This window comes from Dendrobium catenatum, unplaced genomic scaffold (genome assembly GCF_001605985.2).
Source record: "Dendrobium catenatum unplaced genomic scaffold, ASM160598v2 fragScaff_scaffold_266, whole genome shotgun sequence".
Taxonomy (NCBI): domain Eukaryota; kingdom Viridiplantae; phylum Streptophyta; class Magnoliopsida; order Asparagales; family Orchidaceae; genus Dendrobium; species Dendrobium catenatum.
In genome coordinates this window covers 570,332-671,497 of record NW_021318728.1, presented here as the reverse complement: position 1 = coordinate 671,497, position 101,166 = coordinate 570,332, and the positions used below count along the sequence as shown (strand labels likewise).

At 35.0% G+C, this 101,166-nt stretch overlaps 6 protein-coding genes across 12 annotated transcripts in view; 2 read left to right on the top strand and 4 right to left on the bottom strand.

Annotated features, from left to right (window-relative positions):
- Positions 1 to 3,780: 3,780 nt before the first annotated feature.
- Positions 3,781 to 7,000, bottom strand: LOC110103324 (aquaporin PIP1-2-like). Its single transcript, XM_020831989.2, has 4 exons — positions 6,575 to 7,000; positions 5,556 to 5,851; positions 4,138 to 4,278; positions 3,781 to 4,041 (listed from the first exon to the last, which is right to left on the bottom strand). Exons 1-4 carry the CDS (start codon positions 6,903 to 6,905, stop codon positions 3,946 to 3,948), a joined length of 864 nt encoding a protein of 287 aa, XP_020687648.1. The 5' UTR covers positions 6,906 to 7,000; the 3' UTR covers positions 3,781 to 3,945.
- A 7,796-nt stretch (positions 7,001 to 14,796) lies between these two features.
- Positions 14,797 to 27,710, bottom strand: LOC110103323 (probable pre-mRNA-splicing factor ATP-dependent RNA helicase DEAH5). 3 transcript variants are annotated; one of them, XR_002303930.2, is made up of 5 exons: positions 24,584 to 27,710; positions 23,452 to 23,912; positions 22,656 to 22,757; positions 15,306 to 15,485; positions 14,797 to 15,068 (listed from the first exon to the last, which is right to left on the bottom strand). XR_002303930.2 is itself a non-coding variant. In XM_020831987.2 (2 exons), the coding sequence occupies exons 1-2, from the start codon at positions 27,526 to 27,528 to the stop codon at positions 23,519 to 23,521; spliced, it is 3,339 nt and encodes a 1,112-aa protein (XP_020687646.1). In that variant the 5' UTR covers positions 27,529 to 27,710; the 3' UTR covers positions 23,409 to 23,518. The 3 variants fall into 3 exon arrangements, 1 of the variants encoding a protein (XP_020687646.1); XR_002303929.2 differs by having other exon boundaries at positions 15,313 to 15,485; XM_020831987.2 differs by lacking the exons at positions 14,797 to 15,068; positions 15,306 to 15,485; positions 22,656 to 22,757 and having other exon boundaries at positions 23,409 to 23,912.
- Positions 27,711 to 34,563: 6,853 nt separating this feature from the next.
- On the top strand, positions 34,564 to 61,471 carry LOC110103325 (SKP1-like protein 21). Of its 4 annotated transcripts, none has more exons than XM_020831994.2 (10): positions 34,564 to 34,862; positions 38,925 to 39,209; positions 40,195 to 40,388; positions 40,561 to 40,752; positions 40,827 to 40,937; positions 41,269 to 41,347; positions 49,344 to 49,444; positions 49,532 to 49,707; positions 51,697 to 51,809; positions 60,948 to 61,471. In XM_020831994.2, the coding sequence occupies exons 3-10, from the start codon at positions 40,233 to 40,235 to the stop codon at positions 60,953 to 60,955; spliced, it is 936 nt and encodes a 311-aa protein (XP_020687653.1). In that variant the 5' UTR covers positions 34,564 to 34,862; positions 38,925 to 39,209; positions 40,195 to 40,232; the 3' UTR covers positions 60,956 to 61,471. The 4 variants fall into 4 exon arrangements, with proteins under 4 accessions (XP_020687653.1, XP_020687649.1, XP_020687651.1 ...); XM_020831990.2 differs by having other exon boundaries at positions 40,164 to 40,388; XM_020831992.2 differs by having other exon boundaries at positions 40,151 to 40,388.
- A 759-nt stretch (positions 61,472 to 62,230) lies between these two features.
- Positions 62,231 to 66,464, bottom strand: LOC110103322 (UDP-N-acetylmuramoyl-L-alanyl-D-glutamate--2,6-diaminopimelate ligase MurE homolog, chloroplastic). Its single transcript, XM_020831986.2, has 5 exons — positions 65,243 to 66,464; positions 64,211 to 64,327; positions 63,907 to 64,082; positions 62,944 to 63,089; positions 62,231 to 62,526 (listed from the first exon to the last, which is right to left on the bottom strand). Exons 1-5 carry the CDS (start codon positions 66,462 to 66,464, stop codon positions 62,508 to 62,510), a joined length of 1,680 nt encoding a protein of 559 aa, XP_020687645.2. The 3' UTR covers positions 62,231 to 62,507.
- Positions 66,465 to 69,881: 3,417 nt separating this feature from the next.
- On the bottom strand, positions 69,882 to 85,481 carry LOC110103317 (UDP-N-acetylmuramoyl-L-alanyl-D-glutamate--2,6-diaminopimelate ligase MurE homolog, chloroplastic). 2 transcript variants are annotated; one of them, XM_020831976.2, is made up of 5 exons: positions 83,762 to 85,481; positions 82,507 to 82,623; positions 82,191 to 82,366; positions 76,520 to 76,663; positions 69,882 to 70,458 (listed from the first exon to the last, which is right to left on the bottom strand). In XM_020831976.2, exons 1-5 carry the CDS (start codon positions 85,200 to 85,202, stop codon positions 70,456 to 70,458), a joined length of 1,881 nt encoding a protein of 626 aa, XP_020687635.1. In that variant the 5' UTR covers positions 85,203 to 85,481; the 3' UTR covers positions 69,882 to 70,455. The 2 variants fall into 2 exon arrangements, with proteins under 2 accessions (XP_020687635.1, XP_020687634.1); XM_020831975.2 differs by having other exon boundaries at positions 69,887 to 70,481.
- Positions 85,482 to 94,038: 8,557 nt separating this feature from the next.
- Positions 94,039 to 101,166, top strand: part of LOC110103329 (signal peptide peptidase-like 1) — an 11,704-nt gene continuing 4,576 nt past the window's right edge. Inside the window, exons 1-2 of the mRNA XM_020831998.2 lie at positions 94,039 to 94,261; positions 94,878 to 95,869. Coding sequence (XP_020687657.1) covers positions 95,072 to 95,869 — 798 coding nt within the window. The 5' untranslated portion in view covers positions 94,039 to 94,261; positions 94,878 to 95,071. The remainder of the gene's footprint in view (positions 94,262 to 94,877; positions 95,870 to 101,166) is intronic.

Here is a 101,166-nt window from a genome sequence, read left to right as displayed (position 1 = left end):
CTCTCTCTATCTATCTATCTTGTTCTCTCTCTCTCCCTCTCTCTCTCTCTTCTCTCTCTCCCTCTCTCTCTCTCTCTTTTCTCTCTCCCTCTCTCTCTCTTTTACAAACTCTTACAAACCTAAATCATTTTATCATCTAAACATTTTATCATAAAATAAATTACAAACTCTTACAAACCTAAATCATGGAAATTTAAATCTAACCCAAAGACACAATCAAACTCTTGCAAGATTACCTCTTGCATATGTCTAGATTACAATCTAAATCATAAAATAAATTACAAACTCTTGCAAATGTCTAGTGAGAACAAATAATCACAGAAAACATTAAAGATTATTTTCAAATCCCGATTTTTCTTCAACTCACACGAAAAATAGAGCAGCCTGTGTGAGATCGATGGCGGCAAGATAGCAGACCTTGATCGCGTGATAGGCGGCCAGTGTGGGGTCGGCGGTCAGATAGAATTCGTCGGCGGTCACGCCGGTCAGAGAGCGTTCGTCGGCGGCAAGACTGTGCGCACGATCGAGCGAGAGGTGGGCGGAGGCGACGGCAGAGCTCGTCCGAAGAGAGAGAAGGAAAGATTATAAATGAAATGTGAGGCTTGGGCCCATTCATATTAGGGCATTTACCGGCGATCACGATCGCCAGTATTTTCATCACTTATCAACGGCGGTCTCCGCCGCCGGTAAACTGCTGGTAAGATTGACATCCGGCGGTTTAACCAGCGGATACAGGACCGTCGCTATTACCTGCGGCCTAACGTTACGAAACCCCCGGTTAGGCCGCCGGTAATAACCGACAGCCACACCGCCGGCTTAACCGCCGGTAATCGACGTTTTTCCTGTAGTGTCTCGAGTTGATGGATATGTCGTCGTCCCTCTTTTAGCTCTCCAGGGGAGATGTTGATCCCTTATTTAGCTCCTTGTTATGGAGACTCCACTCCATCCTTCAACTCCTTATGGAGAAGATGTTCTACCTCCTTCCGCCTCTCGCTCAATGGAGATGTTGATCCCTAGCCTCCTCGGCTAGCAAGTCTTTCACCCAAAGATTTTTCTTCCTAGAGATCTTGTCAAAGAGCTCCGCCAAACACAACAGGAGGACCCAATGTATAGGCTAACCTGAGAAAACGTATAAATCCACACACACCCCTTGACTCCCTTAAGGCGAATTCTCCCTCAACCTCTCCTCCTCTCTCTCCCTTATGATGTGGACAGTCTCCAAAACTCTCTCTCAGAAGAAAATATATCTGAATACTCAAACTCTCTCACCTCTTTGTCTCTGATATTGAGTTTGTAAAGTGGGATCTAAAAAAATCATAAATTTTAAATTAATAACTTTGATCATACAGTATGATTAATTCATTTATCATCTTCTAATAGTAATGTTTGATGAATAGTTATACAATGCAATTAGTTTTATTATGTCTCTAATCATAATGTATGATGTATAATAGTACAATACAATTAGTTCAATAAATTCGCTAATCATCTAGGACGAACTGATGTTCATCCAACAAGCTCTCTACTGATCATCCTATACGATGTTAATCGTACAATACGATCATTAATGAATATTTGATCATGATTTGATTCATTAAACCTTGATATTTAAATTAGTCTATTTTAATTAATGCTCTTACAGTACAATCAGTTCAAATTTTAAATTTCTACTTGAATAGATTGTATCATTTTGTTTTAGCAAATTAGTTGCTCGTCCTTTACGATTTGGTGCTCATACAATACGATTTGGTGCTCACCGAGTTGCTGACACCTCACCCCATCTGCGCCCTCACGATTCCAGTTCGCTCTGACCTCAGTCGGCGTCACAGACTTGCATGCGCCCTATTCAAAATGTGTCCGCTGGTCGGGTCGTGTCAACCCGACAACCTATGGGGTTTGAGTCCGGGTTGAAATACTTGACCCGTTTGTAAAAATAGGTCAGTTCAGGTTGGGTCAACTAGTGTCGGGTCAGTTCCAGGTTTATTATAAAAAGCCTTAAACAAAGAAGATATTCATTAGTAGGGCATTTCATACATTCTTTTGTTGTTATTTTGCCTTTCTTGTGGGAAATTGGGATATCAAGATTATCTTTGGTGTTATCTTATGAATGATTATCAGAGCTTGGTTTAGAAGGGTAATTTTAATGTGGAAGATAAGATTAGAGAGAGTCGCCTTAGATGGTTTGTTCACATAAAATGGCGGTCTTCTGATAACCAGGTTAGGAAAGTAGAGGTGTTAGATTTGACTTAAGTTAAGAAAGGTAGAGGTAAACTTAAAAAGACTTGGTTATAAAATATTAGAAAAGATCTTTCTTTATTAAATTTAAATGATAATTTGACTTTTAACAGGACACAATGAAGAAAAAAGGATTCATATAGCCGACCAAACATAGTGGGACAAAGGCTTGATGTTGTTGTTATTGTATTGTTTATTGGATGTTCCCAGTATCTAAACTACGCCTTTGTACATAACTATTGAGAATTTATAGTGTGGCCACAATATTAAACTTCAAAGGGGAGAGATGAAAGCTATAATCAACTTAATGGATAAAAAATGTATAACCATAAAGTCCTCCCCTAAATGTGAGTTTTGAAAAAGAATGAGGTATTTAAAATTGCTACATTCATAAATGTACAAAAAAATTTATTTTATTGATAGTACATTTGTACAATTATTAGTTCATAAAATAACCAAGAAAGATGCACTTAATTCATGAGGAATAAATGCATAATATTCACAAATTTTAATTGTAATAGTTGAGATAAATCTATAAACGGTGTTGGTTTGGATCTGAATTTATATATAGAAATGAAATATCTTACAATACGACATATTTCATATATGTCTTTCATTAAGAAGATCCGTAGTTATAGAGTGATCATCTATAAAAGATATGAACTATCTAATACCAGAGATATTAATCACACGAGAGCGTCTCCGTATGTCATTATGAATGATAGAAAAAGTTTAAGAAGATTTATATGTGGCACATATTTGTGTTTCCGTTGTGTTTAGAAAGTTCATAAAGTTCATAGTAGAATAATCTTTGAATTTTTATTATCAAAGGTGAGAATAATTTTTTGAGATAAATAAAGCTTTGATGATCAAGGCTACTAGATTATAGCATGATTGCACTCAGTGGCAGAGCTACCCTGGGGGCCCTGCGATAAATTGTTTTAAAAGTCTTCTCTTCTAAGTTCTAACCATTCATTATCTTCCATAATTTGGCTCTAACTATTCTTGTTCTTCCATAATCACAAATCTATCAGAAATTAGGATAAACCCAAGTGCTCATTGGCTTGCTTGAAGTTATAAATTATATTTTGAAAAATAATCAAATTTAATAGAGCATCATTTAGATGAATGCCAGATTATAAATTATACAAATCTTTTCAAGAAAAACCCCAAAAATATATAATAATTTCATTTTTACACATGAAATGTGTGAAAATAAAATTATTATTTTTAAAACATAAAAGCTAGAAGATTTTTCAAGGAAATAAATTATTAAAAAAAATTAAATTTATTTGAAACCAAATACAGATAAAATATTTTATAAGGATGAACAATAAATGGTTTGAATTCAAGCTACTAATAGATCAAAATAATACTTAAAGAGTCATACATAGGATGATAACACACTACTTGAAAAAGCATAAAGCTGATATATATTACATGACCGTTATTAAAAATTTACACTGCTGACAAAAAAACACAGTACAGAAAAAGACTAGAGCTTCTTCTGGGACGGTTTTCCTCTTGCTTCTTAAAGCAACTTAGTAGTAAAAAATTAAAAATTTTGTACTAACAAAACTGCTTTAAAAAACAGTAAAAAAGTCGTTCCAAACAAAACCTCATAAAGAAAAAACAGAAGCAGCCAAACAGGAGAATGGGAAGCATCCAAGGCCAGAACTTTGAATTCACAGGAAGCACACAGTTCAGAGCTCAAGGCCTGCTTTTAAAAGGGATAGCTCTGATAACAATCTGGTGGTAGATAGCAGCAAGAGCAGCTCCAATGAAAGGTCCAACCCAAAAGATCCACTGAAAGAGAGGTTCAATGAAGCAAATTTTCATTACCACTTGAAATCAGCCAAGCAATACACATAAAATATTATTATGATTATATTTTTGACTTACTTGGTCATCCCAAGCATGATCTCTATTGTAGATAATGGCAGCTCCAAGACTCCTGGCTGGGTTGATGCCAGTGCCAGTGATGGGAATAGTAGCCAAATGAACTAGAAAAACAGCAAACCCAATTGGAAGTGGAGCTAAGATCTGCAACAAAAGAATCCCAAAATTCTTCTCAATTGTAGAAAGAATCCACTAATTTGCAGAATTAAACAGCAAAAAGGCTATAAAAATATTGGTGTCAAAAAAACTAGTCATCCCAAGGATTAGGAGATATAAATGAGGATTGAACCAATCCTTACTTTTATAAGTAAAAATTTTTTGCCTCATAGAGGCCTATTTGGCTGCCAGTAGAGAAGAAGAGGCATTAGTAACTAATGAAATTTATTAAATTTTCTAATTAAAAGTCCTTCAATACAAGCAAGAATTTAGTTTTTATATACAAATGTGTGAAAATATAATCCTTATTTTTCTATAACATGTATTCCATCTGCAGATAACCATATCAGCTTCTAAGAATAAAACTAATCCCATGAGCCCCCACAATATATCAAGCATAATAGAGAGTATGGTGGATCAATATATCATATACAAGCAACAACAAATCACCCAATCAAACAGGCAATAAAATTGTTTATATTACTAATTTGAATAATATTAAGTATTATGGAATTGTGGGTTGGAGCAATTATTAAGGCTTTGTTTAGAACAGTTTTCTTATTGCTTTCTCAAATGGCTTTCTACTATAAAAATTTTTATTCAATAATTTTTTGTACTAGAAAGCTAATTTAGAAAGCAGTAAGACATCCATCCCAAACGATCCTATGTTTTATATGCTCCACAAAGAAACATCTTCTGCCTAATTTAAGGCCTACAAATAAAAGATCTAATATTTGCAAAGTTTCATCAAGGGTGATTTGGATGTTTCATTGTAATTTTATTTTCCATTATAAAGGGTAGTGGGAGCTATCATTATGTGAGATAACTAAGGCTTCGTTTGGGACAGCTTCTTTGTTGCTTTCTAAAATGGCTTTTTAGTACAAAAATTTCTTAAATTACAAATTTATGTGCTAAAAAATAGTTTTATAAAGCAATAAAAAAGCTGCCCCAAACGAAGCCTAAGATGCTAGATTATGAATTCTTATGTAATAACTTCCCATTATAATAAAATATGCAATAGTCATAACATGGCGTAACCATCAATTGGACGAACCGGTATACAATTTTTGACGTGTTTTGTGCCCTAATCATCTTCATGTTTTATATACACTACATTATATGAATTAAATCACATCTAATTATCAACAATCTCCATTATTTCATTGTGACCCTAAGAGCATCAATTCAAGCATGCAATCCCTCATCATACCCTTCTGAATTAATATTGAACTATTAAAGTAATGAACTAAATGTTTAATACTTACTGGAACATGAGAGTCCCTGGCACTCCTCTTGGCATCAGTGGCAGAGAAGACAGTGTAAACTAGCACAAAGGTGCCGATGATCTCAGCGCCAAGGCCATCACCCTTGGTGTAGCCTGGGCTCACAGAATTTGTTCCACCATTGTTCGCCATGTAGAGGTTCTTTTTGAAGCCTTTCACGACGCCGGCGCCGCAGATGGCACCCAGGCACTGCATCACCATGTAGAAGAGGGCTCTTGTGAGGGATAGCTTCCTTGCTAGAAAAAGCCCAAAGGTTACTGCAGGGTTTATGTGCCCACCTGCCAACAAAAGCATTTATGAAATTGAAAACTATTTTTGTGTAAATAAGAACATCATGGTCATGGCATTTTATTGGGGGTTTTATACAAATTTTGATAAATATATAGTGAGAAGTAAAGACACTTCTAATTAGTGTATTATTTTAGTCAAATCTTAGGGTTGTTTGGTTACAGGTGGGATCTAACAAATCCTTTAAATCTGGATTTTGATAAATACAGAGCGTTAAATCCTGAAAAAAACATCAAGACTGTTAAATCAGGTTAAAGCTTTGTAAATTTTTTGAAGATTTTTTTCAAGATTTAAGATTTGAAGAAACCCAAATCACATAGCAAGATCCAAAAATGTTCAAACCACAAACAAGAATCTAGCCAAACAACCATATTTTGATAATTCCCAGAACTAGATCTACTAAGAGGTCATGTGCTACAGGTAACATCTCATCAAAAAGCTTATCTCAGAATTTTATTTTATTTTTTTAAAGGAGCTTAAGTTAAACTGAAGATGGCTCCAGAAACTCCAAACTTGTTAGATCTATTGAGGCAAAGTTAACTAGAGGTGCTAAGAGAAAAAATTTACAAAAAATCAGGCAGTAATAGAAGCAACAAAAGTAACCAAGAAAATTCGCTGAAAATGAAGAAAAGGTGCAAAAGCAGAAGAGATCGGAGATATTATAAAAAATACTAAAGGGATGAAATAATAGAGGAAGGAAAGCTATCTCTCACCTGAAATCCCGGCGGTGCAGTAGACCAGAGCAAAGATCATTCCACCAAAAGCCCAAGCAATACCCTGAATTCCCACAGAGCTGCACTTGCTCTTCGAACCAGCCACTCCCATCACAGTGAGAATGGTTATATAAAGAAAGAGGAAAGTCGCAACGAACTCGGCGATCCCGGCTCTGTAGAAAGACCAAGACTTGAGCTCTCCTGGCTCGAAAAGAGGCGCCGGCGGCGGCTCTTTGTAGTCTTTCTCATCCGACTGTGCCGCCGTTCCTATTGCTTGCCTCTCCGGGAACTTGTTAACTCCCAAGCTCACATCTTCCTCCTTTGCCTGCATTTTCCGCTCCTGCTTTTCGCGACTGCGAGAGCTAACTCAAGTAAGGTAAAAAGCTCCGAGCTTTGTGAGTGGGGAGGAGCTGGGGAGAGCTAAGATGCTTTATAGAGGGGGCCAGGGGAGAATGGTAACACGTAACTTAAATAAGTGACAAAATTCCATTATTTTCTCTAGCTAGGATAAGCGCAATACTTGCAATCATGACATTATATATTAATTTATTTATTTTTAAAATGTTCAGTAGGACTGTAGGATCACAGTATCATTGAAAACAATATTCCATCTGTGCTATTGTCAATAATGAAAAATTATTAGGTGCGGAGTGCAGACGGGGTGAGAATCGTCCGCACAGACACAGGGTACCGAGCGGTACCCAGTGGTACCGAGCGGTACCGAGCGCGGTTTTATACTAGTGTGCGGACGATTCTCCCGTCCGCACTCCGCACCTAATAATTTCTCGTCAATAATCGACTAAACTAGTTAGTGCCCTCTCAAACTTATATCTTAACTTCAAAAAAATACTAATGTTGATGTGACGTTTTTTTTATTTTTAAAATGTTCATGAAAAAAATAATTTCATGTACAAGTGAAGTTTTATTCATATAACATGTCAAAATTATATTAATGCAGGTTAATATTGAATTTAGGATTCTTAGCAAAAAGATAATAATGTTACATCAAAATTGTTTTGATGTAATTTATGGAATTTGTATAGTTGTTTAGCCCTTGCTAATTATGATGGATGTACATAATACATCTAGTACTTGAAAGCAAATGTTATAAAATACTCCAATAGGTGTGTTGTGTGCTTAAACATTTGTTGCTAGTTAAAATGATTCTATTAGTTTTTATAGTTGATTACAAGTTAAGTCCTTTCTTGGGGGATTGTGTTAATACCTTATAAAGAACACATTAGTTGGTTGAAGCTTGATGAGCCCTTTGGCAATAATCCAACTTAAATGAAGTTGGGAGTCAAAGTTGATGTCAAGACGTGCATCGATCTTGTGAGTGATGATATGTGTTGACATTATTAGTGTTGTGAAGTGATGAAGCCAGTAGGCATTGGAGTAGCGACTGATAATATTAAAAAGATTACATATCAGAGGATTGTAGCCAGCGGGTGATGGATATTAGGAAACTTTAATCAACCAAAAACAGACGACAGAGGGCTGTAGTTGATGGGCGGTGGAGGTCAGAAGGATCATAGTCGGGGCAATGGTGGTTAAGGACCGTAGTCGACCTGCAGCAGAGGTCGGAAGTCTGCAGTCGGGTGATGCTAATTAGAGGATCGTAGTTAGTGAATGATAGCGGTCGGGGAACTATAGTCATCAGGTGATGAAGATTGGAGGACAATAATTGGTGGGCAACAAATGTCAAAAGCTATAGTCATTGGGTGATGAAAGTTGATGAACCATAGTTGATAGACGACGAAGGTCAGAAGGATTGTAGTTATGCAACAATTATTTGAGAACCATAGTTAGCGGGAGATAGTGATCTGAGGATTATAGTTGGGTGACAATGAGCGAAAGACTATAGTCAAACAATGATGGTCTGAGGATCATGGTCGGCGGACGATAGAGGTTGAAGAATCATAGTCAATGGGTGAAAGAGGTAAAGAAGATCGTAGTCAATGGACAACGATGGTTGGAAGGACCATAGTAGATGGGTAATGATTCAAAGGATTGTAGTCAATAGGAGACAGAGGTCAAAGGACCAAAATCGAGTAACGATGGTTTGACGATTTTAGTTAAGTGACGAAAGTCTAAAGATCATGGTGGTCAATTGGTGAAGACCTGATGATAATGGTCATGTGATGGCTCAGTGGTGGTGCTCTGAGATCCTTAGAGCCACAGAGCTCTCTTCAAGAGAGAGAGAGAGAGAGAGAGAGAGAGAGAGAGAGAGAGAGAGATTTTAGGCTTTAGCTCCAAGCTCCTCTTCTCTCACGTGTAGAGTGGGCAAACTTATGTATATTTTTAGAGCGGCGTGCTCATAAATAATAGGAAATTTTGGAACAATCCATCGAACGACCCATACAAGTTTTATAATCATAAAACATTCATTTAGTATTTAAGTGTCGTGAATCTCTTTGTTGTCATCATCCATTCTTATCATTTTCATTTCTAGCAAAGATTAATTTTTTTTTAATCATCTCAAATGTTTTCTTGTGTCACCTCAAGGTCATAGCTTCTTCATCGCTGAGAACAAGACTAATAAAATTGCCTCCATCATCTTTGTAGATTTTCTTGCATTGTCATCATAGAATATATTAGTAATATCCCAAAATATTTTTTTTTAACATTAGTGGAATATGTACTATTACAACTCATACTTACTACCAACTTTTGTTGTTTCAATTGGGGAAAATCAACTTGTTGGATCCAAATCTATCCCCGGAACACAATAGCCTTTATTAACATGCAAAACCTAGTGAGTTAGGACATGTGAGAATAGAGAATAAAGAGAATATAAAGAATATAAAAGATATACATGATGCTTAAGAGAATATTAGTCGTAAAATTGACAGAGTATCCATCATCAATCCAAAAAAGTCCCTTAAATTGTTCCTCATCACCCCTTATTCATATGTTTTAAAGGGTTATGTAAACAGCTGCAATAAAAAGTCAAATGATATAATGCAACAAAGAATACCTATACAACGTCACACACTATCCCAGACATGTGTGTTTCCCATGATTGGCTTAAGGAGAGCTAGCGAGGTTGAAAGGTTTTGACGAGTCATCATTGGATGAGCGCTGTGATGTCGAGTTGATGAGGGAAAGAGTGCCCGAGTTAGTCTGCGAGTGAGTATTGAGATGAAAGGGAACCAACATCCGGCGAGTTAGTTGGCGTGGTCAATGACTTGTGTGGAAGCTATGTGAAGACCTTGGGAAGAGAATGTCGAGTGAGATGCTATCGCGGGAAGAAACAGTTCTAGCTGAGATGATCAAGATTAGTCGAACACTATAGAAAATTTAGCTTTTTCGAGAAGAATAATCTGCAGCAAAACAAGAGAAATCGTCGCAAATTTTGATTTGTGGTGGATTTGCAATGGAATTGATTTAGACGTTAAAACTCATGTCAAAAAAGTATTTGCGACGGAACAAATTCGTTACAAATATTTTGCGGTGAATTTGCAGCGGAAGCATGACTGACTTTGTCGTAAATTACGGTGGAATATCCATCGTACATTGTGATGGAAAATCCGTCGCAAATAGCCGCCATTTGTGACTAATATTTCCGTTGCAAACAACGATACTAGATCATCGTTTCAATGTTTGCGACGAAAATTCGACCTCAAATTCGTTGGAAACCAGCATCATAAATAAAAAAAGGGAAATTTACATACATGCCTTTTTATACCATTTTATTTACATATCTAACACCGAAAATTTTAATATTACATACATACCACCCTATATTATTTTAATATCAAATATACCACTCGTATTTCATTCCTACCACTCATATATATATTTCATTTCTACTACTTATATTTGATATGATAATGAACTATGGGTGATATGTATGTAATATTAAAGTTTTTGGTGTTAAATATGTAAATAGAATAATATAGGATGGTATGTATTAATGTATGTAAATCACCCATAAAAAAATAGCTCTTGCTATATATTATTGGGAGGCCTAGATGACTGATGCATGATGGTCATTGTGAGTGAGCTTTCATGAGTTTTGCGCAAATTCCTTAAGTTGGAGCTCTGAAAAGGCCAGTTCCTCAATCATGGTTGGCCAACTACCTACTAAACACTTGTAAGAACATATGCGAGTATAAACAACATTTTTGTTTTCCAAAATTTATATTAAAAATCGCGTATCCCCCTACGAATTGTATTTCTCTTCACTAATTACATATGAAAACAACATAATTCAAAGCAAAGACTCAAAATTCTATTTCTACCAATTCTCTCCCATAACATTTACTAAATTTCAAATCTTTGTCAATTTAATTTAAAATAATACTATTTCTACTCCTAATTTCAATAATAAGAGGGCCCATCCAATTAAAAAAATACAATCATCAAGGCTTCATTTAGGACAGCTTTCTTACTATTTTTTTTAAATAACTTTCGAGTAATAAAAATTTTAATTAAAAAAAATTATACTAAAATGATGCTTTAAAAAAATATATATAAAAAAATATCTCAAATAAAACCTAAATTGCACTCACAACCTAGAGCTATTATTCCGTGCAAACGCCGGATCGTTCTCCTGTCTGGTTCAGCGCTTAGTACCGAGCGATACCGAGGGCAGGTACCGAGTTTTGTATTGAGCGCGGTACATTTTTGGGATGACATGCCATATTTTTATTAATCTTTGGACGTCGTCCGGACTCCGCACGTAATAATAAATCCACAACCTAGCTAACCCTAATCACCCCCATTCTTCTCCAATAATCATCCAACCACATGCGCTTATGATGAAATCCTACCCTTCAAATTTAATTAGAGCATAATAACGTTTGGTAAGGTGGCCCACTAACACTAATTTAGTAATTTCATTCTTAAACGAAGCTTTCAATGATCACTTTCATTGGGAGCTTCGGTAGTACCCAAGCGTGGGACCCACGCCAACGAATTTTATGCGTTTGGTGCACCGTCCATTCGTCCACATTCACCGTGCGTGGGACCAGTACAACTCAGAGGCGCCGCCAGTCCAGTCGTTAGATGCCACGTTGTTGGCTCAAAAAAAGTAAAAAAAAATACAAATTTTATTTATGTTATATTTATTTCAAAATATTAATAATTTTAAACCCTGTTTTGATAAAAAAATTAATTAAAATAATTTTTTATTGAACAAATATATTATTTATTTAAAAATAAAAATAGATTTTGTAAGAAAAAATGAGTTAACAAAATTTAATTTTTCTCAGTATTAATAAACATTTTTTATTTTTAAAAAGCAATAAACAATAAAGATAATTTTGAATGAAAAACTAAGTATTCACGTAGCTCATCTTGATCTATTGGTTGGGAGCTTTCGTTATCAGTTAAAAGGTCTTGGATTCGAGGGTTACGTTTGTAATGTGTGTATGAGTTCATTTTAACTGACCTAAATGTCCAAAAAAAAAAAGATAAACTAAAAAATCATTTAATATTATTTATTGTTATGGAGAATTAATGATCAATTATAACATATATTTGATTTACTTTGTGGTAATTAATGTCTTATGTCAAATAATTGTAATATCTTTTAAATATTATGGCTCAATTAAGGTGGGGTGAATTAAAGCAAAACTAATTTCCTCTTCAATTTTAAAAATCATGTACAAAAAAAAAAAATTCAAGTTGTTCATTTCTTTTTTATCACAACCAACACAATGATATTCACAAATAGTTCACTATTTTTAAATTTTTTAAATCATTGACCACTCGCAATCAACATTCAAATTATGTGTCAATTATTCAATAAAAGAGAAGAGACAAATAAGAATGCAATCAAGAAAAAAAACATGTGAGTTGATATATCATTATTTTATTACCAATCAGCATTTATCTACTTAGCCTTCATTTCGGACAACTTTCTTACTGCTTTCTAAAACGACTACTAGTATAAAAATTTCTAGTTCAAAAAATTTTTGTACAAGAAAGCTATTTTAGAAAATAATAGGAAAGTTGTCCCAAACAAAACCTTAATGTAACAGGATATAGAGAAAGCAGGGGTAATTGAGTAAGGATTCTTTTGAGATGACTATAGGTGTTGGTAAAATAGGTTGCAAAGTTGTATAGAAAGCTGCTTTTTAAAAGGGTTGTATATTAATCATTATTTTTTTAATAGTATAATTGTCAGACTGTCATGTTGTAACCTCTGTTTAAAATTGCGTAATTAGAGGCGCGGTACTAAGCGGTACATGCTCGGTACTGAGCGGTACATGCGCGGTACTGAGCGGTACATGCTCGGTACTGAGCGATACATGCCGGTATGAGATAACAATAAACGATAATTTCAAAATTACTTCTTATAATATAATTTGTTCCGGGGCGCCTGCCCTTGACTCCGCGACCTGACCGGCAGGTCGAACCCCACCAGGGGCAGCCTCCCTTTGGACCCCGGCGGCAGACTGGTATTATTTTTGTATTCATGTTTTTTTTTATTATTGGTGTTACAAAATAACTGTTAAAAATATGTCATATTGTTAGTACAAGAATTAGGGATCTGTTAGAGCAAGAAAAGGCGCTGCGGTCATTGCGGGAGAGACCCTCCTTGGAAATATAGTGTTTACAATTTGACATAGGCGGGGAGGAGAAGAGCTAGGGTTTATTTGAAATGCGAATTTGCGAAAAATGATGAAGAAGGTGTTACCCGCATGAGGAACACTTATCATATGCTTCGCTATAAAAACGTTTAGCAAAGTGTGCAAAATGTGCGGGAAAAGGTGAAGGAGGAAAATTATGCTTATATGAAGAAAGATTACCACGGCAAAAACACTCTGCAACAGGGAGCAATTTGATGATACGCTGAACTTTGTCGGATTTTCGAGAGAACGCGCTGGAATTCTACAGAATTTGGTTAAATTTGCTTCAAGTTAGAAGAAAACTGATTTGTAATCTGATCGTCCGACTTGTGGGACGAATCAGCTTCTTTGTAAATTTACAAACACTAGTGAAACTTTCAACAGGGAACGTGGCCCCATGGGTTTTTCCCTCTTTAGGTTTTCCACGTAAAAAAAATTCAAATCGTTGTTCATTTTCTTTTCTGTATTGTTTCTTTGTATATTTTCAATCACCAATAATTTTTAACTCTATCACCACTATATTCTTAGACCAATATATATATAAATTTATTATATATATATATAATATTATATATTGTGATCAAAGGAAATTGTTCGAATGTCTATTTTTATTTATTTATAATGATAAATAAACAAACAAACATAAATTAAAATTGCATCCACTTTTAAAAAAATATTTTATGACTATGACTTTCAAATATCAAAATACTATAAATTTTTCTTTACAATATACTATCATACTTTAAAATAATCTTTAAAAAAAATTACAATATCTACTATTACTTACTAATAAATATACTTTTTCTAATAATAATAATATAACTCCGATAATTTTTTAAGATTTAATTAGAAAATTAAATAAGTATGCAATTACATATCATGAAATAAAATATTTCTATTTCCCTAATTATAGAGACATTACAATGGAAAATCAATCTGAATATTTTATTTCTGATGAGTATCTTTAATGATGTTCCACAGAAGCATAAAAGCTTTGAAATCCTAAAGTTTTTTTTTTGTCTGAATAAGTAAAACCAATATATTTAATTGTAAATGCCTGTTATTTGATTGTTTTGAAGTTTAGCTCATTCCTTTGGTGTATTTCGAAAGTTTATATTGATATATATTTACTGTGGTAATCAATTTAGGATGTGGTCTGCCATAGTCGAGGCATATATAAAGAGACAAATTATTACATTCAGAGACTGCACATAGAGAACCGTTCGATTTTGCCTCTGTGAACAGAAAAAATGCAGTTATGAACAGTAACTGTGATTTTACCGCACTCTTACTGTTCACTGAGACAATACTGAATGGTTCTTTATGTCCGGTCTCCGCACGTAATAATTTCTCATATATAAGCTCCTTCACTTTGATGGTGTTGAAAAGCAGGAACAGATTATTGCAGATAGTGAGAACTACATCATGCATACTATTCAAAACTCAGGCTTCGTTTGACAGGACTTTTTTATTGCTTCTTAAAACAACTTCTTATTACAAAAATTAAAATATTTGTACTAAAAAACTGCTTTAATAAGCAATAAGAAAGCCGTCCAAACAAAGCTTCAACTTGCTTAGTAAACTTCTTAAATCTGCATAATATTTCTTTCACTTCGTTCAAATTCAAAAAACAATCATAAGTTCCTACCCAAGTCTGTGTAATCTTACATGTCCATTTCATCCCTTCACTTCCAGGGAAGCACAAACATAAAAAAACATAACACTACAAGGTCATGTATACTAAAAAACAGCTTTTTAAGATTTAACACTAAGGCTTTGTTTAGAGCAGCTTTCTTGTTGCTTTCTAAAACAGCTTTTTAGTACTATTTGCTCCCTTAATTGTATCATCTCCTCGACATCTTCACCATCTCGTGCCTCAGAAGTTGTTACTTTGTTTTCAAAAGTTGTAAAATTTGCTGCAAATGAAACTCAAACATTGAAACTCTTTCACTGTGAAGCGCATATCATTAGAAACAGAAATGATAATTTGTATGTAGCCTAAGCAGCTAATTGATTGACTCTAAATTTGTAAGGTGTTAAGAAAATCAAATATATCAAATTAGAGTAAAACTAATCAGTTAGCAGACATGCTCGACACATTAGTTTTAGGTAATATTAGTAAATGCAAAGAAATAAATTGAATTTCAGCTCACCATGTACCTAATTGTGCCGACAATTGATGAAGCAAAAGCCAAGCTCTGACATTTCAATCCAAGCTCAGTTGATAAAATTGAAATCTGTACCATAGGACAGCAAATACAACAAGCTTTTCTTCCAAGTCAGGATCAATTCCACAATATTTAAATTTTTTGACATTTGAAACAACCTGTAATCTGAAATTGATTATTGAAGCTATGAGATGTATGCAAAAAGGAAATTGAAATAAGTTAGCAAATATGTAAATATATATAAATTGAATATTCACCTCTAATTTTTCTTTCCACCATTCGTCTAATGCATCAATAGTTTTTCTTTTAGGATCTCAACCCAATCCAGTTGATTCCCGCTTAAGCTCCTTCCATAACTTTCAATCTTTTTTAAGTGAATCCCGCTTATTTTTTAACTGTGATGACTTGTCGTATTATCTACCTATATTCTTGTGAAAGCTCTTTATTAAATTCATTTAACCCTCTTCATTGAAATGTGTAGTTGGATGATTTTATAGTTCAATTGCTCTCAAACATAAATCACAAAAAATCATTTTAAAAACATGCTCCCATGTTGTAGATGCTCCACCATCCTTTGATTTACCCATTGTACATCCTACTTATCACAGCATTAGTTTGTATTAAGTTTGAATCTTTATTAACCTCAAAAGAGAATTGGGGTGATTACAGTATGTGACTAAAAATCGAGAAAGCGACGCATATGAAGTACTTATATTTGCATATAAATATTTAACAGAATATTGAGGAGCAGATCAATATTGAAAAATCATACAACAGTAGAGGAATATATTAACAGAAGAAAAGAGCAATCATCATTCTAACCATTGCTCTGCCAAAAATACAGTAAAGGAAAGCCATAAATAACTGCTGCTTTTATTACTTTCAAGCAGTAAAAGGCTAATTCTATTAACTTCTATTGAATCTGTAAAAGGAGAAGGCCAGGGGAAAAGGAAATTCGATTTGTATTATATATTTTTAGAAGGATGAAAGAGAGATATTTGCTGCTCTAAACTACTGAGGGGAGAGAACAACATAAGGAATGAAAATCTCTGAACTATAACCAACATAAAAGAGTGAGAAAATACAAAACCTCGCACAAATCTTCTCATATTTCATGAAAATGCAATAGGCAAAGCTTCAAAAAAATCCATTAATTGCTCTCATTATTTTATAAAGAAAAGCAGGTTGTAACGACTCAATTCCTAAAGTCATATGCAAAAACAAAGCTCGTTCGTCACAACTGTTTCCTAAGTCCTTGTTTGAAGACAATGAAGACAAGGTAGCATAAAAAGAAAAAGAAGAACAAGTACCAGAAATCTCCATACATATATAGTTTTCTTTCATAGACTTTGAAAGCTGAAACTGACGGGAAAAAAATAGCAAATAAAAGCTGCCAATGAGATTAACATGAAGCAAGAAAAAATTTTAAGCCGGAATTACAGGAGGATGCAACTAAGAAAATGTATTATAAAAAATTTTACCTTGTCAAGTAGAAATCTCAGATATGTTAGAAGCCTTAGGTCTTCAAAGAGAATATTTGTGGATGAGATAAGAACTTGCACGATTTTAATAAGAACAAATAACAATTAAACTATTAGCCGCTAAACGATAAAAGAAAACGTGAGAGGGGTAGCCACGCTTAGGCCAAATCACATGCTAAGTACTTGAAACATCAAAACAATTTAGAATTTCAATAACATGCGAATTTAGTTATTCAATAAAAATCTCTAATCTAACATTGAGATAGCAACATAGAAAGGAAAAACAAATCCTATGTTTACTAAGCGGAGGAAGAGAGCGAAGCACGAGACCTTGCGATCTATGTTGCACCGATAAACCTATTTATGAAGGTGTGTTGTATCTGATACACCGATACACGAATACACCTCCGATACGACACCGATACGTGCCGGGCACGGCTTTGCAGTATCTAATTAAAATACTATTTAATTTCAAAAGGACACGCGTATATCGGTTGAAAAATAAAAAATTTGAAAAAAGACCCGTTGTATTTACTTTCGCGGCTGAGAGCGAGGTTCTCTCATTTTCGAGATAGATTTGAGTCTCTTGATGATATAGGAATATTAAAAATTGCTAATATTTCACGTGATGAGCCTGAATTAGGAGCTATGATATTTATTGAAGATGATATAGAAGTTCAAAGACAAACCACTGAAGAAGCTAATCATATCATTCATTCTATTGAATAGTTGAAACTTCATATGCTAGCTAATTTATGTTTATGCTTTCGTTGTTGTACTAGACATTTAATGCTTACTTATATTTTGATATTATAAGCTACAAGGATACAAATGATGCTACTTTCATTTTTTTTTTTTTTTTGTAATTTTCAAATATTATGTTTTGATTGTTTTCTTAATTTTTATGTAAGATTTATAAATTATAATGTCGTGTCCGCGCCGTACCCATATCATATATTTTTAAGAATTGAAGTGTCTCATATTCGTATCCGTATCGCCGTATCTGTATCAGTGCAACATAGCTTGCGATTAAATCACCACCTAAAAGGTTAGTAGATTAGGAAAGATAAACGAAGAGGGAAGAAGTTCACCCTTGTTGTTGTCCCGAAACAATTTGCCACTGGACGTTGGCAAGTTGCTCGCCGATGGCCTCCGAAAGCGTGAAGATGATGCGGTCCATGTACTCTTCAATGGAATTATCGATCTCCGGGTTGAAGTCGAAGAAGCTGGAGTGGATGATGTTGATGTTCCCTTGCTCGGCGTAAGAGAATCCGTAGTCAAGCTCTGGATCGGCCATTCATTGGTGTCGAAGGATTGGTGTGTAGATTAAGACTTCTCTAGGGGAAAGAAGTATCTCTCAATATTTTAATTGGAGAAGGGGGCAAGGGTGGCCGGCCAATGGAGAATGGTAGGGGGGATTAAATTTGGTTCAGATTTTGTGGAGGGAAAATAATTCAAACAACTCCTTAAATAATCCCCTTAATTGCAAGGAATTAATGAAGGAGAAGAGAGAGCGGGGGCGGCGGGCAAGAGGGAGGGGAAAGGTATTGATTTCAATTCCAAAGGAAGAGGCTCTCCCTTGGAAAGAAATTAAATAGGTGGGGACTAGGGGATTTCAGCCAAGAGAGGTGGAGATGAAGTTTAAATTATTTCCAAGAGGAGAGGTTGGCTTTAGGAAATAATTCCTAATGCAATCCCATAGGGGGGGCGGCAACAATAGAGAGAGGGAAGGGGTTTAATGAACCAATCAATGCTTACCTAAATTAATAAATTAAATTTGGAATGAAAGATCTCATCACAATTTAATTCAAAATTTAAATAGGCTATGATTTAGTAGGTTTTCTAAAATATGATTTATAAATTAGGTAACTATTTCAAATTCAAATAAATTTGAATTTGATCATTAATAGAGTTACCAAAATATGAAATTTAATTTAGGAAAGGCTTGATGGCAAGTGGAGATGGGAGGAAGCCAAGGGGATGGGCCGGCGGTGTGGAGGATGGCCGTGGATGATGGTGGGGTTGGATCTAGGCGATGGGTGGTGGGGGGAATTTGGTGGCCGACGGCTTAGGGGTTTGGAAGGACCTTAGGTCGGCGACTAGGGGATGAAGGGAGAAGGAAAGAGATAGAGAAGAAGAACCAAGAACCCGGACACTTCTAAGGTTGGTGGGTGATCCGTTTCCCCTCCAAGGGACTCACTCCAATCTCTCTCAAGCTCTCACAAGAACTCAAACACGGGGAAAATTTTTTATCATTCATTCATTAAGCATGAAAAGAGAACATAATGGCTATATATAGCCTCATACAAAATGACTCAAAAAATAAAAGACGACAATGCCCTTTGGGCTTACACATGACTTCCCTTAAGGGGTAAAAGCGGAAAATAACAAAAGCAAATACAATATAAAAGACAAAAACATAGTACTTCTAAAAAATACATCGACTCGATCGTGGCCGTAGATCGACGGCCACGTCTCTGATAGACTTTCCAAGCTCCGATGTCCCCATCACTTCTCCTGTAAAAACTGTAATACGTTTAAGTTTAGAGCTGTGATCAAATAAAATTTAGTTATAAAAGAAACCGGTTTGCATGAACAACAATTGGTTGAAAAAAAAAAAAAAAAAATTCAGCATCAAAACATGTATATGCGAAATTACTTGGACACTGACACTATACATGAATACTCATGCCTAGACTCCAATGGAGCTACAGATCAATTTCCTGTGATTTATTTCATTGTTCACCTTCTATTTTTAAATGTGGCAAGAGCAGTATTTACATATCTGTGTATGCAAGAGTAAAGACAAGTGACTATGTGAACAAAGTGCCCAGTATCAGCTTATGACATTTTCATAACAAATTTCTCAACTTAACAATTTAAAAGAATACTTTTTACGTTGCATGGATGCAAAATGGAAAAGTTGAACAAAAATTAGAGTGTTATGAATCAACGATGATGACGACGATGACAACATCAAGCCTTTATTTCGCTACGTGGGGTCAGCTACATGAATCATTTGTCTCTATTGTGTCCTGTTAATCTTTTAAAAATGAACCAAAATAATCCCATAGCGTGACTATTTTAATTCCTCTTTAATGAGTTGAGGGGCCAAAATAGTCTTTCAATATAGTTGGGGACTATTTTGGTCTTTCATAAAAAGTCAAAGGACCTTTTTGATCATTTTTTCAAAAAAAAAATGTCATTTCTAACGAAGTCTTTTTACAAATCTAATGCATCTACTCTCCTAACCAAGTGGCCAAGGTTTTATGTGACCAAACCATCTAAGTTCACTATCTCTAAACTTATCCGCACTGGAGCTACTCCAACCTTTTTCATGTATATACTCATTTCGCATTTTGTCTCTAAGAGTGAAGCCACTCATCGACCTGAGCATCCTCATCTCTACAGACAATTAATTTGATTTTATGCTTTTCTTTCAATATCCAATATTATGCACTATAAAGCATTGTAGGTCTCACCACCATCCTATAGAATTTTTCCTTATGTTTGAGGGGTACTTTTGTAATGTTGAATGAAATAATGCATTCAAATGATTTCAGCATATAATATTCAGCCTAAACAAAAGAATAAATGATGCGGACATCGGCACGAAGATTTGGCGCATCTATCACAGGAGGCGTCATAAATCGACGGCTCTAATTTAAATTGTCATTTATGAGTTATTTTATGAATTTTAGCTCTTATTTTATGCTATTTTCTGTTTTACCCCTAGGATAGTTTATTTGGGTGTTATGGCCCAAGGGGCAATTGTGTAATTTTTGATTTCATCGTGTTGTGGCCTATATATAGGGTCATAAGCTATTGTAAAAGGGATGAAGAATTGATATTAAAAATTTGTGTTCAACAATTGTGCTCTTGTGAGAGGACGATAGTGAGATTTCTATGGGAGGAATCGGAGTTTTCACCAGCCGCAGGATGGGTCCGAGCTCGTGATTTGAAGTCCCTTGGAGAAGAGCAACGGATCACCCGTCAGTCTTCGGAAGAGTCCAAGGCTCGCGGTTTTTTATTTCTCTCTTTCGTTTATCTTCTATCTTTCTTTGTTTTTGTTTTGTTCCCTCTTTTTTCCTAGCCATCGTCTTTCTTCCTCCTCCCCTCTCAACTCCTCGGCCAAACCTCCATACCAAGCTCCACAAATTTTTTCCCATAGCCGCAGGCCACCTTCACTCGATCCCACCCTTTCTTGGCCGCCGGACACCTTCCCCCATTAGCTCCTCCGCCGCCGGCCACCCTTGTTTGTCTCCATGAATGAGGAGTCAATGTCTATCTTAAAGCTTACCTAAAGAGTTCAAATAATTTATGAAATTATTTTCATCCTTTTCCTAAATTAGAAAGATATTTTAGGAAAGTATTGAATCTCATTCATGATGTAAATCAAATTTAATTTGGGTGGTTTAATTTTAGGACGGTTTTCAAAATTCAAATTCAACTAATTCAAAATTTGAATTCTTTCCTAATTCATCATTCTAATTTTGGAAAGTTACTAAATGAATTTTATTTGAATTTCAAATTCAAATAGGGTTTAATTATTTCTTTCCTAAACTCCACCCCCAATTGAGTAATCTCAATTAGATGCATTAAAACCCTCTTTCCCTATGGATACAGCCGGCCCCCATCCCCCTTGGCTTACATTCCTTAATTGTTTCCTAATCCCCATCCTTGCTTTAAGGAAATAATTTCAATCCATTAAATTCCCTGTTTCATCCCAGCCGAAATATTCAAAGCTTAAGCCATTAATTACTTCCCAAACCTGAGAGGGGAATAAGGAAATAATTCCCTGAATTTTCCCTGTTGTCCCGCCGTCCAGCAAACTTCTCTAGTCTACATTACTTGGCTCTCCTTTGGGAAGGACTTTGGGGGATTTCAACCTGCTGCAAAATTTCCCCACTTCCTTCTTAATCCCGCTAGCCCCCTTCTCTCCCACCCGTCTCCCTCATCTTTCTCTCATAGCTACACCTTTCCCCAAGTCACTATTGACTTTGATCCCACATCGCTGCCCCTCTTAATTCCTTTTCCTCTGCTTATTAACCGCTGAAACTCCTCTTAGATCTTGTGAGAAAAATCTGAGAATTTTCAGATTTCCTGAAAAGAAAAATCTGAAACTTTTCAGAATTCCTGAAAGGAATTGTTTCAGATTTTTGCCATCCTACCCGTTCTACATCAATAAAGTTTATCTTAAATATGACTTATTGAAATAATTCTCAAATTATTCATATATATCTATATTGGGCAGAAAATTCAGAATATCAATCCTACCTTGAAGTATTCATATGCTGCATAAAGGCAGCAAGCACCCACCATGTCCGTTGGAACATTCACCCTTTTCACATATGTAACTATGGCAATTAAAATGATTAAGAATGTTAATCATGACATAATGCAGAGCCAACCAAAACATATGCATGTTACACAATTAATATGCCACTAAAAGCTAGTAGATATAGCACCAAGACAGATTTGCAGAGGCATTTGCATAAGCTAAATGTTGAAAAGAAGACAATTTAGACATTAGAATTAAATAAACATCAATAATCATTAAAATTGTAAATGATTGAAAATAGTTAAAACTGAGTGCTTAAAGTGAGTTTCAATGATCTTTGTTTGTTTGGTAGGAACTCCAATTTGCAAAATTTGTTATAGTGTTTTTTTGGACTACAATGAGCTTCATTTTTACCCACCATCCTATTAAATTTATTAGTTTATTACCATTATGAATAAAAGCAATATTCTAATCCAACGTTCTTCTAATTTTAAGCTACATTTTTATTACTTGTAAAAAAAACAAAAATAAATTTAGCTTTACAAGTCATCATAAGTGGAATCCACTTCTAACCTTTCCAAAGGAAATTCACGAACATAGTAACTAAATTTCATTCTTCAACCAAAGAAACATTGCAACTTGGTCCCGGAACTTGCTCCAATTACTTCCAACTACCTGCATTGAAAAAAAAAATGGCCTTTCAGGTGCCAGACTATTCAATAAGTAAAATAGAATAAATGCAGATATTGCACCCTTTGTCGAGCTCATAATAGATGCCTAAATATATTGCTATGATAAATTAATTGAGATGAAATTTCAACATGCTTCTGTTAAGTATCAAGCCAGCTAGCATAACAATTATTTTCTACTAGCAATGAATAACAGGAAAATAGATGCAATAATATTGCAATGAAAAGGTTTTGATCTCCTAATAGAAATTAACAAAAGAAATATAAATCCATAAAGTAACACAATCAATTAAGATTTTATGCACACAAAACTACAGAAATATAGTAGAACCAAATAACATCAACTGACTTATAATCCAATATCCATGAAATAAAGCCTCTTGCATTTCCAGAGAAATAAGGCCATATATAGGAAAGATTAAAAAAAACATAATCTTATGCTACCCTACTTGGATTGAAAAAATTCATCAAATGTATGGCTCAGCTAAGATTCTTCAATTACATTTGGACATATTATCGAAGTTGAGAAACATATTTTATCTAATATTGAATGTGAATATTACCTGATCATCAATAATAACTTTAATAAATAGACGATAATGTCTATTTTGAGAATGTGAATATGATGCATAACAAATTTGCAAGAACTATCTTACTCCATGAAATATAAACAAATTTACCAAGCATCAGTGAAATTCCACACTAAAAGTGAATATTGAAAACACTTCCATCAACAATTCAAAAAAGTCAAGCACGGCGCTTGCTCAAACGCCATGAATTGGGTTCATTGTATCTGTCATAGAGTGGCTCAATTCGCTCTTGACGCTTTCGCTTGCTCATCTTTGTTGGATCTGACGATTTATAAAACCTAGGTGCGAGTTCTACAAGCCATTTGGGATCAATAACAGTAACTTCGCGCATGTACTCCTTTGTTGTCATGACAAGCTCATGATATATGACCCAATCTGGCTGCCTTTGAAAGAGAGCACTGCTGGGATGAATGTAGACTGGTTGGTTCTCCACTAGGGTTCTGTAACCTTCTTGAGGATCTTTTCTTGCAGCATGAAAGAAGAATCCGGCGGTAATAGCCTTCCTTATCTTTGTGAAGTTTTTACCAGTACTGACAACATCCAATTTGTACCTGTAGATGAACAAGAAATCGGATGAAATGACACAATACTGAGATTTTGTAAATAAGTTCTAAATTTGGAGGAGTGTTAATTATTGAATCATGTCAACAAGACCCGTAGACAGACTAGCATATGACAGTTGCAGAAACAAGCAATTCTCTACAAGGTGGCATATTTAGGATTTGTTTAGGGGGTTGCTATTCTAAAAAAAAAAATAATCGTAAAATTATTGCTGGAAATTTTGATTTTTCAAAGCAACTAGCATTACAAACTCTTTTCTCTTTCAAAAATCGGATAACTTATCAGAAATGGTTGCAAAAAGCTGTTTTTGATCAAAAATAATTTTAAAAATAGCAATAAAATTGTAGTAAAAAAGAATTGTAACAGCTATGAAAAAATTACCCTAAACAAGCTCTTTTCTTTTTTCTTTTTTTTGCCAGTGTGCATTTGCATTACTTTAAAAAGAATTATATCAGCATATGCATCTACCTGAACTTAAATTCTAAAGCAACCAAACAATAGGAAGCAATCCATTTGACGCATTAAAAAAACGATAAAAAAGTAATCCAATAAGAAAATCAAACATATAAAAGCAGTTACGATTGCAAAACATAATCAGAATTTTTTAATGCAGAAAGCAAGAATTCTTGGGGGTAAAAAAGGATGTTCAACAAAAACATACCTATCCATAATAGTGAGGAGTTGCTTTCTAACATCCTGAGCCGTCCTAAGAGAACGGGACTGTATGAAGTTCTCAAAACACCATGGACCAGAAAAATTCTTAGCTTTCCAAGCCTCATAAACAGCAAGCAAAGTTAAGTGGTCTCCTTCTGGCTGGAAAAACTTGGCTCGCTTTTGATCTGCTTGGGCTTGCTTCTCCCTTGGTCTGTAGAAAATATTCCCAGTCTGGATCATAGCAATGATGGTCAGGATTTCATCACTGCATCCAAGGTCCACACTAGCAAGTAGCATCTTAGACAATGGTGGATCCAATGGAAACTCTGCCATTTTTCTCCCTACTTTAGTTAAAAGCCCCTCTTCATCTAAAGCTCCTAGACTGTACAACCGTTCCATGGCAGATATAAGGGCCTGAGGCGATGGAGGATCCATAAAATCAAAATGTAAGAGATCATTAATTCCCATAGCCTTCATATTCAATGCTGTTGTCCCAAGATTAATCCTCTGAATTTCTGGAATTGTGGAAGGTGACATTTCATTGCGATAGGCATTCTCTGTGTAGAGACGATAACACTTCCCTGGGCCAGTACGTCCTGCACGACCAGCTCTTTGCTTAGCTGATGCTTGAGATATAGGAGTGATCACCAAGGAATCAAGCCCTTGTTTAGGGTTGTACACATTTTGCTTAGCAAAGCCAGGGTCAATGACATAAAATATTCCATCAATTGTCAATGAAGCCTCCGCAATATTAGTAGCTACAACAACTTTTCTCTTACCAAGGGGAGCAGGCTCAAAAATCCTAGATTGCATTTCACTGGGAAGAGCACTATACACAGGCAAGATAATCAGTTCCGGCACATTCTTACCCAGACCTTTCATTCTCTCATAAAGAGATTGACAAGCATGATCAATCTCTTCTTGACCAGTCAAGAAAACAAGAATGTCTCCTTCAGGTTCTGTTAAGTGAATCTGCAAAACTGTGATCAGTGATGCATCTAGATAATCACTTTCTGGCTGCTTTGTATAGAGTATCTCAACAGGAAATGTTCTGCCAGGAATTGTGAAGATATTGCAGTTGAAGAAATACCCAGAGAACTTCTCTGCATCTAGTGTGGCTGAAGTGACAATAAACCGAAGTTCAGGCCTTCGTTTCACAAGTTGTTTTAGAAAACCAAAGAGCACGTCTGTGTTGATTGTCCTCTCATGAGCTTCATCGAGCATGATAACAGAATATTGTGAAAGGTTTTCATCAACCAAAATTTCCCTCAGAAGCATGCCCTCTGTCATATATTTTATCACAGTTTCTGGCCCAGTGCAATCCTCAAACCGAATAGAATAACCAACTTCCTCACCTAACCGACAACCAAACTCCTCAGCCACCCTTTTTGCAACCGACGTTGTTGCCACCCTACGGGGTTGTGTGCACCCAATCTTTCCTCTTGTAGTATAACCTGCCTCGGCCAGGTATTGAGTCACCTGCGTTGTCTTCCCAGAGCCAGTCTCACCAATGACAACCAATACCTGGTTATCATGAACAGACTGAATCAGTTCTTTCTTCAATTTGTAGATTGGAAGACTCTGCCTTTGATCTTGTATTGAAAGCTTTGATCTCTGGCCAAATGTCAAAGCTTTCCCATATGCATCTTTCTTCCATTCTGGCATGTCATAAGCAGACAATCCTACACCTCTCAGCTCCTGTGCAAGGTGCCTCTCCCCTGTCTCCGGCATTGGATCTTCCCACGGTCGATTGAGATCTTTTGGGATGGAATCAAGCATAGTTCTCTGCTGCTGATCACGAACTTCTCTCCGCTCCTTGATGAGAGCAGACTGAAGAGCCGCTTCCCTGCTTAAAGAACCCTCTGGATTTTTGAAGATCTTTACAGGAGACATGTCAATGGAAAACCGACTCTGGCCTTGCAAAAAAGCAGGTTCGGCTTCATTGAGTTCAATCTCAAGTTCTTCTTCAGCACGTTTTTCCTGATACAAGAGTCCATCCCCCTCTTCATCAAACGTTGGATATTCACGCACATCCAGAACACCAGCTGCAATCAGCTGCTTCTCTTCCCACTTCTCAGGCGAGCTCATCCTTTTCAATGGTCTCCTGGATGATGCATTATTATCATCCTCAACAATGGTAATGCCTGAAAGACCTTTCCTTACAATAGGGGTACTGTTCCCACTAGAGGGGTTGGTCCTTAAAGCATCATCCTCTGTGCTCTTCCTTAATCGCAGGAGATCCTTCCCGGTGTTTTGATCCACATCCCTCATGGTTAGACTAAGATTTTTGCCAGAAACTGAGATCACCTTAACATATACATCCTGACCAAGCTTCACCTGTTCATTTGCATTGGCGACTCTTCTATTTGCAATCTGTGAAACATGAACAAGTCCCTCCTTCCCGCTGAAATCAGATAATTCAACAAAGCACCCGTTGTCCATCAGGCGCAATACCTTTCCCTTGTAAACCTGATAGAGCTCCGGTTCATCAAAATTCCTTCCACCACTAGAACGGGTTCTCTCATGCCTCGTGCCATCATCACGTTCGTGACTATAAGCTCTATGGTTGCTGTAATCATCTATTCTAATACTCCTACCTCTATCACTGACTTGATCGTACCTGTACTCACGGTCGCGAACTTCCTTCTCGATCTCATCCTTGAAGCGTTGGCGGTCGTCGACACGGAAGGCCGCATATTTCTTATTCGAGGGTAATATTGAATGTATGATGGCCAGAAGGGTTCGAAGTAAGTAATTGGGAATTTCCCCTCCGCTTTCTTTCACCTTGGCGTCGAATTCTTCGACGGATTTGGCGTTCCGGCCAAGTTCGGTGATGAAGTCGGCCAGAATTTTATCGCCGCACCCCAGATGGCTTTCAAGCTCTGTTCGCACCTTCGAAACGATCGAGAAATACTCCAGCTTCTTAATGCTGTCTTCGGCCCCGGCCGCCATTGCCGCCGGTACAAGAATCAATTAGGTTTTAAGGCGATGCAGAGAAAAAACTTTGCCCGTTAGCGAGACAAGGTAGGAGGAGGGAAATTATTCTGTGCGGACTCCGGCGGACTCCGGAGGTGTTCTCCTTCCGGACTGGAATTAAATTAAATAAAAACGCGTGCTTTTTATTGAGACCTCAAGATCCTATCTGATGAGAATGCTCAAGTGGATGAGCGGCTTTACTCTTAGAGAGAGAGAATGTAAAATGAGCATATACGTGAAAAGATTGGAGTAGTTTTAGTAGAAAATAAGATTAGAGATAGTCGACTTATATGATTTGGTAATGGCGGTCTTCCGATGACCTGAATAAGAAACTTGATGTGTTATATTTGACTTATGTTAAGAAAAGTAGAGGTAGACCTACAAAGACTATATTAGAAAATATTAGAAATGATATTTCTTTATTAGATTTAAATGATAATTTAACTTTTAACATGATACAAAAAAGGAGAAAAAAAGAATTTATGTAGACGAACCCACATAGTGGGATAGAGGCTTTGCTGTGTATTTCCTGCTTATTTTCAAATACTCAACAAATACTCAGTTATGAGTATTACTGAATATCTTATGAGTATTTGATGAGTATCTTGTGAGTATTTATTGAGCGTTCTTTTAAGCATTTAATATCTGTTAATTTACTGCATATTAAATAATCAACAAATATTCAATAATTACACACAAAAATACTTTTTACTCATCTTTACCGACACGTATTCTCCAGCACACTCATCCCCTATTATCGGCACACCTCACAGCACTCCAGCCATCCAAGCTCTTCACACCGAACCGAGGATAAAGCCGGCCAACCCCCCTCCTCTTCTTTTCCACCCTCTGCTCTGCTCGTGCGACCAGCTGCCGCAGCATAACCGACCCGCGCAAGACCAGCTCCTCGCCGGCCTATACAAACCGCCGGCACCTGACGTCGCCTGCCCAGCGCGCTCACCTGCGCCTCCTCATTCAGGCTTGATTGGCCTCCACACGTAGGCCTGCTGCCAGCCTCATCTCCCCCTAGCCGTGGAACCTGCACCGCCGCTTGCAGCCGCCGGCAAACCACCTCCTCGTCGCGAAGGTAATGAACTTTCTCCCATTTCTGGTGCGTCTTCGGCTAGATCCCCGTAAATCCTATATCTAAGGCACAACGAAGAAGAAATGTGATTTAAGTCTGCTGCAGAATTTAAAGTTTGTCATTTTTTTGCTGTTTAGTAGAATTAAAAAATAATATGAAGAAGGGAATTGGATATAAGTTACTTTTGGTTGGGACAGTTTTTTGTTTTTTTTAATAGTTTTTTATATCAAAAATTTATTTGAACTAAAAATTTTTATATCACAAATTTATTTTAGAAAATAATAAGAAAATTAGCCGAGACGAAGCCTAAATCCTAGAACTACCGCAAAACATAAGTAACGTGGTTTAAGTTTATGAAAAATTATGTTGTGGACGGCGTTAGGAGACCAACCGGAATGCACCAAGTAACTTTTTTGTTTGGTATCGGTGCTTGATACTACTGTGCACTGTATGAGACCGTCAATTGTCTGCTCAGAACAATTTCTCTTAAGTTTCTATAGGTTTTTAAGTTTTCTTTCTCGCTGTTTGGTAGGATTTGGGCTACATTTTGCTTAAATCCTGCACAAATCCCACATCCAAACAGCTAGTTCATATAGTTTGATCATGCATTATTTGTAATGTGATTTCAACATTCAAATTCCTTGTTTAATCTATAGCCATTGACAGAATTTTGGTCAAAAAGTAATCTTGCCGATTGAGAGGATTTATGTTTGTTGAACGCCCATGAAGTTTAGTTTGGAGCTTTCGATGGAAAGCTGAAAGTTATGTTTTAATGTTTTATTGCTGTCCTATTACTTTTATGCTTCTTTATTGCATTTTATTTATATTACTCATACATCATAGGAAAATTATCTTGATCGGGCACGAATTTCGATGCAAAATCAAGTTTGAAACTTCCAAAATTAAAATTGGGACGATCCAAATTCCGATTTCAGCAAACTTATAGTCAAACTGAACGTCTCGGAAATACAAATCCAACGACACCAAATTCGACTCAATTCGAGCCCAAACGAATCCAAATCAAGGACCCAAAGCGTTGTTGGAAGGTTCGAACCACAATTTGGATTACCAAAACTTTTCCAAACATTACATGCTTATAGTCGAATTGAGCGGCTCGACGAGATGAATCCACCAAGCCCAAGATCGCTGAATTCTGACATCACTAATATATTCAAATGTCCATCAAATGGTCCATGATCAAGGGATTCAACATCGGCTGTCCATCCAACCACTCCCAATTTACCCTTGATCTCTCACATTTACGGTCCATGCCACTCGAGAAATCTATAAATAGACCCCTCCTTTCTCTTGAAAGGGGGACCCCAAGCAAGAAGAGAAGAAGAGAATAAAAGAAGAGAAGGAAGAGAAGGAAGAAGCTCCTTCCCGACCACCAGCGGAGTTCGCTAGACCACCGCCTGAGGCCCTCGCCTTTAATGGACCACCACTTGAGGCCCTCGCCTTTAATGGACCACCACTTGAGGCCTTGAGCTCCATCGGACCACCACTTAAGACCCTCGCCTCTGTCTGACCACCGCTTGACGTCGTTGCTCCGCCGGACCACCACCTGAGGCCCGGACTTCTGTCGGACCACCACTGAGGCCCTGTGCTCCACTAGGCCACCACCTGAGACCCGGACTTCCACTGGATCACCACTTGAGGCCCTATGCTTCACCAGGCAACCTAACGCCCGGACTACTACAGGACGACCATTTGAGGCCCTGAGCTCCACCAAGCCACCACCTGCCGCCCGGACTTCTTTCGGGCCACCACTTGACACCCAGAGTTCTCCCAGAGTATTGCCTTTCTACCACGATCTTTCGGACCCCTGTCTCGTGTCGACTATGGTCCTTCCAAGTTCCAACCAAACAAACACATCTATGTTGATTATTGTAACTCCCACAATTTAATGCACTCTATATGATGTACATTTGTGACATCAAGCAAAGGCCTTCTCCTAAGGAAAGGCCTCATTTGTAATCGACTGCAAATACTAGTTGGTTCATTCAAACTAGGCCAGACCCTGTGATTTTTTCCCCTCTTCAAGGTTTTCCACGTAAAAATTCAGGTGTCTCTTATGAATGCTAAATCCTCTCTCTTTATCTGTGTGCGTGCCGAATTTTCATACAAAACTAAGACGTTAAATATTATATTTCTCTACCGCTGCGAATACTCAGGACGTAACAATTACAACAACAACTTTTACTTTTATTAGTGATGTTTATAAAGCTCATTTCTCATTAGGTTCTAAGGATATTAAATATTCTACTATAAATAATTAATTGGCTTTAAAAAATAACCATGGTGAAAATTTATCTCTTTAAAATTAAATACATGGCTTTTCTTAAAAGCCTTTTTTTTTTCAAAATGATAATCAACCTCAACTTTAAAGTCAGAAAAACTCCAAACTTATTATAATAATCCGAAAATATAAAATGTGTAAAAAAAAAAATGTTATTTGAATTGGAGCGCAATGACGCTGTCTTCTGGAGCACTATGACGCTAGGTTTGAGAGCACAACAATGTCAAAACGCAGCGGCATTTGCGTTTCTTTTCTACAATAACTCTGAATTTGACATGTTGTGTTGTGGCGCTGAGTCTAAGTGTTGCGACATTATATATATTCCAACTCACTTGTCCCTCACTCCACCTCACCAACGGCCAGCTTGCGTGAGAATAAAATGGAGATGTAGATGAAAGAAGAGAGATCGGGTGGAGAGAGAGAAGTGAATTTCAGGCATTTTCGTTCATCAATTCTGTTCAAAGAATCCTTCTAATAGTTACAAGCAACCTAAATCTCATTTTAGTTCTCAATGATTTTGAGTTTGATGAATTTATTCTCTCTTAAATCGATAAAAATACATTTTCTCCTAATTTATTGAGTTTTTACTATGTAATTTTTTATATAAGATAAATATATATTTTATGAATCTTTTGACTGTAATATTATCGATTTCTACTGAGTAAAATGAAATTTATGATTTTCTGAAGCTATAAGATAATATATAGATTTTACTGTATTTTATATTGCATTTCAGATTGCATTTCATATAAATGAATATGACCTTTGACAATAAAAGCAAGGAAGACTGATTGTCAACAGTATAATTAATTCAGGTTGGCTGTTAAAACGTAATTCACTCCGCATTAGGGTAGGCCGATGAGCTTTTCTTTAAAAATTCTTATGGTGTTATCCCGTATGTAGCTTATAATTGATGATTGTTTATGTTGATGGACAGATAATGATGACTCTTTATTGATTTAATAAAGCCACACGTAATGATAATTAATAATTGACATGACTGATGACCAACTGAGAAGCAGTTGGGGTAGAAGTATTGAAATAACATAATAAAGATAGATGTTTTGTCTTACTAAATCATACATCTATGCATGCATAAATTGATAAACCGACAATAATGATAGATACATTTATAACATTGACAGTATTGAATGTATAAATTGATATTGATAGTTGTAGGTTACGAAAATTTTAATTAATTTATGATTGATTTATACATCGCTGCTTTACTGATTCTCATGTCTATTATCATTTTTTTATTCATTATAATGTTTTTTGTTTCATTGATCATTTTGAGTCTTATAACAAATGATAATTGATCACTGATGAGATTGAATGCTATTGATTAGATTAATTTAATTGAGCATGTACATTGATTCTTTAAGCCTTGCATTGAAAGTCTTAGTGAATTTGAGTTATTATTGGGTTTTTTATCTCATTAATTATGTGAATTTTAATGATTTCATGTTAGAGAAAGAGTAAGGACCAATTGGAGTGAGATTTATAGAGATCCACAATTTTTTTTTAATTTTGTTTGTATTGCTTTTATTCTTTTGTAGCAGGAGCCAGTGATAGAGTTTTGATTGTATTGATCTCCTGATCATTGTATATTAATTTTGGAAGAATGAATATAATAAAATTATATATAATAATTATTATTTGCTTTCACTTGATATTTAGTTGCTTTCGATGGACATATAAGTTTATATTGATGATTTATAATAACTCTAACTCTGATAAATAATAAAAAAGATAAATAAATACTTTTACCAAATTTTATTCTAGGGCGTGACACTTACACCCTTATACATAGCCTAATGAGTCAGCATGTTAGTTCACTTCCTATAATTCACTTAGAATTATATAATTTAAAACTTGCATAAACAATTCATATCAACTCATGATCAGGCTACCTTTGCTTCAGTGGCAAGGTTGTAAGACTCCTTTTTTATATATCACTCATATCTTATCGTGCACTTACATAGAGATTGTACATCAAGATTTTATGCAATTGGGTGGGTTTAGCTTGTCGTCCTTTCTTTTTGTATAACTAACTTATACATATATTTTTCTCGCTTATTAGTATCTAATATATTTTATAAATCATTAAAAATAAGATCTTTTCAACACATATTGCTTTCTTAGATTCCTTAATTACGTGTCTCTTTATATATTTACCAATTATAATTTTTTTTTTACATATTAATCATTTTTTTAACAAATATTCTTATTTTTCATATTTTTTTGCACATGTGTATTCTACCACAAATTATTTTTATTATGAGGAGCTTTCCCTTTGATACTCAAAGCCTATCTCTTGCAATATTATTAATATTACTAACAATTTTTTCCTACATAAGATTAACATTATTCTACACATACAAAATCTTAAGATCTAAAATCTTACTATAAAAAATATTTTTGTTAATATTTTTTAAATTCCCCATCTAATTCTAGAATATCGCTTTATTTTATTTTTTATTTTCTACCCTTTCATTTTAAAGTGCAAAACTACTAAGTGATATTGGGTACATAAATTTTTACTCTGAATAACTTTACAATCTTTGCAATCTAAACGATCTAATTTTCTTATAAAAAAATAATCAATATGAGATTTACTTTATCCATTTTTATACATGATGAGATACTCATATCTTTTCTTAAATAATATATCAACAATTAAAATATTATAAGATAAAGAAAAATCTAATATGATCATACTACATTCATTAGTCGTTCCAAATTTATGACCATCATGAATGCTTTTAAAATCATTTACCTCTCTACCAACATATCTATTTAAATTTTCTCCAATAAAAACTCTTTCTTAAAGAGGTATCTATTATATTCATTATTTTATGTCATTCAAAAAGTTTAATTTTGAACACATATTCAGATCCAACATGAGAAGTATAAACACTTATAATATTAATAATCTTAGCATCAATAATAATCTTTAAATCTATAATTATTATTCAATTCTATTAATTTTTATAATATTATCCTTTAAATTCTTATCTATAATCACACCTACACCATTTCTAGTACAACTCCTATTCGAATACCATAATTTAAATATAAACAATTAATCTTCTTACCAATCAGTTTATTAAATGCACATAATACTTATATTCTTATGAATCATAATATATATTAATTTCATTAATGTTCCTGTAAGAGAACCAATATTTTAAGTTCCTATCATAATTTTAGTTTTGCATACTAGTTTCTTTGCTCACATCCGTCCTTGATGTGAGAACCCTTGCCTATTTAATTCTGCATCTAGGCGTCGGTGTAACGGCCCTTGCACACTTATCGCTATTTTTAGGACATATCGTGTAGCTTCCAAGGAATGTCATAGTATTAACACAATATATTAAAGGATTCATGTCATAATTCTTCGACAAGTTTTACGCAGGCTGTCGACTGTCTAACACAACCCTCATATTTTCTCATTCAAAACTTGAAACCTAATAACGACAATATTTATTTTGTTGATATTTAAAATTCTAATGTATATACACACATGAAGTTTATTTATAAAATATATCAAATGAGAAAAATTTAAGTGCTAGAAATATATTTTCCTCTCTATAAAAAAATAAATAAAAGAGAAGAAGCAAAATGATGCGTTACCAAAGGCCTAAAAGCCGATCCAAAGGTATCGAATCCCGAAACGCCACAAAGCGGCCTTCCGACAATCGCCAAACGCCATAATAACCCTAGAAATTAATTTCACCTCTCATTTCGTTCCTAAAAACCCTGTGATCGTTGCATATCTTTTCCCTCTATCTACACACAGTCGCCTGGATTTTCTTTCCACCTATTCCATTTCGTTAATCGTTATCCGTATACGTCCCTTCTCGTTTACTCGTCGGCATCCACCAAAACCCTAGCAATTTAAACTTGCCCGATATCGTTGCTCAGGTATTAGTTAGTGAGATCTCATCACTTCTTCATCTTTATTTTTAAGTTTTGCTTCGGCTCGAGTTTATATGCTGCATTTTATGGCCGGACTAGCTGACAGGCAAGGTATGGCGTATTGATATGTAGTTGTATGTCTTGCTACATTGACTTTGCTTAGCTTGTCTTCTAAATAGGGTTTGTTTCCTTGCAAGTGGGATTGAGTTAATACATTTAATGTGCTCCTCTAGAAATATTTATGAAGTGAATGATTAGGATTTTCCCTGGTATTTCTTTACATGTACTATGCTTATGTTTTTATCATTAGGAACACTTAGTGATATCAAAAGTGTAATACATTAAGACATCTACCAGGAGTGTGTTTGGATATTTCCCAGGAAAAACCTAAAATAAACTAATTTGATGTGGAAATAACTGCAGCAATTTGATCATTTTTGCATAGAAGAATTTTATGAAAAGAAGTGATGGGCCTAGAATTATGGCCAAATGCATGTAATCAATTGATAAAACTTTCACAGACATTAGATGGATGCTAGAATAATATCATGATTGTAATTAGTATTTTAAACTTTAATTAGTACTCATCATACAATGCAGAGTGTTGCACCTCATATGATGGATGCCTTAAATTTATAAAACAGTTAATATGAATTATTTAAATTATTATTTTTATACTGTCATTAAATATTAGTTTATGAATCATTTCTTTGGCTAAAAATTTTTTTGGGCTTCTTAATCAAATACTTTACTAAAAAAGATATATTCACATAATTTAATATTTAAGTTATGAAAATATTAGTAATATTATAATTTGAAGCATTTATTGACTAGTGTATATAAATCAATATTAAAGGTAGCTTGCAATTTAGACCAAAACTAGAAGTGAAGCTTAAAATTTGTATTTAGGAAAGCAATATTTAATTTAAAACTTTTATTTGGAATACTAAAATAATCATAAAATTAACTGATTAAGTAATTGTATCTATTGACTAAATGTAAAATTTAAAGAATAACATCTAAGAATGTTTTCCTAAGTATGAGGTGAAAAATTCAAGTAGTCAATTGTAAAGACTAAAATTTAAGAAATATAACAAACAAAAGTATAGGATAATCATAATTTTGTCATTGATTTTTTAACATCATTTGGAATGTAGGGGCATGGGATTAGTATCACCATGAAGTTATAAATTTATTGGCATTTTACTTAATCCCTTGAAATTACTGGCATAGTACCCCAAGAACTTTACTATTTATAATGGACTTTCCATTTAAGGTTTAGTTTGCTTTAGGATTTTTTTTTAGGTGCTAAAATCCTAGTTTCTAGTTTCTCATTCTTTTCACTGAATAAACTTAAAGACCTTGTACTTTCTCATGAAGGAAGCACAAATGCTTCATCATTTTAAACTCTTTCCAAGTCCACTTTCATATCTTTATGACCCTGCGAAGAAAAATGATATTTATTTTGATGCTATATTGTTATGATTAATCGTTATAATTTTTTCATAGAGTAAGAATTTATACTTTTTTATGATATGTTTTTTATAATTTATATTTTCATAAGAGAATTCTTACATAAATACCAAACTATGATTTTTTTTCCCGAAAGACAATGCAAGAAAACTCTAGGAATCTTTGTAAATGATTGAATATAAGGATTTTAAAAATAAATTTTTTAAAATATTTTTTTTTAGTCAATAGAATATTTATATAATATTAACACCATAAACTAGAGCGATATACGAGTAGGACTTAATTGAATAGAGTGATATATCAATAATATTTAAGACTTGTCATGTTTACTGGTAGATACAAATATTAATGATGGTATATCAAAAATATTTTCTTAATTTTAATTCAAGATCTCAATTGGATAAAAAACTTAAAAGGGATTAATTATTTTGTGATTTTGTAATTAAAGATAAAATCAGAAAACTACTACATTATTAATGACCAATTAATAGTGATTAAAAGGTTAACAATTAAAACACTAATATTTGGTTCAAAGATTGTAGTAAGTCCATTAGGTTGTTAATTATAAATAATAAATTACTAATTGAGATATTACTTAGATAGATTTTGTTTTATTAATAATAATAGACCTACACACTAATTAGGATTACATTAATACCTTTCACCACTAATCACATGCATTTTAAATAGCTAATCTTGTTCGTTGAAAATTGATTATAATGGCTACTACCTAGCACCAATTCACATTGATTCGGTTAAAAGATTGTAATAAGTCCATTAGGTTGTTAATTTTAAATAATAAATTACTAATTGAGATATTACTTAGATAGATTTTGTTTTATTAATAATAATAGGCCTACACACTAATTAGTTTTACATTAATACCTTTCACTACTAATCACATGCATTTTAAATAGCTAATCTTGTTCGTTGAAAATTGATTATAATGGCTACTACCTAGCACCAATCACATTGATTTAAGAAACTAATTCATATTATTTATTAAAATTTGCTTCTTACTCAGTTAACTACCTAATTAATTTGTTAAAATATTAAATTTAATAAAATTGAATAACTATTAAATAAATATCATATGTCAAGACAAATGGGTTGTATGATTAGCTCATTAGAATTTCTTGTTAGTTATATTTTATGAAATAAACAATTTCATGCTTTTAATAAGACTCTTTTCCTTGAAAAATAATAATGATAATGAAATAATTAAAAATAATACATTACTAATATAGGAGAGCTATATATAGCTCTTTCTACCACACCATACAATTGAGTATTGTAGACTATTTCATATTCATTCATATTCTAATAAAATTGTATTGTATACAAAAAGTAGCTTTCTCTTATACAGAGAAATTGACAATAGATATCTATTCTATATCAAAATGTATATTAGACGTACATCAAAATGAAATAGCACTCAAATTTTTAATTTTTTCTCTACACCCATTTGTATTCATTTTGATCAATTCAAAAGAATTGCATAGCCACAAATCTTATGTATTTTAAATAATTAATCTTGTTATAGATGACAATTGATTTCAATATTGACTGCTTAGTATTATTCACTTTGATTTAAGAAGCTAATAGGAAATACGATTTACTCTATGAACTACCTACTTAATGAATTAAAACAAATTTTTTTTATAAAATTAATTAACTCTCCAAGAAATATGATGTTGGGGACATGGATATATAATTTGATTGAATCGAGCAGTTGTAGGGGTCATATTTGAATTAATCCTCAAGCCAGTCTAGTCTTAACCAAATTCGTAGGGGAATTAGCCTGCAAAAATTGGTGTTAGATCGCGCAACCCTTATACTGAGAGCGGTTGATTAGGTTTGGCTAAAATTTTTAATGGAGAGATTGCATTGGAATGTAATATTTTATTGACTTATTCATGTATATTTGTTGAGTTATATTTCATGATTTATATTATATAGACATATTAGCACTTAATTATCATCATTATTATAATTGTTATCTTGCTTAAATAATTTTAATAGTATTTACGTCATTATGATTGAATCCCCAATTGGATCTTGGATCTTGGCTGAACATTAGGTATTGTGATTTCAAGAAATAAAAAAAAGAGTTTTTTTTCAAGATACTGTTTACCATGAAACAAAAAAATAAAGAATCATTATTATTGTGTGAATCGATGAGCTGTTGTGCAAGAGCATTTTTCATGTTCTCAAAGCCTTGGAGAAGGCACACATGTAGTATAGGGCGCTTATTGTTGTATAATTTTCTCCTAAATCAAGATTTTGACGTTCCAGATTGAAATATCAAATGAATTTGATTAATTAGTTGATTAAATGCTACTTAATCATCGGACTAGAAACTCGAAAACTGCCATCCATTATAACATTTTTTTTACTTTGTTTTTTTATATTGATTTAATCTCTCTTATTCTTTATTTTAATTTTTATCTTTTCTTGTTTTTATTGAGAACCATCAGATTAACTATGATTTAGTTGAAGAATGGAATTTATGGTTGTAAACATAAAATTTTCAACTCTTTTATCAACCCATTAATTATTAGAAATTATGTTGAACAACAATGTGCCCTGCTGTAGGTCCACATGAGTGGTTTAGAGGCCATTGAATGCGCTGCAAAAGGAAGGAATGAGGATAAGGATTTCAATTGGATCATTGATAGCTTGCTGTCCTGGTTTTCAGTTGTGATTGTTTCTAATCTACGTAAAACTAAGGACTTGTCTCCGGATATCTTTCCACCTGTTTTCGAGCTTTGATTTTTGTTAATTGGAAAGCTTCTTAAGTTTGATCTTTTATGCGTCATTTTCCTCCTGGAAGGCTACGATAGAATATCACGAAAAGAGATGGCCATAACCAAACCTGAGGTATGTTTGAGATTGGAATTTATATTTCTTGAACAGCATTTATGTTTTTCACTGATTACTTTTTTTTTTTATTTATATTTTCCCTGTCTAGTAATCATTGTGCCTGGTAGAGAGATTGGGCTAGCATGTATTTTTACTTGCATATGAATGGAAAATTCAAAAATGACTATCCCTATAGCATTCTATTCGGTGGATAGTTTATTTTTATTTTTGTGGATCTAGTTTATAGTTTTGATACATCATCTCCTTGTTTAGGTTTTCATATTTTTTCTTATTTTGTAAGTAAGCTGTAGTTGTGTGTTTTCCCAAAATTTCCTCAAGGATTTCTATATTTCGGTGCCCATTGTGCTAATTTTTCTCCTATTACACCTTTAAGTATCTTTTGATCAGTTGATCCTTCGATTTAGATATCCGTTTATCTCCTTATTAATTAGTTATTATTTGTCTACTGCAACAACCGGCTATTTGAGATATTTTAAATCTTTGATATGAATACATTTCTTGCTAATTAACAAATGCATGCATTTAGCTGCCTTTCTCCAAATCTGTTCTGGATTAAAATTGCTTCTTCGTTTTTTTTTTCTTCATATTTTTCTATTCTTCTGCATACACTTTCCAAAACAGGGGATTCAAGTTTGGTAGTTTCCAATTTGAGTTTGGACTCATTTTTGTTTTTCACCATTTTACTATTTCCATTTGTACAACCTTTTTGGCCAATTAATTTTGACCTTTTCCGTGAATTACTTCTTATCCAAGCTGATTGGTACACTTATTAGTTGATAGTTATTTTGTTCTTTCTGCAAGTTCCTATAACAGTTACACAGACAATGCATACAAGGAAATTTCATGCCATTGTTTATTACTATTTAGCTTTTGGCTTTAGTAGAGTCTAGGGTTGTGTGCCTGGTATGTTAGTTTAAGAGTAAGAACATTTCATTCAGCACGTTCTTTCAGGCTATGAAGTCCTATATCTGGCTTCAAACAGCTGATGGCTCTATACAGCAAGTGGAGGAGGAGGTTGCCATGTTCTGCCCTATGATATGTCGAGAAAGAGTTCAGTCAGGCATGGGATCATCCAAAAAATTTGCTTTATCTTTACCTGAGCGAGTAAATCCAGCCGTTCTCAGCTTAATACTTGATTATTGTCGGTTCCATCAAGCTCCTGGGCGTTCAAACAAGGTTCATTATGTTTCAGTTTCACGTTGATTTCTAATTTCTCTTTATGAAGAGTTATTGTTCAGTTTTTGATTTATAGGATTTAGAGGAAGTGGTTTTTTTTTTAATTCATAGAATTTATGCCAAGCGCTAGAATTTTGTTTTTAAATTTCTTACTGATCCCGAATTAACCCAGGAGCGGAAATCCTTTGATGAAAAATTTATCAAGACTGATACAAAGCAGTTATGTGAGTTGGCATCGGCAGCTGACAGTCTTCAGTTGAGGCCTTTGGTAGATCTCACTAGTCGAGCGCTTGCCCGCATTATAGAAGGAAGAACACCTGAAGAGATTCGTGAAATATTCCATTTACCTGATGATCTTACAGAGGTATTATTTGTGATTTATATTTTTATTGGCATGTTGATACTTTTCCTTACTGCTGCATTTTTTTGCTTCAACAGGAGGAAAAATTGGAGCCTTTAAGAAATGCCACCAATGATCCCCGTATCCGTTTATTAAATCGATTATATGCAAAAAAGAGAAAAGAACTCAAGGAACGACAGAGAATGAAGGTAGGTTAATTTGTCCACTCTTTTTGTTGTCTTGTAGCAACTTGAACTTCTTTCCTGGATGGGGATTTTCAATACGTTCATATGCTTGTTCTGACACTTAAATTGACCCTTACTAGTTTATTAGGGATACCTAATATAAGAATCTCCTAGTTATCGGCATGATTTCCTGATGGTTCTGCTCATATGTTCATATTTTTGCTTTGACTCTGAGTTATTATTTGTGATCGTGTTTTTTGGTATAATTTTTAGTAGTTTCAAGAAAAGTTGTGTCTGCTTTGGCATTCAGAGTCATGTGAAATTCAATTGCTTGAGCGTGTAATAATTGTTCTAGGATGATGAAGCTGAAGATCAACATGCGGATGAACGTTCAGTTGACGAGCTATTATCTTTTATAAATGGAGGAGATGGAGGTACGATTTGGAGACTTGCTAAACTTTGTACGCAGGAGGACAATTTTTTGTACCTGTAACACATTCCCAATTAATCTCATCATTTCTATGTGAAAGGATGTTTTTTTTTAATCTTTTTTTATGTCCTTTGAAATATTCGCTCTTAGTAAATAGCTTGTCTTTGCTTGTAGCTAGGGATTGCTCTTACTTGCCTTGTCATTGCGGAAAAAAACTCTCTTGTTTCTTTTTTGACGTTCTTGGGCTATTGAACTGCGTCTTTATGTGGAAGATGTTCCTAAAAATATTTCAGGCATGTGATGAATTTTAACCTGCTGCGTTTCTTTTGATAGCCATGCTTGTGCTAATTGAACATGTTTTCGGGAGCTTGTGTATGTTTTAAGGCTTGAAAGAAACCAAACTTAAATGCCATTGGTGATGTATATATGAAATGATAGCAAATTTGATACTCCTGGACTACGGTTAGATCATTGGGGAATTTTAACTTCGATGTTGTTTTTTCTGCCTTTTATCATCCATACAAAGTTATTCTTTCCCAGCGTCCTAAAGGTGTTTTGTGCTTGTTGCAGCTATATTTTCTTCTTTTGTTATCTGTAACAATCTAGCTTTCAAGCTGCTTTTGAAATTTTGGTATATTGTACATAAATGAATTTGTTGCATCTTTTCTTGAGAAGCCTGGAACCTAGTTAGTTCTTTCTGAGGCTTGGTGGAATATACAATAATAGTTATTTGTCTTCTTTTTTCCCCAAAAATGAATGCTACTCTTTATCTCTCAATTAGATTGCCATGGAAACAACGCTTAGTTAACTGGTGTTTAATTTGCTTCTTCAAAAGATGGGAATGTCAAGTGAATTTGTCATGCATATTTCTTGTACTTTTTAGTACCTCTTCATATATTTAAGTAAATATTACTTACAAATTGATTTTTTGTTGATATTCATTTCTCAATTAAAAAATCCATAATGAGAAGATTTACAATCTATAACCTTTTGATATTAATCATTTCTATTGCAGGGCTTTAGATTTAGACGAGATACTTATTGAGATTTAGGAGACTTTGATGTATTATAGTGATTTGATTAATAAATCTTTTGAATAAAGTTCTTAAGACTAATAGAATGTTCATGACAGGGAAAAAATTTTGATACCAATATTTAAGTTTAAGATTTCATTAATTATAAACAAATCAAATTTATGAGTAATAAAATGAAGTTATTAGAGAAATTAATGGAACATATATTTTAAAAAGCACGTTAGTCTATGGAAACACTTTTCTATCAAGATAATTAACGGATAAGTATAGCACGAAGAAATGATCTTCATATAATTTTTCTTGATCTTGTGATAGGAAATACTTGAAGATTTCAAGGAAATCCTATCAATCTCTGGAAAACGGCAAGAAATTTCCACAAATCCAATAAAAAATCAGAGGAAAATCGAAATTTTATTGCAATAACACAAACTAACTGAAGAAAATAGCAAGATACAATTGATCCTCTATTCTAGAGGAGGATCTATCTCTCCCAAATCTTTAGATGCCGCTAGAGCCCAAAAGAAACCTAAGAGATCTCAAAGTTTAGCCAAATTCAAGATGCCCTAACCCTAGGAAAAAACTATTTAATGCATACAATTTAAAAGGAAATCTCTAAACAGTCACTGCATTCAGATTTCCCTCCCAAATTCCTAAAAAATCTTCCCTAAACAGCTCTGTCCGGGCATTCAGATCGTGTGGCATCTGCAGGAGGCGGAGATTCCGCGTCTATTTTGCAAGCCGGTCTCGTTTGGACCGGTTAGATCGGTCCACTGGACCGGCTAACAATACTCCCCTTTAAAAGTGTCACCTTGTCCTCAAGGTGGAATAAAGGAAACTAGTGCTAAAGCACTTGATCAATAACACTGGACTGAAAAATGGATTGATACTGGATTGAATGATCCCTGCTTCCAGCATCTCCCTAATCAATATTTCGATCTCATCCTTCTGAATTTGGGGATGACTACACGGATGAACACTAAGAGGTGAAACTACTTCTTTCAAGATGATAGCATGCTCGTGTTCCCGCGGAGGAGGCAACCCTGAGAAACCTCATTGAACTATTGAATCAATGGTTGTACTGAAAGAGGAATGTTCGAACCCTCCTCCAATTTGATCCCCTCTAGCCTATAGTTCAATCATATAATGTTCCCCCACCTCTTGCATGCTCTTCACCTTGGCTTTAAGTCATATCATGGCTTTGGTGACCCCTGCATCTCCCCTGATCACTACCCTTCTCTCTTCCACCATCAGATCCATCGTCAATGCTCCCCAGTTGACCTTTGTGTCCCCCAAGGTCTACAACCACTTTATCCCCAGGATGACATCAATGCTCCCTAATCCCAATGGAAGAAAATCGTCCCTCACCTGAACCCCTTGTATGGTCGACAGTACTCCCCTACATATCCCCTGACTCATCTCCACCTTCCATGTATCCATCATCACTCCATAACACCCTGTATCCACTAATGTCACCCCCAATTGGCCCATGACCTAGTTGGAGATGAAATTATGGGTAGTCCCACTATCAATCAACACCACCACCTCCCTGTATGCTATTTCCCCCTTTACCTTCATGGTATGATTTAGAGTGAATCCAACCACTGAATTCAGGGAGATCTCCATCACGTCCAGATGCAGCTTGTCCTCCATCTCTCTCTCTCTCTCTCCCATACTCTCACCTCCCTTAGTTTTCTCGTCATCACAGAAGGTGAGAACCTGAAGAGTTCGATCCCTTCACTTGTGCTCTGGAATATACTTCCCATCACATCTGAAGTATATCCCTTTAACCCTCTTCTCTTGCATCTCCCTCTCCATCATTCTTTTGACATTCCCCCCTTCCTCCTCCTGTTGGATTCTCCCTGGGAGCCTCATTAATGTTTGCTTGATGCAGGTACCTTTTTTTTGAATAAAAGATGCAGGCTCCTTGGGTGCTAAAAGAGTGGTTGTCATCTTGTAAGATCATCTTGAAATGCTACTACTGACTCCCCTCTCTTGATTTCTCTAATTTTCCACCAGTTGTGCCAACTCCATGGCCTCTTCCTAGTCACGAGGCCTCATGACCTTCACCGCTGCTCTAATCTATGATTTGAGCCCCTTCATAAAATTTCTCTCCAATGACGTCTCTGAGAATTGATCCATCCTACTGGCCGGATGCTCAAATCGCTCACGGTAGTCTGTCATTGATCCGTCATGCACCAGTGCAAAGAATTGCCATAGAAGTCTCCTCCCCTGTCGGCTTGGAAACGTTCTAATAAACAATACTTGAATTTTCTCCAGCTATGTAGGGGTCTCCTTTGGTCCCTCCACTAGTACCATGACAACGTCTTTCCCTCTAAGCATAAGCATGCTGCTGTCAACTTATCCTCCTCCGTCAACTCATTGACGGAAAAGTACCTTTCCACCTTATAGATCCACCCATTGCATCCTCCCCTTCGAAAATGGGCATCTTCAGTTTCCTCACCTTCTAATCTCCCCCGTTTCCCCTTATTCCTCCAGAGTTTCCCCTTTCTCAAGTGATTGGTTCTCCCCAAGTCTTATGATCTTCCCTTTCCCTTTCATACCCAAAACATCCTTCAAATTCCCCTCTCCTTCCTTCAAAATCAGCACCTCAGCGGCCATAATATCTTTCCATGCGCTCCCGTTCAACATTTATTTGCCCCTGCCTTTCATACCCATGCCTTTCCTCATACCTCCCTCCTCTATCCTCCCTTGAAAGACTCCAGATGGGGTCTTCTTCTTTCTCCCTCTACGATCTCTACCTCATCTTAATCCTTACGAATTTCAGAATTCGTATTCTTTCCTTCTGGCCCTCTCGCCTCTGAAGCCGCTGTTTGGTTGTGGAATTCTGACATCTTCTTCATCATGTCTTGTAAGTAAGCTACTTGCACTTCCATGGAGGAAATTATGTTCTCCACCATTGTCTTAATTTTGTTCAAGTCGTTCCTCTAATGCATCTACCTTCTTGGCCGCCATAAAAAAATGGATATTGATTCAAAATTCTGCAAGGAATCGTCCTCCGAACACAAAAACCACCGTTGAAATTTCAGAAAATCAACCCACATAGTTCATAAATAAGCTTTGATACCAATCTGATAGGAAACACTTAAAGATTTCAAGGAAATCCTATCAATCTCGAGAAAACAGCGAGAAATTTTTCACAAATCCAACGAAAAATCAGAGAAAAACAGAAATTTTATTGCAAGAACTCAAACTAACGGAAGAAAAATAACAAGATACAATTGATCCTCTATTCGAGAGGAGGATCTATCTCTCCCAAATCTCTAGACGCCGCTAGAGCCCAAAAGAAACCTAAGAGATCTCAAATTTCAGCCAAATTCAAGATGCCTAACCCTAGGAAAACAAAATATTTAATGCATACAATTCAAAAGGAAATCTCTAAACAATCTCTACATTCAAATTTCCCTTCCAAATCCCTTAAAAATCTTTCCTAAACAGCTCCATTTGGGTGTTCGGATCACGCGACATCTGCAGGAGGTGGAGATTCCACCTCTATTTTGTAAGCCGGTCCCGTATGGACCGGCTAGACCGGTCCATTGGACGGGTCTAACATCTTGATGATTAGAGTGATAGGAAGTGGATGCAATTTCAGCAAAAACATAAAACAACACAACAAATTTAAGAAGACGAACACAAGAACTCTTTTTTATTGAAAGAACTAGGAAAAAACACAAGATGCAGTTGGATCTTCAATTGTAGAGAAAGATTGACTCTCCCAAATCTCTAGTCGTCGGCTAGAGCCCACTCAACCTAAGCAAAACTAATTCCAGCAAAATCTAGCATTATCTGAAATCACCCCATATCTTGCCTTAAATAGGGCCTCCTAATTCCCTCCAAAATCAGTCCCCTTTCTCTAAATAATTGCCTCTCAGATTTGAATTCAAATTAAATCTCTTTCCCTAATTAATTTCCCCCCAATTATAATTAAAACTTTCATAAGCAATTTTTCATTGATTCCTCCTTACATAATGAATATTAACTCTTATGGGCTTTCCCTAAATAATTTCCTCTTAGCTTTGAATTCAAATTAGATTCTTTCCCTAAGTAATTCCCTCTCAATTGTAATTAAAATTTTCTTAAATAATTCCCCTCTCTCTTCTTGCCCGCTGCCCACCTAAATGGGGCCCACCGGCTTAGATGTTGGTCCATCATAGAGGTGTCAATATTGGGCACGATTTGAAAAAAAAAAAACTGTGTTTTGGTCAACCTATATGATATTCGAGTCAAGTTTGGGTAACGTAAGTGACTAAAAAAATCAGATCAGATTTAGATCATGACACTTCTGATTCAAGTTAACTCATAAAATAAAGATTTAACAATTTATTTCAAATTTTTAACGAAAAAATCTTACAAAACTATTTTTTTATTATGCCCAAATCGAGTTATTGTGTTCATTTTTGGTTGGGTTTACTCTAATCAACACGACATATTATTTTTTTTTCGTGATAGTTTTGGGTTTGGTCAAGTCATTTTCGGGTTGGGATTTTTAACTTGTTTAATAGCAGATCGGATTTGGGTTGATTGTATTTGTGTCGGGTCGTTTTTTGGCCGGACTTAAATTCGACCTGTGAACAAAATCAACACACTTGATAAGGCATGTGATCGAGTACCATGCGAATTGATTTAGTGTGCATTAAGATAGAAAGGTGTGTATCAAAGTAATGCTAAAATTATTAAAGATGTGTATGATAGAGCACTGAGTATTATTAGAAGTATTTGTGTAATGATCAAATAGTTTTAAATTATGGTAGGATTAAATCAAAGAGTAATAGTGAGGCTTATCTTTTTGTAGTGTTCATTAGAGCCCTACATGGGGTCTTGGTTGGATACCCATTGGGTACCCAGGCTCTGCGTTGGCGGGCTTTGCCCACCCACACCCACATATGGTGACTTTCCGGATGTCATACCCACCCACACCCACCAACTTTCTACGCTTAATGAATGCAATCTGCCATAGAATAATGGCCTTGAGGCCATTTTCTCTGACTGTAAACTTTCAAGCCACATATCAAAATTTACCATGATTGCGACGCGGTTCAGTATTGCGCACTGCATAGTAAGGATTATTATAGTATATTGCATGTATATGATAATTAGTAATGTAAATCGATTCTCCTCTGATGCCGAATACCCACCCACGAGGCTATGGGCATACCCGTACCCACCCATGCCCATTGGGTATGGGTGGGTGTGTGGGTGGGTGTGGGTGCACAATGCAGGGCTCTGGTGTTCATTGAGATGTTAATAAATGATATTCAAAGTGAATTCCTTGATGCGTTACTTTTGCAAATAACATGGTTCTAATTGGTGATAGATTCGCTAAAATAAACAAAAAAAATATAATGATGAAGAAAATAGGGCCTAGAATTAGTAGACTAAAGATCGAGTATATGCTATGCAATTTAAGTTGGTATGAATACCAATTATCAATCAATTTTGTCAGAAGATAGAAATTGTGTTGCCAGGTAAAATATGTTTAGAACTTTAGATATATACGTAAGAATGGGAATGTAGATAATGATATAACTTTCTTGTGTTAAAATTGTATGGTTAAAATGGATAAGTTGTTAGGAGTATGCAATAAGAGAATATCATGATGACTTAAGATAAATCCAAGTAGTCCGACAGTATTTTATGGATTTAAGTGTCGAACAATAGTTTTTTTGTTAAAATTGAACATGATAGAAATATGACTGTTAAAATGAATGCATGTAAAAAATAGGAATGATAGATTAATGAATGATTATATTTGAGGAACAGTTAGAGTGACATTTATTGAAGTTAGTATTATTGAAAGTTGACTTAGGCAGTTTGTACATGTTCAATGGGGAGTAGAAAATGTACCACCATTAGATAAATTGAATAGAATTCATGTTAGAGGATTAAGAATGTGACTGCTTTAAGGGAACATGAATAGAATTTATTCAAAATAATTTGTGAGGAATAAATTGTGCTTTAGAGAACACTTAATAGGAAGAGGCGGAGAATGAAGATTCATAAAGTTGACCCCCCAAATAGTTGGGTTAAGGCTAATAATAACTAATAATGATGATTAATTGATGACTAAAAGAGATGCTTGTATTTGAACTTGAAGTAAATGATATTTATGGCTATATTACATGCACGAAGGTTGGCATTGAAATTGTAACTTGAATTTTTGATTGATCATCTCCCGGAGGATTATGCGGATTCTTGCATACTTGATGTCTGCATGCCCAACACCCCTCCCCTTCTTTTTCCTGGGAAAGAAATCCGGCAGAAGTTGTATGATTCTGAATGCTCCTTACCCTATAAATATCTGAAAAAAGATGAAAGAATAAATAGAGTTGAAATGGTAGTTACATATTTGGACAATACAAATATTTGGATTGATGAATTTATGTAGAAGGTTGGTTTTTGAGTGTCTTTATTTGAATCCATGTTTAGCTGATAGGATAGAGTAAAGATGGATGAATTTAGGTCTGTGTGGAGACGCATTATTAAAATTAATGCAAAGACATGTAACTTGCATTGATGTGCCCCAAAATGGTCCAATAAATCTATATGATCTGTGTAAATTATCGTAACAAATAACAATGTTAACTATCAAATGCTACACATCTTGCTTGTTCTATGTTGTAGTCTTCTTTTTTGGTAGATCATGCGGTTTTTCTTATCTAATTGGTTCTCATAGTCTATCTTATTTTTTAGTATGTTCCTTAACACCAAAAACACAATCCGACTTTATGGAGTTTCTTTGTTTGCTATGGCTATTTCTTCACTTTTGAGTTCTACTGCTAGCTGAAATTATTCTATGCATCAGTTTGCAGAAGTTGGTTCCTCAGATATTAACCAATATCTTAATTTTTCATAACAATTCTTATGAACTGTAGCTACTTTGTAAGCAAATCTGTAGTGTGGGAGTTGAAATTTTTTATTTCTTTCTTATTTTGATGTGCTTTTCAACAGATTCAAAGTTTATCAGGTCTGCTAAAAATAAAAAGAAAAACAGGAGAAGAAGAGACCTATCAGAAGAGCCTTCTACAAATGAACTCAGTAGTAAACAGATGGTAGTTATGAATATTATCTCAGCCTTTCTGATAATTTACTCATTAGCAGATCTTGAAGCTGCTACTTACATGGGCTATTTACCTTAGGAATCAACAAGTCATTCTGTGGGATTCCATGAGTCTGGTGCAGGTATTTCTTCAAGTTCTGCTAGAAACTCAGAAATGCAGTATGATTCTGAAGATGCTTTCCCAGGAAAACTTGAGTTTGATGATGATTATGTTGATGATGAGCTAGACCCTGCAATGAAGGAAGAACTTGACAGGTGAGCTGGCCTTGCCTTGTTTTTGCATGTGTTCCCTTGCAGCCTTTTTATTGAAAAGTTTCTTATGTAGTGGTCTTCTTGTATGCCTTGAAATTCTGTATCATGCTAATGAAGCTGAGCATTGTATATTAAACGGGTGCAAAAAGAATGCAAAGTTTGCAAGGAAACAATCTATCTAACACAAATGTTTATTTAATGGAAATGATGAATTGCAACAGAAATAGCTCCAATTTGTGTGACATATTAATGGATCTTTTCGGAGTAAGTTGCATCGATACTCCTAAAACTCAGGGCATATGGCATGCGTGCAAGCATGTTATGTCTGTGTTTTTCGATGTCCTATGCTTCTAGGAATTGCCTTGCCCCGTGTTGGGCTTCCCATGTTGTTTCTATGCATTATAATCTCAGGAGAAATTATATATTAAACACAACAAAGTAAGCTTTTCTGCACAAAACTGAATTCTACTATTTACCACGTCTGATTTTTGGTTAAATTTAGTCACACTTCTAACCGGCAGATAGAGAAAATTTGAATGGAGGAATTAAAAGAGATGAATTAATTAGTCAAACTCTCATTTGAACAAGCATATCTCATCCCAAAATTGTAATATAACATTGCAATAGCCAATAAGTAATGAAAAATTATACTAAATTAGTTTTTTGGAGTTTGTGCTGGTTTAGATCATAGTCTTTGGGGATTTACTTTATGGATTTATTCTACGCTACACTATATGTAACCTACCTTAAGGTTCACTTGTAAAGACTTGGGTTTCAAAATGTAGGGTGCATGAATTTCCATCATACCTCATATTGGGCCTAATTTAAGTTAGTATTTAGGTGTCTACCTTATAATCCATTATGGAATCCAAAACACAACTTCGTGATTTTGATCATACCTTTTGATTTTCCTTATTATGTGGGCAATTTGAACTTTTCTTATGAAGAGAGTAATTTTATTATAAAATATGCGTTCTATTACAGCTAAGATAATTTTTAAAACACTAGTACGTGCTCTACTTGAATTAGATATCAAGAATTGAAAAAATTGGCATGGCAAAACTACCTTACATTTTTATAGACTACAGACTAGAGCTTTGCTGTATTATTTTAGAAGAGTTTGATTCTGATGAGCATTGGTGTTTGTGCATACCTATTAACAATCTCTTCAAAGAAAAATTAACTATTTATGAAGTATCAATAATTTTATTGCATGGAATGAAGTGTCATTTTAGAAAATCGGTTCACTAAAATAAAACATGATCATGCCTGGATTCAGTCATTTTCTGAAGAAATTGAATAATTAGAATATTTTGCCTGCAAAGGGCTTGTTTAATTACATTGAACTCTTTGTCATAGTTAGAATATTTTGCCTGGATTCAGTCAGTTTCTGAAGAAATTGAATAAACATCTTGGCTTGATACTTCTGTGCCTGCAATAGGGGAAATACAAGCAATCTCAAGTATGGTACTTCTACTGCTGACATCTTACAACATAAATTTAGTCTACGACTATTTGCGATTGTTATATCTGTTAAAAGTAAATTATTGAAACTTTTGACTCATTCGTAGTCAGTAAATTGCATGTACTTTGAATTGGTTATGATTATTTAAATGAAAATAAAAATCTTTTAGAAATTATCTATGATTCAAATCAGATAATTATTTTATATCTATTTCTTATTTGAGAATAAAAATTTTAAAGTCTTAATTTATTTGTTCATAATTTAAAAGCGTCCATTTATAAGATGCTAAAAAAATAATCCCTTTAATTTATAACTTTACCAGTAAAGGGTAAGTCTTACCTTGATTTGTTTAATTTTAACTAAACATGTAGGTGTTAACTCTCATGTTGATTTGGTAAGTACTCTACATGTTCACTGGAATTTAAAGGCCTTTTTTTAATATAGTATAGTATATAGATTTAGAGGTTTGTTCAGGCCGTTTGCATTGAAAATTCAAGAAATATTACATCTTAAACTGGTGTATGCAGGGAAGTGGAGGATTTTGCCCGAAGGTTGAATTCTAATTGGTTGTCGTCAAGTCAAGAAAGAAGGGTTATTCCAAATATAACGAATGGCAATGGATTGATCCCAAGATTTGAAGGTCAGATTGCTATTGATTCTGTTGAGGTTTTTGCAATTGGATAGCATCTAGCCATGCCAATGCTTTTTATCTGGTATCATATTTCTAGAGGAAGATATTCCTTCAATATGTTCCCCTCATAAATAACTATTTTATATGTTCATTTTTCTTCTAATGATATTTTAAGCTACATAGAATTGATGGGCAGTTGAAATGACATTTTAAGCTACATAGTATTGAAGAGTAGGACATCTATGTGATGTCGACGGTGAACGCTTATCTGAGGAAGAGACGAAGATCAACGGACGAGATCATTTCACTTTATCTTAATTTACTAATTGTATTTTTTTTATTTTTTTATGCATTTTTCATTTTTACCCTCTCTTGAGGGAGTTGTCCTTTATAAGCCCTAGGGGCATGTTTGTCTTTTTTAGTTTCTTTTATTTTGAGGCATATATATATAGAGGTCTTTGCTATTGTATTGGCATGAGAGATTGTTAATAAAAAAATTTCCGCACTCTTATTCTTTGGGAAGAACTTTGGTGAGATCCCTATGTGAGGGAAGCGTAGAATCTCCCAATCACAGGATGTGTCCGGGCATGTGGTTTGAAGTCCCTAGGTTCGGGCAGCGCAGCACCCATCAGCCGCAGGATGTGCCGGGCTCATTGTTTTTTTTTTTTCCTACACTTCCTTTCTCCTTCTCTAATTCCCCTTCTTCTTTCTTCTAGCCGCCGCTTTACCCCCTCCTACTCCCCTAGCCAATTCTCCCTTGACCGTCGACCAAGCCTCCCACTTCCCCTCCTTCCACCACCACCTGCCCATTCCTCCTTTCCCCTTGAACAACCAGTTTTCACAACCTTTCCATCACCCCGACTGAGAACCCCACCACCATTCCCAAGCCTAATCGGCCACCCCCTTCCTTCATTGGCTCTACAAATTTAGTCTTGCATTCAAAGCCTTTCTTATTTCAGCCCTCTTAATGTGGCAATGAATTCGAATTCAAAATTCAAATCAAATTGAATTTGTATTTGTTTCTTAATTAAGGATTTTTATTTAAGAAAGTAAGTCTTTCCTATTCTAGCTCCCTTAATTTAGTAACAAATTTGAAATCAAAATTCAAATTAATTTTAATTTGAATTTGTTTTCTTAATTAGAATTCCTATTTTAGGAAAGTTGCTTAAATTAGATCTAATTAGATTTGATTTAAATTAATTTTCCTAATTAGTAAATCTCTTTTAGGAAACTCTCAAATCTGAAATTAAAATCAGATTTAATTCCATAATTACATTTATTGCTTCGGTCTACATACATTATATGTGGACAATTCTCCTCCCTCCCCATATGGCCGGCCCCCCACTCCCCCCTTCTCTCTAATTAATGCCCCTCCATAAAAGCTCTTAATTAAATCCACTCTCCTTCCAAAAATCAGTCGCCCCCTCCTTTATTTTCTTTAATTATCCATAGGCTTGATATTCAAAACTCCCTCCTAATTCCTAACCCATTAAATCTGAAATAAATTTCAGATATACAACCCTAATCCCTCTACTTACCAAACCTAAAATCTGAAACAGAATTTCTTCCCATCTCCTTACCCTAGCTGGCCCATCTCCTCTCCTCCCAAATCCCGTTCCTTTGCTGTAAACAGAATTTCCTTACAGCTTCCTTGCTGTCCAGAAAATTCTGGGTGCTGTAGTGCGTTGTCTCTCCTTCCAAAACCTTGGATATTGCTGCCCCAGTTATCCTATGTGCTGTCCCAAGGTTCCAGTAGCAGTTTGTTGCTGTCCAGGCATCCTAAGAGCCACAAATTGCTGTATAGAAGCTCCGATACGCCATAAAACAGTCTTTCCTCATGTATGGCGGACCCAGAGCTTGACCACGGATTCGTCTACGACCCCCAAGGTTTGATGTCAGCACTTTAACTACATTATAGTTGAATTTGACATCACTTTGAAACACTCCACTTTTATAGCTGGCTCAGACTAGTAAAAACTTCCCGGTCAAATTCAAGCTTGGATGGGCCGAATTTTGTAGTATGTTTTACAAATATGATGTGGGGCCCAGGAATTTTTTAGCAGATCAATTTCAGCTCTCCCGTGGAGCTCATAACCTCCTTTATCACCCATAGGTGAAGAGGTTTTGGGGGAACTTTTTGGGAAAGATGTCAGGGGCATTTATTAAGGGATTTGGGCTGATTTTAATTCAAAATAAGGAGAAAAGTAGGAAGGTTTTTATGAGGGTTAATAGGGTTGCTTTACTTTATTATGTTATATGTGTATTTGCTATAGTTTTCTTTTGAGTTGTTCCTAGCAGTGCTTAGGGTTTGTAGCCGATCTACCTCTTGAATCTAGATCAACTTGCATCTTGGCTTGTTGTGCTGAAATAAACATCTTTTTCGCTGATTTTTCCTTTGTTTTATCTTGTTCTTGCTGTTTTTGTTGTGTGGAGGACAAATTCCTATCAAAATATCAATTATGCAAACTTCTATTTCTGTTTTATACAAAATTTAGAAAATAAGAGCAAAAAGGTGATAAAAAGAACCTGCATTCTTTTTCCAAAAAGTAAAATTACATTAAAAATTGGTGATTAAGTACATCAGGAATGTTCTTAACTTACAGTTATTCAGTGATGCAATAGTTAATAAATGCAATTGTTTTAAAGCCATAAATAACAGCAAATTAATGCATGTAGGGCAGGCCATCATCCAAAGATTTAACATCCAACTTTTGAGCCATTGATTTGATGACTATAGGAACAGTTAACTCATCCATGTGTGGCATGCACATTGAAAAAAAATAGTGTTTAAGTTAGAAAAGATTATAGATGTTTAATTAATCTGAGAACTTCTGCTTAATCTCTGAACAGTCCCAATTTGAAATGCAAACAAATGCATTCATTGTTTTGGGTTAAAAGGGAACTCCAATAATCATATGAAGCTTGTGTTCTGTTTTTTTATATCACTTGGCTATAACCTAAGGAAGATAGTCAGCATTTTTTTGGAGGGAGTTAAGTTGGATGTATTACTAATGTGAGTGAAGACCAAATAGATTATCTATAACTTCTTGCAATTTCATACTCTATTAGTTGGTAAGTTGATGTAAGATGACTATGAAAGTGTTTCAAAAGGATAATAATGCTGGTTAAGATGAGAAGATGGATAAAGTTAGTTAGGAAAGATTAATCAACTGAACTAGATAAACAAACCTTATGCTTGAAAAATGATATTTTCCTTCCCAAAATTGTTTCAGGTCTCACATATAATCATCCAGGATAAACATTTTGAATTAGATGTCCAAAAAATTATTCAAGCCGTAAAGCTTTCTCAGGTACCTTAATAAATTTATTTGTGAATGTAGAAGACATAACAAATTCCTTTTTATTTCCTAACAATTGCTAAAAAATTGTTAACTGCTAACAGAGTAATAATAAATTTGATAGCTCTGAAAAAAAATCAAATATCCCTCGCAAAAGTCAAATATAAAAATTTGTTTGCATCAATTTTTTGGGCAGCAAAAAGTATCAAGGAGAATGGAAATTATAATACAATTGAAGTAAATATCCAGTTCTGGATCATTAGAAAGGTTGAAAGTTGCTTCCTTGAAGCAAGCACAAGAAGTAGAGACCGAAGCCTCCCTTCTTATTCGCGCGAGACAAGGTCCTGAGATTGAATCGAGCTTGCGACCTGATCTACTTAATCCCTATTCACTCATATAAATATCAGCCTTCATTTTTGATATAATTACAAGATAATCTTATTTTCTCACATAAAATCGGCCTTCATTGTTGATATAATTATAGATAGTTTTTTATTGCTATCTATTGTTGTGACACCACGATGTTTGAAGAAAATTCATCCTAGAGCTTTGATCAATTTGAAGATTCTATGGTACGCCAAGAACGAGGTGATCTCCAAAGCATGCAACATTCCCATCACCTAAACAAGAATAATTATCGAAAGTGGTCTCAATTTGTGAAGACCTACTTAAAAGGGAAAGGAAAAATACACCACCTTCTCAGAGGACCAAAAGGAGGAGATCCTAATTTTGGGGCATGGGATGAAGCGGACTTTATGATTATGTCATGGCTGTAGAGTTCCATGACTCCAGATATTAGTGATACATTTACGTTCCTTTCCACTGTAAAGGACATATGAGATGCCGCTAGACACTTTTTCAAAAGCTTGGGATGCGACTCAAATCTTTGAAATTAAGATCTAAGTAGGAAGCACAAAACAAGGAAGCAAGACCATAATAGAATATGCCACTCTTCTACAAAACCTATGGCAAGACCATGATTATTATAGATGTATAAAGACCAGATGTTCAGAAGATGTTGCTATCCTGAAAAATTTTATTGAAAGAGATAGATTTTGTGATTTTCTTAATGTAGAATTTGATTAAGAGTCTGGATCCTTAGCAAAGAGGAGACACAATCATTAAATGAAACCATTTCTCTCATCCGCGCTGAAGAAAGCTGACGAGGTGTAATGTTGGAGCCAAAGGTTATTGAAAGCTTAGCAATGATGGCCAGAGAAACACCATGGAAGGAAAAAATGTAAAGACTCTGCAAAGTTATAGACAAAGACTCTTTGGTGTAGTTATTGCAAGAAATCAAGACATACGAAGAAAACATGCTGGAAGATACTCGGAAAGCCCCCAAGTAAGAAGTGGAACCAAAGAAATGAGATAAGGGGCACATCATATGCCAACACTACAATATGTCAGCCTAACCTAAAAACACTGACTAGCTTCAAAGAACTCAATAAAGAAGATATTGATAAACTAAGACAACTCCTGGTATCTCTTGAAAAACCACCTGTATCTTCCTCTCTTGCACTTTCAGGTAAGTTTCCTATGTCCATTGGATTAAGCGCCTTTTAAAGGATTATGAATTATTGACTTAGGAGCCACAGATCATATGACAAACTCCACTACCCACTTCATCAACTATAATTCTTGCCCAAGTGACAAGAAAATCATCACTATTGATGGTTCCTCTTGCCACAGTAGAAGGCCAATGAGACATACCTTTATCTCCTTCCCTCACTCTTAAAAATGTGCTCCATTTACTTTAATTATCCACAAACCTCATATCTATACAAGAAATTACTAGTGATCATGATTGTCAAGCACTGTTTAACCCTACCTATTGCTTATTTCATGATTAGGGATTGGAGAAGAAGATTGAACTTGTTAAGGAGAGAGATGGACTGTACTACCTGAAAGAGCTGAACAAATCTAATAATAGCCACTCTATGTTATCCCTAGTTGATAAGAAACCTATTATTTGGCTTCATCATTTAAGATTAGGACATCTATCTTTAGATGTCTTGAAATATATATATCCAAAACTTTTTCATAAATTGAAAAATGAACATTTTCATTATAAAACATGTGAATTAGCCAAACATAAAGAGCCTCTTTTCCAAAAAAAAAAGAGAGATGCGACTCCTTTCTATCTTAATTTATAGTGACATAAGGGGACCCTAAAAAATCCCCAACATCTCTGGTGCTCGCTGGTTTGTATCTTTTATTAATGACTATACTCGAGTATCTTGGATCTATCTGTTAAAAAATAAATGACATTAGCACCATTCTTCCCATTTTTTCACAACATGATCTATAATCAATTCAGGTTAAAATAAAGAAATTTTATTCTTATAATGCTAAAGACTATTTCAACCAAATCTTATACTCCTATTTTCAAAGTGAATGTATCATCCACTAGTCTTCCTGCATTCACACCCCACAACAAAATGTGGTTGCGGAAAAGAAGAATGAGCATTCTAGCCTCCACTTGTGCCTTCCTACTCCACCACACTATACCCAAATCCTATTGGGGTAAAGCCCTACTAACTGTCACTTACCTCATGAGCCGCCTACTTTTAAAAACCTTGGGACTAAAAATTTCAATGGATATTCTGTCATTCTTTTACCCCGAGTTTCAAACCCATAATAACCTTACATCCAAAATCTTTGGGTACACTGCCTATCTACAGCCAGAATAGAGGAAAATTAGATCCAAGGGCACTCAAATGTATCTTTATTGGATATTCAACCACCCAAAAAGGTTACAAGTGTTATCATCCCCTACAAAGAAAATCCTTGTATCCATTAATGTCACTTTTGATGAACAAAATTCTTATTTTACCAAACCTCATCTTTTGGGAGAGACTGAAATAGAGGAAGATGAAGAAAATACACTTGCCCCTTTTGACCTTCATCCACCACCTCAAAACAATCCACATAAAATCCAAAATAGGGAAACTGAAGACAAAGTTGTCATTAGATTTGGGAATGCATATTCCAGGGGTACAAGTTCAAACTGTGCTTCGAAGTAGATCCAAGAATTTGAACTCTCTCCTGAAATTGAGGTAAGTTCACCACCTCCCTTATACACTATAACCAACTCTATATCTTTCAATAACTTTTCATCCTCACACAAAAACTTCTTGGTTAAACTACATATACTTAATGATATTTATGAGGCCTTATCTGATGAAAATTGAAAAAATGCCATGAAAGATGAAATACATGCCCTTGAAAAATACAATACATGGGAGATCATCAACCTATCGATAGGCAAAAAAGCAGTCAGTTGCAAATGGGTGTTCTCTATAAAGTACAAAGCTGATGGTACACTGAAAATATACAAGGCAAGACTAGTGAAAAAAGGGCATACTCAGACATATGACATTGACTACCAGGAAACCTTTGCACCCGTACCCAAGATGAATACTATTAGATCCTACTCTCACTAGCAGTTAAGTACAACTGACTTCTTGAATAATTGGATATTAAAAATGTATTCCTATATAGGGATCTGGAAGAAGAGATATTTATGGAAATACTGCTAAGATTTAAGGAAAAATCTGGAGGTAACAGGGTGTGCAGGTTAAAAAGGTTCTATATGGGCTCAAACAATCACGAAGGACCTGATTTAGAAGATTCTCAAAATTCATGCTTCTTAATGGATATCAACAGAGTCAAGGGGATCATACATTATTATTTAAACACTCAGACTCAGGGGAAGTCACAATACTATTAGTCTATGTGGATGATATTTTCTTGATTGAGAATAATGAAAAGGAGAAAGTGAGTCTCAGAAAAATCTTACCAAGCAATTTGATATCAAAGAACTTGGTAGGCTAAAATACTTTCTTGAAATTGAAATAGCTAACTTCAGCAAAGGAATCTTTATCTCACAACAAAAATTCATTAAAAATCTTCTGAAGGAGATAGAAAAATTAGCATGTATGCCAGCACTAATACTAGTAGAACCAAATCTCAAATTGGGGGAAGTTAAAGAAGATCTAGATGCAGACAATGGTGCTTACTAGAGACTTATGGGAAAATTGATCTACCCTTCCCACATCAGACCAAATATAGCATTTGGTGTAAATATGATTAGTCAGTTTATGCAAAATTCAAAACAGACACATATGCAAGCAGTAGATAGAATACTTCACTACCTTAAGGGAAACCTAGGGAAAGGGATTCTCTTTAGAAGAGATCACAGAATAACCCTATAAGCATACACTGATGCTTATTATGCAGGGTCACCAGTGGACAAAAGATCCACTTTTGGGTACTGCACATTCCTTGGAGAAAATCTAGAAGATGATTCTAGAAGATCTAATGAGCAAATGAGATGAACTCATTAAACTGCATTGTGACGACAAATCAACAATCAGCATAGCTTACATCCAGTCCAGCATGACAGGCTCAAGCATATAGAAGTGGACAAACATTTTATAAAAGAAAAATTAGACAGTGATCTTGTATATATCAACCATGTATCATCAAAACATGCTGATTGTAAGCTCAAAACTTGCTGGACTGTAATGGCAGAGTTATTGTAATCCTTTTGAGATACTTACCAAAGGATTATATAACTCTGCCTTTCTCGGAATGATTGTCAAGCTGGGAATTACAAACCCATATTCTCCAGCTTGAGGGGAGTGTTAAATCTCAACTACTCTCTCTATAAGAGATCTCACGGCACAAATCAGGATCTTTGGGAAGCCCGCTTGGATCACGCCTAAATCATGATGATTTCCTTCCATAGTTAGGTAGTTGATTTAGGCTAGAATTTTTATGACACTTTTACCATATCTAAATTATCATATTATTCATAGTATGAATTTTTAATATTTATTATTTTAGCGTATTCTTATTTTTTATGATATTCTTCTTATTGCGTTTTCCTTTGTTGTTTAACTTCATGTGCTTATCTACAGGCATATATTTGCATGTACTAGAACGAACCATCGAATAAATTTATAGCCATTTCAAATGCCTATTATGTAGCTTATATAGATATATCTTATTTCTTCAAAACTCAAGCTGACATACGCCACCTTGAGTTTGCGGGAGAATATTATGATATCTAAATTAGCATGTGTGATAATTTGATAATTATTTATAGTAAAATTATATGTATTATTTTAATATGTTCTTATTATTGAAGATGTTCTCTTATTGTATATTTTCTTAATTCTTATAGTACACATTTGCTTTTATTAGAATGATCAAGTTAGTAAAAATGTAGCACCTTTCATGTATTCTACAAACTGAGTTTTTGATGTTCGACTTCTAAAGATTTGATTAATTCCTGTTGCATCCTACAAACTTAACTTTTTTAATCGTCCGTTTGGGGCTACCTTGTTTGTTATGTCTTAATATTCTTCTCCATGGCTTTTTTCATATTTCACTGAGAATATTATAAGGTGTTTTTATTCTATCCAATCAGCTTTTTACCTGCTGATTTTCTCGAGGCATTCTCCTAGTAATCCATTTGTGGCTAAGTGCTTCTTTAGGAAGCTTTATTGTTCCGAGACGCATCTTATTTTTGATAATATTTATTAACACGTCCAGAATTTATAAATTTTGGATTTACAAGATCGACTAAGGTTTTATTTGAGACAGCTTTTTTACTGCTTCTTAAAGCAGCTTTCTAGTAAAATTTGTGTACTAAAAAGCTGCTTTAAGCAACACTAAAAAAGTCATCCCAAACAAAACCTAAATCCTTCTTATAGCTATAACCATCCCGTTAATATTACGACTTCTTTCTGCTCTATGATATAGTCCAGAGGGCAAACCTGCTTGCTTGCTGTTGCTGTATTCTGACTAATTTTACATCACATTTTTTTCCTTTGATCAGGGAAGTAGACACCACCATACTAAGATGTTGCGAGGAAGTACTACTCTACTCGATCAGAGAGATTTACGGCTTTTGCTACATATTCTTTCAGTTCAGTTGAATGAGAGCCATACATTTTTCTTCAGCCTGGGATCAAAAATTTCACCTGTAGCTATAAATTTCGAGATCCTGGAGCTAAAAAAGCCAGTGCCTGTGCCTCAGGAGCTGCTGACTTCATATTTCCCGTCCAAAAATCATTTCTTCGAATTTTCTTGATGTGATATGAAAAGCTCGAAATTGGTAATAACCATCAGTGTTTTCATCAGTCGCTCTTGTAATAGCTTGTCAGGTTCTTTTTACAAATTACCATTTCTTTATTGGTTTTCAATGTCTACATTCTTGTGTTGTTCTTGGTAACTTCTTATAACCATCGCTGCGAGCTGAGCAGTGTGATGTACCCTTGTTGGAGCTAACAACCTTGTAAAAGATCTGTTCAAATTTGTTAAATTCTTATTCTTTTTTATTTTTGAAAATTTTATATTGGGATATGATTTTGATGTAATTTTGGGAGAAAATCTCTCTATTTAGATTTGTTTTATGTTGGTTCAAAATCTTGCCAATTATTTGGCTTGTTGCAAAGTATCATTGTTTTGGAGAAATTATTCCGTGCGGATGCTAGACCTAATTCTACGTCTGGATGCAGCATGGTACCGAGCAGCACAGAGCCGCAGTTCAGTAAAAGAGTGATGTGGCATATACTGATTGATTTCTAGACGGCGTTCGGCATCCACACAGAATAATTTCTCGTTGGTTTGATGTTGTTTTGTGGGTTTGGATTCTGTCCAATTATTATTAAAAGTATTGGAGAGAATTGATCAATCTCAGTAATTTATTTCAGTTTGGATTGTTGGGTTTGCTAAATCACTTGATTGGGTGGCTAAGGCTCATTACTTTACCTCTCTTGTTTATCATGGTAATTGGATAGCGTCTTGCTTAAAATCTGTGTTTTTTCTAAGCAGGAGGAATAGAACATGAGTTAGTTTTCTGCTTGATCAACCAAAATCCACATTTGTAAGATCATCAGGTTCAAATTTTGTGGATTCGAACATGTTCATATTGTTTAATATTCAAATTTATCATTTTTAAATATTTATCTGAATTAAAGCACCAAGTGAACTCTAGTAGAGGTGTGGTTCAAGCCTACTTATAAGGCAGCTCAAGTTCGACTCAATAAATGACTTCTGAGTTGAACTCGATAAGTTAACCAGCTAAATTTGAACTAATCCTGACTATATATATATATATTCTTAAAGATTTTGAGCGAATTTAATAATAATGCATATGTACATATAATATAGGCACTCAACTCATCTCCTTAGTACTCACTGAGTCACAATATAGGTAGAGTTATAATCAATGACATAAAAAAACACATTATTCGTGCCGGGTTTTCGCCGGTCTTCTCTATCCAACATTCATCAAGGAGAGCACTTCATTGGTCTAAATTTTTTTTTTTTCTATCATTTAGTGTGTCAGCAATCTTCCCATGCACAAGAATACAACCCCTCTTGTAGAAAGTCTTCAGTAACTCTGTGGTAACCTGTAGCCATTAAATGGAAGGAAGACATCAGTTACTTTCTGAGCTTTTCTGCAAGAGCCAATGAGCCATCCACACTCAAAAATATTATTCAGTATAATATTATTCAAGTAAAATTATAAGAATATAGCCTTCTTTAGTTAAAATTCTTCTTGACATATCAAAATAATACGCAAAGAAACATTTCTCATAAATATATGAGAGAAAACTATGAAAAATATAAATGCACATTTTCCATACTTCTGAAAAGATCAGATTTTTTTTTTTTTTCAAATAATCTGTTAGTATATGTACTATACATGTTAAAAACATTTCTGATTTCTCATATCAAAATGAACCGTTGGTGTCATAAGGCACATAGCGTTAATAGTAAAAAGTATCCTATGCAGTGTACAGGATGAAGAACAACTAAATACTTACCACCATGGAAATAGACTACAATCAATTCCTTCTTGTCGCAATTTTCGAACAATCCGTATAGCTTCTCTGCACTCTTCTCTATCATCAAAAAATATCTTCCTATCACCTTCAACTTGATATGTTTCATGACCTTTCCCTGCAACAACCTATAAAATGTGTACTCCAAATTAGAAGTTTGAAACTGGAATAACAAAGAGCTTTGCAGGGAATGTAAGCCCATAAAAAAATTTTGAGTTTAACAGAGCATGATCAAAACTTTACATGGATATCATATTGCTGACTCTATTTACAAGACTACGATGACAACAACAACAACATCAAGTCTTTGTCCCATTATGTGGGGTCGGCTACATGAATCTTTTTCTCTATTGTGTCATGTTAAAAGTCAAATTCTAGTTTAAATCTAATAAGGAAATATCATTTCTAATATTCTATAACCAAGTCTCTTTAGGTCTATCTCTACCTTTCTTAACATACGTCAAATTTAATACCTCTTCGGAAAGCCGCCGTTTTATATGATCAAACAATCTAAGCCGACTCTCTCTAATCTTATTTTCCATTGGAGCTACTCCAACCTTTTCACGAATATGCTCATTTTGTATCCTATCTCTAAGAGTAAAGCCATTCATCCACCTAAGCATTCTCATTTCAGCAACACTTAACTTAGTATTATGCTTCTCTTTTAATGGCCAACAATCAGCACCATAAAGCATTGCAGATCTCACCACCATCTTATAGAATTTTCCCGTAAGTTTTAGGGGGACTTTCCTATCACACAACAAACCCAATGCATTCCTCCACTTCAACCATCCAACTTGAATTCTGCTGATAATATCCCCATATATATTTCACCATCACTCCACCATCACTATGTTTACAAGGCCAAAAAATAAATTTATAATTGTAAGCACCAAATTTGATGAATATGAAACACAATCAGTTTGACAAGGATAAGGAACTTACAACTATATCTTCAGCCTTTCCCATGGCAATGGCAGCTCGCAGAGCCACTTTTCTGTTTTCATGAACAAAGATTCTATGATAGTTAGGAAGGGGAGGATAACAATCACTTTCCCCAACTTGCAAATAATCGTTTATCGTCCAGCCAACGCCGTCCAACATATCATCTAAGATATCCACTGAGGAATTGCAAAGAAAGAACTTTGAGAAGCTAGCATAGCAGTTCATAAATTAACAATTGCAAAAATTGTCTGAATTCAAGATGATTGCATTTATTTAAAGAAACAGTAATCTCAGAAATACTAACTTGGATCTTCATTCCTCGGATTGTCGGATGTCAGAATAACCAGGTCACTCTTTTCAGCTGCAACTTGCGTCATCAATGGTCTCTTCCCCTTATCTCTTTCTCCTCCACATCCAAATACTGTAAGGGAAATAGAAAACAAAAAATTTACAGTATGTCATATTCTAGATTACTAATGATAACCACCATTGTCGTGTTAATTCTGCAAAAAAAAAAAAAAAAACCCAGAAGTAATTGTCTATCGCTCTTGAGAAATCATGGCAACAAAAGTTCAAGCCTACTTTTCCTTTCCTTTCACCATATCAAATTATAACTTAATTTTCTTTGTAAAGATTCATTGAAATTTAGCATTGTAATTACATTCTTGGAATTATCAAGAAACTAATCCTGGTTGGTAGTAGAAGCACATAACCACACTGACTAGATGAATTTTCCTTATGGAGCTCTGAAGTAGCACAAACCCTTACATGTGATGGCTGAAGGATCCATCAAGATCTTATAGGAATCTTCTATTTATAGATGTCAAGCAGACGGAAAATTATTACGTGCAGCATACGAATCCGGACGTTCCATGTCACCTAGGGCTTAGTGCATCTGGGGACATGGGGCGTTCGGATTCGTCTCCGGATAGTCCGGACACCATTATTTTCAGTGAGATCATGAGTGATAATTAACTGGTTGAAAACCTAACATTTGGTTGCTTGAGGCTAGAAAACTTGTTTTAAAGGTCATTTGGCTGTATGTAATTAAAAATCATACAAAAAGCTTCAAGATTCCTAAATTGAATTCATTTTTCACACACAAAATGAATATAAAATGAAATCATGCAAGGAATTTGCACAACTCATGATTCTAAAGCAACACTAGTATTCTAGAACCTTGATTTCTGTAACTTGCAAATCACTCCATGAAATCCATTTGAAAAAAAAATAGATACACTTGAAGAAATAGAATTTTAGTTTAATTTCTAAAAGTTAAGGGATTGAATAATCTAGCTTGGTAAATCTTCAGGAAATGGAGAGGAAATCATCATACCAGTGATAACACGCTTTGACCCTAGCTCTCTCACAGCATCCAACAGACGAGATAAAGCATCCGGCGTGTGCGCATAATCGACAATCACCGGAAATCCTTGATTTTCATCAATCAACTCACATCTCCCAGGAACCCCATCCATCTGTTCTATTCCTCTCACAATTGCCTCCAGTGGCAGATCCACTGCTATCCCAACTGAAACAGCAGCAAGAATATTGTATATATTATACCTTCCAATTAATTTAGAGCAAATCTCCATAGTCCCTTTTGGTGTGCCCACCAATATTCTGGTCCTAAACAATGAAAGTTCAAAATCCAGAGCCCGAACATCGGCATCCTTGTTCTCCATTCCAAAAGTCACTTGAGGAACATCTGGATTCCCCTTAGATAAGAAGTAATAAGCATTGGGGTCATCAACATTCACAACTTTCCTGTTCTTTTCAGGATCAAGCATTCTATCAAACAGCATGCCCTTGCTCTTTCTGTACTCATCTGTGGTACCATGGAAGTCTAGGTGATCTCTGGTAAAGTTGGTAAACACTGCAACATTAAAATCAATCTCATTGCACCTTCCTAAAACTAATCCATGAGAAGAAGCCTCCATGACAACAGCTTTAGCCCCATTAGCCACCATATCTGCCATCAGCTTTTGCATTAGTAAAGCATCAGGGGTCGTATTGGGAGCTTCAAGCTGTTGATTGCCGTGAATATAGTAAGCAATTGTACCAAGCATTCCAGTTTTGGTCCCCATGGCCTCGTACATGGATTTTATCAAATGGGTTGTGGTCGTCTTACCGTTTGTTCCTGTGACTGCAATTACAGAAAGCTTCTCGGAAGGACGGCCGTAGAAAGAAGCTGCGAGATTAGGGATTGCCGAATGGGTGTTCTCCACAGTGACGATAGCTCGGCACCCCAAGGTCTCCTCTTTATCGGGTTCTCTTTCAGACAACACGGCCACTGCTCCTTTGCTGATTGCCTCCGACAAGTAAGCGTGGCCATCCGTTTTGGTGCCCACCCGACAAACAAAGAGATCGCCGGGAACAACCTTTCTGAAATCGTCCTGGATTGCGGTTATGCGGGTGTTCATATCACCGTAAATGGATAAAGGAGTGATTTTGCTCTTCTTCAGGAGCTCGCCGAGGTAATGGCAAAAAGGGTTCGTGGATGGAAGGCATTTCGAGGATTTCTTCGTTGGGGAAGAGAGTGAGGTCCTGCAGTCCATAAGGGTTTTCTTGGATGGTCTTTTTACTCTTATTAGGAAGGTTGGAACGGAAGGAGAGAAAGGGCTGAGGAGAGATAGGAGAAGCTAGCAGTGGGCTTGTTCTGCCCAACGGAATCGGAGGTGGCGAAGTAGGAGGAACGAGGCGGCGGATGGAAAATGAAGGTTTGGGGCATGGAAAGAGAGGTGTTGAGTTGCCCGGTAAGGAGAGGGACGAGAGGAAGACAACTGGGATCGCCATGAACTGTTCAAGAGATGAGAGAGAGAGAGAGAGAAATCGGAGTTGTGGAGTGGATTGGTGAAGGTGGCAACGGTATTTATGTTATTTTGAGCAGAGGATTTCTAAACTTCACATTTTATAATAATGAAAAATATGTTTATTTATTTAATATTGAGTTAAAAATATTATTTATGTATTCAAATTAAAAAATTAATATATGTGTTTAACACATATACATCTTGAATATTAATTTTTAATTTTAAAACATATTATATAAATAGTTGATATTAATTTTTTTTTTAATTTTTAATTTAATTAAAATTTATTTTTAAGATTTATCATACACTTAAATAAATATTTTGGGAAAAACTAAATTGTACCCTTATAGTAGTAATAAGTAGAGGTATTATGAAACCCTTTAACTAAAAAGAAATTGATTTTTTTAAAATCGAAGTTCTTTTAGTATAATAGCTGAAATTTCATTAAAAAATTCTGAGGTTAAGTATACGCATGCGGGAGCAATCCTGCGATTGGTAACACCCTGAGAAATTGCAACGACGGGACAAAAACGTGAGACCATTAGCCTAAAGCGAACAATACCTTGAAAATTAAGAGTTTGAACTATTACAAGTATCATAGGATAAAAAACAAATAACTAATTGCCATCAAGGAAATTTAGCTACTTAATATTAATCTTGTATGTTTTATTTTGCTCTATTTATCAATAATTTTTCCTAATGTTTATTTTTTATTTTATAAAATAATTAATTTTCTTGATTTTTATGTTTATAATCTATATTATTGTATGATTATATCTTCTTAAATAGAGTTTAATATGTTTAATAAGTTTAATTATATTTCTATGATGAGCCCAAAGCCTAGCCAAAAATCAATATTCTACATGCTACTATAAGTAAAGCTATAATCATGATATTGCATCATTCATTCCCATGCAACTTTATCATAGAGTATATTTTGAAAATTTTTTATCAAACATAGAGCGAATATTATAAAATATATAACATTTTACATGTATTTATATTTTTGAAAATAATTTTAATTTATATAAGAAATGATTTTAAAATGCATTTTTTACATGTACTTTTTTATGAGAGTATATTAACTAATATATAAAATAATCCATATTTATATGAGAATATGATGATTTATTTCATACAATATAATAAAAAAATAAATATTTTCATATTTGTACCATACCGATTTTCATTGTAATTTAATTTTCCACTTTAAAATAAAAATTACAAAAAAACTCTAATTGTAAATTTTGAAGTAAAAATCATATAAAATATCCTAAAGCTATCTTCTTGAAATTCATGATCAGAACAATAATATAAATCTATGTCATAAACAAACAGAGAAATTCTCACACAATGCAATAATAATAATAATAATAAATTATTAGTAAAAAAGTTGAAGAAATAATTGTAAAATTAAAAAAGTGGCATAACAGCTTGAATGAATCAGCTAATTATTTTTGGCATCTTGTAATGTCACATGAATAATTAATTAGCTATGAGGGTTCTTCTGTTGTGCCCATGATACTTTTGCATTTAATTATTGCAAAACATAGAATTTAATAATTGATTTTTCTTTAATTGTTAAGTTAATTATTGTCTTGTGTAAGGAAATTTCATGTCAAATGTAATATTTTTGATTTTTTTAAAATTAAAAAAATGTACATTTGTAATGAAAAAAATGGTACATTTTTCAAGAATTTCCTTACACAAGACAATAATTACAAGTGGATCTTATCTTTTTAGTTAAAGATAAGATGAATTTGAATTCCCTTAGGAAAACATTGCCCTCGTTTGGAACCTCATAGACCTCTTAGATCATTCAATCTTGGCCCAAAACTTTCCCTAAGCAAATAAGGACCAAGTTTGCCCAAGTTTATGGTCCTTGGAACTCCCAATCTAGGGATAAATTATTCTGTGCAGACGTCGGACACAGATGTGCATTCGGAGACGAATTAGGTGCATCTACATCAGCGATACCGAACAGTACGGTACCGAACGAAAGGGTGACGTGGCACATTCTAGTTGGTCTCCGAACGATGTTCAGCATACACAAACTAGTTTTTCCAACCTAGGACTCTCATTGGCACCTTCTCATGCAGCATCCTCCCTCTCAATGTCGAGTAATTATTACATCCGAACACCGAACCCGTCCAAAGACCAATAACCACGCGCCATGTCACCTAGAGCTCGATACCGAGCACTCGGTATTGCTCGGTATACGTCCGGATTTCCAATTTTTTATCCGGACATAATAATTTCCCTCAATCTCATCCTATTACTCACACAAGAACTCATCCTCTCTTGGCGCCTTGCCAATTCCTAATATCAATAAATCGCATTTATCGACACTTCTAAGAACTTATCCCTTCTAAGTACCTTATCCCAAGAGCACATTCCTTCTAGACCCATTCTTAATATTGATACTTGTGAAGTTTCCATTCTCAAAAACTTCTATTGAGCCCCATTTTGAATATATTGTTGGCATCCTCTCTTATAAAGTCATCCTACCAACCAGGAGCCATCTCACCTTTTTTACTTCATTTGACAACTCCCTTTTCTCAGCGCCATCTTGCCTTGTTGGTCACTAACTCTCCACCTTGGCCTACTTAAGTTTTATTTGGAACAACTTTTTTGTCGCTTCCTAAAACAATTTTTTTTAGTAAAAAACTACTTTAATAAGCAGCACAAAAATCATCCCGAACGAAACCTTAGTCTCACCATGATGAAAGTGTTATGCTTTCTTTCTTACAAACTGCTAACTTAACATAAGATAGAAATCTGCAAAGTCATTCAGCCTTGCATATGAATATTAGGGTTTAACCTCATTTCTGTTTTGCAACCTAAAAATTTGATACTTTTTTGCATGTGATTGCTCAGCACATAACATTAAAGAAGCTGATAGTCCTTTTTCTTTTCCTTTTCTTGGTGAGAATTCAAAGATTAGACCTTCCTTCTGAATTTAGATCTATTGCTGACAGTTAATGTCACAATCTTCATTATCAAATTCATAATTTTATTAATATAATTCTGATGACCGTTACCATCTTTATGTCAATAGATAACTCTATGACTTCTAACATTCTGACAAACTTCACTGTAACATTGCCAAAGCCAAATTTCATTGCTTTTAGTAATTAATCAAATATTTATATTCTTTATTTGCTTGAAGAATATGTTTGAAGATTTATTTTGGATGAAGTTACTCTCAATGAATAATAACCTCTTGTATTCAGTGACCGCTCGTTGGACTTTAAATCATTTGAAATTGATTCCAACATGTTCGAATTTGAACCTGGTTTGAACCACAGATCGAAATTGAACTTGTTCGAATGGTGAAGACCCCGAGTTTGTTCTCGCAAACGCAACCATCAATAGTTGGAGCTCAATGGAGAAGGCAATGAGGGAATGATGAGACCTACTATGTGTCGGAAGAAGCAAAGTTTGTGATAGACTTTTATAACTAGTCCATGAATAGAAGAGTGATAATTTCATCAGAAAAAAATATTTCTCCAAGAAAATAAAACATAGCAATATTTGACCAAAATGTGCATTATGAGAAATAGAGGCTAATTTCCCCTTCAGTTCTAGCAAAACAAATTTGTTTTTAAAATTATATATATATAGGCTTCAAGAAAGTCTTCTCTTACCACTATCATAAGCAGTCACTGACTCACTGAGGATGTTGCATAAGAGAGTGAAGTGTTTTGTTCACTTGGTAAGTGCCAAGCCATCAGCATTACTGGAGAATGAAACCATGGATTCCTGTCAACATTTGAAAAATAGTAAAAAGAGTTTTGGATGTGAATGATCAGCAGAAAATAGAATCAGGTAGAAATTATTTAGACTTCATTTGGGATGGTTTTTTTATTGCTTCTAAAAGCAGATTTTTAGTAATTTATTAAAAAAATTATACTAGAAAGCTGCTTTAAGAAGCAATAAAAAAATCATCCCAAATGAAACCTTAATGATTTCATACAGCTGATAGAAACCCAAAAGCCATTGGTTTAGAAAGAACAAGTAATCATATAAGGTTTGTAAGTAAATGCATACATAGATGAAAGATTTTATTCCAAATTTATATATCATTTCTTGTATGAAGTGAGGAAATTGTAGATAAATAAAGTAGAAACTATAGTAGAAAATTAGATTAAAAAGGAGGGTAAAAAAGCAGTGGCATGAAAAAATGGCAGATCGTTGAGATATGAGACCTCAAGAAAACATTGCTTTTTAACTTCTCCGTCTCGTGCAAGTTCTTATTCTGAATGGTCCAAAACCAAAAGGAGCTTGGTGTTAGACAGGTCCCGTGTGGACCGGCCCAGGCGAAATAGAGGCGGAAGTTCCGCGTCTCTTGTATGCGTCGAAAACACGCCTGGGTCCAAGGGAGCAGTTTAGGAAGGATTTTTTGGGGAGTTAGGAGGGAAATTTGAATGTCCGGACTGTTTAGATATTTTCTTTCGGATTTTATGCATTAAATAGTTTGTTTTCCTAGGGTTAGCCGGTTAGGGCATCTTGACATCTAAACCCAAACTCCATCATAGTCAATTATGACATGCAGACCCATGCTCAATCAGTAGTCAGGGCAAATCTACATGCACTTCCAGGTATGAAATTGCATCGTTTCAAATTTTAAATTTATATTATAATCCTTAATAATTCTTCTATTTCATTTGCAAATATAACCCCTCTTTTATGCCTTGACCTATTTATTTTTATAAGGTTTAACATCACAATAAAAGGTCAAAACACAAGTATCCCAAAGAAGTTTGATCGCAGATTTCAGAACATTTAAAATATAAGATTTTGGGTAGTTTTTTAAATTCCCAAAATAATGAGCCTTATTATGCATTCATCCACAGACCATCGCCTATGTTTAAGACATAAATAGGCACTAAATGCAATATAATACAATGATAGCACAATTACACCCTCATCCTAGCAATACAAGTAAAAAGAATTGACAATATCCTAAACCGATGAACATCAGACGCTTCATTGTAAGCCTTTATATTAAAATTCCCGATCAAGTTAAGTATCCAACTATGATGCACTGACACTTCTTCTTAAAGAGGTATGAAGTATTCGACACGTATCAAATATGACACGCGTCCTATACTCTTCTGACACGTGTCGGACACACCGACGACATGTTCAATTAAAAAATATTAAAAATAAATCGGATGCACATCTCCGACATGCGTGTTTATAAAAATTTTAAAAATACAATTTATCGTATATTCGTATCTCAATTATTTTTTAGTAAAAAAATAAAAATTAAATTTCTTAATTCATCTCGAGCCCCAAATCAATCGCTCATACTCATACCCCATTCCTTGAATATTCTCATTTTAATTTCTCTTTAGTAGGTTGTGGGTAGGCTTTCACAATAATACTCGATATCATCTCAATATCAAAGTCTGACGTTGTGTTCACATTAACGCTCGACGTTGGCAATTACTACACCCGCAATCAGACACCCGTGTCATCTCGACATCTCATATTTTTCCAATGTCATCTTAGCATCGACGACCGACAACATTTCAAGATTGACGACAGACACTGTCTTGACATCAATGCCCGATACCTATTACACAATAATGGTGCCCGACTATCAAGAGCATTATCATCTCCCCTTTTGATGCCTAACAGGACATTAATGCCCAACTCTTGACATCATAATATTAAGCATTTTAAGCACAAATCATAGTTAAATTACATATTATTTCTCAATTAGCCATCATGTTTATTCAATTTTTATATTTAAAATATAAAAAATATAATATTTCGTCCAACCCGTGTACGTACCATGTCTGTGTCTATGTATCATGGGTATCCTACTAGTAATATTGTCGATTTCAACATACCCTTTTTCATGATTCCTTCAGATGATTAAATTAACATCATATTTTCTGTATAGGATCATTTTTCAACATGTATCAAAATATAGGGCACAATTCTTTAAGTAAACATTTTATCGAGCAATATTTCATATATGTTTGAATAGCACCAAAATTGTATACTAAAGCAGCATAAGTTTTCATCAATTGTTATAGAAAACAGCCAAGTAACTCGAACATGATTTTCAAATTTCATTCGTTCAACCCAAGCAAATACATAACATAAAAAAAGAAAGGGTGGGCAAAAAAAACCACTTAGCCAAAAAAAAAAAAAATCAATTTGGTTGTATTCAATTAAAGTTCTGGTTTGATTCCAATTTGTAATTTGGGATACATAGATTGGTTCGATCTAGATTAAATTTGAGTTTTCAAAAATTAAAAAAAAAAAAAAGAATCGAACAGAATCAGTAGGGCTGCAAACAAACCGAGGTGAGCCAAGTACGTGAGTGTTCATGTCTGAGTTCATTTATTATCAGCTTGTTCAAGTTTGGTTCATGTTTGGTTCGAGCTTTATTGTTTGCATTCATGTTTGATTCATTTAATTTAATGAGTATTCATATTTGGTTAATGTTTGGTTCGTTTAGTGCTTATCGAGCTTTAAACAAACAAGTCTTAATGAGCTATAAACGAGCTCTACTTCTAGATGTTTATATAACTAGTTTTTTCGAGCTACCAAATGAGCTCGTTCACGAACAAGTGATCTATGATTCATCTTATATTTATTCATGAACATTTTAAACAAACAATCTAGCAAACATGGTCAAATGTGAAATGTCTCTTTTTCATGAACAAATTCATTCTATTGAAGGTATAAAATCTAATTTGAATTTGAATTGTTTCCTAAATTATGAAATTTCATTTTTGGAAAGTTTCTAAAATTAAATCCTATTTGAATTTAAATTCAATTAGATTTAATTAAACCTTTCCAAAATCTCCGAGTCCTAAACAAGCAATCCTTAATTGCCTTTCCCTAATTCCCTCTTCCCTATTGAAACAGCCCCCCCCCCCCCCTCTCCTTTCAAACCCCACTTGATTTCTTTCCAAATTGTAGACTTTTCTCTTTGGGAAGATTTCAAAACCCCTCCCTCTCTCTTACCCGCCCCTCCCTCCCCTCCCTCTCACCCCTTGCCCTTTTAATTCTTTCCAAACTTAAGAATTAATTAGGGAAACAAATTCCTAAATTTTCCTCCATCCTTCCTCTCCAAAATCTGAACCTATTTCTTCCCCAAGCTCCCATCTTTGGCGGGCAACCTCTCTCCCTCTTCTCCACTTGAATCCTTGAGAGAAACTTCTTTCTGTCAAGAGGAATCTTTAAGGGAAGTAAAGGGCGTCATCTCCAACATTTCAACCCTACAGAATTGATGTACGACCAATCCCGATCTTGACTCCGACTTCGTTTACAACGAGCAAGGATTCGTCGATATCCTCCGGTCGACTTTCTTCGACGTCAACCCGGAAAGAGACAATTCCGTCGAGGAGTACTTGGATCGTATCATCTTAACCTTGTCCGAAGCAATCAAAGAGCAGCTTGCCAACAATCAGTGGCAAATCACCTCCATCCCACGATGAGGCTGAACTTTTCCTCCCAGTCAATTTCTCTCCTAATCTACTTCTCTTGTAGGTTGTGATTCAAGCACAAGGAGTCGTGCCAAGCTATCTTCCAAAGCTTAGTAAATGTATGGCTAGAGTTTTGATTTTCTATGCTTTATAATCTCATTGTTAACCTAGGGATGCTATTGGAAATCCACTTAAATTGTATAGGTTGAAATTCTAATTGCTTTAGTGATCTTAGCTTTTAGCATGTGATTTGGCCTAAGCAAAGCCACATCTCTTTTGTTTTCTATTATCGTTTAGTGGTTAACGTTTGTAATTCTTAATTGCTCTAATTCAAAACGTGCAAGTTCTTATTGCATTCATTTAAATCATACCTAATCCTGCATCAGTGGGTCAACAAATGAACCACGATTTAAGCTCGATCATTCTATATAGATAAATAGGAGTCGATACGGCTCGAACTATCAAACAGATATGCGGTCAGGGTGTCGACCGGAACATCTGTTTTATACGTTCATATAAGGCCTTCAAGGCCTATGAACAAAGAAATTCATTTAAAAAAACCACAAAGCCAGCAACAAACCCAATCCTATGACGACAAATTGGCAGAGTCGATAAGGTTTAATTCACAAATGGAAATGACCCCAAACACCCCGATGATGTCTGTGTTGAATGCATATTTTAACCGGAGGGGTTAATTTTAAATATTTCAAATTCCACTCAAATACCCGAGAAAATCCAAAACTCCAAAAAAATATCAAATTCAAATATATAAAACTGAAATTAATCATCAATATCTTGAAGCACAAAATCCATCCATCCTCTGCATGAGTTTGTCGGGGTTGACAAATTAAAGTTTACTTAAACTCACTTAGAGCTAATGCATAAGTCGAAAATATCACTATAATCCATTCTTATATAATCTTTTGTCAATAAGAACATTATACGTGTCCCATAACTAGCAGTTTTGCCACAAAATGGCACCGCAAGATAAACGGTTATGACTCGGAGTCCTCTGAACCGAATAGTTTTGCCACCAAATGACACCACTAAATTACGGTTATGGCCAGAGTCAATGCATTCCTTAGTGACATTAAATCTTTGAATCAATAAGATATGATCGATAGGGCACAAAGCCCTATGTTAGCTAATGCATATCCAAATTTATCCCCTTAGACAAATATTCGCCCCAGGTCTACAAGGTATCTTTGGACGACGCAACCCATGGCTACTGACAAGGATCCTTTTGTCAGGTTGGGTCGACTACCTCCTCTGACTAAGTAGATCAGGGACCACGATGGCCTAGGATGATGGAACAATGGGATCTTGATCGGGTCCATCATCCATTCCCCCTCCATCCGCTTTAATTATATAATGGTGAATTTTCTATTTTAAATATTCAATGTCACATTCCAAATGCTCATGCTGCTACTATATGTCAAATAACACATATCTCTACGTATCTGATTGATGACTAGCCTTAATCGAAAGTTCTCTCTCATTATCGGGAGGGGTAATTAACTTTAGGGGCATGCGCCTATAGGAAACCAGAACTCAGATTATAAAGTCCTTGCAAAATGAGAGCGAAATCTTTGGGTAGTGTCTTATCTACAAATTCATCTGCCTTCCAAAATTTACCCTGGAACTTAATTTCATTAAAACTCCCTCGAAAGAAAAGCAGCAGCGGGGAAGGCCAAGGCCGAATTTTCGAAGCCAATATTAACATCTCTTGCAGTACCAACAAAGAAAAAAAAATGATGATTCATAACCCGAGTTCAAATAGTTTAAATAAGGCTTATGATGATGACGATGATGATCGCAATGATAATTTGTTATCCTCTATTACTCTAAAATATTGCTTTACTATTTCCCTTCAATGTGAGGAGTTTATGAAAGATATAAGGGCTCATTCTTAATTAAAAAATAAACGAGCTAAATTTCATAATGTTGCCAAATTGAATTAGGAGGGTGCTTTGCAAAAATCTAGTTAACAAAGTTTAAATTTAGCTTCTTTTAAATCGGTTGGGCTCAAAGCCTTGGCACGAGAATTTTCAATGTCTCTAGTCACAGCAAATTCACCTAACAAGTAAAAAGCTCCAAAACAAATTTTAGCCTGCCTTTGTCTCAACAAATAGACCTATAATAAACTAACCTATTGTCAGGCTAGCTTTAAAAATGATTACTACAGAATCTAAGGTTGATTGACATTATCCAAGAGAATTTGAAGGCAAAAAAAAAAGTAATGGATAAGCAAAACTAAATGAGAGAGTGCAAGGCAATCCATCAAATCAAAGTATTGAAATCAAATTCAAGAACAATACTAAAGCAATAAATAGATTAGGTTTAATTTACCATTCTTGGAATGCATTTTCCAAGACCTACTTGACGTAGTTTGTCAAGATCACGCAAAGCTGCTCTGCACTCTTCCCTATCATCAATGTGTACCTTTTTGTTTCCTTCTAGTTGAAAGGTTTCATGGCCTCTGCCTGCAACAACCTGTCATTGATAGTAAGGAGAACATTTATAAGAGAATATTGGGGAATAGTTTGATTACAGTGGGAGAAAAAGGGCTATCTATGAAGTAGGGCGAACATTCCTTACAAAAAAGGAGAAATATCAAAATTAGAGAAAAAGGGTGATCTATCAAGTAGGGCGAACATTCCTTACAAAAAAAGGTAAAGAGGTAATATCAAAATTGAAGAAAAGCAACCTAATAATGAACTTCCAAAATATAGGTAAGAGGATGAGAAACAAAAAGTTTCCTTTTTTTTCTCATGGATAATATCCATCACTTTCTCCAAATGATCCAAGGCAGCCATATGGAACATCAACACACTGAAATACGGCTTAACATTATAAATAGATGCAAACACTTTCTAAACCTTCTTGACAATAAGCAAAGCCCTATGGTCAAGATTCAGTTCTTAGTTGCTTGTTTCTTCAAGGAATCAAATCCCCAAATAGTCTCATGCTCCTAGATAGCTCTTCAGATAAATTCAACAACCCATGGACCAGAAAGTTGGATAAAAGTTAAAAGAAGATAAAGAGGCCATAGATAAGTACTATAGGCTACTGTATAGATGCATAGCCATCCAATTGTGTAGATAAAAGAGTTGTGTTGTTTTTTTCATGATCAAATAAGAAAAAAACAAAAGAAACAAGCATGCCCGCATAAGATGAAAATTAGACATATTAGCCAAAAAACAGAAGGATGAAAATAAACAAGTTTTTAATATATGAAATGTCAACATGTAGCGTTCCTTGATGGAATGTGAAAAGATGGAGTTCAATTTTAATGAATTTTCTTTTAGTGATGTAAAAACAATCTAAATAAAAAACATACACACAACTTGACACAGAAACTTGATTGACACAAAGCTATCTACAATAAAAAATATTTACTCTAAGTGATGCAAATAAAAAGTAAAAGAAACCAAGGACAAATAGAACACATAATAGGGCTTCACCAAAGAAGACCGAGTACAATAAATTAGATCATAAAAGCATTAAGATATCAAGATTTTGTCAACAAATTTGTTAGTACAAATTGTGGAAGATTTGAATTAATACAATCTCACGATATGGTACGAAGGATGAAACTTACCATTATGAACAACAAATTCAAGCCAAAAGTTCAAGTTCGATGCTTGTTGATTCAAAATTTTAATCAAATCAATTGTTTTTAATTAAATTGAACAAATTGATCTAACCTAACCTCATTTGTCGAATAAACCCAACTTGCTTCGACAAAATTAAATTGATTGATTTAATTTAATCAAATTCATTTATTCAATTTTATCTTAAATTCATTTAGTTTACCTGAAATTGAACCTAATTAAGTCAATTTTTTGTTGATTAATTAATTCGGCTAAATCGAATCAAATTAGCTAGTTCGATTCATTTGACTTAGCCTTGAATTGACTAAATTGAACCTAGGCGAACCCTATTAAACCTAATTGGTTTATTCAATTCAACCATTACTCAATGAAGCCTCTAATTCTTTTGTCACAACTTCCACTTGCCTCTCTAAATCGGGTGTTTAAAGATTAATGATTACAGACGCAAGGAGAAGCGGTGTCCCATCATCTTTTCTCACAACTTCTCGCATGACTTGCTACTTTCCTCAATCGTCGCGAGCTCTCAAGGGTAGGGCAACTTGATCAAATTTTTTGACTACTAACCGCATGAGGGTGCGATGAAAATTGGGGGTTACACCTTTATGTTAGCTTGGCATGCTCGCGTGCTGGAAGAAAAAATTAAAGTTAGGCATTTAATGGGTTCTTGGCTGAGAGAAAGTAAAAAGGTCCTTTGGCTGTTTTTTACTGGGTGAAAAGCAAGGAGATCTTGTTGGGTTTTATAGAGGTAGAGAAAGGAGAGACAAATAGCTTTTTTTTCTTCCTTTCCATTCAGCTAGATATTCATATTTAGTGGAGAGAAGTGAAGAGAGGAAGCTTCATTTTCAAGAGGAGAGAGTGTTTGCATCGAAAAAGTTTTCCAAGCTCAGCAATTGTTATCAAGCTTAAAACATTAACTTCGGCAAGTTGGTTGTGACAACATTCAAAATAGTTTTGAGTGCTTGTAAGCAATATCTTCCTCTTCAGCTGTTTTCATCTCTACTAGATGAAGACACTACCTACGGTGAACCATTGGACAATGGCTCTGGTGAGCTAAAACCCTTAAAATCTTAGGAAACCTAGGTCTATAGGTCACATATTTGTGAATGACAAACCTAGGTTTATAGGCTCCTGAATAGCTTCTAAGAGAATATGAATTAGTGTTAAACTTACTCTATGGCCAATATCTAGAATTCTCTTTTATTTGTAAATAAATGAGTTCAATCTACTGCATATGATTTTAAGCCTAACATTTGTCATTTGTCTTACCTAATTAAAATAAAACTCACCCTTAAAACTCCAAAGTTATTGAATACTTTTTTTGGTTTCAACCCTCAAATAGAACTCTAAAATGTTCATTTTACCGTATTTATTTGAACATAACTCAAATCAATAAATTAGCTCTGTTATGTGACACAAAATAACATGTCTTTCCTATCACTTAGCCCCAAAGCTATAGGTTTATATCATCACATTCATTTGTGTGATCCAATCAAGCAAATAACCCTTTAGCTCTTGACCTATAAGCCTTAATTTCTTGTATTTGACATAAATCAGGATTCTTTCCTTTGGTTCACTTGACCCAATCAAGTGAGTGTATAAACACAAACTTTAGATTTTCATTAATTAGCCAAAACAAATGATCACATACTTCATTTTAAAATTAAAACTCAAACATTCAAGTCTGTTTTAAGAGACTCAATTCTGAATTTCGCTTGGCCTAATTAGTTGAATTCCATCAGATCCTACGTGAAACCCACAAGCAAATTTACATTACCCAAATCAAGTAAATTTCTCTTCCTCTTGAACAAATATTAAGAGAATCACTAAAATTCATAAAAAATACTTAAATTGCTTTTGATGCAATGATGTGTCATTCCACCCTAGAAGATGGAATGCCCATATCATTGACACCATAAATGACAAGTTTGTCTCAAAGTAAATAGTGGTCATTCCATAGATTCTTCATAACCCTTTAAAATATAAAACATCTTCTAAAATTAAAATAAAAACTTTCAGTCACAAATAACTTGAAGTTAAATATCTCAAGGACTAAAATTATGTCTCTTTCTTTTCGAAATAACAAATCAAATAATAGTGAAAAAATCATACAAGCCAGCACACATTAAATGCACAACCCCTTAGGCATCTAAAGACTAGAATTTTCTTTTTCAATCATAAGATAATATTTTCAAATAAACTTGTATAACTTATTTAGAAATTAAATGACTTTTTCAAAATTAAATAAAATGCAAAGACTCCTCATGTAATATTTAATTGTTTACTTATCCATAAGAGTGTGCTTATTAATCAACATCAAACTCATGTATTTGTTGATGAACATTATATAGATAATCTTTTGTGCTGCATATAGAAACAAAAGCTCTCATATTAAAGGATATATAACAAAAAATATTGCATTATGAGTCCGCATATACATACACTCATGTTCAGGCATCTTAATTTAAGTAACTAAGTTGTAAGTTTTTTTAAATAAAATCAAAACAATTTAACATATATTGTTTATGCATTGAGATTAAGCCTACATAGTTTTAAAAGCACTTAGGTGAGTTTAGCTTATTGTCCTTTCCAGGCAGGATTGTAAGTCCAGAGATTCAACTAACTTAACTTTAGATGAGATTTTAGTTTGTAAGTCTCATGCATTCAATGGATTTAAATTCAAGTTATAATCTAACAGTGGTTCTCATCTTTAAATCTAGGGTTTGATGCCAATATTCTGATAGGAAGTGCTTGTATTCACAAGCAACCTATCCAAAATCGGCGAACCAACAGCAGCCAAATGGCTGTCCACAGCAGGAAAACAGCAGATTTCTGCTGTTTACAGCAGGAAAACAGCACTTGTCCGGGAAAATACGAGAGAAAACTCAAGAAAAGACTTGTATTCCACTTAGACGATGAATAAAAGAGCAAGATACAATTGATCCTCAATTCAAGAGGAGGATCGATCTCTCCCAAATCTCTAGACGCCGCTAGAGCCCAAAGAAATCCTAAATCTACGATATCTCAAATTTCAGCCAAATTCAAGATACTCAAACCCTAGGAAAAACATCTATTTAATGCATACAATTCAAAAGGAATTCCCTAAACGATCCCTGCAATCAATTCCCCTCCTAAACTTCCTCAATTTTCCTTCCTGAAACCGTCCCGCAGGGCGTGCGTCACGTGCGGCTTCCGCCCAGGCGGAAGAAATCTCCGCCTATTTGCAATTTTTGCCCGTGAACCGGTCTGCCTGGACCGGCTGGACCGGTCCAGTGGACCGGTCTAACATATTCTTTTCAGTTATGTCATACATCCTCAAATTTTTGGGCATTTCCTTAATCATATGTTGTTGGAATATGAGCCCTAATTTCATAAATGAGATTAATTGACATGAGCATAAACTCAATCATAAAAATTATAAAGCCTAACAAAGAATAGTTTTGAATACCTTTGAGTTTCTAAAAATCAAGTACTTCAATCTTTCCTCGTTTGGCTTCTATTCAAAATTAATTCTAAGTTGATCCCATTATTTTTAAAATTTCATAGACCAAATCATTGAAATAAAATTAGTTAAAATCAAGTTATTCAATATTTTGATTAAAAAAAATGTAAATTCCTATTTTAATCAAAAGTTTTCTCAAGAGTTGAACACCCTTGGGATATAATTAACTATAGGAGATTGCCTTCATGAGATAATTGTATCCCATAATAAAATGAAACATATTCAATCAAATATATTATACAAGAGAAAATCCTAACATATAAAAATAAAATGAACTTTTTTGTTATTGAGTATGTAGTGAAATAATATTTGAGAAAAATGACCAAAATCATCCCTTGGCTCTTTATGAAGAATCAAAGTAGTCCTCAACTATATTAAAGGACTATTTTGATCACTCAAGTCTTTAAAAAAAATTCAAAATAATATTATGATAGGACTACTTTAGTTCCTCTTTAATATAATTGAATACAATTTTGGCCTTTTAATATAACTGGGAACTATTTTGGACTTTCATAAAGAGTCAATGGCCATTTTGATCATTTTTCTCAATAATATTTTTATCTTTCAAGATAATGTATTACTTTTCATATTGTCTTCGATCACAAAATTTTTAATCCATTGAGGATAGAAAAATTCCCCAATCAATGCTTTGCAATGATGCTTGATATAACTAAATACAACAGACTAAATTAAACAAAACAACTTACTGCAAGCCCACTCAAATAAAATAAGACAACAATTTGTGTTTCCAATAACTACAGATGTTGAGCTCAGTGATAATTTTGCCTGAAGTGATAAATATGTTTTCCCAGCTCTTTTAAAGTACTTTATTCTGAATTCCGCCAAATCCGTTAACAAAAGTAGGTTCCAAATAAAAATTCAAAACAATTGAAGTAAAAGAATTTACCACAGCGTCACCTTCTTCTGCCATGGCTATTGCTGCACGCACAGCTACTCTTCTCAAGTCATGCACAAAAAGCTTATGACCATTTGGAAGACACAAACAACATTCATTCCTACTGTGACGTACATAGTCTTGCACAGTCCATCCAAAGACAGAAAGCATGTCATCATAGATGTTGGCTTCAAAATGTAAAAAGGATATATTGCAAGGTCAGTATTAACCTGGAATCTTGAATTTTCATCTTGTAATTAAGCAAACAAGTTAATGGAGTAACTTGAAAAATAATAGGAAGAAGTAAGTTTTGGAGACAATGACTTGCCTGGATTTTCAGTCTTTGGATTGTCAGATGTCAAAACAACCACTTCACTTCTATCTGTAGCAATTTTTGCCATCATTGATCTCTTTCCTCTATCGCTTTCACCAGCACATCCAAAGACTGCAAAAATCAGGTATTATAAGTCTACAAACAAGCTTGAGGTGGAGTATCAAATAAACAACAGTTCTCCTAAATAAAAAATAAATAATTCCCCTCCTTCCATGAACTTGTTGCAATTGAAGGCAGGGTATTAGTGGGTCACCATGGGGCTTAAATCTTGAGATTTTTGCACACAACAAATTGCCAAAGTTGGCAAGTATGCAGTTGCAGTAGTGGAGACTCCCTTCGATCACTGACATGGTTGCTTCTCCGCCCCTGGATAGTCCGCTATGTCCGGCAATTTGAGCAGATTTATCAGGCATATAAAATATTGCTCCCTAGAGATTCTATCTTCCATTGTTAGTAATTTTTTAACTGTCATAGCTGCCATGGTGTTTCTTTTCTTGGTTTATTGCTACATATTTTATCCACTATAAAACCCAATAAATAGGGCCATGTTTTGGCCAAACAAAGCATGGAATATTGCAACTTTCTTTCTCTATTTTCTAGTAGCTCTTTCTACCATACAAACACGAATTAAAAAAAAAAAAAAATACTATGATTGTTGACATTAATGACATCAATCTCCATGACTACTAATAAGGCGTGCTTTACAAAACTAATTCATGTTAATGTCAAGGAACATTGCTCTGGCAGCAGAATTTTGTGGCAGTAACTGAATACGCCAAAAACAACATCAAGCCTTTTATCCCATTATGTGACAGTAAGTGAATGTAAGAAAATATATAGCTTTAAACTGCAGGTGAATCTATAACACAAAATAGGTTTCATTACAAGAAAGATTATTTGAAGAGATGTTCACTGAAATGGAATTCCTTGGGTTTTAAATATGTGGCTATTTGAAATATGGCACCTGTGGTTGGCAAACCTTTTAAATTTACTTCTTTTGATTTTCCTTGTCTACTTCCTTTACCATTAAGTGGTGAACTAGCCTTTCTCATAAATTTTGGCAGCTAAGAAAATGACTACTATTGTAGACGCTCAAGTTAATAGGTATCAGCAATTTTATTGATCTTACATTTTTATCAAATAGTATTGACATTAAATGAACTAGTGATCTGATATATGGAACTTGAGAAAATATTAAAAAAAACGTCAACCATCAAAATGAAAGAGGAAAAGGCAAGAAACAGCATACCAGTTATAATTCTCCTAGCACCTAGTTCTCTTACAGTATCCAAGATTCTTGACAAAGCGTCAGGAGAATGAGCATAGTCTACGATCACTCCAAAAGGTTGATTCTCATGTATTAGCTCAAACCTACCAGAAATGCCATCAACTCCTTCAATTCCTTTCTTAATGTCCTCTAACTTCGCATCCACCCCTACTCCAACAGCCACAGCAGCAAGAATGTTGTATATATTGTGCCGCCCAATCAACCTTGTTGAAATTTCCAAGACCCCCTTTGGTGTTATGATTAAAATGTCCGTTTTACTTAACGAAAGCTCAAATGTTAAGGGGCACACATCAGCCTTCTTATTTTCCATTGCATATGTCACCACAGGAACACCTTTTTTACCTTGTGAAACAAAAAATTTAGCATTTGGATCATCAATATTCACAATTTTGCAATGATGATTTGGATCAACCATCCTAGCAAACAACTTGGCTTTGCTGTTCTTGTAATCCTCTTCTGACCCATGAAAATCATAATGATCCCTCGTTAAATTTGTAAAGACTGCAACGTCAAAATCAATTGCATCACATCTCCCAAGGGCTAACCCCTGAGATGAAGCTTCCATTACTACTGCTTGAGTTTCCTTCACTTCCATTCTTGCCATAAGCTTTTGAACAGTCAGAGCATCAGGAGTTGTGTTTGGCACATCCAATTGGCTCTCCCCATAACCATGATAACCCACAGTACCCAACATGCCAGTCTTCACTCCCATTGCCTCATAAATAGCTCTCACCAAATGTGTTGTGGTAGTTTTTCCATTTGTTCCTGTAACCCCAATTACAGACATTCTTTTGGATGGATTTCCATAGAAATTTGCCGCAAGGCTAGGAAGCAAAGAGTTTACGTCCTCGACTATCACAAGAGCTCCACAATCCAAAATCCCATCCAAATCGATCTTCCTACAAGCCAGTACTGCCACAGCACCTCTCTCGATAGCATCGTTAATAAAATAATGACCATCAGTTTTATAGCCAATACAACAAACAAAGAGATCACCGGGCCTTACTTTCCTCGAGTCATTCTCAATTCCAGTTATTGTCACTCCAATATCACCACAAACACCAAGAGGTATAATCTTGCTCTGTTCCAAGAGCTCACAAAGAGCCATTCTGAACTCGGATGCCTTCGCAATATGACCACTTGAACTCCCATCTTCTTCCTGATTAGATCTTGAATCGAGGGTTCTCTCTTCCAAGCGTTTTTGGACAATGGCTAGATGTAAGCCGCCTAATCTGTCATTCTGATGCTTTCCATGCGAGTGAAGAGAGATGGTTTTTTCCAAGGAAACGCCCTCCCGGAGATCGCCAGCAGCAAAGAGGCTGGGAAGAGGCCGCCGGAAGGGGAGAAGTGTAGAGGACAGGATTTTCGAAAATGTTATGAAAGAGATTGCAGAAAGAGCCATGGATCCGTTTGAAAGAGCTCGGAAAAGTGAATATAGAGTCGAAATTGGACGAAACGCGGTCGATTGTGGTTCTCTGTCGCCAGCCTCGGCTTATAGAGACATAGCAAGGGGGCGAGAAGGCCATGAGAAAAACGATAGCAAAGAGGAAGAAAAGGGTAATGATTAGCGTCCTCGAGCATTTCGGGAAAGAAGATGAACAAGCTGAATCAAAGCGAAAGGGAGTAGGAGCAACCAGGAACGCGAAGTTGAGCGCCATTACAGGCACCAGGACAAGCTCAGTAAAATGCGAGTACTTCTACGGACAGAGGAGGGTAGCTCGAGGCAGTGTACTGGTGTCGGTCCGGCCCAGTTGACTCGGTTAATCTGGACCGGATCTTTAGGGCCTGTCCTGAGGGTTTTTACTATTTTCATAGCACGGTTCTTTTTTTTTTTTGTAAATTCAAGCAAAAGTGACTTCTCTAAGCTTGAAACATTCTCTCAATATTATCTCTCTAATTAGTTTCCAAGAGATATAAAGTTCTATAATTAAGAGAGTGGACATAAGCTTTAGATGTGATTGAATCACTATAAATTCTCATGTGTTTTTTATATCCTTTATATTAGCATTTTTTTCGCATCTCTTTTACTTGTATATTCATCAATTTTTATTAACAATTTGAGTATTATTGTGTGTCAAAGTATTCAAGAAACATGTGTTTAATGTGTTCATTTTGTACTCCAGCACACACATAGATAAAAGAAAATTTACAAGATACATTAAAAATTTTACATGAAAAACTCATGAAGTAAAAAATTATGAGGTCTCGCACAGTTGAAATATTCTCAGTATTGTATGTCAATTATTATAGACAATATCCTTCATTGTAATTAGCAAAAGCATTGATATGATTAGTAGAGACTAATTATAGATGAATGATTTGTAAGCGCCTTAAAGCATTAGAGTTGTCTTCAAGAGATTATTTGTGACTCATTTGATCATTTTTTTCTGAAGTTTGGTATGAATAAAAATTTTGACATTGTGAGTCAGAGTTTGTTTATAATGTGCAACAATAATATAAGCAATGTCATGTATTAATGTTAATGACAATGGCCGACAATGAAGTATGCGAGCATTAGTGATGGGAGATCAGTACTGAGTGGCACTGATTAGGCAATTGTAGTTAAAAGAAATGTGATGTGATGTCCACGCCTATGGATGGTCGAGGTAGGATTCTGTTACTGAAGTATTCTGGTGCTAGCACCAGTGGGGGACTGAGTGAGATTCTGTTACCAAAGTGTTGTGATACCGATGCCAGTGGACGAATGATGCAGGATTATATCACTGAAATATTGTGATGTCGGTGCTAGTGGGTGCTGATGTGGGATTGTGAAAATGAAGATTTATGAAATTTTGGGCTTAAAGTTATTCTGATAATCAATATGAAGTGTTTGTTTATAATTCAATAAATTTTAGTATTTATTTAATTAGATCCAATTTTAGCATATCATTCAATTTAGTTTTCTTTCAAGTTCTTCCATTTTATTTCTACAGTACATGATTTTAATTTTTTTTTTAAGTTATTGATTTCTGTTTTAGACTACGATTGTTTACTGAGTCGTGTTAGCTTATCCATATTTTTGCTTCTATTTTTAGGCCCAAGGAAGGGGAAGGAGTAAGCTGAGTAGTTTTGATAACATAATCTGATTTGTGTTGTATATATGTTTTTGTTAGTTTTTATTTTAAAAGGATTGGCTTTCATTTTATTATTCTCTCTATTGTCAAGCACTATTCTAGATCTATTTCAGATTATATATATTTTGGATGATATATAAAAAAATCATGTTGAGATTCAGTAGTATTCCGCTTTATATTGCATTCAATAAAGACTCTATGTAGCATATAAGTTAGAAGTTATATTTCAGTACTTCCCCAACCAGATCTTGGGGTTAATCTTGCCACAATCAAACAGTAAGATCCGTGTGATATCAGATCGTATTGGGCTTGGTTGTGACATATTATGTTGGTGTCGGGTGACCGAGGTAGGATTTTGTTATGTTAATGCCAATGAATTATCGGGATGGGATTTTGTTATGTTGATGCCAATAGGCAACCGAGAAGGGATTTTATTATGCCTATCTCAGTGGACGATCGAGGTGGGAATTTATTATGCTGGCGCTAGTGGGCGACCGAAGTGAGATTTTGTTATACCGATGCGAGTGGGTGGCCTAGTTGGGATTTTGTTATGTCGAAGCAGATGGGCTACCGAGATGGTATTCTAATATGAGATGTGTAATGATGCTGGAGCCTAAGGACTATTCTGAAGATTGATATAGGATATTTGTTTATATTTCAATTTCAGAGTAGTTCATTGGTTCATTAAATGCACTCAATAGCAGTATATGTTTCAATTTTAGCTTTTTGTACGGTACTTTTTTTTTTATTATTATAACACAATATTTTTAGTTCTTTGATTTCAGTTATTAATTTTTATTTTAGGCTACGATAGCCTACTGAGTCGTGTTAGCTCACTCCTACTTTTACTTTCATTTTTAAGCCAAGAAAAGGATAGTGAGCGAGCTTAGTAGTTTTGATGGCAGGCTCTGATGAATGTTGTAGGTATATTTGGTTAGTTTTATTTTTGATAGGCCTGACTTCTTTTTTTCTTTTTTTTTGTCGTCAAGTGTTATTGTGTGTGTATAAATATATATATGATTATATTTTGAGATTTAGTAATCTTCTATTTATATTGCTTTTAATAGTGACTTTGTGGAGTATATAATTTAGATGTATTATTTCAGTAGTTCTCCAATCAGATATTGGGTAAGTCTTGCCATAGTTGAACACTATATGCAGGGGCAAAACTAGCCCTAATTTAAAGGAGGGGAATTAATAAGGCTTGTATGTCGGGGGTTCAAGGGGGCAGCTGGGGTTCGAGTATAAAAAATGAATGAAGAGGAATAGATTACCTAAAAAATCATATAATCGAATTTTCTATTTGAAATGGAGCTCTTTGGTGTTTTGCTTGGTAGCACTGTGATACCGGGCTTGAGAGCATAACATCGCCAAAAATCAACGCAACGACATTAGAGTCTATGTTTTATAACAATTATGGATTCAACTTGTAGCATTGTGGCGCTAAATCAGAGTACTGTGGTGCTAGACCACTAACAATATTTTTATTTATATTTAATTCTAAAATCCTAAGCACTAAATCACCCATTTGCACTTGGCTTGTTGTGGAAGAAAAGAGGGAAAGGGAGAGGAAGAGAGAGAAAGTTAGGTTTTGGTCATTTTTTTGTTTGTTATTTCAATTTGGAAAAATGTTCTGATCGTTGTAAGTAACCCAAACCCCACTCCAAATTTCAATGATTTTGAGTTTCAATAATCAAATATCTCATAAATCGATAAAAATACATTTTATCCTAGTTTATTACACCTTTATAGTGTAACTTTTCATATGCGATAGATATAAATTTTATGAATGTTTTCATTGTAATATTATTGAATTTCATTGGTTAAAATGAAAGTTATGATTTTCTGAAGTTATAAAAATGCAGTTCTTCCTGCATTCTATAGATTTAAGAATTTCATATGACATTTTATGTATGAAAGAGATATTGATACAATTGATATAATATAAATGTGATATTTGCATATAAACAAGGAATGTTATCTGTAAACACTATAATTGATATTGGTTGGCTGTTAAAATATAATATCTTGTGTAGGAGAGTGGACTGATGGGCTTTCCTTTAAAATGGTTTGTAGTGTTATCTCAAATATAGCTTGTAATTGACGATTGATTACACCGACAGGCTAAGAGTGAAGACTCTTAATGATTTATTAAATGCCACCTATAATAATAATAATAATAATAATTATTATAATAATAATAAATATGATGCAATGATAATGATAATGATGATGATATACTGATATAATTAAATACACATGAAATAATAAAAACACCACCTACATCGATAGCATGGATAGATGAATCATATATTGATACATACATACATACATACATTGACAATACTGACAGATGAATCATATATCGATACGTGCATACATTGATAACATGGATTGATGAATCATATACTAATGCATTTTTATTTTGTATTTTTCTTGTATTCACTTATTGTGAGGAGCTTGAGATAGAGTATTAATTGTTAGTGATTTTCTAGCTATTATAAATTTAATTTTAAAGATCAAATATAGTGAAATATTACAATGTGAATGATATTTAATTGCTTTTACTGGATATATTGATTTATATTGATGAGTTATAGAAGCTTTGGTAGATGATTTAAAAGATAAATTATACATTTCTTCCAATGTAGATCTTAGGAATGACATCATCAACATCAACATAATGGCATGGTCTCAGGCCTTTCATGCCGAACGATCGAGTCAAGGATTCTTCCATTATACTTTCTCTCAAAATATTTCTTTGCAATCCTTCAAGCACATCTTGAATCAGTTTTGTGAGTATTTCAGATCATGGTGAATGGTGTAGGTTTGGTTCTCCATATTTACTGCTTCTCAAGGTTGTGTTGTTATTTGAGATGTGAATGTCTTCTTGTCACTAGCATCCATTTATGTTCACATCTTCGAGGATAATGGGTTCAAAAAATTTTGTGGATGATACATGACCTTTAAAACAAGTAATCTCTATGCGAGAGGCAGGGAGCCAAGTGGGGTCTAAGTGAGTATGGAGAGTAAGAGACTTAGATTTACTATAAGTAAGTAAGAGAGATCACAAAAATGTTGAGAGTTGCAAAAGATCCAAAACTTCCCAAGAATATTGACACCAGCTTATACTTTGCTTGCAATAAAATATGCTAAGGTTTGGTTTTGAATTAAGCAAAAACTAAATTTTATGCAAGTGCATGTGTCGTTTAAGTAATAAAGAGATTAGCTGAGTATCGATCATACGAGGACTTGAACTATCCTATGACTACCATAGTATTGTCTATGTGAGCCACACATTTTGTCCTACCAATTGAACTAAAAAGAGTTTTTTTAAAGTTCTTAAGGTAAGTGCTGAAATGAAAAGTTCTCTGTATAATGTTCTGAACATATGATGGAGAAAAAAATTCATGTTTGCAAAAGTTAGATTCTTCTAAAATATGATATGAATTAGAGCGAATTCACTCGTAAGTCTCTCTCGAGCATGCAAGAGATTTAAATTAAGCTTTCACTCAACTAAAATGATTCTATCTCTTAGATTTCAAAACCCTGGCCATCATATGTCTATGCATGATGGTAATAAATCACAGTTGATTTTAAGTTAGTACACATCCTATGCAAAAACTAAATGAAGAGTGAGAGAATTAAAAACCACACTTAAATAATTGTAGGAAATAGAGTCTACTTAAGCTAAAGATGATTTCTCACACCTCACAAATACAAAACTAAAGAATTAGTCAGTCATAAATTGATAAGCACACAAAATAATTTTCATTAAATAATAAATATAAGATACAAAAGGTGTTTAAGTGTAGATGTCACATAAAAATGCTTTTACAATTGATTACAAATATTGTTTGCACAATAAATTGACTTCACTTCTGTACTCTCTCTCCTTCACTCTCTACTAACACTCTAAACTAGTTTGCATAAGAAAATAATGATATACCCTCATAAATCTGGCCAAAAAACTATTTATATTAAACACCATAAATGACATAAGCGCCACAACGTTGCAAATGGTTGTAATGTAGCACTGCTTAAGTGAACTAGCATTGTGGCACTATTGGATGTCTCCACTGCGGCGCTAGGTCTAAATCAATGTGTCGATTCACTTGGTAACCAACTCAACTGATGTGCTACGGCATTGAGGCAATTTAGAGTAGCAGCTTTGCTGCTACCAGCCTAGCATTGCGATACTCCATTTACTCCACATCGATGTTGTGCTCCCTGTTATGTTGGTTAAAAATTAGGGCCTACCACATCGCTCCACTAGTCAGCGCTGGCGCTGGAGCGCTAAATTAAATTATAAAAATATAGAGATAAGGGAAACACAAAGTTCTTCTTAGATCATCTCCAACCGAAAATCTCATTTTTCACTCCAAAATGCCGGAAACTACAAAATGCCGTGATTTCATCTCCAATGGAACGCATTTTTCACACTTTTGCAGTTAACCGTCGCCTCTTTTTTTCCCGCGACAAGTTCGGTAGAGCGGTAAAAATGGCGGAGATGAACAGTGCAACGCCAATATTAGCGTCCCACTGTTCACCCGCAGCCATATAGCGGAAATTTTGCAGTTCGGCTGGAGCTGGCCGGGAGCTCCATTCAAGCGTTTGGAAGTCGGTTGGAGATGCCCTTAGAGCACTAAAAGTGCTTGATGATGCGGCGTCGTAGCGCTGGTGATCTTTTTCCAAAATTATGGTCATTTTTCTAGAATTTACTGCTCAACAATGATCAAAGAAGGGATTTTCATATTAAAACAAATACATAAATAATAACAATAATTTTCAGTGAGAAATACACAAAATATGGATCTTTACCGTTTATTATAAATTTTATATATATATTGTTAATATTTATAGTTTCAATTTAAAACATGGATAATTAATTAAAATTGTATTATGTTTCCATTATATATAAATTAATATTTAATTAAGTTTAAAAATAACATGTAATTGATAAATGTAAGATATGTTAAATTCAATAGATTTTCGTATTTAATTTTGATTAGTGTGAGAATACATTTATAACTGTTGCGTCCTGGAATATTCGCGGCGGTAGAGAAATATATGGTTTAACGTCTTAGCATTGTACGAAGATCCAGCACACAAACAGATAAGAGAAGGTGTAACATTCATAAGAGACACCAGAGTTTTTACGTGGAAAACCCCTGAAAAAGGGGGAAAAATCACGGGGCCTGGCTCAGTTTGAATGAATCCACTAGTATTTGTAGTCGATTACAAATGAGGCCCTTCATTGGGAGAAGGCCTTGGATTGATGTAGCAAATGTACATCATATAGATTATATTACATGGTAGGAGTTACATATACATGTTTGTCTAGTCGGATGGACCGTAGTCGACAGGAGACTGGGGTCAAAAAGACCGTTGTCCGTTGATGGAGGTCGGAAGGACCATAATAGGCGAAGATGGCCTGAAGGACCGTAGTCGGTAGGAGACTGGGGTCAGAAAGACCGTTGTCTGTTGATATGGGTTGGATGGACCATAGTAGGCGACAGAGGTCAGAAGGACCGTAGTCGGCAGGAGATCGGGGTTAGAAAGACAGTTGTAGTAGGGCGGTACTTTGGTAGAACTCTGGACGTCAGGTAGTGGCCCAGCAGAAGTCCAGGCCTCATGTGGTGTTCCGATAAAGCAACGACGTCAGGTGGTAGTCCGGCATAGGAGAGGGTCTTTGGCGAAGGTTAGGGCCTCTGGCGAAGGTGAGGGCCTCAGATGAAGACGTCAGGCCTGAACGTCGGGCCTTGAGCAGAACGTTGGGCCTTCAGCAGAACGTCGGGACTTGAGCAGAATGTCGGGCCTTGAGCAGAATGTCGGGCATTCAGCAGAACGTCGGGCCTGAACGTCGGGCCTTGAGATGGTGGTGCGGCGAAACTCTAGCGGTGGTCCGGCGAGGTTCCGACGGTGGTCCGGCGAGGCTCCTGCGGTGGTCCGGCGTGGTCAAGGAGGAGCTTCTTCCTTCTCTTCCTCCTATCTTATTGCTTGGACCTTCTCTCATGAGAAATGAGGGCTCTATTTATAGATTTTCTGGAGTGGCATGACCCGTAAATAGGCGTGAGATCAGGGGCGAATAGGGAGTGGTTGAATGGACGGCCGATATTGAATCCTACGATCGTGCACCAGCTGCACTCAAGAAAGCTGATAAAGAATTTTACCAACTAATTAATTAAATGATGCTACACTTTCCTAAATCCGTTGGGAATATGTACCCATCTTTATTTATTAATTAAGATATTAAAGTTTCAATTAAGAGATTAATTAAAACATCAAGCTCATATACAATATATAAGTCTATATTTAAACACTCAGGCCTTGCTTGATTTTTCGGCTCTATTTTTTCGTATTTTCGTTTTTAACTGAGCTTTCATAACAACAAATGGAGAAAAAAATTCTTCTCAAATCGGCAAAAATACGGAGGTTCACCGGAAGTTATTTTGAAGAAGTGGTTTTATCAAATAGCAAAATAATCTTTTTTTCACCGATTCAAACCGCAGACGGAGAAATTACGGAGAAACAAACCAAGCCTAAGTTATTTTCCCCATTCCAACTGTATAACCAACTTTATAAAACATTACAACCATCCTAATCAGACTCTAAGGCTTCGTTTGGGATGGCTTTCTTTCTGCTTCTTAAAACAGTTTTTTAATACAAAAATTAAATTTTTTACTAGAATGCTGCTTTAAGAAGCATTAAAAAACCTGTCCCTAAAACTTCGTTGGGAACAACTTTCTTATTGTTTTCTAAAGCAATTTTTAAATACAAAAATTTATTGAACTAAAAATTTTTATATTAAAAAAATTACTTTAAAAAATAGTAAGAAGGTTGTTACAAACGAAATCTTAGACTTTATTTGGGAAAATTTTTTAAATGCTTTTTAAAGCAACTTTTTAATATAAAATTTTAAAAAAGTTGCAAAAAATAGTGGTTAAAAGTTATTCCAAATGTACCCTAATGGGACTGCTTTCTTACTATTTTTTAAATTAAAATTTTATTTTAAAAAATTAAAAGAATCGTGTAGAAAAATATTTTTAAATAATAATAAGAAATTTTCCAAATAAAACCAAAAAGTCAAAAACTCAACCAAAAATGTAAAACAATGATAGGGGGTATAATGCAAATATTAAGTTTACGGCTGGCTAATTAGTGAATGTAAATGTCTTTCCGGCAGAGTCTCGCACACTTTCATGTAGCCCTTCTTTCCAGGGGAACGATCCTGTTCTTCAGTCCAGACCACTGGCGATCAAATCCGTTTGGCATCGCTTGAAACCCTAAACCTTCTTTTTCACGCTATCTGATTTCCCGTTTGTTTTCTTGTTTACTGTTCCGATGGCGAGGGCAGTGCTCGATTGGTCGATCTGTAGATTCAGACGTGAGTGTTTTTCGCGATTGTTTTTTTCTTCCTCTTATACCTTTGTGGTTTATGCTTTTCTTTGCTTTAGGTTTTACAGGAATTTCAAGTAGTTTATTGAACCCCAAAATCGAGTTTTTTGCGCGAATAATTGTCTTAGCATACTCGATATACTGTAAAGATCGGCAATCTAGCCATATGAACTGTAATGCAGAGCTAAAAGTGCTAACTAAGGGTTTGTTTGGCTACAAGTGGGGTTTAGTTCATGTTGTATCTTGTAAATTTCGTAACTCCAGATTTAGCAAATCCTAGATTGATGTAATAGATGTTAAATCTAATTAAATCCTAGAAAACCGTTTTACAGATATTTTCAAGATTTATAATTTAAATGAAAGTGAAGAGTAATTATAATGAGTGAAAGTGGTGTAAATCTATTAAATCCTGCAGTTCCTAGTATTTACTATTTCGGGGATTTAGCCTAAAACGATAGGAAAGTGAGATTTAAGAAGAAAGTAGGATTTATGTGACTCAGAAAATTGTTTGGCAAGATTTGTCCCATATTTAGGCAAAATCTTGCAATCCAACAACTCCTAAGTCTTAATATGTTGATAGCTTAATGTGTTTTGAAAATTTTCAGGTTCATCTCAGTCTGCTAGAGAAATCTTTGGGCTTTGTTGACAGGAAAGGCTCTGTTTAGGTCATCAATTGTTTGCAAGAAGTAGAAGTTGCTTTTTGTGTAATTCTTCATTGCACAAGTTTTTCAACAGTCAAATAGATATCTGGAAGGAATAAAAGCGTTTATCTTCTCTTTTTCGCTATTATTCTTTATCAATGGAATCAATATGGAAGCTCTCACATTTACTGGAACCAGCATCTCTGACACTCATTGTGACGGCAGTCTTTGTAACTTTTGCATCAGCATCCCGGGCTCTGAATCATGGCAAGGAAATGGAGAGGAACTTGGATTTTTCGGAGGCTTCCATCACTTTAGATAGGTCACAGGCACTAATGATACCTCTGGCTAGCTCTTGCAGTCTATTGATAATGTTCTACCTCTTCTCTTCAGTATCCCATTTGGTTACTACCTTTACTGCAGTTGCCTCAGCTTCAGCACTCTTCTTCTGTCTATCCCCTTATGTTGCGTACTTCAAGAACCTGTTAGGATTAGTGGATCCTTTTGTCTCTAGGTGCTGCTCCAAATCATTCACTCGCAGCCAAGGAATCCTTCTGCTGATTTGTGTAGGAACTGTGGTTTGCTGGCTTATTTCTGGGCACTGGCTGCTAAACAATATATTGGGAATTTGTATATGTATAGCATTTGTGAGCCATGTGAGGCTCCCCAACGTCAAGATTTGTGCTCTCTTACTTGTTTGCTTGTTTATTTATGATATTTTTTGGGTGTTCTTCTCGGAAAGGTTCTTTGGAGCAAATGTAATGGTGTCAGTTGCAACACAAAAGGCCTCCAACCCTGTTCATACGGTAGCAAACAGCTTGAGCCTCCCTGGGTTGCAGTTGATTACAAAGAAGCTAGAGCTTCCAGTGAAGCTTGTATTCCCAAGAAATCTATTGGGTGGGGTTGTACCTGGCCACAATTCAATGGACTACATGATGCTCGGTCTTGGAGACATGGTAAACCTTATTATTCATCCTCTATGTTAATTTATCTTTTTCTTTTACAATTAATCTTTTATTATCAAGTATAACCGGTTAGTCTGATAAGCATTGCACTTTTCTATTTCTGGCAATGAATCAATGCTCTGTACTGCAAAAACCAAGCTTATCACTGAACTGCTTCATACATTGTTAGGTTGAGGATGGATCAGCATTACTATATACACTTTCAATTTCTCTTGAGCTGGCTTGATGTTTAAAATGCTAATATCATCTTGTAAGAACAGTGTTTTCTACATTTTGCTTTAGCTGTTTAGAAAAGCATCATGTATATTTTGGAATCATATATATGAATAATGTTTATCATACTGCATATTAAAATTCTTGTAAACATCATGATAAACAAATTATAATCAAAATAAAACTTGAATTCACCAAGCATAGCATAATTTGATAATTAACGCTTAATTAAGCATAATTAGTTTTGAACTTTCATCAACAACACATCAACTCAATAGCACACCCGAAACAACAACAAGAGGTGTTGCTTGTTGTTGGCAATCTGATGTACCACTCACTGACGATTCTTAGAGGTGTCATTCATCAATAATGTTTATACTTATTGATGGCATCCAAAGACGTTCTTTAATGACTCTTAGAGGAGATACTCATTGTTGATGCTTTGAGGTGTCTCACTGATGATGTGATGTTATGTGCCTATGATGCTTGTCACATATTTATGCTTGGATGTGCCACTCGCTAATTATGTGCCATAATGAACCTCTGACGGACTGTTGTCAAATTGAGTCACTATTACTAGTACCACTTACCCCACTACTTTTACTAATGATGTGATGTTGTTGTTTAAACCTGAATTTTTGGCTAGCTAAAGATGCTCAGTCCAAATGTGTCCCTCGTTGACCATTTGCCATGATACACCTTTGTTGTATTAGAAGTTATCACATTTGACCACCATTACAAGTGTCATTGGCACCACTGCTCTTCCTCTTTGTGACCAAAGTTTTTTTTGACAATGATGTATTGATGTCGCTCCAATTGCTCGGAGAGTGACAAACTCTTTGTATTTCATTTGCATTGATAGTGCATATTTTCCATCTTGGCCCAAGCCCATAAATTTTCCCTTTCGGAATTTTCACCTAAAAATATTTCTTAATTGTGTGTGCTAGAAATCCTCAGTATAATATGAGCTTGAATCTATCATTTTCTTTTGGTTCTCTGGTCTTCTTCATGCATGAAAAAGCTTCTAAATTTTCATTCAATATTCAAGTCTGTCATAATGTTGAAGCTATTTTCTTTAAGGCTAAGCACAACATAATTGTTTGATGCTTTCTTGTTGTTAAGGTTTTCAATTAAGTTGCTGATTGGAATTTTTTTTTTTTTTTTGACTTAAATCGTAAAGAGAAGTGAGTATTAGCTTTAATCTGTATATTTATAAAATTATATTGTGTTAGTCCCATGAATGATGTTTTAATGTGGGTGGAGATCCTACCAGTAGATTGGTGATGTGCCCAAATGCCTGTTTGATGCCTATCAAGTTTACAGATCCTTGATATAAGAACTATTATAAGCAAATTTTGTTCTGGCAATGCTTTATGGTGCCGAATGTTGGCCATTAAAAGAGAAGCATAATACTAAGTTAAGTGTGGCAGAGATGAGAATGCTCAGGTGGATGAGCGGCTTTACCCTTAGAGATAGGATACGAAATGAGCATATACGTGAAAAGGTTGGAGTAGCTCCAGTAGAAGATAAAATTAGAGAGAGTCGCCTTAGATGGTTTGGTCACATAAAACGACGGCCTTTCGATGATCCGGTTAGGAGAGTAGAGGTATTAGATTTGACTTATGTTAAGAAAGGTAGGGGTAGACCTAAAAAGACTTGGTTAGAAAATATTAGGAATGACCTTTCTTTATTAGGTTTAAATGAGAATTTGACTTTTAATAGAACACAATGGAGAAAAAGGATTCATGTAGCCGACCCCACGTAGTGGGATAAAGGCTTGATGTTGTTGTTGTTGTTGTACTGTGCCAATTATAGGTGAATTCCTAAAAAATTTTCTCTGGTGAATTAAGGATGTATAGTTCTTTCGAATCCTTTTACGGGGAATTATGCCATTTTCTCTTTACTGCAATGGGATTAAAGCTTAATATTACTGGCCTAACATCCTCATCTTAGTGCAACAAACATCATCTGCTATGACCTATGCGCAAAATCTCCTTCTTCACTTTTTAAGCTTTCTCATGTTTATTGAGGGTTTGGTAGCTTTTTCTATTTTCCTATCACTACAAAAATTGATATACAACACACCTTATCTTTAGCTATAACTCTTCTCATCCAAATATCTAAGCAGCATGCTTTCAGTAGTTATGTTCTTATTTGATTAGGAAATGAACAATCTTACAATAATAATACTAAATAACCAACTGAGAATTTAGGGTTTCTTGACAAACTTCTCTGTTTCAATCCTTAATACTATTTAGGAGGATCTCAATATCATATATATATATGCTTCTTAGAATATTCCAAATTGATTTAGAAACTTTCAAACAATTCTTAGATTTTTCAAAAGATTCCTAAAGGTTTGTAGGGTTTCTGATGGACCGGCCGATTTGATTGGGAGGGAATCAGGAAGTTTCCTAATCAAGAGGGAGCTGTTTAGGAAGGTTCTTAATCAAAGAGAAATTATTGATGAATGTTTAAATTACAATTGTGAGGGAATTATTTAAGCAAGAGGTCTTATTTGAATTCAAAATCTAAGAGGGAATTATTTAGGAAAAATGAGGAAGAATTAAGGGGGATTGTTTAGGAAAATTTTAATTACAATTTGGAGAAAATTAATTAAGGAAATAAATCTAATTTTGAATTCAAATATGAAAGAGAATTATTTAGGGAAAGGGGGCTGATTTGAGAGGGAATTATGGGAGCCTATTTAAGGCTAACAATAGGGTGATTTCATATTATGTTTTGGGGTTTGCTGAATTTAGATTTGGGAGAGCCGGATCTTCCTCTCCAATTGAAGATCCAGGAAGATCCAACTGTATCTTACTATTTTCTTTAATATATCTTGTAATAAAAATAATTTTGGTGTGTTTTTCTTCCTAATTTTTTATTGTCGTTTGTTTATTTCGAGGAAATTGAATCCACTTACTATCAAAGTGGTATTATAGCATTTTTTTGGGACCTATGGCAGCAAAGAAAGTTGATGCCTTGGAAGAGCAACTTAAAGGAAAAGTTAGTCAATTCAAATCGGTGCTTGATGATAGAATGATATTAATGTAGGAAATTTTTTTCAACCTAGAAGGAATGATAATGAAACTATTGGAGCTTCACACTCAACCGACAACATCGGAGGCGAGAGCACCATTTATTGGATGAGGAAGTGGGGGAAACCCTTAATATAAGGACGATGAGGGAGGATCGGGAGGTAGAAGTTTTGGGGGAAGAAGAAGAGATGCCATTTTTGTAGCCACTTCCAAGGAGGGGAGAGGGTGAAGGAGTGAGATTTTTTATGGAGCTGAAATGTTTGGAAGAAGAAGAAGATAGGGAGAAGATAGAAGCACCAGACGACCACTCCTATAGCAATATCGAGAGGTGTTCCAACCAGTTCAGTGGTTGCCTCCTCCACATTAATGCGAGCATGCTATCATCTTGAAGAAAGGACTTTCACCTATCGGTTGTTGATGGTACCGTCATCCTCAAATCCTGAAGGATGAGATCGATAGGTTGATTAGAGAGATGCTGGAGAAAGGGATCATTCGACCTAGTGTCAATTCATTTTTCAGTTTAGTGCTATTGTTAAGTGCTTCAATAGCAGTTTCCTTCGTTTCACCTTGAGGAAAATGTGGCACTTTGGGATGAGAGTATTGATGGACCGACCGGTTTGATTGGGAGGGAATCAGGAAGTTTTCTAATCAAGAGGGAGTTGTTTAGGAATGTTCTTAATCAAAGGGGAATTATTTAGGAATATTTAAATTACAATTGGAAGGAATTATTTAAGCAAGAGATCTAATTTGAATTCAAAATCTAAGAGAGAATTATTTAGGGAAAATGAGGAAGAATTAAGTGGGGATTGTTTAGGAAAGTTTTAATTACAATTGGGAGGGAATTAATTAGGGAAATAAGTCTAATTTGAATTCAAATATGTAAGTGAATTATTTAGGGAAAGGGAGCTGATTTGAGAGAGAATTATGAGAGCCTATTTAAGGCTAACAATAGGGCGATTTCAGATTATATTTTGAGTTTGCTGAAATTAAAATTTCTTAGATTGTGAGGGCTCTAGCCGTCGGCTAGGGATTTGAGAGAGCCGGATCTTCCTCTCCAATTGAAGATCCAATTGTATCTTATTGTTTTCTTTCATATATCTTACAATAAAAAGACTTTTGGTGTGCTCTTCCTAATTTCTTATCATCGTTCGTTGATTTCGAGGAAATTGTATCTACTTCCTATCAGTTTCGTGATGAATTTCTCCAATCTAACCCTCAACACTAAATAAATAGTGAAAACTAAATATTGATTCAGGAGGATCTCATTATAATAATTTTTTTGTTCCAAATTGATTAGAATCTTCTAGATAATTTTTAGATTGTCAAAATAGTCCCAAAGGTTCTTAGATACAAACAACAACAACATCAAGCCTTTATCCCACTACGTGGGGTCGGCTACATGAATCATTTTTCTCCATTGTGTCCTATTAAAGGTCAAATTCTCGTTTAAATCTAATAAAGAATGGTCATTCATAATATTTTCTAACCAAGTCTTTTTAGGTCTGCCTCTACCCTTCTTAACATAAGTCAAATCTAATACCTCTACTCTCCTAGCCGGGTCATTGGAAGTCCGCCGTTTTATGTGACCAAACCATCTAAGGCGACTCTCTCTAATCTTATCTTCTACTGAAGCTACTCCAACCTTTTCACGTATATGCTCATTTCTTATCCTATCTCTAAGGGTAATGCCACTCATCCACATGAGCATCCTCATCTCTGCCACACTTAACTTACTATTATGCTTCTCTTTTAATGGCCAACATTCAGCACCATAAAGCATTGCAGGCCTCACTAGGGGTGCAACCGAGTCAAGCCGGCTCGTGAGCCGGCTCGGGCTCGAATCGTTAATGGGCTCGATGAGCCGAGCTTATCGAGCTCGCGAGTCGAGCTCGAACACGAGTTCGAGCTCGAATGCTAAACGAGCTCGAGCTCGGACGCTGGGCTGATCGGCTCGTTGGCTCGTCGAGTAGCTCGGGTCGAGTGTGTCGTGTCGCGTCTGCAGGAAGACGGGAGCGAGCGCGGGAAGCGGGAGCG

Excerpts from the sequence above, each read along its gene's own strand:
- LOC110103323 (XM_020831987.2), bottom strand. The coding sequence starts at position 27,528 with ATGGCGGCCGGGGCCGAAGACAGCATTAAGAAGCTGGAGTATTTCTCG. Across the intron at positions 23,913-24,583 it reads CTCCTCACTATTATGGATAG|GTACAAATTGGATGTTGTCA; the intron begins GTATGTTTTTGT and ends GTTCATCTACAG.
- LOC110103324 (XM_020831989.2), bottom strand. The coding sequence starts at position 6,905 with ATGCAGGCAAAGGAGGAAGATGTGAGCTTGGGAGTTAACAAGTTCCCG. Across the intron at positions 4,279-5,555 it reads CCAGGGACTCTCATGTTCCA|ATCTTAGCTCCACTTCCAAT; the intron begins GTAAGTATTAAA and ends CTTTTGTTGCAG. Across the intron at positions 4,042-4,137 it reads ATCATGCTTGGGATGACCAA|TGGATCTTTTGGGTTGGACC; the intron begins GTAAGTCAAAAA and ends CCTCTCTTTCAG.
- LOC110103317 (XM_020831975.2), bottom strand. The coding sequence starts at position 85,202 with ATGGCTCTTTCTGCAATCTCTTTCATAACATTTTCGAAAATCCTGTCC. Across the intron at positions 82,367-82,506 it reads TCCAAAGACTGAAAATCCAG|CCAACATCTATGATGACATG; the intron begins GCAAGTCATTGT and ends TACATTTTGAAG. Across the intron at positions 70,482-76,519 it reads GAAAATGCATTCCAAGAATG|GAATCCATGGTTTCATTCTC; the intron begins GTAAATTAAACC and ends AAATGTTGACAG.
- LOC110103322 (XM_020831986.2), bottom strand. The coding sequence starts at position 66,464 with ATGGACTGCAGGACCTCACTCTCTTCCCCAACGAAGAAATCCTCGAAA. Across the intron at positions 64,328-65,242 it reads GTCAAAGCGTGTTATCACTG|TATTTGGATGTGGAGGAGAA; the intron begins GTATGATGATTT and ends TTTCCCTTACAG. Across the intron at positions 63,090-63,906 it reads GAAAGGCTGAAGATATAGTT|GTTGTTGCAGGGAAAGGTCA; the intron begins GTAAGTTCCTTA and ends CACATTTTATAG.
- LOC110103325 (XM_020831990.2), top strand. The coding sequence starts at position 39,189 with ATGGCCATAACCAAACCTGAG. Across the intron at positions 40,938-41,268 it reads AGGAACGACAGAGAATGAAG|GATGATGAAGCTGAAGATCA; the intron begins GTAGGTTAATTT and ends TAATTGTTCTAG. Across the intron at positions 41,348-49,343 it reads TATAAATGGAGGAGATGGAG|ATTCAAAGTTTATCAGGTCT; the intron begins GTACGATTTGGA and ends GCTTTTCAACAG.